Source organism: Diadema setosum, chromosome 6, assembly GCF_964275005.1.
Source record: "Diadema setosum chromosome 6, eeDiaSeto1, whole genome shotgun sequence".
In the NCBI taxonomy this organism is placed as follows: domain Eukaryota; kingdom Metazoa; phylum Echinodermata; class Echinoidea; order Diadematoida; family Diadematidae; genus Diadema; species Diadema setosum.
In genome coordinates, this window is record NC_092690.1 from 28,709,509 (window position 1) to 28,853,187 (window position 143,679).

At 38.9% G+C, this 143,679-nt stretch overlaps 2 protein-coding genes across 2 annotated transcripts; both read right to left on the reverse strand.

Moving 5' to 3' along the window:
- Window positions 1–3,039: 3,039 nt before the first annotated feature.
- LOC140230068 (hormone-sensitive lipase-like) lies at window positions 3,040–87,731 on the reverse strand. The gene is made up of 8 exons (XM_072310275.1): window positions 87,156–87,731; window positions 44,737–44,855; window positions 36,437–36,554; window positions 28,444–28,629; window positions 17,515–17,673; window positions 10,371–10,515; window positions 5,189–6,144; window positions 3,040–3,288 (listed from the first exon to the last, which is right to left on the reverse strand). The coding sequence occupies exons 1-8, from the start codon at window positions 87,729–87,731 to the stop codon at window positions 3,061–3,063; spliced, it is 2,487 nt and encodes an 828-aa protein (XP_072166376.1). The 3' UTR covers window positions 3,040–3,060.
- Window positions 87,732–104,085: 16,354 nt separating this feature from the next.
- Window positions 104,086–130,733, reverse strand: LOC140229692 (EF-hand calcium-binding domain-containing protein 4B-like). The gene is made up of 16 exons (XM_072309935.1): window positions 130,481–130,733; window positions 128,356–128,503; window positions 126,954–127,100; window positions 124,304–124,394; window positions 123,519–123,614; window positions 122,308–122,379; window positions 120,880–120,995; window positions 118,897–118,968; window positions 118,291–118,342; window positions 115,886–115,980; window positions 107,791–108,168; window positions 106,844–106,958; window positions 105,728–105,860; window positions 105,400–105,596; window positions 104,848–104,946; window positions 104,086–104,278 (listed from the first exon to the last, which is right to left on the reverse strand). Exons 1-16 carry the CDS (start codon window positions 130,731–130,733, stop codon window positions 104,111–104,113), a joined length of 2,232 nt encoding a protein of 743 aa, XP_072166036.1. The 3' UTR covers window positions 104,086–104,110.
- Between the last annotated feature and the right edge of the window lie 12,946 nt (window positions 130,734–143,679).

Consider the following 143,679-nt stretch of genomic DNA (forward strand, 5'->3'; position numbering starts at 1 on the left):
ATATTAGATTGTGTATACATTTTGTACGCACAAAATTTTCTCAAACCCCAGAGTTGCGCAGGTATGTCAACGTGCATGTTAAGCTTGGTGCATAATTGAAACATAATTGCATTCACTCATTAAGAACTGGCAGTTTCTGTATGCCGTGCACTAAGAGAAAACGTCTCTCACAGCTAGCTCCCTTCTTTTGTTCAGACTAATTACCCATTTCAATATGGGGGACAGCTGGAGAGCACGTGCGGAGGCGTGTGCGGCACCTGATATGCATTAAGTCTTTGTGTGCTTTGACGGCCGATTGCGCAGAAAATCCTCATAGCATTGTACGCACTGTCCAAAGTCCCTGGGACAGAAAAGGGTTAATGCCTGACATCACTGTAGAAAATTCTACACATCATTGGTTCAGGGTCTTAATTGATGTTTTCTGTATTAATGTAATTACCGTCACTCTGCGCTTCTGAAACTTCAAAGGTATTAATATGATATGACAAGAATGCATCTTAGATTGCAAGGGAGAGAGAAAATCCTTACTATGTATGTCAGATTGAAAAAGTGTAAAATAAAAATAATAACAAATGTTCCTTCCCTCCCCCCCACAAAAAAAAAGTGACAATAATAAAAATCATGTTTTTAATTTGTCTGATAAACCAAAAAAATAAAAATCAAATGGATAAGCACAAGGAAAAACACAACAACAACAGAGACTAACAAACCCTAAGACACAATAACTCTAGCACCCTAGCTGCAACTGACTGCAGAGACTTGCTATCAAACTGATTTGCATAAATCATACACGGAAATAACATATTTCTTTCCTCATATTTAGAACATGAGCGAAAATACCACAGGTTTTTTCTTTTCTCTCTTTCGGATTCTGATACATAAAGACATTTCAATTCATTAAGATATTCTGTCGATAGATTGCTATACATCGAATACATCATCTGCTAGCTAATTCTCTGCATTTCACAAGTGCAAATATACAGGGATATTAAAGTGTGATCACAATCTGTCGGAAATATATTATAGCAAAATAGGCAAATGATGCGATCAAAATGTACACATATAGGCAGTAGCAGTAACCACATATTTTCTTGTGTAAAGAGAAGCAAATTATACAAAAAAGAACATTAAAATTCATATATTATATATCTATATTTATCTCAACTGAATAAAAATGAAATAATATCTACATTCATCTATGCTTCAACAACGACAAACACAAATTTCTGCATACACAATGACAATCATAGTAAGGCATTTGAGAACATTTTTCGAAGATGAAAGCATGACATAGGCCTAATCACATCACTCAACATCCATTCAGTTTCCAATGGATAAAACGTTTTGAAGTACAACTAAACCCCTTTTAACACCAGAAGTATTCAGGCACAAATCTCAGATATATTTCCACTTTTCTGGAAAGAATAATAATGGAAAAAAAAATGAAGAAAATATAGATAATCCTGTCAAATGTAGAACTGTCACTACAGTAGATTAATAGTCCTTAAAAATCAAATCCCAAGTGGAAGATAAAGAAGGCGAACACTTCAACTTTGTTGAAAATTCCTTTGGCAACTAAATTCTTTGTTTTATCCCTCATTCCATAAGCATCGAGCAGGGAAAAAATCACAACTTCAGTAAGCAGTCCTTCATGCCGTACTCAAACAGTCCTGTCCTAAAATTTAAAAAAAAAAAACAGTCCTGTCCTTTAACCAGAAATAAATAAACTTTTGTTGTTTTTTCGTTCATCAAATCTATCAATTTCTCTAAATCATACAGCTGTTTTGCTATTAAAAATTATTTATCATAAATATAACGAGTATGTATTCATAGTAAATAAGCTGCAAATTTGCACAATTTTCCTGCGCAATCTGAAACGGTTATTTGACGACAGTATGCAGTCCAACTTGAAGTCCATCAAGTAAAGTTCTTTACTTGATGGACTTCGAGTTGGCATGAGGATTTCAGATGCAGTGTTACGCAAAGATATTAACAGAAATTCATCTATCGAGGCAATCCCATTCAAACTCGTCCAGCGCCACACGAACTGGCCAGCAATCCCCTAACACCATCAGACTCGAGTATAATAGTTGCCCGGTCTGGAATTCATGAATATCTTGGCCCTTGGAAATACGCTGAGCTCTATGACACTATTCAAAATCAGCTTCCAACCTGTAAACCAGTGTCCCATGCATAGACATTGATGTATGCACAGATTCAGTCCATTATAAACCCAAAGTGAAGCTGAGTACTAGACCTAAAACTTCAGGGCACTATAAAAGACTGTGACAGACAAAAAATTTGTCCGTCACTAACGCTCTTTGACAGCCTGTTTCAAAGTTTTATTCTGCAAAGTGGCCGACAGCATCTAATCCTCAGCATCCCCTGTGAAGTTGCTTTGGACATTTTGGTTTTTTAATTTATTGTTTCCTTCTCCCCCTAAAGACTACTTTAAGAAACAGCGCAAGTAAATTGCCAGCCATTCCTAAGCTGGGTGTGGGGCTCTCACATCCACCCACACACGACACCTACAGTGGCTACGGCACATAAAATATGCATAAATATGGCAGCGGAAGCAAATGTCCCGATTTTGCGCGGTGCGGGGGTTAAATTGGCCCCTTGGCACATCCCGCAGGTCGTTAATTTGCATTTTGATGATCACTCCGCACTCGCCGGAAGTACACTCAAAGGGAGGGTAGCCATGATGTACAGATATTTTTCTTGTGTCGGCACAAAGCTTAATCTGTAATATCGGGCAGCTGAGTGGGGACACACTTCCATCGTCAAAAAGAGGAGCATTCTCATTAATAATATCATATATATTTTGTCTTTCCATCTTTCTCTTTTTCCACAAGGAAGGATTTATTGCCTTTCTTGCTCTCGTGGGGTGGCATATTTATGACAGAAGAATCAAAAGGGAGCTTAGAAGAACTCTTCACGCGTACACTTTTTTTGTGTCCAATGGATTACAGGATGAAACCGACGAACGCCGATGAGTGTTTGGTATTTGTGGCAAACCACTCTCTGCATGAAAAAAAAAAGAAGAAGAGACGAACTACGTCATTCTCCCAACGTCTCGAACTCGTCGTCGTGGAAACCGTAGAGCACGTGCATGATGTGGCGGACGCAGACCATGGATGCCTCCTTGCACTCCTTGCCGACTGTGGAGAAGTTGAGGAACCCGTGGGGGAGGTGGTCGATGACCTCCAGGAAGACAGGTCGGCCTATCGAGCGCAGCTTCTTGGCGAAGCTCACTGAGTCGTCCAACAGCGGGTCCAATGCGCAGGCCTGGGAAGGCGGGAGGGGTGGGGAAAGGAATGACCATTAAAAACTACAATCAGCGGAGAAGACGGACTAGAAGATATCTTATACAAGCCAGGGCTGCACTCTTACCATTTTTTTCTACTGGTCCCATCTGCCCCTGTCAGACCAGTAAGTACCCATTTTTCTATTTTTTACTGATCCGAACTTAAAACCCATTAGTCCTTCCAATTCATAAAATTCTTGCTTTGCATTGATTACCAATGATTAATTTGGCACTTGTGTACTACAATGTTTGGCAATTTGTCAATCAGTTGGGATGTAAAATTTCCTGGTCCCGATTGTTGTTGTTTTTTTTTTTCTCTTTTTTTGACTGGCCCTGACAATGTTATCTATTTTTTACTTGTCAAGTCGGACCAGCAAATTTGACAATTCCTGAAAAGTTACTGGCCCGACACTGATTTTTCCGGTCTGGGACCGTCAGGTCAGTACCAGTGTTAAGTGTTATACAAGCAGACTATGAAGAAGGAGGGGGGGGGGGGACAGATGGTAAAACTGGAGACAAGAGACGAGACAACATTTTGGGGTTGATGGGAAAAAAGGAGACAGAGAGAAGCACGAGAAGGAATGGAGGAATTGGTACATATGCGAAAAATAGAGCCAAGAGAAGAAAAGAGATTTGAAAATGGAAGAGTGACAGGGAGACAAATATTTAGAGAAAAAAAAAAGTTGCGAAAGACAAGGCAAAAAGCGGAGACAAGCAGATGAATAGATTAAAAAAAAATCCAAGAAAAAAAATCCACTTCCTCTAAAGGCATGAAACATGCATAGGACACTGCCAAAGCACATGGGTAAATGCAATCCCATGAATACATTATTTACGAGGCCCCCTGCATGAAGCCTAGCTCAGCTACTTGACAATTCCAATGTATGTATGCAGAATGGGAATCCAGCTGATGAGAGCAATGCGCTGGTTTTGGGAAATGTAGATCTGATAGACATGTGTGCAGCCAGCCTCTAATGGGATGCACTACGGACTGGGGAAGATTTGTGAGCGTTTGGCTGGAATATGACAATGACACAACACCTGTACCAACAAAATATGATCAAATTGCAAATGGGACAGGACAAAACTATCCAAGATAGGAAAGTGATTCTACACAGAAAAGGAAAAAGTTACACATGTATGTGGCATATACTGTATACGCCAAATGTTTTGCGAGGTTTTTATTTTCGCGAATTTCGCAAGTCAGCTCCAATTCGCGAAATTAAAAACATGCGCAAAATGTTGACTCTAGTGCCGATATGAATGTGACATACAATGTACGCGTATACATTTCTCCGTTCAGTATAGGACTCCACGATCGCGAATTTAACCACTTGCGAAATTGTCAGGAAGTCCCGATTCGCGAAAATTTAGACTCGCAAAAAATATATGGCGTATACAGTAGATGTTAGTACAAAGTCAGTGAAGAAATGCATTTGTTGAAACATCCAGTTAAGACATGGAGGATTAAAAACAAAAACAAAAACAAAAAAGGAAGCTGGACAGAGAGAAATTAATTTCATTAACAATGAAATTTTGTGGAATTCTCTTTATATTTTCCTTTAAATACATACTGTTATGCAATGGTGTCACAAACTGTTGTAGTCTTCTCCTCCAACCATGGCGACACCAAACATTTGAACATTCATAACTCCTTAACAGATTGTTTGATTTTCCTCTAGCTTTACTGATGTGTTCTAGTAATATTGCTGCATTTACTCAATCAATACAACTATGTTTATTTGGGGAAAATTCCACTTTTATATATTTGTCATTCACACTACTCAAACTATCCATCTTGCTGGATTTCAGCGAGTACATTTCTGCTAATACTTGATTGATTTCTAAAAATTTTAGTTGACACCAATACAAGTCACTTACAATGATGTGAACTGGTGGTAGGCCTTTTAGGAGCTCCTCATCCGATAACAGCGGCGACACGTACGGGTTCCACATAATGGGTGCATCACGGAACAACCTGATCGGCGAGTTAACAAAGGAGGTAGGGGTGCGTACTCCGTCCGCACCCCCCTGCTCTGCACTCTTGGAAAAGTCCAGATGGAGGTCATCCCTGTTTTTGATGGACTTCGGAAGGGCGTCGGCAGGGTAGGGCGGCGGGATGCGGTCGGCCTCCGGTTTGGAGTCCTGCGAGTCCTCGTCGCCGCCCGGAAGACTGTGGGGGTGCTCCGCCGAGGTCGGAGGGTGGGAGGGGTCGAAGATCGCCACGGACTCCTCCCCAGTCTGGGACTGGTCACCGTTGACACCCGACTGCATCTCGCTGTGTCCCGTAGTGGCGTTGTCGATGGCATCACTGACCTGCTCCAGCTTCTCAATGTCCGTGGGAGGGACCTCCTCCATGAAAGACGAGCCGATGCTGTCCGATACCGGCACCGCATCCCCGTTAACTACGCCCCCTAGCGAGGTGGGCGTGGTCACTTTAGTACTGTTTGCATTCTCCTCCTTCGGGGATTTCCCCTCCCGGTCCCCGTCCACCGACGTCCCCTCGTTGGTTTTGATGGAAGCCCGCTTGGGGGAGCCGAGCACCCTGTCGTTGAGGTTGTCCACCACCGACGTCACCCCCTCCTCCGACATGAACTCTTCCTTGAGGCCCACGTAGGCCGACATGCAGCGCATGAGGACGCCAAAGGGCAAGAGGGGGTCAAAAAGGCACAGGAGGCGGGAAGGGGAGGGCGAGTGGTGGACCACGAAGGGCGTGTACATGGTGACGATTCCGTCGGGCACCTGGATGCCGTAGGAGGCCGCCCTCATGGCCACCGCAGTGCACAGGTTGCCCCCAGAGCTGTCTCCCGCCAGACATATGTGCTCGCCTGTTGAGCCTACAGATGAAATAACATAAAATTTTCATACATGTGAGAGCAACCTCTCCAATACACCACACATTTATATCTAACCAATGTCAAAACCTCAACACAGAGAATAAGGCCAGACACCTACAAAAACATTTCAAGGTTTCAGGAATACATGCCATAATGCTCTGCACAACATACTACAGTTTATGTGAACATGTATCCACATAAAGTTTACCTGAAAAACTGCCAACGTACGGTAGATACTGGTACACATACACACGATAACATACAAAAAAAAAAAAAACAGATCCGGAAAAGCCACAGACTCAGTGACTGAAAAAATGACTGGAAGTGTGCAAACTCATACACAATTCTGTAATTAATATCTCATTTTTTAATTCTTTGTGAAAATATGGAAAGCCACAAAATATCAAGAACAGAAAGAAAAAAATGAGAAACAGCATTCTTCTGTTTTGTAATGAAACTTTGGAGGTCACAGAAGTAAATCTGAGCGAGTCAAATCTTCTGCTCCACAGAAAAGTCTATGCTGTAGAAGCCTGGCAGCAATAGTGGCAGACACATAAAACACTGTATCCCCCGGTAAGATGGCTAATGTCCTCTTGTACGACTTCCATGTCGGCCATTTCTCACCTTCCATGTCAAGTTCTATTTTAGAGGTTGTTGCTGTTGTTTTTTGGGGGTTTTTAACAGTGTCCCTTTCCAAAAGCTGAGCCAGTTCAATTTCCATACTTTCTACTTCCGATCCACAAGGGTGACGTTAAGTATGCAGTAATGTGCTCCAATTTTCTTTTCTTTGTTTCCTTTTTTTTCCCGTTTTTAGGGGGAGGATGGATATTGTCAACATGTGCTAATGTGAGTGTGCTGCTGGCTAGAATTGTTAATTCGGTCAATGTGTATTATAGTCCCTACAGAGTAAATCCATGTCTTCACTTTATACATGTTTGACCCTTCATGTTCCGAGGCACTTAGCTTTATCTTGCCAAGCCTTTTTTTTAATGTCACTTTTCAGAAACCCTTCCAAACTTGACCTAGTTGGAAAGTTGGCAATCCCACTCAAGTGTCACAATGTGCCCCCAGTCCAGCAGGGAAGGCTATTCAGGTGATGTACATGGGGGATTAGCAGATTATCTGTGAGGTAATCTTATGGCACTGGATGTTACAACGTAGTTCCCAGACAATGCAGTATTGTAGTATTTCTGGCAAAAAGCAGAGCAAAATACTGCAAAAAAGTAGCAGATGGCACATCTGTTTTTACTACCACAGAAATCAGGCTTTGTCAAATGTTTATGGACAGATGATTTTACTAAGTACTGCAGCAAATAAAAGGAAACAATTAAACTGATAAAAAACAAAAACAAAGAACATATATGGAGACCTCCCAATCTTCCTGACTAAAAAAAAAAAAAAAAAAAACAATAGTGATGCCTTTTCTCACGTAGGAAAGAGCAGTTCCCATAGGAGGATGTAGTGAAATTATCAAGAAAAACAGGAAACTTATGTATATGGTAAAAAATTCAGATTCTTTCCTTCAAATTCAGAATGGTTGGGAGGTCTGTTTATGATCCATGACTGATGTATGCTCAACGATGTGATTCCGTCACTTGCATGAAAGGTAACACTCTGTATATGTTTGGAAGATCATCCTTCCACGAGAGAAAATGCAGCAACATTCAATTCCGGACTCCCCGACAGGGGCCCTACTGCATGCAATCTCACTCATAAAGGGCTAAAGCACAGTTCACGTGACTTTAAACAGATGGGGCTGTGGTGGAAAGGAGAGTAAGATGTTTACAACATGTGATACATATCTGTCCTTGACTGCTTCACTTATTCATCTTCTCTTTTTTGGCTTCTTCTTCTTTTTTTCTTCCTTTTGCGCTTCTTCAGGGTTTCTTACCCCCCCCCCCTCCTCCCCCTCCATTCTCAAAGATACAAACTAGCCACAGATTAACAGAGAGAGAGAGAGACCGATGGATATTGATATGCCTGGGTGAGGCGAGTCGATAACACTAGAGTTGACGGAGCATGGCATTTGTCTTGGCCGACTCTGTAGATGTCCCCTTGTTCTGCCCTCCCATCTCCAATCTCATCATTCTTGAGTTCCTCACACGCAACATGAGCAAACAATCTTGCACATATCAGGGGTAGCTTTTTGAGTGTACAATGATCCATCAGAACAAGTGAAAAAACAAAAAACAAAAATAAGAAATGAGACCTGAACCAGCAATCTCCGATGGTATCATTATCTCTAATAACTAAAAAGGGATCTCCCCCTCCCCCACCCCCACCCCCATACCTCTCTTTTTCATTTTGTATCTTTTTCCTCTAAACTTGCAATAACTCAGTAGTACCAGGGAATAATTTTCCAACTCGAAATTTATTAGCAAGTTCAGCTGATGAACTATACTTCTAACGGTATCCTATACATTTCTATGAAAGAAGACTGCTATACAAAAGGTAGTTTGTCTAGCAGTAGTGTGAAAATTCATAGCAAATTGTGATGAGATACCAGGAAACTTATTTCCTGCAGTATGTTTTGTTTTGTTTTTGTTTGTTTTTTTAAGTTGCAAAGCCTTGGGTACAACCAATTATGTTTAAGCCCTTGTGCAGCAGGACATAGCACCACAGTGATTTTGGGCGACAGTTAAATTTGTTGAATCCAATTCCCCTTTGCCTGCATCTCCCTCCACCTGAATTTAGAAAAAAAAAAATGAAATCGAAATCGGAATCTGCCTACTACAATAAAACTGTTTCACTTTTAATTACTTGAAGATGGAATAGGCTGTGTTTAGAGCACTGTACAAGACTTCTATGCATTGACAGTGATGATGATGATGATATTGATGACGGTGATGAGGATAAAGTGATAATGGTAGTGGTAGTGATGATGATGGTGGTGGTGATGGTGATGGTTTAATGATGATGATGATGATGATGATGATGATGATGATGATGATGATGATGATGATGATGATGATGATGATGATGATGATGGTGGTGGTGATGGTGATGGTTTAATGATGATGATGATGATGATGATGATGATGATGATGATGATGATGATGATGATGATGATGATGATACGAATGATGAGAATAATGGTGAAAATGATAGTGGTACTGATGATACTGATGATAATGATGATGGCGATAATGATGGAGATGATGATGATGACGTGATGATGATGATGATGATGATGATGGTGGAGATGATGATGATAGTATGGCACTCAGTACTGATGTGACACCACTTATCTGCTCAAGTTATTGAAGGGAGCCTGTCTTTACCAATATGTTATTGACCACATTTAGAAAAAAGAAAAGGTCCTCGAACCCATGTCAAGTTTTTGCACCCTTTTATACTCTACTCTGTTTGCCGATTAGCATGCACACTGGCATGCATTCTTCACCAACAACGTCTGGAAACTAACAGTCGACAAATAGAGATTTACCCAATGCCCACAATCAATTGTGTCAGCATAACCTTCCTGTTGAAGTGCAGCACATTGCTACGCACAAGTTTGGATAGCTAGCTGAATACGGATGAGAAAATTTCGCACGTTCAGCCGAGTGTCTACGCACCAAGAGAGGTTAACGACTGCCCTGACTACAAAGGGTAGTTTAACTGGCGAAAAATGTCACCGATGTAAAAGACACACATTTATCACAGAGTCGTGCCCAGGGCATTTCAGAGAAAGAGTCGCCCACGGTATTCCTCATCGCCGCAGTTCAGACGCAGCCCATCTCACTTCCAGATGAATTATCTTCAACCACCACGCTCTATTAATGTCTCACATGGGCCCTGCAGCTATTACTTATTTCCACATATGAGCCAAATATCACTGGAGTTCAAGTCTGGTCTAGGTAAGTTGACAGGGATTTGTTTTTGTTGTTGTTGTTTTTTCCCCCAATATACACTGAAGATTCTAATCCCCCCACAACAAGAGCAAACAATGAAACAAGACTACAAAGCTTTTATCCCCGCCCCCACTATGCAGACAGTCACTTGACTGTCACGTCTGTTTTCATGTTTGTTCTATTTAGCTGCCACCCTCCATTCTGGTATCAGTTGCTAGAGTTTAGTCCAAGGGTCAGTTACATTATTAAAAAAAAAAAAAAATCAAAAAAGAAAAAGAAGAAAATATGTCTTTATAAGCAAGGGAACTGAGGAGGAGGGGTGGGATTACGAGAAGTAGAAACTGGGGGGGGGGGGGGGGGGGGGCAAACTCTTACCTAAATATGGCGCGTTCTTGACTGCCCAGGCGTAAGCGAAGAAGCACTCCTCGAAGGCGCGGGGAAACGGTTGCTCCGGAGCCAGCGAGTAGTCAATGGAGACGATAGGCACTCCCAGGTCTTTGGCCCACGATCTTAGGTAGATCTGGAAGGACAGTGTGAGAGAGACAAAAAAAAAAATAGAGTGGGCGAGAGATGACAATATATAGATATACATTTTGTATATAAATGGATAGATAAATAGATAGGTAGGTAGATTAATAGATAGATAGGAAGATAAATAGATAGATAGATAGGTAGATAGACAGATAGATAGATAGGTAGATAAATAAAAAGATAGATAGACAGATAAATAATTAGGGAAAGATAAATGGGTAGACAGATGCATAAATAGATAGATAGGTAAGCAGATAGATATATAGAGAAATAGATAGATAGTAGGTAGATAATTAGATAGATAGATAGATAGATAGATAGATAGCTAGATAGATAGATACAGATAGAGGGGAGAGATAGGGTTATATGCAGCTAGAGACAGACAGACAAATATGAAAATAGAAAATGAACGGAAGGAGAGAAAGGGAGAAGGGGAAAGGGAGAGGGAGAAAAAGATAAAGATAAAGAAAGAATGAGAATAGGTGAGAGAGAGAAAGACATATTGATAGAGGGGGTAAGAAAGATAGGGAGAAGAGAAAGGACAAGGGAAAGAATGAAAAGAGGAGAGGAAGGGAGATAGAGAAGGGCAGACACACACAGACAAACATAAAAGAGAATGTATAGGGAAGAGGGAAGAAGGGAGAAAGGGAAGGAGAGAGGGAGAAAAGAGAGATAGACAGAAAAAGAAACAAATGAAAGAATGTGTGAGAAAGAGATAGGAAAAATAGATACATGGAAGAAAGAAAAAGGGAAAGAAAAGAGATGGAGGGAAGAAAGGGGAGAAAGAGGGACAGAGAAATTCAGAGAAATTGAAAGCAAAACAAAAAAGAAGATTAGAAGAGAGGGATAAACAGATGAAAGAAGGAAAAGAAAAGTAGATAGGAGAGGAAAGAAGGAGAGAGAGAAAGATAGAGGAGAAATTGCAGAGATGCAGAAAGTAATTGGGGTGTGACAAAAGAGGAAAAAGAGGGGTGAGAAAAAAATATTGAGAATGGGGTGGATGAAAGAGAGCTTGGGAGGAGGAGGAAGAAAGAGAAGAGCGGAGAAAGATACGGAGATTGAGAGAAGGAAGGAGTAATAGTGAAATAGGAAGGTAGGAAACGAGGGAGAAAGAAAAATAGAAGAAGATGGGAGAGAACAGGAATACAGGAGTAAAGATGTAACATGAAAACATAAAGCGCGCAAAGTTTCAAAGAATGTTCCCCATTTAGGTCAACCATCCCCCGAGGACCCGGTAGCCATGTTCTCTGGAAATGTTCTCCGGACACCCAAGGTCCCACTCGACGGTAGGTTAGGAGTGGGCATTTTACCACTTGAGAGCCATTAGCATGCTCCTCTTTCTGTTACTATGATATAACTGGGGGTCCTCTTACCCCTTGACAGAAATTAGCCTGTGGGTGGGAAGTGGGATGTGGAGTGTACTATCACTGAGCCTGATCAGAAGTCACTTTTAAGTAGCAATGGGTTAATTTCTGCTCTACAATCAATCCTCAACTCCCACTCCCTTTCCTAACTATGTTCCCTAACCACGGACACATATATTTGACATTTGTAGTAATGAAAAAGAAAAAAAGAAAACTGATATCATCTATTTATTGAACTGACAAGCTTGCACAAAGTCTTATATTTGTGTTCACAATGTATCATTGTTAACTGACCCATTTTTATGTGATACCACAATGAACCAACTTTCAGTACTTGTATTTTTTCTCCTTAAATCTTTTAATTCCACCATATTTTCATCGATCTACTACAAAATCATTTTACATTCTGTCAGTTTAATGCACTTGCTCAATGGATTCAATCTTGCCCGATAATCCAAGTACATGAGAAAGTAATGCAATAGGGCATGTAATCGCTATAATCGCATTTCACACAATGAAAAGCAGAAGTGCAATGACACCTCATACTTTGCTACAAATCATGTAAATCTTTTTTGGCTCTCTCTCTCTCTCTCTGCAAAATGCAAGGAAAAGTAACGATTGATAAAATGGGGGGGGGGGGGGAGGTAAGATGGAGAGGGAGAGGGGGGCAGGGGATGGGGGCAGGGAGAAGACCAGAGACAATACGATAGGCAAAGATAAGAAAGTGTCATGTTGACTTTGCCACAGGTGACAGAGACAAATGACGGCTCTATCTATTTCTCTCTCTCTCTCTCTTGCGGGCTTGGGCTCGAGCCCGGAGTCTGGCGGGATGCGGAAAATCAGGGTCAAGTATTCGCCGCGAAAGGGAGCCGCTCCAGGCATCGTCTCTATGTGTGCTGATGCATCGCCTCCCATGGTTTTCCCGTTTCACACGGCGATCTCCATACCCAGGGGAGGTCGTTCTCACTGGCCGCTGCACAGGTGAGCAAAGCTAAGAGACGAATTTTCGCATCATACCTTCTGCAAAACTTCTACTGAGAGCTAATAAAGTTAACACTTCTCTGTCCAAGTCTTGAGTTGTGTGGGGAAAAAAAAAAGAGAGGAAAGAAACACTTCCTTTAAAAAAAAAAGAATGCCACAGACAAGTTTTTAGACTCCGGACAATGACCAGTCAACCTGTCCTTACCGTTCCTGATATCTGTTCAGTTCTTTTGCAAACCTAGTCCCGAAAGAGCATGGAAAGTCCTCATCGGAAAGATTTTGCATGCAATGGTTTTTGTATCGAAAGAGAGAAAACAGCTCTAAACCACTACCTCACAACCTCAAAGAACCAAACTTTGACCAACATATGACAACCTGTCTCTGATAGAAACACCATTTATCATTGTAGCGGTGGTAACATTTAAAACATAGCTGAATTCTTCTGACTGACCGAGACTCGAGATGAAGATCACATGAATAAGGAAATACTTGTGTTACTGAATGTTTCAAAAATCGTGCTGTAACTTTCATGATATCCATGAACAAATGTCATCAGTGTAATCTATTAAATCAGTTTTTGAGATGGCTAACACAAATTTTGAAATAAAAGTTTAAGAATAGTTTATATAATTACTCAGTTTTTGACTCTCTTAATATAGCATTCAATGATCATTTTCTACCATAGTTTCATTTTTTATGCAACATCAGAGATACTAGTTTCATACTGGACAATGCAGTTCAAAAACATCAAAGTTAAAACATTGTTAAACAATGCCTACATAAAGATGCCATGGCAACAAGGACGGACAATCCAAACACATATCCAACTACAGTGACGTAAGAGCGAAAATACGAGAAGAGAAAGAAAATGAAGAAGAACATTCTGGCATGATCACCCAGTGACGCAATAGGAGGAAGGGTCTTCTTTTTGCCCCGAAGCATGGTTGAGGAGATTCAAGAACCTCTCCTTTTTTTTTCTTTTTTTTTTTTTTAAAGATGGAGTCATCATGTTATTCTGAATACACCTGCAGGCCACAAACATTGAGGCGCAGCAGGAGACGTGCTCATCGCAACGTTTGCGGGATTTGCTCCTTCCCGACGGCTCTCGCACAAAAGAGGTGCCGGGTAGAGAGAGATCAATCGTGCATCTCCACGGAGATGAGGGTGGGGCACCACGAAAGGTGACACCCCCTCGACCCTCGACTCCCCCCCCCCCCCCCCACAGCTCACTCTAAACGAAGAGGAAGCACCTTTTTGCACAACTGGAAGATACTCAAGTCTCGCGAGAAGTGGGACGCCAACGACGTTCCCACCGACTTTTATCTCTCTCTCGGCACGGGGCTGCATGATGAAATCGGCTCGCATTTCCTAGGCACCTGACTACACAGCTAAACAAGCAAAGGGGGCTGATCAAACGATGCTACATTCTTCGGAGATGGTCGAAGGAATTAATGAGAAAAAGAATCTACCTGCTCAGACAAAAAGGAAAAAAAAAAACATCTGTAAGAGGAGAAGACAGCTCAGACTATTTGCCAACAATCGAAGAGACTCAATCTACACCCCTGAATCACCATGACAACAGAGTGTACCTGAAAAAAAAATGTGGACTTTCCTCTCTGCCTGTACGGGATCAAGCCTCACGATTTGTCTCATCACAAAATCCCTCAACCTGTCGTCCGACTTTCGTGTCGAGACCCATCGCACACAAAACAGCTCTGCAAGCACCGAATACAGTGATCACAATAAAGTAACCAATGGGTATGACTCTATTACTGTATACGCTGTTATTTTTGTGAGAGTTTAATTTTCGCGAGTTGCAGTTGGATCGCGAATTTAACAACATGCGAAATTGTCTCCATGCGCTTTGTTAATAGAGCATTAACTTAAGCGTCGGTGTCGATTCGCGAAAACAACATCTCGTGAAAATGTCTATGACCTCGTCATTCGAGAAAATATCTGTACGCGAAAATAACGCGTATACGGTATATTGAGCAACTTTAGCCCCCAGGAAAACCTGAAACCCAAACGACAAGAACAAATAACCCAATAATTTGTGATTCACGAAACCAGCACATCTCCACGAAAGCAGTTTACTTAGCATGATAATGAAGCTACAAGAGCTTGCAGCTAAAGGTGGCATCTGTCTAACCAGAAAATCAAAACCGTGGTAAGTTAGTAGGCACCTTTTAACAATGTTTACAAAACAACAAATCTGAGGTGCATGAGCAAATATGCTATGTACTAATGTCTAGAATATTGTGTACAAATGAAGCTTTACAAATGCATGTAACAATGCAATGGGATGTGATCATCAAATGCTGCAAGAACGTTGGGGAGAAAAATCCCAGCATTATCAATTTGCCATACTAAAGTTTCCCCACAGACAATCTCATCAGGAAGTTTAAAAAAAAAGAAGCTCTATTAGCAGGGTGATATTTGATAACTTGACAGTGCTAACATGATTTGTTAGAGTCTAGTCGACGTAAGCGTTTCTATGGATTTATCCATTTGAAAATCATTACACAGCTACAGTGTAGCTAAGACTAAAGTTTAAACTTCACAATGTTACACAATGTTTTTTAAACAGTTATCCTGCCAGCTGCTCTGAGACACACTATTGATCATGCCAGATATTGGAAATCTCAGGACAAGAAATATGAAACCCGACTAAATGGCGCAATAATCCCTCTCCGAGTTAAAAAAATTCAGACGCGTCTGCCACAAACAAAAACACCATGCGAGCAGAAACAATTTAACGACTCTACCGGCCGCAGAAAGGTGAAAGACAGAAAGGAAGATATGCGCAAGAACAAAAGCAGAAAGCGGTAATCTGTCTTCCCAGAGACCGCAAATCCCAGCGATGAGGCAGAAGGCACCGAGATGGGGAGAAGTTCCTGGCGTTGCCACTTTAGCAGCCGTACGAAAGTCTGAGCAAAATCACTCATGTGAAAATCGTCTGATCGCAATGGATGATGGCGGAAAGGAAAGAAATATGGGATGAAGACTGCATACCGCAATCGATAGCAATTACAACCTGCTTCATTTGCAAACAGGAAAGGAAGCACAGGGCATTAATTTTAATCACTATTATAAAATTGAAGCCAGAGCAAGGAGAGAAAAAAAAAAAGGTGTTTGTGGAAACTTCGAGTGTGCATGCATCAAGGCCGCATAGATTTTTTAAAGCACTCAACATGATGTGATAAAAGGTTTTTAGCACTGTAACATTTCATAAAGCTAATTTCCTCTTGTAGAATTTCAGCTTGTCTAATCTCTTGGAATTACAAGACTGTCAGCATTGTAACATTTCATGAAGTCATTTCTTTCTTTTAAAATTTCATCCATTGCGAAATTGCAGAGAATTTTTACCAGATTAAAAAGGGAGACAGAGACTTGTCAAGGAAATCTACCTGGTATTTTGATAAACACTATTACACTATTAACACATTATGTCATCTGGTCTGGATTGTTGCTTAAATCATTTACAAATCAAATAAAGAACATAAAGAGTTAGAGAATAGTTGTCTTTCAAAGACACCTGAAGGGGGTGGGGGTGAAGGATGGAATAGATGAGTCAAATAGATCCATGACGAATAAAATGTTAGTAGGTGTCACGGCTTCAAAACCAAGGTTTAATCCTAAGAAGAAGTGCAATGGATTTACAGATAATCACACAGGGATACCAAACAGATGGTCTGTTCAGGGTGTGCTTTTTCTTTTCCTGAAGCGCAATATCTCTACGACAGGAAATGAGAATGGAAAACCGCATCAACGTCTGAGGCTCCGGCCGCCACGATACCAAGCCAGTATTAAGCCCCGGGAATCCTCCAAACAGATTCATCAAGAAATCAACACCAGAAATGGAAATACAAGTATAGGAATACAGAAGAGGAGAAAAAAAGAGAAGAAAGAATTGGATACACAGTATATGTAAGCGCATGTGTAAAAGTACAGGACAGTGGCCCCGCAGCTACTGCACGGACTTAACAGCAGACGATAAATTGGTGGGACATCCCCACTTGCTGGAAAACTCAGTGGCAAGTCGTAAATAATAGAGTGCCTGCAACAACGCGTATCGCGTTTCGGGGAAAAACCATGCGACTTTTCACGACGATTTCCATTAGAGGTCATTGCCTTCGTTTGGCCTCGGGATGTAGAATGTGGGAGGGGGAGTGATGGGCGGGGGTGGGGGGAGGGGGGAATTGGACAAGTGCCAGATAATCTGCGACATTAGAATTCAAACGTCATGTTTTGATGCAATGACCAGTCTATATAAAGAAATCTGACACCTTGTTTACCAGCGCATTTACTGCACTCTCTTGCCAACATGAAGATTGCCAAAATAGGAGGGTGTTGGGGTAGGGGGAATGGGTACGATGACAGCAAAATTTGTGCCCACGAAAACAGTCTGTGTCTAAAAAAAGGATCATTCTATCAAAACATGAAGGTAGCAGAAGTTCCAAAGGTAGTATTGAGGAACATGGTAGGTGGGATATCGAAGTCATAACTCTGAACATTCCCGACTTCGACTGGTCAAGTCACATTCTACTACTTTCTGAGCCCCTGAGCAAAGCATGACACTCTAGAATCTTGAAGAGAGAAAAAAAATGGCTGTCCGACAAGTTCCCGTGGGTCCCGAAACGTACCTCGTGTGATTTTGATGTGTGCGCCACGAAGCCACCTCCATGTATGTGTATGAGCAGACCCTTGGACATCGGGCTGGGCGGTTTCTTGGGCGGTTTCTTCGTGTTCCGCGAGTTCTTTCCGTTCTGTTGTGCCGTCTCCTCAGCCTCATTCAGCCAGCCCTGAGATGAGAAGACCCAAATGGGATGAAAAAGAAAAAAGAACCAAATTGTTAGCAACAACATCAAGTATATAATCTTCTTCTGCTACATCTACCTCAACAAAGGCAAATGTTTTCAAGAAAGTTAAAGTCTGTGGGCAACACAAAGACAAAATCTCAATTTTCACTCATAAAGAATAGTTGCAAGAGGAATCAACCAGTTTGAAAACAGTTTACTAACATGGTGATTGTATGATTCACACATATATTTTGATAGTGATACAGTACTCTTTCAGAATTTGAATGTCATAATTTGATTCCTCTAGAACATCATTATGTATCGTATGATTCACAAGAGATCTTAACAGCAATGAAATGATTTCTTTTCTAAACTTTGCCTCATGCTCGAATGTCATCATTTTAATCCATTAGATCGCCATTCCACAGCTCAGTTGCCATAGTTTCAACCATTCCTGTAATTGAGCCAACCACCACGCTGAACAGCGTCTGCGAAAAGACAATCACTTCGCGGCGATGAAAGAATCAGGGCAACTCCTCACTATCACCATGGCAACGGCACACGCCGCACCTGCGAACAGGCAAACACAGGCATCAGGCTCGCTCGATTGTAAATAAGAGCATATTGGAAGACATCATGACCCCTCCCTGGGGATGGCTGTGGATAGAATTCTAAACTTCTTGAGAAGCAGTTCGGATTGCTGACGTCCCTCGGTGCTCTTTGCCGGTGAGCCTGGCATGTGCCTAATCCTCAACTGAGCGAACAATCTAATCTCCCACTGAATTCATTTAGTCTCGTCTGTGACATATCTGTGTACAATGTCGATGGCATTCTGAGATCTCAGCCCTGGGAGGGTTAATATTCTCCATCATCCTGAGCCTGCAAAGTAATGTTTCCATGTCAAGATACGTGCAGAAAATAATAATGGCATACAATTACAAGAACTTTTTAATAGTGAAAACAATAACACCGTGATATAATTACAAGAACTATTTTTTGCATTTCTACTTATCCCATTGAGGACGAGTCCCGAGTATACTCGGGCAGGTGTCTATGGGAAATGCGTGTTGTAGCAAAATCAAACCGTCCTCAACGAGTTAAAAATAATCTCAGGGGAGGGGGTCAGTTTGAAAGCAAAAAAAAAAAGGAAAAAAATACTTCAAAGACTGTTCACCACATGCTAGAATGATTCACTTAATTTTTCTTTCATCATAGAAGAAATATAACTTTCTAGCTACACACATAAAGAAATCCCCATAAGCTTTCGGCGCAGCTGCAAATACATACAAGTCCCTTTCGTTAATCAGACCATGAGGGAAGCTACTGAATAATATCAAAACCAACAGATCACACTGCACAGAGTGTGTAGCAGATTGAGGTAATTCTCTCACAACGAGTGACTATTATGTCCCCCTGCTCAGCAAGCAATCTTCAAAACCTTGATGCAGGTCTCTGTTCACTGGAAGACACTCCCTTCTATAACAAACTCATTTGAAAGGTGGTGGAGCTTACTTGCTCGACCACAATTTTCCAGGAATTGGTGCATATTTCTAAGGGCGGAATCATCCATGTTTAACCATCCTATTTCTTTACCTTGCTGCTCAGCACTCACGACTGGTAGAGAAAAACAAGCTTCTAAAATTTGTTCATCATCAAATCCTAGTTCTAAGACATCCTTTCACCACAAACTCTCTCCTTCCGTTTCTCTTCTTTTTTCACTCTCTTCTATTTCTCTCCACATATATAACAATATCTACTTTTCTCTACACATTTTTAATAGCTGATTATCTCGATTCTGTCTATGTTGTTCACATATCACGTCGTGAAGATTAACACTGCCATCCTTTAGCACACCAAGTCAAAGAAACCACATTTGTTGGTTTGGTGCTGTATCATTTTTTCACTACATTCATTACTCAAATATCAAAGGTGTTCCATATCAAAGGAACAGAAACAAATTCTTTCCCTTCAGCCAAATGTTGCTCATAAGGAAATATACCATGATTTACTTTGGCTGCTGAATATTAAAGAGTCTCTTAGAATCTTCAGGTTCATAATTGATCCTGAAATCAGCAATACAATTAAGCAGATTAAGGTCTACTTGCTCTCTCTCTCTCTAAAAAAAAATTGCATGCTTGCAAAATTTCTAGCTTCAACCACTACTTTCTACTCTCCTTCAAGCATTAAGGCCCGAATTCACGAAGGTTGTTAAAATCTAGACCATGGTTTAAGTTCAAACCATCGGCTACAATATGCATGAAATATGCGAACCTATGGCATGCGAGCATCAACACTCTTTGTTACTGGACGTCTGTTGGCATACGCAATTGGTCAATCGTAGATATGCAGAAGAAATCTGCATAAACCACAGTCTAATCGTAAACCTCCTTTGTGAATTCGGGCCACTGAGTTTCCCAAATGAATGATGTCAAGAAAATCAATCAATTTGAGGATGTCGAGATGATGATTCCATTGGCAAAATTTCCCTGAAGCCTGATGGGTTACAGGTAATACTTAAATACAAATGCTGAAATTTCTGAAATACAAGAAGCCTCCAGGAAGCCCAAGTGTCCGGGAAGTGGACACTCGACTATCATCGTGTCATCAATTGCTCGTCAAACATATCTAGACGCAATGCCAGTCCCAAAAAAATTCCTGCACGGGATAGTCTTACAGGAAACGCGTACGTGAAGCAGGAAATGCAATTTCAGGTTCGCCGACGGCAAGTTTTGATGGGGCATGGCGACATCTCCGTTGCACACGTGAAAAGAAGAAATGCAATTTTAGGATGCTGCCGGCAAGTTTCGCCCGAGTGTAATGACATCTTGGTTGAAGACATTTTACACGGGTCTGTCGCGTCTTTCGTTCCTTTTTTAATTGCTTTGGATGAAAGTATCAATCTTGAATTCTAGGCGATGAAACCTCGTTCAATTTACAAATGGTATCTCATCAGTTTTGTAAAAGCTATACATCCTATGACGTACTGCAAGTCTCTTTGGAAAATGAGACAGCCACACCTTAATTCTCTTTTAATTTCTTCTAAATCCTGTTTTCTGGTGTTGGCAATTTTTATCCAATATTTGGAAGTCTATTTTGGGTCCTCAAATGATAAGACCCCCCCCCCCCAAAAAAAAAAAATAGAATAATATAATAATGATAATGATAATTATAATAAATAAATAAATATAATAATAAAAAATGCTGAACAGAAGACTATTTCCAATCCCATATCCATAACAGCAACTTAATGCTAGACAACAGAACTTGAAACTCAGCTGTGTAGATACATGTGTGTGTGTGTGCATGGATGAATAAATGAATGAATATGTGTATCTATGTGTGCGTTTGTGCATGGGCATGTCTGCATGTGTGTGTGTGTGTGCATGTGTGTGTGCACAGATGTAGTATGTGTGTGTATGCATGTCTGTTTGATTGTATGAATGTGTGTGCATGAATGTGTGTATGAAGACTATTAATGCAGAAAACATACCGTGTAAAATTCCATTTTCAAAGTTTTTACAGGAAGGTCATCCTCAAATACAGAAAAATCCAATCTTATCAATGATACTGCACTCATTACATAATAAAAATATTTTTGAAGATGTTATCAATATCATCACCTACACTGCATCCATTTCCTTTGTTTTTCAGCAGCTTCAATTTCAAACATCTCATAACGATAAAGGATGTATTGGTTTTTGCATTTAAGCTCTTTGTATGCATGTGTGTATGACTGTATGAATGTGTGTATGCATGTGTGTGTATAATATGTGAAGCCATATATCCACAGTAGATATCAAACTACTGTACAAGCTGAAATTTTCGCGTACAGATATTTTCGCGAATTGCTACTTGGAGGACATTTGCGCGTGTTGTTAAATTTGCGGTTGCGACGGTCTAACTAAACGTAACTATTTGCGCGTTGTTATTTTCGCGTGTTGTTACTTTCGCAGTTCATAGGCGATTCGCGAAATTCGCGAAAATAAAACCACCGCGAAAATTTCAGCTCGTACAGTACCAGTCTGTCTGTGTATAATGTTTATCTCCTCTTGATCAAAACATCGTGACTCAAATCATATCCACGCATCCATGTCCGGCGATATCGTCTGGAAATCTCTCTTCAGGCTAGTCGAGCTGTTTGACTACCGTCTGCCAAGCTCTCCATCTGTCTGTCTGTCAGTTGATCTGTTTGACCACTGTCTGCTTTCATTCCCGTCTGTCTGCCTGATGTTTGACGAGAGAGTGCAGGTGTTTCTGTCTCAGACACTGTATTTTGCTTCCATCTTGCATGACTGCAGACCTGTGGGAGATATTCTAAATGCATTTCTAAACTGTCTTTCTCTTTCACTCTCTCTTTCTCTTCTCTATCTCTCTCTCTCTCTCTCTTTCTCTCATCATTTTTTTCCTTTTTTCACACCAATTCTAACTCTTGTTCTCACTCTCTTCCTCTCTATACATTCATATATTCTCTATATATATATACACATATATATTCATATGTTCTCTTTCTCTCTCCCTCTCTCTCTCTCTATATATATGCATATATAAAATATATTCATATTTTCTCTTTCTATCTATGATAGATATATGCATATAGACATATTGTATATCCCTCTCTTTTTCTCTCCCTTTCTCTCACCATTTCTATCTCATGTTCTCACTCTTCTTCTAAAAGTATATCTCTCTATCTCTCTATCTTTCTCTCCCTTTCTCTTTTGGTCCCAGCCTTTCTATAACTTGCCCTGACACTCTCTCTCTATTTTTCTCCCTATTTTGCCGTCTCCTCCACATATAGCGTGTATCCATGATACTGATGAAGTGCTAACCACACATTAAGATGCAGTCCCATCCCTCAATGTCTCCATCCACCATCAAAACATCTTCTTCCCTCGCTTCCCCCATTGCTCAGTCCCCAAACGCCGGTGGATGTGCAAACACACAACACACCCCCACCACTCACCCAGACAGCTGGTGGCTTTAGGGGGGGAAGACAACCCAGACGGCGCTGTATACATGCTGCCATGGCAACCGCATCATTTGGCAAATCACGGCAGCAGCCAAACACACATCAGGCAGGAGGAGGATTCCTGGCTAATTTGGAAAGAGCCGTCAGAGGCACGTGCTAACTTTTGATTTGTCTGTCTGGCTAAAATTCTCTCATCTCTGTAATCATGTTCTCACCTACCTCATATGGAACTCCATGCCCCTCCCCCATATCCCCCCTCCCCCATATCCCCCCCATGCCCCCATCCTCCCCTCCCCCTCTTTTCTTTAATGAACTCAGAGGCAGCATCAGCCTATAAACAAGTTTCCTTTCCATCACTGTCTACTAAAATGGCGCCAATTCCACTGGCTATCTGCAGAGCAAACCGTGTTCCCACCGATTCTTGTGATGCATGGAGGACTTTAGGATTGACCTTTGCATGACCTTTCTTTCTATAAGAGGAGCTCACAGTTAACTGCACGCCATTTTCAATGTGTTTAAAAATGGTCCCACCCTTCTGTTCCGATCAAGCTGGTCATGATCTGACCTTGAGAAGACCAAAATATAAAGCATCATCATAGTCCTTTTATTAACAACACATATTACAACACTCTTTCCACACCTTTACTTATAATTATATATCTATATTGGTATGTATAAATACTTTGATGATAGAACTCAGAGGTTTTTTTTTAAAAATGCCATATCATTATGAAGTCTTACCTCGAGGCCCACGTCACAACAAGGAGAACGAGCTAATGTGAAATTTGATATTCACATCAAAACATTGAGCAATGATATGTTGTTGGTTTTGTTTTTGCTGTTTATTTGAGATTGCAATATCATAATTTATACCGATATTAGTAGCAAAGTCTAAGGGAAGTAAGACCTTTTTTTTTCACAATGTAAAACACCATGGATGATAAGAATTTGTTTTTCCAAATATTTCTGATACAGAGTAACCTCTGGTATTTGTAGACGGAACTGAGCAGACAACAGACATGTATGCCATGGAATTACATCATTTCAAACATGCGAATAAATCTCTGCAAGGCCATTCCACAACAGACCACAATATACTGATATGGATTTTAAAAGACTGATACATCTGTGATGTACAACAGCCACATTGAAATAATGACCCCATTACCTGCTGAATTCTCTGTCCCAACACTTTCTTTAATATCAATGTTTCATTTTTTAAAAAGTGCACAACTTTAACTCACTTTGACTTTCTGTGATTTAATTGTACCTATCAAGGCCAGCCTGAGCACATTAATTCCCTTCAAATAATTCTGAAACAGAAACAAATACACACAGACACACATACACACACGCACACACTTCTAGACATTCTACAAAGTACAAATATGTACAGCCATATGTCTTTAAATTCATAACATCCCCTCAAGAGAACGACCACATAAAAACGCATTGATGGGACTAAGCAACATCCTCCAATTTTAGACACTGCAGCTATGGAAAATAATCAGATAATCATGATATTCTCCAGAGTATCTGTATTCACTGAAGTGGAAGGGGAAATGGGTTTTGAACAGTAATAGTCTCCAGCCGTAATTTCATCAGAGAATTTTTCAGTCTCACTTGAAAGGGATTTAATCACGCAACTGCACATAATCTTTCAACAATACCAAATAACACTGACAGAGCACATGTACATGTACTGCAAATAGCACGTACAGGTGCATTGAAGCACAATGAAGTACATTGTATAGGGAATGGCACGGAATTTCAATCTAATTTTTCTTATTCAATATCCATGTTTCTTCCGCACTTTGGATTCAATTCAGTCTATTCTGATCGATTTGAATTATTTATGCATCAGCGATTAAAAAGTAGAAATCATCAAAAGCTGCTGCACCAGTGTAACAGAACTAATGTTTTCTGCATGTACATGTAGTCCCTTGTATGCATATCTGTGTGTGGGTGGATGTGTGCGTAGCCTGCCCACACATTCAGTCTTCTGCACACAGTATCAAATATGAGTGGCTAGCTATTTTCTTTTTACCTTGAACACAATTAACTCAGATGGACGGATACATTCACGGCAGCATCTACTCATCCTGATTAGACTGAGCCGCATGTAATCTGCATTAGTTCTATGGCCATGTGTGGAACATGACAATAAGACCACTTAACGCCTAAGTAATGCACGCACATCAATCATCAAATATGGAGCTGGCAACATTCATCAATTCGAGACTGACAGTACCCACCGAGGGCGCCATGCAAGGGTGTCATCACTGGCGCCACCCTGGGAATTGGAAGGAACTGATATCACAGAAGGTGCAGTTAATCGACAATATTAGCTACCAATCACTGTCCCATTTGAGCAAATTCACGCTGTACAGTTTCATAAAAACCTAGAGAAGCACTCTGAGCGCGCAGACCTCCACCAAGCAGCTCATTTCCACTATTAATCTTACTATCCAGATGAGATCAGTGATTTCCACTCATACGTACACATGCTGAAAATCACCCTATTTCTCAATGTAGACACCCTTTGGTCCGAATTCAAGAAGGTGGTACAATTAAAACCATGGTTTAAACCATGTTTTATGCAAATTTCTTTTGCGTAAATAGGATTGACAGATTGAGTACGCCAACAGACGTCCAGTAGCAAACGCGCATTGATATGCGCATGTCAAAGGTACGCCTATTTCATGCTAATTTCAGACCATGGTACAAATTTTGTACCATGGTCTCGGTTTAAACCACCTTCGCGAATTCGGGCCCTTTTGTTACGTCATCAGCTAACATTGAACCAATTCTTGACTGTAATGAAGAAAGGAATTGCAGATATGCACAGGCTTTTAAGCAACAGGAGTATGCAATTTTTTCTCTCTTTCCGTGAGCATCATACAAGGGCAAATACGGCATCATGTTCTTAAACAATTTCTCCTTCATCTTATACCAATCACCTTGAATGCTTTCAACCTTTGTAAGTAGCAAATTACTTACGAAAATCACTGAATGCGTGTGTTTAGATCATGTATAGCTTAGGACTGGGCACCCACAAGCATGTATGTTATATGCAGTCCATCATAATCAAAGTGCCACTGATGTAGTTTTTTTCTCATATTTACACACATCACTGTGAGCATCAAATAGGGCTACTGCAAAGTGCACGTCGTTTTTTCGATTTCCACAAGTTCTGATTGACAGGTCTGATTTGAATCACATGCAGAAGTCTAGTTATGAAAGGTTTGTGATTTTATATGGCTGGTCATAAAAAAAAGGGGAAAAAAGAAAATTGTTCAGACACCCGAGGTTTGAATGTCATCCACACTTCAAGCAGGTGAGAAAGGACTCAATTTATCCCGTCGTTTCCTCAAGATTAGTTTGATTGACCACAATCTAATGGACTTTTATTACCTGGCACATTGCCAAAAGCAAGCCGAGCGCACTGCATCATGGGAGAACAGAGAGAACGCTGATCAATGGCACAGATGGAGACTCCAACCCACATGTCTTTACGCACTGCCGAGTCAGTCGAAAAGCATGTCAAGTTCGCATATTCTGCTCAAATGCACAAACCAGCTGAAACCCATCGGTAAATCACCAAATTCCAAAGTACAACGAAAACGTTTTTCGCGACTCCATTCCTGTCATAGGTAGCTTGCATCGTATGTGGTGACTGACTTGTTTTGTACTGGATCTATGAGTAAATTATCAGTTTCTGTAACTGTTTTGCGTGCAAAAGTCATGCCTCTACAATTATGTAGCTACTGGAAACAATCTTAGATTGAACAGTCATACAATTTACATCAAAGCAAAGCTTGGCATTTCTCTACAACTTTGCTCACAACATGTCAACGGTAACAAAAATCTGTAAAATTTACATTGATTTCAAAGAGAGAATGTTTTCCCAAAGCATGTTTATATTGCTGTCTTAGAATAATGTGGCACACAGGGGGTTTACACCATGGCATATAAAGAGTTAAAAGGGAGATTCTTCCGCCTGAATACCTTACACGTAGCAAACTGGAATCTCTGATCGTGCAAACATGCGCACAATACTATGTGGGCGTAGCGCACATCGTGACTAAGACGCGTGATGTTGTGGCCATGATCTGGGACCTGCTCACAACGTATATCAAGGGCTATGCATGCTCTGGGTTGTAATCTATGTTCCTTGGTGCTATCTTAGCCTTATTTAAAAACAACAACAACAACAAACAAACAGATAATGACCAAACCATTGAATCCGGTATGTGCCTGACTGTTTGCAAGGACCCTGATCATCAAGGTGCCTGAGCTGTGACCCTCTCTTACACTAGACCTCCCTTATTATGTCCTTTCAAAGACACACCTACAACATTTTGCTGCTCCCAAAATATTCATTCTTAGACAGAGCAGCAGGATGACCCAAAATATTACTCCAGTTGTGGTCAAATTGGAGCCTCTCAAAGTCAAGACAGGCAGGCTTCCGACTCTAGTCACCTCACCACACAGAAAGAAGCTCTCATGCTGTCCACAATCGATTTCTGCGGTAACGTGATGTCGAGGTTTATCACCGAGAAATCTGAACAATACCTGAATCACTTGTCAGCTAAAAACAGAACACCCATCTTATACAAATGTACAGGGGATGGACTGCTCTCTGCATAATTATCAAACAATGCAATACACCATTTCATCTGATCTTTGTGGTTGTTGCAAAGGACAAAATAGTGAGTTTCTCTTTCTTCTTTGACCCATACTGTCGACCACAAAGGGATCTATCCAAAAACATAAAACAAATCCCTCCACAAAAATCCTTTTCATTATATAGCAGTATTGATTTCAATCTACTGTGTTTGTGGTAATAGTGGCGTGACCATATCTGCAACAGGCAACCACACTCATTTTTCTCAGGCTGCGGCTGATGGCCTGCATCGAGTCATCAGCTGCATCATTCCAGACCTCATCATCAGGAGACAGCCTGGCTGGATATGGTAACCATGGAAACCATGCTCACTGATCAGTGATGACACTATCACCGTATGTTCTTTGGCAAAAAATGTGGTATCATTCGCAAATTTGATGATGATTGCTTGCGTGACACCAAATCTCTAGTTTCTGCCATCACCTTTTGGTATTTGATGACAAAAGGGGTATGACAAACGAACGTGTGCGTCATCAGAAGTTCCACAATGAACGGCAAGGACGCAGAGCAATTAATTCTGAGCAAAAACTCTGCAGCAATTATTGCAGAGTCGGTAAGGATTGTCGTCACACAATTCAACTGCACTCCTATGCCATGCCTTCTTCTCTCTTCTCTTGGTATATTGTGTTTTCACAGTATACCAAGTCATCATAATTCATCAACGGGAACAGCCTCCAAAGGGCAGCGAACAATGCTTTGCGCTGCCCTGGAATCATCCGATTGCTAGAATCATTGTTAACTCCACTTTCACTTCCAATTAGTATCTTCAATTTTTTGTTGTTTTTGTCCCCTTGAAGGTCTACCAGTTTATGAAGGAGTGGCAAGATTTTGTGAATGAATAAAGTTTGATTCAAGAGCTGTGCATATAACAAATCAGACTTCCGGTCTCACTGAGAATAAATTAGTTAAATTTAAGAGTTGCGCATAAATAAACTAATAAGACTTCCTGTTAAGAGTTTGCATTTAAACATTTCATGAGATAGACAAAAAAAAAGCACTCTCTGACTTGGTCTGTTCTACTTCTTGAGCACATCCTGAAACGATGCAGGCAAAATAACCAAACTTAACGAAGCAAACAAACAAATGGATTGGAAAGAAATCGCTTGCTTCCCACACTCACCTGTCCCTCCCGCTCCACGAAGCAGAGGAGCCGGATCTGGACGGGGGCGGGGCCGGTGTGGGCGCAGGGCGGGGTGATGGTGGCCGTCTCCCCTTCCCCCTCGCTGCGCTCCATCTCAAAGTTGTGCGGCTGGATCTGGATGAGTTTGTTGACGGCCACAGAGCCCGCCATCAGGTTGCACATCTCCTGAGATGAGAAAGAGCAGGAAAAAAAAAAGAGGATGATGAGATGAAGGCTGAATGTAAAACAAGAACAATGACCAGACACTCAAATACTTTATACGCCGAATATTTTGCGAGGTTTTTATTTTCGCGAATTTCACGAGTCAGGTGCTATTCGCAAAATTAAAGGCACGCAAAAATAATGACACTGATCCTGATATGAATGTGACACACACACATACATTTCTCCATTCAGTACAGCACTCCGCAATCGCGTATTTAACCACTTGCGAAATAGTAGGGAAGTTCCGATTCGCGAAAATTTAGACTCGCTAAATATATGGCGTGTACAGTAGATAAGACAACAACACAGAGAGGACAACAAACATTATAGAGAAATTTTCAGGGTGGTAAAGGTATCTACAAAGTGAAAAAAGCAGGAAAGCACATAGATACAGACATTGTACGCAAAGGTTAACCCATACATGGAGAAAGCAAGAAATAGACAGAATGGAAAATAGCTGGACTGATAAACGTAGATCTGGATACATTTACCTACAATTGTGTACATCTATACTGTGGTAAGCACAGATCATGTGCACATACATGTACACACAAACACATACATTTATACATACATGACCATCATTTTCAAAACTTAATGCACTAGCCCTTTTCTTCTACCTGCTCAAAAAATACATCAAAAAAAAAAAGAGCAAATAACGAAAAAGTAACTTAATACTTCTGCATGTTGAGTACACAGATGTATCAAAATACACAAACTCCTTGGCTCACACAGAAAAAGAAACATCCTTGGGGCGCTTAAGGCCAACAGCACAAAAACAAGTGAAAATAAGGCAACAAAAGAGACTTTAGCTATCAGCTAGGGATCAAGGTCAAGCTAGAAACTTGAGTTCTATGAGCATCAAAACATCTCTAGGGAGCAACGGGGTGGCTACCAGGAAGAAACTCCACCCCCCCCCCCCCCCCCCCACTGAGGGACCCACTTCACATCACTCGGAATCGCACCCCCTCTCGCATCGCTGCATCAGAGTCATCCCAAAAACCGTCTTCTCTGGGGTCTAGAGACATCATCAACGACCTCCTCACAACATCTAGACCTCCACTTCAAGAAGCTGAGCAGCATCAACTACAGATCGAGGGGAAAACTTTAAACCTTCTGTGCAGCACTGCATCAACTTTACAGTTACTGGTGTGACTACTTATTGCTGAATTCAAGCATGACTTTTCAGGGCCTGGATAAAGAAGATCAGTTTATCACTTTCACTTTTAATAGTATTCCTTCTCTTCTTCATATCCCCTTCCAACACAAACTATCATGCTACCCATTTTGTTTGTTTGGTTTATTTTTTTCTTATTCTTTGCTGAGTCTTATCTTTCAAGCATCAACACACTGTGTGATCTATCTTAACCCATTGAGAACAGACTGATTTTGCTACAAAACCCATTTCCCATAGACACTTGCCTGAGTATACTCGGGACTTGTTTTCAACGAGTCACGTACTGTCAAACTAGAAAGATTCCTAGCATGAAACTTTCACAAATTAGAGCTGATGGACTTTCTCACGGCATGAAACTTTCGCAAATCACCACTGGCATTAAATGCACTGTGTAGACAGAGCCTTTCACCTGTATTTTACTTCTGCGAATCTTGGTTCCCCGCAAAATTTGCAAAAGTTTCATATAAGAGAAAACTTCTTGTTTGATAGTACTGCTATTCTTCCAACTAAAATTTTTGCCATCTACCCAACCACAATATCTGTTCTTTTAGATACTAGACACACACACACACACAAGTACAAACACACAAACACATAACTACACATTATACTATAGATTATACAAACATGTATTATCCAAACATATTCAATTGTTTCCTAGAAATTTATTCATCCTTCCAGGTATTTGTAATGAACAAGCACTAACATTATTCATTTATCAAATTTGTATGATTCTTGAAAAGCAAAATTTGTATCACAGAAATAGTTACACTGCCATAAGACACCAGCCATGCTTTGTTTCTTTGATTAATCAATCCTGTTATTTACATCTAAGAAAAAGGTTTTTTCTTTAGATTCATTTCATTCATTCATTCATTCATTCATTCATTCAATTTTCCATTTCCAACAGAAACCTAGTAATAATAATAAAGGATCGGTTTACGAAATATTAGAAGTACACAGAAATGCTGGAAATGGGGAGGAATGCTAAAAAGCAGTGCTTGTTAGAGTGCATTCCCCCACATGTAATACAACAAATTATATGATTGATAGACTGATATACATAAAAAGTGGAAAAACAAGAGAAACTACGATACGGAGACCTATTACTATCTAACTAACCTAATCAACCTAACTACCTATAAAGATGAAGCTTTGGCTCTTGAGATAATTGGAATCAATAATACCTTCTCCTTCATTATTTGTCTTCCCAAACTTGTCCGAACTCACATAAAACCTCTACATTCACACACACAGTCTCTCTTGACCTCCCCCCCCCCCCCATCCCCCCATCCCCCCCCCCCCCCCACACACACACACACTCAAACACTAAAACATAAAGATTTTGTTGGCTCATTGGTTTTGCTTATGGCGAGTACAACGTGTACTTCAATTTGAAGTAAAAAGCAAAGCAATCAAGCCGTGACAGTCGCTGGACCTACATCAAATTCATCCAGACAGGCGTATGAAATGGGCCGATCAATTCTGCGCCTCGCTGCATCTTCCTGGACGCCATGCACTTTACATCCAGTGATTGTTTCAGTGAGGCAACCAAAACACAAATTTTTTTTTTCTCTCTCTCTATCTTTGTAATGTGTATCTTTCTATCTATGTACATGTCATTTTTCTTCACCTTTTTCACATCTTATTTTTTATCTAATCTATCCCTCTATTCATCTATCATCTATGTATCTTTTTATCTATCTTTCTCTCATTCTTTCTTTGTAAGTATATCTTTTTCTCTCTCTCTCTCCATATATATATGTCATCTTTCTTCCCTTTTTCATATCTTTCTTTCTTGCTTTCTTCCAATCTATCTCCCTATTCATCTATCATCTGCGTATCTTTTTATCTATCTATCTATACCTCTATCTATCCTTCTTTCACTCTTTGTAAGTATATCACTCTCTATATATATCTATTCATATGTGTAAATATATGTTGTGTTCTTCCTTTTTTAATATTTCTTTCTTACAATCTATCCCTATATATCAATCTCTCTCTTCTTTATACATCTTCTTATGTCTTAATTTCTTTATATATATCCTGTTTCTCTTTTTTCTATTATTTGTTACTATCTCTTCCCATGTCTCTCTTTGAGCATCAATTTCTCCCTCTCTTTCTTCTATTTCTGTACCCCTCCATTTTCTCTATCTGTGATATATCTAGATATCTCCTTCTTTTTGAATATTTCCCTCTTTCTTATACCTCTCTTTATCCGTCCTTCTCTCCTGTTCATCTATATATTCATCTGTTCATATCTTTCCTCCTGCTCTCTCTCCCTCCCTCTCTTTCTATGCGTCTCTACTGGCCTCTCCAATCTCTCATTCTGTCTCTTTCTCTCTCTCTCTCTCTCTCTCTCTGTATATATATATATATATATATATATATATATATATATATATATATATATATATATATATATATATATATTAATATATATCATTTATATATTCCTTCACTACAATCTTTCGCTTTTCCTCTCTCGTTGGTTCCCCCCCCCCCTATTCTTTTTTTTTTTACTTTCTGGAGATTTCCCTTCCCATTATATTTTCACCAAAGTGAGGGAAACTGAGATTCTTCACATTTAAATGAATCTGGACAAGCACGCCACCGCTTCGCTCGGTTCATCGCTCGCTCAGTGTAAGAAGCTCGTCTGGGAGCTTGATAAATACTATCCCTTTTCATCAACTGCTGTAGTATCACATTTCAAATTAAGGAGAAGACTTGAAGAAGAAAAAAATAACACAGAAAGACAGGGATTCTTCCAATAACCTCACAGAAATATAACTCCATGATATCTTACTCAAGACTTTTCAATGCGTCGAGTATGATCACATCATTGTACAATCTTGTTTAATCCATTAAGTTCCTATCAAACGAGTTTGTGATTAAATCAAAACAGAATTCATGAGAGAACTGTCTCTTTGGTTTAGTGAGGGGTTTTTCGTTTCGATCATATAATGTATATTTCACCAGACTGAAAGGTGGAATCTCAAATACTAAAGCCAGGACAATAAAACATACTAAAAAAAAGTCTTGCCCTAGTAAACCAAGTCTTGTCTAATTTGATTGGTTCCCACTGTCATGTGATGCATTATTCACACACCACGATTTGCCGTTGGTAGCTGATTGTGAATTTTTGTTCATGTCCATGACAATTTGTGTCATGATTGAAATCGTGGTCTCAGTCACAGAGTAACCATTGTGATCATATCAGATCTTATCAGATCTTGAGGTTAGTCGTGGCAATTGCATTGATCACAGAAAATTTTTGAACTGCCCAAAACTTTTCTACTATCATTGCAATCACTATGACTGACCTCAAGATCTGATACAATCACCATGATTACTTCAACGATTTCATCAGTGACACAGATTGTGATAGACACAAACAATGATTTGAAAAGAAGAGGTTTTCATTAACTGTTTAAAAAAGAACAGCAGACTAAAAATCTGCCATAAATCTTATATCTAAGACCTCACAGTTGAAGAAGAAATCTTATAATCATCTGAAAGTAAATTTCTGCTGGCAAATAACAAAACTGTATTTTTGGGTGTTTAGAGGTGACACGAGAAATAATTGAAGGAAACATTCAGAGTTCATTTTGCTCATGAAAGAAAAAAAAATGAAATAGGAATTCCAATCATAGTGCATGAAAACCTTGAATAAAGATAGAAATGTACTTTCATTGTATTTCTATTGAAAACCTCTTCTGGAAACTGATCATTTGTGGCCTTAATTGATAATGACCCCAACCTTGATATCTTCTGGTGCTGGTAAACATCAGTAAAATATGGCATTTAATGTGGAGAACTGACTTTGAAAGGCAAAAAAGCGTGCAGAAAAAAAAAAGACAACGAAAAGAGGATTTCACTAAGCTCTCCTTCTTAACCCACTGAAGACTACAAGTCCTGAGTATACTCAGGCAGGTGTCTATGGGAAACGTGTCAAAGCAGAATCAGACCATCCTCAACGGGTTAAAGAAACAAGGCTCAGCAGCTCGCGGCTGCTAACTCTAACATTCTCCCCTTCCTCCCCCGCGATGCAAGGCTGTAATCTCTCAGATGGGGCGGCGAAATATCGCCCACGAGACGCTGGGAGAAATCAGTGTGTAAATCACGCAAAATCCCCCATTTGCAACCCCCCTCGGACGGCCCGACACTTGCCATGGCATTCTGGCAATATACTCTGCCCCCCCCCCCCCCCCACCCACCCCTGGAGGCTCTGTTTAGCCAGGCGTGATGTTCACAGTCTCTCACGTTCGGGGCGTCATCGATGCGCAACAAAATGACAAAAATCGCTTCTTCTTGGGGGAAAGGCATTTCAATATTTCATAAACACTCAAGATCATATCATATTTCAAACATGCGGCAGAGAGATTTACAGTTTTTTTCGTCAGTCTCGCTGTCGCCTCCCTCGTCGCAAAGCCTTCAGGGTATCATTGCGTTACTTTGAGTCTGCTCGAGATGAAATACATAATGTAATTACACGCTAGTCACTTTCAGAGAGATTCTCAGGACTTTGCCGACATGTGGAAGAAATTTTGCAATATTCCATCTCTTGAAGATTAAGTGAACAACTGGGGGAAAAAAGCATTATCACGTTCCAGTTCCTCGGATAAAAGAAAAATATTACAGCTATAAAGAATTTTCAAGGAACAAATTAGTAGTTATTCTTATATCCATGCATTGTTCGTGTCACCCTGTGACAAAGATGTGAAGTGATTTAATGAGAAACAAACAAAAAAAATGTGGACAGGAAATGAGGAATGGTATGGTGCTGAATGAAACTTGCTCGGGAGCCTAGTGGTATAGTGGATTCTTGCACATTCTCACACGGAAGATTCACAGGTCAAAGCTAGTCAGGTGCTCACATACTGAGAAAAGATGTTTTCTACACTTTGAACAGCCCTCTTGACCATAAACACCTGCTCACACATACCTGGGACTACTTTATAAGTGAAAATTTTTGCAGTGGTGAAATTTTCGCGCATTTTGCGCTACCAGAAACTAGCACGAAAATATAAGCACGCAAATATTTTTGCTTGCCATATGTTCCAGTAGTTGATTGTTTTGATTCCGCGTAATTAACAACACGTGAAACTCTTCTTTCCCGGCCGAGCGTGAAAATATTCACTTTTACAGTAACAGGATAGACACAAAGTGGTGAAGAAATGTCACTCTCTGTAAATGATACCCGAGATAATTTCGCTTGTATTTCCATCAATTTCCATGAATCTGCAGCAAACATTACCAAATACAATTTCAAATCTATACTACTCGATGTTGTGTAACATCAGAGCTCTAGGCTTTATGGGAAGAATGAACCACGTCTTTTTGTACAAGTACACACATTTTGCTCATTGATGAGAAAAAACTTTTGTCACTTGCTTCCTTTTGCCACTGTAGGGCAGTGCATCGATCTCAGCTTTCAACTTTTCTACGATTTTGGTTCATATCCTTCTCCGCTTGGCACTTCTGCTGACAGGCTTTCTTTGCTGACAGGCAATGATAGTTTGACAGCCCTGATTGTCAGTGAATGGGGGGCTTGTCTTTTCATTAATCTTAATCATATTATGGCAGCGTGCATGACGGACTGTTGTTATTGTTTCAACTGAGCAACTTTCTCTCTCGTTACGGATGAGTTTTGACCAGATGAATCGAAATACAAACAAATGTGGCAGGTTAGGGCATGGTGCCTGGGCATATGGGAACTTCAAAATACATCTACACCCTCCCCCTCCCCCAATACACACACAGACACAGACTCATACACACACTCTCTCACACAAATGTTCTGAGGAAGGGAATACAGACAGGTATTACTGTAAAACACAATATTTTTGTGGCACAAAATTTTCGCGAATTGGAGCCGACAGCTTTTTCCACGGGATGAAATTTTTGTGAGTTGCTCTAACATTAAATGCATAAAGTGTAGACAAGAACTTTTGCATGTATATTAATTTCACAAATCTTGGCTCTCACAAAATTTGCGAAATTAAAATGCATGCATCCAGGGTAGCCTCTTCGGTGTCAACACTGTTCTACCAAAGGGCCCTGCTATATGGTATAAAGGATTAAAGGACAAGTTCACCTTCATTAACATAAGGATTGAGAAAATGTAGCAATATTAGTAGAAAACATCATTGAAAGTTTGAGGAAAATCGGACAATCCGTTCGAAAGTTATGAATTTTTGAAGTTTTTGTGCAGTCACTGCTGGATGAGAAGACTACTGCAGTGTATGATGTCGCATGCGTACAACAATATAAGGAAAATATAAAGAGAATTTCACAAAATTTCACCTTTTGAAGAAAGTACACATTCCCTTCCCTTGACTCGTTACTGGCATATGTTATGGGTAATACTATTCCCATTGCCTTTAGAAAGAGGCAAGTTAAGTGCAGTTTCAACACAAAAATGTTAAAAATTCATAACTTTTGCATCGATTGTCCAATTTTCCTCAAACTTTCACTGATGTGTTCTACTAATTTTGTTGCATTCTCTCAATCCTTATGTTATGAAGGTGAACTTGTCCTTTAAACTGGCAGATATCACATAGCAAAAGAAAGAATGCAAGTCTGACTTACTGCGATGACATCGCCCTCCGTGATGGACCAGAACGCCTTGCAGAAGCGGATGTCCGACTTGTTGGTGATGTCCAGGATCTGCTTCCCCCGGGCCTCTGGGTTCGTTAGGTACCTGCCGCTAGGAAAGGGAAACATTAAGCACCAGAAAGTGGTGCACTTGACACAGTGTGTGTGTGGTGATGTTGGCGTGTTAGTGTTAGTGTTGGGTGTTAGGTGTCTGGGGGTTAGGTGTTATAGCATTAAGCACCAGAAAGTGGTGCACTTGACAAAAATGTGTGCATGGTAGGGATGGTGGCGTGTTAGTGTCAGTTGTTTGGGGGTTAGGTGTTAGCATTTGTACCAAAAAGTGGTGCACTTGACATAGTGTGTGGAGATGTCAGTGTGACAGTGTTGGGTGTTTGGTGTTTGGGTGTTCAGTATTACATGTCAGGCAAGATTCGACATTAGCAGTGGCCTGGGGCCACTAGATATTGATGTTGGGCCACCAAATTTTCTAGAAGGTTTTTTTTTTTTTTTTGTGGTCCAATCAGGAAGCTAAAATTCATAATGAATTTTTATATTTCCCCTTATTTTGGGCCATCAAAATTTTAGATTCAAATATTTCAGTGGCCCGAGAGGGCATCTAGAGAAAAAAAAAAAAGTTACTGTAAAGCCGCATTTAGGTGCTACATTTGTGTTCATGGTGCAGACCAATTGGGTATGAGGCAATGATGTAATAGTGCAGTTTAATGACTAATTGCAAGGATTAGTGTTTTAACACTTCAATGAAGTGCATGGTGTGAATATGATTTTCATCCTTCTGTACTTTGTACCTGATTTTCATTAATAAAAAGATCAAGGAAAAAGTTGTATCAATTACTTATCAAAATTTCCTCGTCTCTGAATTCTGATGTGATGTGATCAGTGGTGTTGAGTGTATCAGTCTTTTCATGACACTGTTCACAAGAGTGCAGAAGCATTTGATAGGAATGTATGCAAAGAAGCAGAACACACAACAATTTGTTAGTTTACATTTTATTGATTATTGCAAGTATTATGTCTAATGATTTTATAGGATCTTAAAACTTTTTTCAATCAAGGAAGATGAGGTATGTTATGACTACATACTACAACAAATTTCAGGAAAATATTTCACTAATTTATTTTCTGTTTGAGAGGCAGAAAGGTACTGATTCTATGATTCTAGGCAGAAGGGTACCGAGTCTACGGAGTTAATGCTTTCTGCATCTCAGCTGATGGTACATGTATAGTAACAACACACAAAGATACAGACAAAGGATTGGGTATATCTCACAAGAAGAAGATCTGTATTTCACACTGACTTCTAAACAGTTTTACCTTTTAACTATGAATTTGTGGTACAGTGTACCTGTTGCATGAAACCTTTCACCGGGAAAAAACTCTGGCAAGAACTCAAACCTCAGCTTAAAAATTGCCAGAGTTTTCTCCGGTAAAAAGTTTTACACAACATGCCCCTGACGTGTATCGGAGCAGACATCTATGGCAAACTATCTTTGTGGATGTCTGTAGAGTAAAATTTGTGCATGTGTGTGTGTATGATATTTGGTGCTATATGACTATCGCCAGCACTACTACATCTCTCAGCAGGACAATGTAAAAGAAATAAGAGAAATCAACACTCTACCAATAGTTTCTTTTCATTTCTCATTTTATTTTATTCTATTTTTTTTTTTTTTGAGTGGGGGAAGTAGAAAATAATGACTGTGTCTTATATTCCATAACTGTTTGAAACAGATATCATGGATACTTTGTCAATTTGCAGCCAAAGTACACTTTTGGGAAAACCACCTGACCTGATTATCCCTCATTATTAAGCATAATGACCCAATTCACAAAACTTCCTCGAACTCATTGTATGATCACTCGATGAGAGATAAAGTTTGGATGAGGAAATTGCTTTGAGGAAAACTATTTTTGACAAATCTCTCTCTTCATGTAGGATTTTCCATTCAAACAAAAATAAGCTCATGAAATCCCCATGTTCTTGTAAAAATGTCTCTGTATTGGTTTCTACAGTAGATGTTCCTGATATTTTTTCCTTTTACCCTGTTCCATAGTGAATTCTGAAATCCCTATAGACATAATACACAGGCCACCAGGTTCCCGTATGGAATGGGCTAATTTTTGCTTCTATATTCAAAACTGTGGTCATTTGAGCATGAGGCCCTTCTAATCAACCATTCATAACAAAATGCATATATGGATTTTGAATGGCAAAATTTATCAGCATTGAATGTATCATGGCATCAATATCAATCAATATATTTCAAATGTCCTCAAGCACAGTGTATGAAGAATGCTGTAAACACAGTACATTTTGAAGTGTTTTTTCCCCTCTATTTTTCATGAGAACTTCAGGAGTTGTCCGACATTCATAAAATGAAAGACCCACATTAAATATTGCCCCATCCCTTCTCCATAACACAAACAATGCTCTTTATATTGCCTCCAGAATGGAATATTCCCAACTCCCCTCATGTGGAAAAATAGATACTGTTTCCAATTCTGCTGCTGCAGTTATTGATCGCAAGGTTGACCACTCATAAAATTGTCATGCAAGTCCCACTTTGCGACATATCATACTTGCAAAATACATAGTGTATACAGTACAACACTCTCTAAATCATGGCTTTGCTTGTTTTGTAATATTAGCAGCCCCTGCTTCTTGACACAGAATTCTTTGCCTGTAGAATAGGCTAACAAATTGCGATGAGCAACTCACCAAAAAAAAAAAAAACAGAAAGATAATTCCGACTGTATTGTAGTAAACACACACTTAACTGTGGTATATAATTTATAAATATGATATTATGCAATTATTATATATGCCATAATATATAAGAGGGAGAGAGATACCAATAACGCCCAAACAATAATCAGAAAGCATACCAGACTGAGCATTCCTTTTCAAGACACAAGATGCTTTTACAAGATAATTCAATATTACAGGATTATATATAATTTTTAATTGAATAATATCAGTCAGCAATGAGGTATGGTAATAAACCCTCACAAGACCAGCACTCTACAATACAACTGACTCTGTATACAGACAGTTTGTTTAAACGGTAATGTTTGGGTTAATGATGAGATATACCCTCAGTCAAATCCATATCAAGAGACAGAAGCAAACAAGAGTAGAACAATTTGCACATATACATGCCGAACGAAAACAAACAGACACAAACCAGGATCACTGGCCAACAGGGAGAGGAAAACAACAGGGAAAAGGTGAAGAACCGCACTATTTTCATTTGTAGTCTTTAAAAGCTAAAACAGTGAGAGGAGATTTCCTGGCCTTGTACAAGTTATAAAGTTTCCGGTAATTCTACCCACCATGAAGATCTCCTATGAGATGCTCTCTATGCAAGGTTGTTACCTTAGAATGATATTCCATCCCAGTAATACTTTCAATTCGCTTATTTCAATCCTAAAAGTCACTACAAAATCTTGACAAATAGAAAGCTCACAGGTACCTTAAGAAGGATCGCTTGCTTGTTGATGGTTAGAATGATACGACGTAGGCTTTTGGTCTCTGAAAATAATTGCACATGTTATACCCTTTCCCTCAGATATTTACCTCAGACTGGATTATAGTATTTTTGTGGAAGCTTGTATGGCATTGCATTCTACCCACCCTTCCCCCCCCCCCCAATAAAATGGAATACAGTGTAACATCAGTCCAAAGTCACTGCAGACCAAACAGCTTTTAACCCATTAGTCATTGAAATGCCCGAAATCGCTTGCCTTATTACCGAATGTATTGCCTTATTACCGAATGTATTATTGTACTTTCTCATAATTCACTACACCTTCTGAATCACTACTAATGCATACAAAATGTTTTGATGTAAGGATATAGCACCAAACAGCAGAAATGTAGCTTTTGATTCTTGATGAGTTGTCAGATATCAAATCAGATACTAACTAGTATTAGTCTCTGATATTCATATAAATATTTTAAAGCTAATTCCCTTCATAGCACTTGCCCACTTTCACTTTCATACATGTGTAATTTATATTCTCTCCATTCTGTTGCTTTTTATAGCGTTGCTACTTTTAAAACAGCTTTCCCTTTCGGGGGACTCTTTCCGTATCGCTGCACTACAATGGATGGTACATGAATACTCCACAGGTTTGCATTACGCATTTTTGAGGTATTAGTACACAATGTATATAATCAGGGAATGTTCCCGCGGAAAGAAATGAATGACAGCTAGAAGAATGTAAATATGGATTTTGTTTGTATCTTTCAAGAGCTTGGAAGAGATATAGTACACAAATATATTGCACATAACTGTAAGTAGTATACCATAGTGGGTACTTAGGGTGAAGCAGAGCTGTCTATGCCATATATTTTGCAGTGGTTCTTTTCTGAAGACATTTGCGACTGGCCTTACATTCTCAAAATTAAACATGTTCAGGAGTATAACCTCCGGCAACAACACAAGTGCATTGAATTGCCCCAAAGGTTGGAAATGTTAGACTCTTCTCTTGTGCAGCGATAATACCCAAACTCTTTCCATCACTGCCGATCCCGATACACAAATTCAACAACTCACAAAACTTGATGCGTAAGGCCAAACTCACAAAACATATGGCGTAACAGCAGAGAGTTTTGTTAATAACTTTATATCCTTCTTTAGAGTGCATACATTTAGTGGTAGGGGGTTAAAAGGAGGCTTTTAGATGGTGCATTATCCGTTCCAGCAATTTTCAATTCAGCTCACCTACGCCTGCTAGGTAGCTTTGACTGCGATCGCCTGAGGACGAGAAGCGTGGGTGTTAAGGTCACTCACTGGACACAAAACTGACCGGCTTATCATCGCACAAAGATTACACTTGACCACAAGGCTATTAGGACATTCAACTAAAATTATTCAGATGCATTACGGACCATCTACACAGTACACAATTAACAGTAAATGGGACTGATAACATAATTTTTCTTCTTCAATTCAAATATACTTTGGCAGTTATGAAATTCACTAAATGTTCATCTTTGATAACAAAAATAGTTTGTCACTCATTTTGACATCAAGACATTGGTCATGTTTTCTTGTCTATTTTTTAACTTACTTATGTTTGTTGTGTTGCTTCTTCTTCTGGTACACCCACGTACGTCATACACGGTATGTGACATGATTTGGCACTGATTGAATAGTACCATACTACACTATTGCCATGGTGCACATACTCTCTTAAGAAAAAAAAAATCCAGAGAAAATGTTCACTCTTGAAGGAGTAAATAACAGAAAGGAGTGAATTTAGAGTGAATTTTTAATGAAAATGTTCATTTTCACTAATTTTGGAGTGACCTCAGGGATCACTCCAAAATCTTTGAGTGATCCCTGAGGTCACTCTAAAATGAGCGAAAAATGAATATTTTCACTCAAAATTCACTCAGATTTCACTCTTTTCTGTTATTCACTCCTTAAAGAGTGAACGTTTTCACTCAATTTTTTTTTTTAGGGAGTAACATATACAGCGATAAAGAGCATACATTATTTGCTCATACATTAAGGTTGATTATACATTAAAATAGATCATAAAAGAAGAGCTATGACTTGTTGTATTTGTTGATTTGTTTTGTTTCTGCTTTTGTTTTTGGTTTTGCTTTTTGTTTGTGTCTTTATCTTGTTATTTTTTTCAGGTGGCTTCCCAAAAATATACTTTGACCTGACACACTTCAGCAGAAGATGTAGAAATACTGAAAACAAATGTGGGGCTTTACAATTCCCCTACCCCTTCTATTACAAAGACAAATAAATTTGGCCATTTTGAGAGGCATTCCGCACGTAACTGGCAGAGTGGTAAATTAACGCAAACTAAAGAACCAATAGGTACGGGAGTTACATGATGTGATACCCATAATTTTTCTGGTTTCTCACAAGGTATGGTCTTTGAATGCTTCTTGGATACACTTTGCAGTAAATGCGAGAGAAAGAGACAAGTGTGGCTTTTGATCTCTCACAGACAGTTGTATCTTACAATGATGATAAAACAGACATCATGGTGCACGTTTCCATAAGGGGGTGTTGTCAATGTCATGCTCTCCTATCATGACAATACTTTTTTTTTCTTTTTCTTTTTTGCTGTTGTTGTGAGCTTTGATATTGCCAAGGAGTGTAATCTTTAGATACATCACTTTGTTGTTGTTGTTGTTGTTGTTGTTGTTGTTGTTGTTGTTGTTGTTGTTGTTGTTGTTGTTGTTGTTGTTGTTGTTTTTGTTTTTGTTTCCTTCTTCAGTGTAGTTTCTTTTTCCTTGATTCCAAACTCGATCTCCTCCATGAGGACTGAACAAAGTTGCAGTCTTGAAGAGACAGCTACAACAATATTTAAACATTTCATTTTCAACGAAAGTGTAAGATTACTTTTCTGCAAGTAAAACAGATATTATAGAATTGATATCAGTGGAACATTTTCAAGTCTTGCAAAATTGGATCTCTGTAAAGTTATATAGGTATTACAATAGACGGCTACCCCCTCAAATGGATATCAAACTTTCAAAGTGATACCAAGTTTTCAGCAGCTCAAGTTAATGTCAAGATATTTGCTTGCGGTCACAACAAAACTATCGTTCTGCAATATCGAGAACTATTTTGAGCATGACATATTCTGGGAGTTCTAGGTTAGGAGCAAACAACAGTATTGGTTTTCGTAAATCGATGATGGAGCTAAAGTCATCTATTTCGGTCCAGAGAGATTAAGCCGTGTCCTCGTGACAGTTGCGGTCCAATCCAACCAAAATACCCTGGCCCATCGCATTTTGTTTCAATTGATATTCCCCGACATTTGATATTAAATTGCAGTCTTTTTCTAAAGATTCTCTGCACACAAACAACTCAGTTTCCACAACAAGAACAAAGTAGTGTTTTCAATTCACTACCTGTTGTGCCCCTTTAAAATGTATCACTTCTGAAAACTTGCTTCGTGATAAAACACAAAATAGTGATTTGTTGATCTGCTGATTTGAAAATCTCTAGATTCTATGGTGGCATGGTAACATGACCTTACAATACACCTTGTAGGCTTTTGTCAGAGATGAGAAAAGATAGAATAAATCAACAACAACAAATCCTAATTGAGAATGAAAAATCTCTGCCATTGTGCTGAGTGGTAACGTGACAATCTTTGATGAACACATTTATTGTAGATAAGATATATATCGCCGTTGGGGCAACAAAGCTTCATACAATGTATCTCAAAGATGCCAAATGTTTCTGAGAGCAAAAAATATGGCAGCCAAAGCACCATAACAAATGGGATAGTCTTTCCTTTGGCATGCCACAGTGACTCCATTTTGGGGTAAGACAGCTTGGATTTAGACAGGACATCACTTACGTGATTATCTGACAATTAATCCAATAAAGTGATTTTCACCAAAATTTAAGATACAAGGTCTTGTCACCCCAGCAACGATATGTGTAAATAACTGAGTAAGTGCTTAACGGTGTGATGTAGATATGATTTCAATGGTATGCAAACAATTAACAATTAAATCCTACAACTACTTTATGTGACTGCTACAAATATTCACTTACAACATGACTTTATTTGGGAAAATATAATTGCAGTGTGTTCTGTAAATGTCTTTTTTTTTAATGAATTAAGGGTATATCTTCACATCATATAGATTTCTATGACTGCAATTCATAACAAAAATACTGAAAATATCATATTCAGTGACTTTCTTCCATCAAAGGATAAACCATCTCTTAAAATGTTTCTATGTTTTTGCTATCACTTAAATACTTAATTCATTTCAGTTAAAGAGATATCAAAAGTTCTTCTAACAAAGACAGGATCAACTCAGTTCCAATTAGGTTTAAAAGTTGAACTTCAAAAGCAACAAATAATACTGAGTATGCAAGCAGTGTGCAAAATAAACCCAAAACTAAAATCATAACACATTTAAAGGTGAATCACAAAAGCAAATTAGCACTGCCATGCATAAAATCACAGTGAGAGATTGTTACAGTATCAAATTTTTGATAGGGTCCGAAAAATCAAATTCTAGAAGAAATTGGAAACATGATACAGTTGTTAGTACTCACTACATCAATGAAACAATCTAGAATAGAGAAATGGTCAGAAAAATGTACTTGATTCCATTTCCCCTTGTTTTGTAAGACAACCATCCTTTTTTTATGCTTCAGAGAGTTGGATTATACCAGACATAACCTCTGACATAGTTGTCATGACAACCGTTAATACTCTAAAAGTTATAATGCAACCATCCTCTACTCTTATGGATTGAGATCTGCCCCAGCCTTTACCTGTGAAAGAAAGACGACGCCACCCGTGAGAAGGGCCCCTCGTACTTCTGGTAACCCTCCGCGTAGGATGCCAGCGCCACGGCCACCGTTTGGAGGGGTTGCCATAGCGACTCACAGAACTGCACAGGTAAAGGGAGATACGGAACAAGGCAGGAATAATTAACAAATGAGATTACTGATGTAGACGGCCTCATGCATGTCATATTACATAATGCATTTCACGTCTATTAACATGTTCAAGTCCCGATGACAAGCCAACCAAAAATGTTCACTGATGTTCTCATTATCCTGGTCTCTCTCTCTCTCTCTCTTTCTCTCTTTCTTTCTTGCACTGCTCACATCAGAATCTGTGTTTCCCAGGAGGGAAAATAAAAATGATGTGTATATTGCAGATATAATACTTTCAGGGTTTTTTTTTTTCATGTTCATATTTTTCAAGTTTCTTTTTCTTTTGAATCCATCTGAAGATTTCATTACACATGAAAAGATGCAAGAATGTAAGAATTTTTGATGCAAGAATGAAGTTTTGCTTCCAGTCAATGTACACATACTGTATGGGCATTGCCCTGCGAGCAGGTGCCTAATGACATTAAGATGTAAATTTTGTCTGGCGGGGAGAGCAAATTCTCAAAAATGTAATTAAACTCGCAGACTTGCTAACATGGCAGAGGAAAGGATATAAGGATCCTAAAATAGCATTTTTTTTTTAAAGATAGTGGAAACATTTGGTAAAATTTCCGGCAGCTCAGCCTACGCTGCTGGCTTCGTGCCAAATCCGACATGCGGAATTCCTCCAACCAAATCCCCCCTCCTGAGGTGTGCAAACCCTCAACAGACTGTCTTTGACGTAAGGCGCAACGGTCGTTAATCAGCAAATTGGGAGCCCCCCTTCGTCGGAATATCTGCCAAAATGATAGATAAGCGTGCGTACATTTAATTATGCTTCCGCAGCCGTTCATGTCCATAAATGGCTCAGTGCAACATTGCAAACTTTTTCTGACAATTTTACTGCTCTACTCACACCCACATTTGTGCTGATTGCCGGAGTTTTGATGTAGCCATCCTTAATGTGTCCCATCCCCATCGCCATCCCCCTCCAATCCCCTCCCCTTCCACCTCACCACCCCATTCCAACTCCAGAGACACGCTACATTGAGATGAAACAAACAACTTTTTATAGTAAATCACATGTATCTCATAAACCAGCATCTCATCCACAAAGAAAAGACAGACGTCTTTATGGCTTCAGCTGGGGGAATGGCAGAAGGACGTAAGTGACACCATGCAGTGTTTGTGGACTTAAGTACCCTTTAGCATCTCAACGTACAATAAATGAGAGTTTTGCTGCAAAAAGGTCATCTTTTTGTAGCAGCCCTCAGCTCCACATTTAACACATATCGTAAGAGTTGCAAATTAACCAGAAAACGATTAGAAATGCAGTACAAGTGTCATGTTGGCAGGGTGACTGTAACTGAACTACAGAATGCAATTACAGTAATGGATGTCTTTTTCTTTCACACCGTATTTTGTTTTGCTTTGTCTTTCTACCGTTACTCTCTTCCTTGGAGATACATGTAGTGCATAAATTGGATCTATGTGTTATTGTTATGGACCGAGCAAAAACAGAAGGAACAAAAGCCTGGGATTTGAAAATTTGGTTCTGTTAATAATGAGACAAGAAATCCTGTCTACGCTCGATCACAAGTATCCAAAAATATTCCTTCATCCACGTCACTGAGCTAGGTTTGTACACCTCAGACTGCAATTGGGTTGAAGTCCAATATGAATATTTTGTTGGTTTATGTTTTTTTCCCCTGCCATTGATCCATGGACATCCACTCCCCTTCTTGTTGATGAAAAAGTGCTATTATCGGCAGGATGTCGTATGGATACAGGGCTAATTTTTAACTGATTACATTTCTCACAGGGTAGGGGGGAGGCAGCATGTACGCTTTTCCAATTAACCTATAAACGCTGTTCTGTGCACTGTCCAAACATCTAGTCCCCGAGTGGCAGTACGTTTTACAAATATAATGTCCCTCTGGTTCGTACGCAAGCTTACTACGCTTGCTTGCACATTGACACCGCGAACAGTTTCTCGTTTACAACTCCGGTTTAAGGATGGCGTTGTTTGCTGAGTCAACATTACCTCATTCCACGTGTGTTCATTTGCTGTGTATGTATTCATTACCCTTTAACACAATCCATCTACATACAGGCATCTGAAAGAACTATGAAAGGATAAAATTCTTTAAACACAGCAATTCAAACACATTCCACCCCCCCCCCCCCTTCCCTTCCCCTTCCAGGAAAACATGGTTACAAATAAATGGACAAAAAAAAAAAATCTTTATCAGAAAACAAGATCTACTAGTAGGATCAGAAGAAGCAACAATTTATGACATTGGTTCTCTGCTTAATGATATATAACACTTTCTTGCTCAGGTGTTCAAACGAAATTACTGAAGCGGTATATTGCTTGTAATGTTCTCCTTGCATTAGAGCTCGTATGTCCCTTTTACAACCCTGAAAATTAGATTCCTGTCATAAGCTGGTATATTCATTAGAGAGGTAGGTAATTTACATCTTTTCTCAGTATAATCATAAAACTGGAAACTTCTTTATAATGGAGGGGGAAACAATACAATAGAGTGGCAGTTAAAGGACAAGTTCACCTTCATAAACATAAGGATTGAGAGAATGCAGCAATATTAGTAGAACACATCAGTGAAAGTTTGAGGAAAATTAGACAATCGATGCAAAAGAAAATTCAACATATTTTCACTTTTTTCGCATAATAAAAGAGCACTTGACTTGCCTCTTTCTAGAGGCAGGGGGAATAATATTACCCATAACATATGTAAGGAGTCAAGGGAATGTGTGCTTTTTTCAAAAGATGAAATTTTGTGAAATTCTCTTTTTATTTTCCTTATATTGTTGTACTCATGTGACATCATACACTGCAGTAGTCTTCTCATCCAGCGGTGACTGCACAAAAACTTCAAAAATTCATAATTTTTGAACGGATTGTATGATTTTCCTCAAACTTTCAATAATGTGTTCTACTAATATTGCTACATTCTCTCAATCCTCATGTTTATGAAGGTGAACTTGTCCTTTAATTTATTCAGACCCAGAAAAAAAGTGCAACCATTCTCCTTGACACTAAGGGGGGGGGGGAGGCGTATTCTCGAATTGCATGGGGCTTGTCCTTCATTTCCTTTTTACAGATTTGATACATGATGTTGAGAGACATTAAATCATTCAACCATGCACTACTTGTGAGGTTTGCGAAAGGGATATGACCTTAAAAGCTTTTCAGGTGAGTGAAGGTGAACACTAGAAATGAATTGCTAACACTACTCATAGTAATGATATTATAAAAATGACAAAAACTATTGTAACAATAATGATAACAAAATAAACATAATGATGAAGATGGTGATGATGATAATAATAATAATGAAAATGATAATAATAATAATAATAATAATAATAATAATAATAATAATAATAATAATTATAAGCATATTTATAATTATAATTATGATTATAATTGATTATAATTATGATTATAATTATGATTATAATTGATTATAATTATTATTTTAATTATAATTATAATTATAATTATAATACATAAAAAAACAAAGAGGATACTCGGATCACCTAATGCTGGTAAAAAATTATAACAGTCACAGCTGCCCAGCAGGGCAAGAGCCCTCAAGTTCAACTGGCCCTGAAATCATTATTGGCTACCTTCAGGAAAATGTAAGCAGGATTTATATTGTCCAATTACGCTGAAGGCAGAGGACAAACTTAACTGATAATGGCGCAGCTTGGGATCCAGAATTTTTATTTCATCTACTGGCATTGTGTTGCAATTGCTCACATACTCTTTCAAGTGGCTGCAAAAGATTAAGTGTCACTAGTAGTGAATTCCTTGAACAATCTGTAAGTGAAAACGTGCTACATTGTATAAAGCTCAAAGAGATTCACGAGTATTATGCCTCCAACTTGACGTGCTTGCACAATTGCGTTACTTATAGCACCGCCGCAAGCCTTTTGCTAATGGGGCTGACATTTCTCCAATGTCAGAATAAAGTGATTTGAGGCTGATGTCTGTCCCGGCATCACCTTGGGGAGCTGTGTTGCCGTGAGATGGGGCAAAGTTTGTCATCTTCTCATCGTTGAAGGTGAGATCAGGGAGGTGGAAAGATTCCACCTCCCTGGTGAGATGCACAAAATGATACACAATAGAACTCAGACTGTAGTATTATAACTACACGTATTCAATGCATATTGACCCTGGGGTAACACAATCTCCCATCTCAACTGGCATAAACTTTTGAATTAAATTTTGAATATCAAAAATATTGAATTGAGATTTAAATCATTACAATTATCAACTATGCAATCCAAAATAATGTCTCTGCATTATTTGACATCAGCATTAATGTCATTTGTGAAAACTTTGTGAAAATGAAACAGAATTTTAACTCTCCTCAAAATCTATGATTTTCTCCTTTTATGTTGTCTCCAGAGACATAATATTTGCTTACAAGTGTACTCTGACACCTATCAAAGAGTGATATGTTGTAAATTGCAGATAGAAGCAACTATTGCCAAATATTTTTATTTCTAGTTCCATTTTTAAGCTTTTACTACTACTGGGAATCCTCATACATGGAAATTTGTTTATGAGTTCTATTTATATAAGTTTTGTGCTAAAATGTTAGTTTCGTAATTTTTTTTTTCCAAAGTGAATCAAGTGTTTACCATGTAGGCCTACAAATAATAAATCGAATCAAATCAAGATGCATTGTGTTAGGACAAGCCAGAAAAGATGATGTTTCCAAGTTCATCAGCTCAAGCCTAATGTTGACGTCACGCATCGATGGACACTCGTTACAGAAATATATCTCTCCAGTGGCTCTTCAAGAAGATATTAAATCTCAGTAAACTAGAGAAGCACTCTGAGAGTGCAGACATCTGCCAAGCAGCTACTTTCCACCACTGATCTTGTTCTTCCATTGAGATCAGTGATTTCCACTCATATCTACATGTATGCATGCTGAAAATCATCCGATTTCCCAATATAGAAGCCTTTTGTTATGTCATCAACTTCCAGCTGCAAGGCGCACCTCGCCCTAGTAAAAACTAGAGCATGCACTTTAGTGTGCATACTGTATGAAAACCTCAAAATGTGTAGCTTGAACTCTGAAGTTCATTGACCCCACCTGCCAAAATATCAAAAATCTTTCATAAAATCCATAAAAATTCCTGGATCACTACCAAAATTTAACTCTCTGTTCCTTGAGTCATTCTCAACCTTTCCTGTAAGTTTCATCCAAATCCGTTCACAACTTTTCGAGTTATTTTGCACACAGCCAAACAAACCAACCAACAAATCAATGCCAATAAAAAAAAAACATAACCCCCTCCTTTGACAGAGGTAACAAACTAATGCCTATGAAAATATGACCTCCTCCCCTAGCGGGGGTCATAAAACATCATTCAATTGCAAAATGTGGTTAAGTGCAATAGCAGTTAACAGAAACGTGGGTTTGCAAAATATATTGAATCTTCTGATTATAAGCACGTGGACACACCTTTCACAAGAGTACCACGGAAGTGGACAGCGGGAGTCGGGGTGAGGGGTTGCGACCACCTTGCGTGGGCAGTGAACAAGCCTGCAGCCTGCCTCTGCTGAAAGATTCGGGGAATGAACCGACGAGAACGTCTGTCTCTCCTTCTCCCTCTTTACTTCCATTTCTCCTTCTCTCTTTCACTCAGACGACTATTGGTAAAGTCAATATTTGTGAATTTTCTTAAAAAAGGAACGTAAGCGTAGGTAGGTTCCTGTGTCGCACGGAAAGGAGTCCTCCTCCAAGAGTGTCCCCTCATACTGTGAGCCAAAAGTGTGGAGTAATTACCGGTAGTGTAGTTATCTACCTTGGCAGCCTTGGGACGCTAGCTTGCAAATCAAGGCGACATGTGATTAATTAAAATGTGCATCATGAAGCACGCACATTTAAAGGGCAAGTTCGCCTTCATTTCATCCATGTGAATTAAGTGAATGCAGCAATATCAATAGAACACATCAGTGAAAGTTTGAGGGAAATCCGACAATCCGTTGAAAAGTTCTGAATTTTTAAAGTTTCTGCACAATCATTGCAGCATGAGAGGACAAAGTAAGAGCTTGTGATGTCACATGTGTAGAACAATATGAGGAAGTTATGAAGAAAATTCAACATATTTTTACTTTTCTCTCATAACTAAAGAGCACTTGACTTGCCTCTTTCAGAAGGCAGGGGGAATAACACTACCCTTGTTCAACATGCATCATTGACAATTCAAGGGAATGTGTACCTTTTTTTAAAAATGAAATCTTGTCAAATTCTCTTAACAATTTCCTCGTATCGTTCTACTCATGTGACATCATAAAATGTAGTAGTCTTCTCATCCAGCAGTGACTGTGCAGAAACTTCAAGAATTCACAAATTTGGAACAGATTGTCCAAGTTTCCTTCAACTTTTACTGATGTGTTCTCCTAGTATTGCTGCATTCACTCAATCCACATGAAGGTGAACTTGTCCTTGAAAGCACCCAGATGTAATACACTGAGACATGCAAGATCTGAGCAGTCAAAGGAAATAAATAGACACAAAGATTGGCATTTTTTTTTTCATAAATGGCAAATATTCTTGTAGTTTGAAAGCTGGAGGTTGCTATCTGTCTTGTTTTGATTTATTCTTAAAAACATCACTTTCATGCAATATGTACTAAATAATCAAACTTTTATGTTACTTAAGATTCACTAAAGGAAGAATAATATGTGTTTTGTCAGGCGGGGGGGGGGGGGGGGGTGATTACAAGTTGTGCCTGTGGAGTATCATGGCAACGGCTTTTTATGTCTCTTGTGTAAAGTAAATTTTGTATCATACTGACATTTTATCTAAGCTGGAAAATCAGTAAAATCTCGAAGCAGCAGCTTCACATCACGAAAAGTCTACAAGGACATTAAACATTGAGAGAGAATGGCAGCAATTTTCAGGGCCATCACTCCATGCAACATGGTACCTTTGGCTGTCCCCCATCTTGGTCGCGTGACCGTGACAACGGTTGCATGGCAACATAAACACGCATGCTGAACAGGAAAGATCAAAATGGCAAATCTTCTTGAATTTTTTTCCTTCTCATTTCCGATCAACTTCCTCTATCCGGGAAGATATTCGTGTACAAAAAGACAGTGCTTTCTTGTCATATTTCTTGACGTCATTATTAAAGCAACATTCTTGTTTTATACCGGTAATGAAAATTGTGAAATTATTGACATTTACTGCATAAAGCTTTTTATCATTAGAATCATTAAAGCAACATCTTTCTTTCATGAAAACTGTGGAATTGACATTTACTGCATAAAGCTTTTTATGATCAAAATTATGAAAGCAACCATTCTTATATAAGAAAATTGTGAAATTATTGACATTTACTGCATAAAGCTTCTTGGCAAGCACGAGAAAGGCCTTGGCCATACAACGCACAATCACGCTGCAATTTTAAATGTCAAATGGGCGTCACAGTGAGAGCGCTGATCGAATTGTCAAAAAGCTTCATAAAATCTCAGAACTGCCGGTTGCGCTCACACCGACTTGCCACGTCTGTTCCAATGCGTGCACAGTACAGGCAGCGCAAATCGTCTCCCCCAGGTATAAAGCCTCCTCGCGTAAAAACTCTTCACAGACAGTTCTCGAATTAATGTCGTTGCGGAGGTTTGTTTGCTTTTTTGGGGGGGTTATTTTAAGACTCATAATTGTGATGTTTTGGTAGGCACGGATGAGGACAACATTCTAGGCCCTCTGCAGAAATTGAGGGCACGAGTGAGTGACCTCGTTGGGCAAGAGAAAGGGGCGGAGACGGGGGAGGAGTACGAGGAGGACAAGACAATGTATTTACGAACTCTCCCGTTTACTCAATTGATTTTCGGCTCCTCTCTATTTGGCCGAGAAAATGCGCGAGCACGATCCTCGAGGGGAAAAAGCCGGGGGGGGGGGGGGGGGGAGGGTAGATTCACTGAAATGTAGCCTGCATCATTCAGACTTGATCTTTTTTACCCGCGTCGTCTTGCGACGAATACCACAAAGTTCAAGTCCTCAGGTGGTTGCTTGCAGCGTAGACATGATGGTGAAAGCACGCAGCAATGGGGGTTGTGAACTAGGCTCCCACTTAAACCACAACCCAAAATGAAATGTGGATTGAGTTAAAGCAGCAACATTAGTAGAACACATCAGTGAAAGTTTGAGGAAAATCGGACAATCGATGCAAAAGTTATGAATTTTAACAGTTTTTGGTGTTGGCACCACTGGATAAGGACCTACTTGAGTTTTTGACATCATGTGTGGACAACGATATAGGGAAAATATAAAGAAAATTCAACATGCCTTCACTTTTCTAGCGTAGCGAAAGAGCACTTCACTAACCGCTTTCAGAAAGCAGGGGGAATAATTACCACCCTTAACATATGTTAGTATTCAGTTGATGGAATGTGTGATTTTCATGAAAAATGAATTTTTGTGGAATTCTCTTTATATTGTTGTCCACACATGACGTCATGAACTCTAGTATTCTCCTTATTCAGTCATTACAACACCAAAACTTTCAAAATTAATAACTTTTGCATCGATTGTCCGATTTTCCTCAAACTTTCACTGATGTGTTCTACTAATGTTGCTGCTTTCACTCAATCCACATTGCTCTTTGGGTTTTGGTTTCCTTTAAATGCCTTCGGTTCGACAGGCAAAGTGTATCATTAAAACTTTTGAGGATTGTCAAAAAAAAACAAGATAAGGACACAGAATAATCAAACTTGTTATTGGATTCAACATTTTGTATACATACATACAAGCTGCTAGCAAATTTTATGTGAAGTTTGGGTTTTTGTGTTTTTGTTTTTGCTTGTTTTTGCTTGGTTTTTTTTTTTCTTTTTTTTTTTTGGGGGGGGGGTTGTTTATTTACAATCTGCTTTTTTGCCCCACAGCCAAAAGTGTCAGAAAAGCTCATTATTGCTTTACAGCATGTCATAATGCTGTTCAACAATCACTTGATAGCAACAGTACATTATTTTTCAACTCATTTGAGCATCACTATATAGCTCAGTCTCTAAAACGCCACAATTTTTTTTCTCCACGCCACCACATTTTTTCTTGTCAAGCCACTATAACATCAAACAGCATCTTATACATTACAGTATACAATATCGGCAGTGGCGTATCTAGGGAAAACGGCACCCGGGGCAAGCGCGAAAATTGCGCCCCTAATTTCTGAAAAAGTGTTCAACCCCAACCCCATCCCGGTAGAGTCCACATGATATGCTTTTTCAAGCACTTAAAAGGGGTCTTTTTGAGGGTGATTTAAATGTAATGAATTTTGATAAATTTTGGCGAGCGAGCGCAGCGAGCGAGCCGAAAATTTTTGTATTTCAGCTTACAAAACATAGAATTCTTGTCATTTTTTTGCTTATCAAATCTTACAATTCTAATCAAGATATAGTGACGGCTGTATAGATAACGATTTATACCAACTTATGAGGACTTTAAAATATACTCTAAATTAGTTCGCGCGAGTGAGCCGAAATTTGTATATTTCCGCGTCATCGCCACATTTTGTTCTTATCTCTTTTTTCTTTAGATAAGTTTTGGCGAGCGAGTCGAAATTTTTTGTATTTCAGCTTACAAAACATGGAATTCTTGTCATTTTTTGCTTGTTAAATCTTACAATATTCAAATCAAGATACAGTGACGACCTTATAGATAACGATTTATACCAACAAACTGAGTACTTGAAAAAATACTCTAAATTAGTACGAGCGAGTGAGCCGAAATTTGTATTATTTTCGCGTCATCATTACGTTTTGTTCTTATCTTTTTTGATTTTTTTTGCCCCCCCCCCCCGTATGTTCGAAACCGTTGGCGTCCTCTTTTGATCCAATCGGCGATCGCTTCAGAACGAATGAAATTGCGGTCGCTGCTCCGTGTAACATTTTTCCTGCTAAATATAAAATGACATGTGTGAACACAATAGACATTGTCATTTTGTCCGCGTCATCATCACGTTTTGTTTTTACTTTCTTTTTCATATAAATTTTGGCGAGCGAGCGCAGCGAGCGAGCCGAAATGTTTGTATTTCACTTCAGCTTTCACTTTCAGCTTACAGAACATGGAATTCTTGTGTGTACACAATAAACATTGTCATTTTGTCCGCGTCATCATCATGTTTTGTTTTTATCTTGTTTGATTTGGTTTTCTGCCCCCCCCCCCACCATTCTCCCTCCCCTCCCCCCCCCCCCCCCCCTCCCCCTCCTTCCGGGCGAGTTTTTTTTTTTTTCTTCTTCTTCTTCTTCTTCTTCTTCTTCTTTACATTTTTCTTTTCTTCTTCTTCTTCGTTTTTTTTTTCTTTTTTTTTCTCCTTCCTCTTTTTTTTTCTTTTTTTGCGCCCCCAAGAAGTGGCGCCCGGGGCACGTGCCCCCCTTGCCCCCCCCCCTAGATACGCCACTGAATATCGGTTTAGGCTTCCCCCATACAACTTGGAAATGCCAGGCACATCAGACACATTCTTCTATAAACAGTCTTGCCCAATGAATAAACATTGTCCCTGCACATGGATTATTAACCAGATTTTGTAAACAGTCCGCGTAGCACGTAGCGGGCAAACGTCAATCCCTCTAATGTGACGAAAATGAAGATGTAGTTACATTGTCTACTCCTACTGTGTATATAAATTGCACTTAGTGGGTGCAGCCAAGACCACAATAAATGCAACGGAAATGGTGACAGATAGATAGGGAGGGAGAGAGAGAGGGAGAAGAAGGGAAGAGAAGAGAGGAAGAGAAGAAAGGAAGAGAAGAGAGGAAGAGAAGAGAGAGAGAGAACGAAAGGAGAGTAGAGGGAGAGGGCCGCAGCCGTCGAACAAACACTTTTGCTTCACTGAATACACCTGCTGAACACTCCTGCCTCATCAATAGTAGCAGACACGCACAGGATGCGGTGCCCGGCCGTTGCCTGACAGCAACCCGCGAGAGGCTTCCTGTTGCTAGGGGCAACGTGAGGTTGGAGATGAGAAGGATGAGGAGGAGGAGAAGGGGGAAAAAAAGTACACAAAACAGAATCTTTCCTGAAGACTAAACACCAATAATGATCCGTCATTGGCACTCCGGAGTAAGTTTTGCATCCCAAGCTTACCCCTGTCTGCAGGTTGCAGCCTACCACACCCACACACAATATAATTTCATCTCTGCAATCTGATGTAAAAACATGTTGTAGGTTTCCTCTCAACATTGGTGTGTGTTTTTTTAAACTACCAGATGGGAGAAAAGGTGACTGAAGAGTCACCGATATCAATTCCACTTCCCAAAGGCATTGAAGGAAATGGCAACACATGTACTGCAATTGCTGTTGACCGTTATTTGAAATTTAATAAAAGTTCATAAAATAATTCTAATTAAAAACAAAACTCTATTTATCAAAAAATTTGCATACAGTGAATATTTTGAGGCAGAAAGAAACTAATAAGTATCTCCCAGCAGGCACAGATGTCGAGATTTTCTTTTTTCCAACAATAATACTTAGTAAACAACAACCACTAGCAATACTCGAGATATTCTTGGCTGTATGAGCATAAACTTGCTCTTTACAGCTTCACATGCTATTTGTGTGTGTGTGTGTGTGTGTGTCTGTGTGTGCGTGTGTGTGTGTGTGTGTGTGTGTGTATTAAACATTACAAGAAATTTGACACATGTCACAGCATTCATTATGATTGACTCAAAATGTCTTTGCTACAACAGAGAGGGTAAAAGACCAAAAAATTTCAACAAATAATATGTATTTTTATATAATGTATATGATTGACATGAAAATGTTGAGGGTCTGCAGGTTTCATGATACAAATAATATTTTCCACAAATTAACCACAATCAGAGAGCTATTTTTCATTGCAAATTTGGTATACACACACACACACACACACACACATAAAAGTGATTCCTTTTGCTCTGAAAATATGCTGTCATCAATGGTGTATGCCAGGTATTAGTGTATATACACCAAATATTTCGTGAGGTTTTGAATTTTGTGAATCTCATGAATATTCACAAATTCAAAAACACACAGAAATATTAACTGATTCCGACAAGAATGTGAAGAAATTGTACTCTACCACATCTATGATCGTGAATTTAAACCACTCTCGAAATTGGCGGGAAATCCAATTCTTGAAAAATTAGACTCGTCATTGAAATATATGGCATGTATACAAGTATTTCATCCACTTACACACATTACGAGCACAACGTGAAGAGAACCTTTTGAGATGGTTTTGTACCTTTTAATGATGTATAGAGCATTTAAAGCAAATCTCCACCCTTTTTTCTATTCTCCACACTACATAGCTTCAAGGATTTGAAAAAACAAACCATCAAACGGTGCATATTGTCACACACATATACTTTGATTTTGTCCACTCTTTGGTGCACTGAATATAGCAAGAGGATTAAGATTGGGATTAGTGGATCAGAGGCTCAAAAGGGGGAAACTCAAGCTATTTGGTCACTATTTTGCACGGAGTACACACCAAAACAAAAAAAAAACAAAAAAATGACATCAAAACACAGATTCTAACTGGAAAAGAGGGGAATCAATCAAAATTATAACTCTGACTTCAAGAAATAATGCTAACACTGAAAACAAGCAAGCAAACAACCAAACAAATATCAGCAATAGAAACATTAAAGGGATGGTATAGTATTGGTGGAGATGAAGAATTATTTGTGAGATACTAAGAAACCACTTATGATACATTAGAAATTATCCCATTTTATGAGGAATTCAAAGTTTATTTGATGAAAATCAGTTTTGAAATGGCCGAGATATCCAACATCAAAGGATAAACAAAGCGATACTAATAAAAGATGAGTCCCACCTTTCATTAGGATCACTCTGTTTTGGATATCTCAGCCATTTCAAAACCAATTTTTATCAAATAAACATTGAATTCCTCTTGGAATTACATGCTCTTTCATATTTCATGAAGAGGTTTCTCCTTATCTCACCCAAAAGAAAAGTTAGAAACACAAAGCCAGGTCTAAACCAAAACTGTACCATCCCTTTAACCTCATGGAAGAGGCAAAAACAGAAGGAATATCGGCTAAATCAGTAAAATTCAGGATCTGATGACTTTCTACCCATAGTTGATCGATAACTGGATCCTACACTCTTATGTACTTTGCCGACAGAAAAGTGCTAATACTCTCAGATGGAGTCACACCTAGCCGCCTTCAGCAATTCGCCACAGCTCTGAAGTGGTCCACCCCGAGTGACTAGCATTAGTTGTGCGTGTGATCAATCAGGCACATTGTGTTAAAGGCGCATAGTCCCGGTAGTGTAGAGGGCGCTGTTGATGATACTGCCGATCACCGTTAGCATTGATACGAAGATTAGTTGAGCTGTCATCAAGAGTAAAGTGCGTAGGTGTTGCTAAGTAACATTGCCTTCGTTGTCTTCTCTGCGCATCGCGCAGTCTGTAGTAATGCCAGGGTGCGTGCATATGTGCTTGTTATTATGACATCACAAAAGAAGTTTGCTAAAGCTGTCATCCCCCTCAGCCGAATCATGAGCCGAACTGTGATCGGACCACTGACTACAGTGAATCGGACTTCTTCGGACTCAGGGAAGGGGGCCACAGTGTAAGCGCTAAAGAGGAGTCGATAGCGTAGGTCTCTATAGGAAACTTACGCCGTGCGCCCACGTATGCATTTGACTATACCACTGGGACCATGTGTCTTTAATACAAAGAAGAAGAAGAAAAGGATGTAGTAATGTGCCTGATACAACTGTATGTTTTAAAAGAAATGTCTAGAAATATGGCATATGCACAGAAGTGTCGGCTTTCACTTTATACTGCAGAGTGAATAATGAACATGACATCATTTGATTTACGTACAGCGACACTTATGTATACATAGCATCATTCAGGGGTGGATTCAGGAATTCAGTAAACTTATTAGAGGGGGGCGCACCCCCCCCCCTTCATTTTTCTTTTTACTTCTTTTGTCTTAACTAAAAATAAAGAGGGGCGCACACCCGGTGCAGCCCCCTCTGGATCTGCCACTGTCAACGGTGGGATGAGGAAGAAGTGATTCTTTTGCAGAAAAACAGACAAGCAAAATTCGCAAACTGGTAATCTTCATTCAATCCCATCAAGTCTCGCCCATAATAAATACGATTACATTACGACTTGAAACTGTCATGATTTCCTTTTGTGTGGAGATTAATTACACCGAAAGTTCTGCAAAATCAGTTTCTTAACTGAAGAGTCACATGACCACAGATGTTACTCGAAGATATCCACTACAGGCCCCATTACCTAACATTTAAAGACTTGTGGTCGTAAAGACGTTTTAGGCATCTCGTTAAATATTACATCCATATCCATACTCTTGTTAAGTTTTTACAACCTTCCATTCCATGTATTACAAGACTTTCTCTTTGCAGTTAAACTTCCGCTGCCAAACAGATATAGATCGACTGATTAATCAACAGCACTCTACAGCTTGCATCCAATCTTCGCGTTTCCTCCTTCGCATTTCAGCCCTGATGCATTTTACATTAATTGGCCCACCACCGATTGCGCTATGTTCGGCGGAAACGACTTTGCCGCATGCATGGTCGCAGAAAGCACCAACTCTCCAAATGTACCTCTGTCTTTCCTTTTCTCTCTCTCTCTCTCTCTCTCTCTCTCTCTCTTTTTGATGCTCTCTCATTTTTTTATTCCTTCAACAGTTTCATTTCCTAATAACCTTTTCTTTCTGTTCTCTCTCCCTATCTCTTTTTTTTTTGTCTCTTCTATATGCCATCTCATCCATGTCAACTTCACTTGCTATTTGGCTAATCTACCCATTTCATTTGTCAGTGCTGTTTACATAGTTTGCTTTCTCTTCTCATAATTCTCATCTCTGTCCACGGTACAACATTGTCTCATCAACACATTTCCTGTTACTTGACAGATTTGTTTTTCCCACATTACTTTTTGTTCTGCCAGTTGTCATTTTTATCTTCCTCTCTCCCTTTCTCTCTTTCTTTCTGTCTCTTTCTCTCATCTGTCAATCCTTTTTTTCTTCATTGTTTTTATTAACATACAATGTACAGTAATTATCAATGCCATCATTGCATCAAGATGTCTAGATCTGCAGACACTCAAAATAAACTATAAAATCCACATAACATAAATAGGAATATGCCTTAAAACTCGCGGAAGAGCAATACAAAATTGCTGAATGGGCATTTGGGTATCAACCAACTGAGGACAAGTCCCGAGTATCCGGGCAGGTGTCCGTGGGAAATGTATGTTGCAGCAAAATCAGTCCGTCCTTAACAGGTTAATCGAAGCGCTACCCATACCTTCGTGCCAGTACAATCCACTCGACAGACAGATGAATAAACATAACTACAATGAAGACTTACAGTTGTGATTACAATTACGATTAGGATTATCGTCTGTAGATATGACCGAGGAAGGCTTCGCGGATTCTGCGGTTTTGATTTTCAGAGTGAGGAGGAAGGGTGTGGCTTCTCTCCATGTTCCCATCCATAACTCTTGAGCGGTAAGTAGTGTGTGCTTTGACTGCAATACGAGCATTTCAGGAGCGTGGTTTTTCTGTGAAGTGGTTGAAAGGTCTCTTAGCTCAAACCTCCAAAACATGATTTGAAGTTCAATCCAAACACACAACATTCTGTAATTCTGGAGAGTAGTGATTGGAAAACACCTCAGGACAGTCAGTCGAATCAAGATTGGAACCACGATTCAAATCAGCCTCCGCGATTCCAGTTTGGATACACATCCACGGCCAAAATACATCATTTGACTCGTGATTCAAAGTAGACGCACTCTTGGTACGTGTGAAAACAGCCTAAGATGCAGCAGGCAAGCGGTCAAGCACGTATGTACAGCTGTAGCACCTCAGTGTGGTTTCTTTCTATTGGTCATGGTGTGCACACAGAAGTTCACTTGAAGAACTGACCATCTTAACTTGACCACAGACCACAGACACAGGTTGACCACAAGAAATCTCTTGGATTTCCCTTTGCTTGAGCAAGAATATAGATCAACAAAAATCCAATAGATGTTATAATACAATGTGTAGTTATCAAATTAGGTTGATGCAAGCTATCATACCCATTTAGTGGACAGTTGATAACTTTTTTTGTGAAAATGCTCAGGAAATTACAACCACAAATTGAAAGTCGGCTAAACATTCAATAAGGGGCATTTCATACACAGAACACAAGAATCAGCTAGGTCTCATGACTCTGACAAAATTATGGGCACAAAACTCGCCTCCAGGCATGGTACGTCAGCCAGTGACACTTTTTTTTTGAAAGATACACTATTCATACAACCTTGTCTGAAGGAATCACCCTAGATATTATACATCTCTACAGATTGTAGTAGTAAGTATGTTTCACCATGTGTTTGATCATCAAAAACACATCAGGTTTAGTATCATTTGTGCACGCTCAAAGGGCTTTGCATGCAACTTAATAGCTGTTTGATTGCCACTTTAGATGGCTATTTTGAGGTCACGAAGGAACAAGACAATAGATGTCTTGCCACGCGGCGAGTACCTGAGCTGTCGCGATCAGTTCACACTCGCAGCGGCGCTCTTGAAAGCTTTCATCCATCCCTCGTCCTCGTTTTCCAGATCGTTTAAAACAAACTCCCACGTGAGGCACAACCCCTTTTAAAGGCATAATTTACCATTTGCAGATGAAACAAAAACTTAGCATTAGTGCTTTAAAATAGTTCTAAAATATGAGTTAGGGATAGAAACAACCACTGTAAAAATTTGAATCCCTATGATCGATGTTAAGTTTGTTAAATACACAAAATGTGAACAATAGTTAGAATGTTTCCAGTCTACAGTTACGGTTTATTGAGAAAAACACTGATATCTCCTTACAGTATATGTATAATAGGCTTTATTGCAAAAATTTTATATGGTAGGATGTTTTGTGATGCAACAGACCTACACATATGCATCAAATGTGATATCTTGTACATTTTTTAAATCGCTGCTCCCAAAGGTAAACTGGACCTTTAAGCACAGGTCTTGGTAAAATGTCCACGTAAGCAATCTCATAAAATGGGAGAAGATTGATCCAGGCATTATCACTTTAAATGCAAACTGCATTCTCTTCTCTTCTCATCGCTCTCTCTCTCTCTCTCCTTCTCTTTCACACACACACACACACACACACATTCTGTTTCTACCTATTAAGTTAGATACAAAGATACATTATGAATAATGCAATATGGCTGTTATTTGTAATTTTCTGCAAGAATTAAGAGTAAACCATTTTCGTTTGGCAAATCTTCTCTTCTGTAGTGTGTTACTGATATTTTCGCGAATGAGCGGGCCACAGACATTTTCGCAAGTTGTTTTCGCAAATTGACGAGACTTAAGATGTATTAAAGTTTACTAGTAGCCTAGCTCATAGCGATATTTTCGCATGTTGTTAAATTCATGTTCCAACAGTGATTCCTAAAATTCACAAAAATTACACCAGCGCAAAAATAACAGGTAAATACAGTATGCATTTGCTGTTCTTTGAATAATTATTACCAAGTGTATTTCTTGTATGTAATGCTAACAGAAGGCTAATTTCTATGGTCACATTTGAGGATGATATAAATCAATTCAATTAAATTCAATTCTATATTAATATCTCAATCTCTCTACAGCTGAAATGTACTTCAAAAGATAAAGCAAATGAAAAAAAGCAATTCTCCATTCCCCCTCCCCCAACAACAACAAAAAGAAGAAGGCATCCTCAAATTTCCGCTACCACCTGTTCATTTGTTATCACATCTAACTTTCTTATTTTATCTATTTTTTTTCCTTTTCTTTATCACAATATGAGCAAAGCAGCTCCTCTTCACTCTTTTATTATCTCTGCTCTTCTTCTACCTACCTCCGTTCCCACTTTAATTCATTTTACGAGAACAACAATCATCCCTGGGCAATATTTCTCAGCAGCCGCCTAGGCAGAGCACCTGCGAGCTCGGAGGCGCCCAATCAATAGCCGCCCACAGGGGCCGCGCCAAGCCGCGCACGTCGCGCCGGGATGGGCCGGACATCGCCACAGCAACCAGAAAACAGCGTCTCCAACCCGCAGTGGGAAATCATTGACTCGCTTTAATTAATGAGCGCAGCAATAAACTGGGCAGATAGTACGCAGAGACAATATGGAGAGTGTTTTGGTGGCACATGTTAACTGCACCATGCCATTTTCAAAACACGCTGGGTTTTTTTCTCCCCACATGACATTGAGCACACACTTTTAAATATCAAATGGTGCTAGATACCTATTCTCTTTTGAGGCCCATGCTTTATTTTTGAATACCAGCATCTACATGTATGATCAATGAAATTTTGTCTTAGTCTTTCTCACAGATCATATCAATCTTTGTGAAATATCACAAAATACTTTATATAAAGAATTTGAATACAAAATCAGATGCTATTTTCATTTTTCTTTTTCAAATAAGGTCATATCATCAAAATATAAATAGAGAATGTCCACAATTAAATCTAATCAATGATACTACACTGTTTAAATTTAACAAGAAATGTTTTTGAAGATATTCTTATAAATACCTGATATATTTCAATTATTTCCTTTGGTTTTTAGCAGCTTCGAATCCCACATATCTCAAGTTGATACAAATTTGAATTTAAACTCTTCAAATACTTTCCTCTTTGTAATGTTATTTCTTTCATAACAAAACTCTCAAAAAAGGGAAAAACTTTCACTGTTAAAAAGAGCTATATTCCTACACCTGGTGATGTTGTCATCTAGATATTGTTATTGTGTGGGAAAGAGAAAAAAAAAATTGATGAAGTCAAAACACAGCTAGAGGATATGAGAAATTGGGGAAAATATACATTGTACACCTACAGAAAGACAAATTATGATTTTTAAACAGGTGGGCCCGAAGGACATGTAATAATTTGAAATTCATTAATGAGTATCAGTTGAAAGAAACCAAACCTGCATAAAGTTTTCTTCAATTATTCGGCATTTCCTGTCAAAATTTCTGGCAGCTGGACAAACTTGTCCCCGTGGCAACAGAAACCGATGGAAAAATAATATCCCACGTCTGTCATCAATACTCATTCCTGGATGAAATTGGCCTGGGTTGGCCTGGTACCGTTGCAAGCTGTTTTTGGCTTTATATTTCTCATTTCATTTTATATCCAAGGGGAAAACTGAAACTTGACACATTATCACACTGCAAAATAACATCCTCAGACAAGGTAACCCAGTTCGCAATGTTATTTATTTCAGCAGTATCACGCATGGAAATATCCAGAAACCATGTTTTCGTGAACTCAAACAGGCAAAGAGGACTGCAGAGGAAGCCAGGGGGTGGATTCAAACCAATGGTCTGCCGGTCCCTTTTTATCGAATCAGGAATAATGCACTTAATGTCATGATTCATACACAAGTACAAGCGTAATGTTTACAATTTAATGCACATGCGCATGATTCACATAAAAAAGCTTGGCAGTTCAACCACAAGGTCACTGCCTTGTCAAGTTAAAATGGAGATGTACACTTAATGTGTCATCACTGGCTTTATACCACCATCAATCTATCCCATTCCCCTCCCCACCCCCCCCCCCAAAAAAAAAGGAACTCAGTTCTCGATGACCAAAAGTACCGACTGGGGAATTAATTACGACAATTGGATGCATTTTGCGGCAAGGTAAAAGATATTTGGCTGCAGCGTCATGACAAAAAAAAAAAAAGGACCAATTCATTTCCATTTGTCAGATTAAGCCTAGCTAGCTTCCTCCCACATTCAACACTCGTTTGTTTCATTCTAGTTTCCCCATCCCACGATCCAACGACTCATATCAAACTCAGTACAGCTGTAGGAGACTTAAAGGGAGTGGGTCTTTACACACATCATGGCATAATCATTAACCTCTTCATTCTCAGATATCAACGGTTTGTATCAATCATCAAGCTTCTTCGGACAATTTTTCCATTTGTATGTTTGTACACCCATTGTGTACAGGAAGCCAGGCACGGTGAAAGCTTATAATATATATAAATGGGCAATTAATCACTATCTTATGAGGCAATAAATCATTTAATAGAACAGGCCAAAGACTTGTTACAGCTATCAAAAAAAAAAAAAAAATATATATATATCACTGTCTGATCAAATCTGACATCCTTTCATACTTGTGTCCATTTCCACATAAGACTCCAGGATTCCATTTCATAGCAAGTTGTTACAAATTATAGCAATTCTTGCTGCAACATGTTCGGCAAGTGACATAGTAATGGTGATAAGAATCCTGCTTCCTGATTGGCTGTTGCTACAAAAAGTTGTCACTCTAGCTAGGATTGGTATCATAACATCCTTTAACCCATTGAGGACGAATCCTGAGTACTGTAAAACGAGGAATTTTCGCATGCATTTTAATTTCGCGAATTACGCGAGCGCCAAGATTTGCGAAATTAAAATGCACGCAAAAGTTCTTGTCTACACTATATGCATTGAATGCCAGTGGCAGTTCGCGAAAATTTCATGCCGCAAAAAAGGCCGTCAGCTCCAATTTGCGAAAAATTCATGCCGCGAATATATGTTTTACATACTCAAACGTCTATGGGAAATGCATGTTGTAGCAAAATCAAACCGTCCTCAACAGGTTTACCATTAATGTGAAATGAGACCTAGATCATTCTTTGCACATAAACAAACAAATAACAAAAAAGCAGAGGGGTCTTTACTTTTAAAGTTGGTGGTAAAAAGACTTTCTCGTAGTACAGTGCCTTTCAAACTTTAACTAAACAAACACCCTGAAAAACCTTTCAACACTCAAAAAAAAAACAACCACCTTAATACTTCTATCATTAAAAGAAAAAAGAAAAAACACAACCAAACCTGAATCTATTTAAACATTGTGCGAAAACTAATTCATCCCTCCAATCTATATTTTCTATATAATTGTTTCTGGGTCGAACCGATGTGCGCAGATAGCTTTCTGTGTTAAGCCTATTCTGCAGGATTTTGGTTGCCATGGTGCCATTAAGATATCATTATGGGATGCTGCGTTCAGTTTCCCCAAACCACAAGTATCCCACATCAAGGTCATTGGAACCAAAGTTTCACTTCAAGCGCACTCACAGGATCTCGAAATGCACTGCAAAGTAAAAGACGCGGCACGTCAAGATTGTCTTCAATGCAGCGGATTGCGCTAAAGCACTGCATGGGGTTCGGATCCTCAGTTGCCATGGCGACAGGGTATCACGGCCCAGTCGCTTCAATAATGTAGATTCTTGCATTACGTTCATCCACCCCACTGCGGGTGCTTTTGCAATGGCTCAAATCTTGGGATTGAGCAAAATATGGCCGACCAACTCTCACGCACGATTAACACTGTATGACTGGCAGGCCATTTATATGCCAGTAAATCCACAGGAAGGCTGATTTCCAGCGAATGAGATGTTACTGATCCCTTCTGACTATGACACCAATACTACCTACAAAGCAATAGTACATTAATATCAACAGTACAGTATGTCCCCCCCAAAAAATTACAATTCATTTTTCGCACTGACAACACCCAATATGATTAAACCATCTAAATGCTACATTGTACTTCAGAGTCTTAAAATATAACATCTTCGCTTTATTTTGCAGAAAGCCCCATTAAATTTGGTTATTAAAGCGGTCACAGAGAAATGTGGATTGTTGTAAAGCATGTCATTAGTCTTATACCTCCAAGTTTAGCACTTGGATGCTCTTGGAAATGCAAATTAATGTGTGAACAAAATAGACACAACTTGGAGGGAAGAGACTTCTGACATGCTCTACAAAATTCCTCATTTCTCTTTGACCAGCAAAGCAAATTGAATGGGGTTTTCTGTAAGATGTGGGCAATGAGTTGTAGTTTCATACCATGAAATTGTATTTGGATTGATTCACTATTTTTAAAGCTATCGTTGCGGAGGGTACCGTTGTAAATTTTTTTTTTTTTTGGGGGGGGGAAATATGGTGCATTCTCTGGAAATGCATTATAAAAAAACAGTGTATCAAGAAACGTGGGTCCCTACAATGTATTTTCCATTAAGACAATCATTATGAACAATTAGTTTCACAAGTATCCATATGCATATATTTTTTTGTTGTAAATGCATTGTACATTTTGTTCTCTGAATCTGTAGCGATATTAAACAAACATGAGTTATTAGAAATGAAATTTCATTTGAATTGAACTGAAATTGAACATTGTATGTTCAGAGCTCAAATGTTTGAGTGGGCAGTCACCATGCGTCAATCACTCACTACACATGATAGAATAACAACTTCACTGCTTTTGTCTTTGTTATCACAGCACTTAGGACTAGAAGGTATAGGCTTACAGTGAGTAGAAAAAGCATGGTTCATGTAAATTAAGTGACCATATCCATAAAAGGAAAACAGGTTCTGTTGTACGTGCCTTATATCATGAATGTATTCTTCTATATGCTCACAGTCAAAACCACAGACTGTATGCTGATTTGCTTCAATAACTGTAACTGTTAGGGGTACTTGTCATATTGAACTTTTTTTTTCCACACTGAGGAATTTCCAAATGGCATTCATTGTTTACATTCACATTATACATGCAGCCTACAGTAGTGACCTTTGCACATCAAAGAATATATTTCGAATACTCACAACTACACCACAACAGACACAGTGTATGTATACACACCATATACACATATTGTACCATTACACCAGACACATACAGACCTGTACATACACACACCATGCACACATTGTACATCACATAGCTTACACATACACAGACACATTTAATTCATATACACATACACCACAAACATATATCATACACACATACACCACACACACTATCATACACACATACACCACACACACACACACACACAACACACACACACACAAGCACACAGACCAGAAAGACATGTACAAATGCACATTCTTTTCAAGTCAGCAATCAATTTATGAAAGGTCACAAAACTTCTCAATGACCTCATTGTTATTTTAAGGACTTACATAGACACACAAGTCAATAGAGATGTAGATTCAGAGTCCCATTGTGGGATTGACGATGTAAGACGGGTCGGAATTTCCGCTCCCTTCTCAATGGTGTGCTCACTCCATTCCCTTATGTTAATTTCAGTTCTGCACCAGGAACAAACTTGGTCTCACAATTACAATGTATACATCTGCTACTGTAATTTGAAATAAAAAAGGAAGTTGTTTCACTTTGACAGCTTATTTAGTTTCGCAATTTGACAAGACTATATTTTTTTTTTTCTTGAGTGTATCTAACTGAAATTGTGAAAAAACATTAACTGTATGAAGCTATGAAACCTCAAAAGGGTTCAAAATGAATGCAAAAAATGTTTTAGAAAATGAAATCCTTGAGTGACCAAGTATACTATGCATGCAATACTTCCTGTACAACCAGACATTTTAGCATACATTTCAATTTTGCAAGAGCCAAGACTCATGAAATTAAAATGCATGCAAAAGTTCTTGCCTTAACTCAACTAGTTTACACATTGAATGCCAGTGGCAATTCGCAAAAAAATTTCATGCTGCCAAAAAAGGCAGTCGGCTCCAATTTGCGAAAATTTCATGCTGTAAAGATTTCATGCTTTACAGTATACCCCCTAGACTGTAGTGTCAGACTAAATCAGTTTACACTAGTACATTTGTAAGTGGTCTACTAGCATGATGATACAACATACTCGATCAGAAATCTCCCTGCAGTGGCAAGTGCATTTAAACATCAACATATCGTTGACTGAGAACTAAAAGGGCATTATCACAATTTTGGGGGTTATTGAGTTACAAATATATAATTGTGTCACACTGTACAGCTCAATATCCTCTTTACATGTATTATGGTGTCAATTTTTATTATTTTTTTATTTTCAGCAAGATGTCAAAACTCAAAACTCCATGGGTGCTATTTTACCTGACATTTGTTACAAAGGTTATAAATTTACTCACTTTTGATTAAATAAGCTTTTTCTTTCATGAAAATTGATTGTTTCAATTTCATTTACACTCAAATCTTAGAGCCCGATAGTGCCCTTCTGGTTCTCAGCCAACGATATTGAATACATGTACCTCAGTTACCAGAGTTTGACAATGTTTTCAACTGAGCCACCAAGGTGTTCAACAGTCTTTAATAAATCCCACCCTCCGAGTGAATTGTAGAAATCACACCCAGCATGTGACCAGTTATAAATTCTTTTGTGTATTGTTTCTCTCTCTCCCCTTCTCTCTCTCTCTCTCTCTCCCTCTCTCTTTCTCTTTCTCTTTTGACTGAAGGAAATAATTCCTTGAAATGTGAGCTGAGGAATGTAGGCGTCATTCTTCAATATTTGTTCTTCCACACGGAGTCCGCTGCACTATTGTTAACGTAACATCCTGGACAATTTATTGTACACACTGACACAGGCCTACTTTGTATGTGTGTACATTGACACATAGTACGCTCTAGTTCTCACTATATTGTACAAATATGATATAATACTTTCCTTTTCTCTTTCTTTCTCTCTCCCTTCTTAACACTACACAAACACATCAACAAAGAAATTTCATGCCCATTGCTAGGACCCCCTCAGCCCCTCCAATGTAGATTAATGATATGCACCGATAAAACTGCACATCGTTTGTACAGCTACACATCATTTCCACTGTACAACAATGTCAACATTATCAGTTAGGGGCATTCCAGGAAATGCAACCCATCAGAATGATACACTTACATGTCATCGCTGGGATGACACAACTTTGTATCCCAAATTTTGGTGAAAATCCTTCTTTTTTTTTGGGGGGGGGGGAATTAAATGTCAGATAATCATTCATGTGATATCTTGTCAAAATCTTAGCTGTCTCACATGTTAAAATGGAGCCACCAGGGCATGTCAAAGGAAAGGCGACCCTATTTCTTAATACATTTAATACTTTGGCTGCTATGTTTTTTTGCACTCCTGAATATTTGACATTTTTAAGAGAGGCTTTGTCACCCCAATAGCAATGTATCAAAGCAGCTATTATCAAGTATGATCCTGATAATGCCATAGCGGTAGCAATTTACACGCCTGTGAATGTTGGAAATACAGTATGAACATTCCTTGTATATGTCAGTATGAATACGTAGATTCAGTGACCTTTATACTTGGTTTAGTGCCTTTTATAGTATTTGGAACCTTTCATTGTACCCTACCATACAATTGTAGTCTTAAAATACCAAACGTTGCCAAATTTGATTTGACTTGATTTATTGGTTCCTGTACACTGGACATGCACATACATTGTAGTAGATAATCACATCACTGGCTATAAAAATTGTCTCAAAAATACACAGCAGCCTTCACTGTTTTCGTACAACCTTCTTCGTATGGCACAATGTGCCTGGTTGATACATGCTGACTATTGGTGGTCACCTGGGGCAAACCATTTGGGATGTAAAGCATCATTTACCCATTTTTCTCATGTGGGTGGGTACAATTGTTATAGGTGGACCACTTCACCGAGTAATAAACTGGTATCTTTATTATATGAGTTGTGACTTCTTTGCATATGGGACCTCCATCTAATGTCCTAAAACCCATTGAGGATGGACTGATTTTGCTTCAACACGCATTTCCCATAGACATCTGCCAGAGTATACTCAGGACTCACCCTCAATGGGTTCATATCTATTAAAGGAACAATTCTGGTGAAGAAGATATTAGATTTTGGAATAACTTTGTAGCAGGCTGTATGAGACTTTTTGGGGGGCAGGGATGTCCCCCTGTATCTTTGTGACTGTAAAATCATTGATCTGGTAGACTTATGATGAGAGACATTTAGTACAACTGCATGGAGTGTGAACAATGCACATCAGTACATGGACATTTTGAGCAGACCAATTTGGTTTCATCAACATTCCGCAAGTTCGGAACAAAAAAAGAAGAAGTAAAAAATGATGACAGAAAAGTGATGGGAAAAAAAAAGGAAGGAAACTCAGATCCACACTTCACCCAATGCTGTTAAAGTATTGAATCACATGCTTTTCCATGTACACGTGTACATTGTAGGTACAGACAACCATGTTCAAACAGAATTTCTTCCTCAACCACAGGTTGGCACGTACTCATACATGTGTACATTACCACATATATCCTCATCTTAAAGGCATAATTTACAATGTGCAGATGAAACAAAAACCCAGCATTAGTGCATTAAACTATATAGTTCTAAAATGTGAGTTAGAGATAGAAACAATCAACATAAAAAAATTAAACCGGTATAGGATACAAAATGTGAACAACAATAACAATGAAAATGTTTCCAGACCAAACCATCTACAGTTACAGTTTATTGAGAAAAATACTGATATTGATTTCCTTTACTATATCTTAGGCTTTATTGCAAAAATTTTATATGGTAGGATGTTTTGGGGTACAACAGACCTACACATACACATGAAATTTGATAACTTGAACATTTTTTTAAATTACTGCTCCCAAAGGTAAACAGGACCTTCAAGGTCAGAGTGTGAATACTGTACGTACAGATGACACATTGATGGTTATCAACTTTCGTAGATGAAATCTCAACCTTCTTCATTCCAAACGGGCGGTGACCATTAACTATAATTTATTGGACAAGCGGTTTAAAAAACACTCTGCAAAAATGGAAAGCAACCAGAATCTCACACTGCATGATGCTATCACTTCCATCGAGTGCGGTGAGAGAGCAAACATTACCCACCGTCTGCGCAAACGGCCGGCGAATTACAATAGCGCCACTCTTTCGCGCTGCGCGGAAACACCTTTACGACACAGCTCCGTGTTTGCACTACATTCGATCTCAGGATGGGCTAAAAGCTGCCCCTTTTTTAGCCAACAGTGGTGTGACGCCTGTCATTAAACACATCCTGCGTAATTTGAGTATGTTCATTCATGTCGTATATCATATGGAAATACACGTGCGTGCAGCAACATCACTTTGCTCAAATAGCAGCCGTTTGCACAAGGAATATCAGATGGCAATATAATGCGTGTAGTTACTATGTATTTGAGTGAATTTGAGAAGACATGATACACAGCATATCAATAATTCCCCCCGAAAAATTTTTTTTTTTTTTAATGAAAAAAAAAGGTCTAAAATTGATAGGGAGCTGGCAGAGCTTATAGTGATAACAACTTGGATTTTTAAGTAGTTTTATATGGATTTTGTAAAGTACAGTATATCATTTTAGACTGTGAATAGGTTTTTTTTTTCTTTGTTTGTGTTTTATACATTGGTAACTGAGTTTTTTTTATGAGTGGTTGTAAAGGTGGTAAAATAGGTAGTAAAATTGTAATGGGAAATTAGGGTAATTGGTAGAAAGGTAGAATTTAGGTTAGGTAGGGAGAATTGTTTTGAGAGATGGGCTTTATATTAGATGTATGAAATATGCATTGTACTTCCATTTTTTTTCTTTTTGGCAATTGCTGTACTATTGCCATTTTACTTGTTATATTGAAAAATGAAAATGAATATTTCAGTTGTTATTTTTAAAGGACTCCTGTTATGTTGTAGAGTAAATACCAGTGGCTTTAGGTCTATATTTAAAGGACTCGTGACTGCAACTGTACAAAGCGTGTAAATTAAGTGACAGCGGTTTACAAAGGGAAATTCTTTTTTCCCAAAAATGTGTTATTTTGTTCATGCTTCTTACAGCAATTTAATTTCCAGGTCTGTATTAGAATTAATGCACTAGCAAACCAGGAGAAATATAACTATGGCAAATTTTCAGCTCAAAATGGTCAATGATATTAAAAAAAAAAAAAATCAACACAACATACTAGTTTCAATATGAAAGAATAGCTTTGACAAAAAAAAAAATCATCTTTTAGGATATATTGTAGTTAAACCTAGAGCATGTGAATGAAATGGGAGTCAGTCTTGTACTGTGTTTGGTTTATAAAAAAAAAAATGATTAAAAAATGTTTCATTGTCCCACGTACTTGTTTTTGTGTTGGAAAGTTTGAATCAGATTGCATGTACCTACGCTGTATACAGGATCTTTGTTTACATCATTTGTTGAACTCTACAGAGCTATGCCATGAAATCCAATCTACAGCACTCTGGGGAGATTCCTCTACACTGATAAAGCTCTGTGGTACTGGTTAAAAGCTCTGAAGAGATTTAGGTATTTCCGCACAGGATATTGAGACACACGTTTGTGAGATCTGTATACTGCATGTCATCGTGTTTACGGAAAGATGTTAATACGTGTATCTAGAAGATTTATGTAAATGATGCCACAACCATACCACCCAGCTTTCATAGATTCTTGGTAGGATACGAAACTGCATGACAATTTTTGCCTTGAGCAAAACAATGCGGAGTGGAGTTGATGTACAAAGCTGTAAAATTCTTGGAATCCTACCACTGAAAAATTTGCAGGATATAATTCAAAGAATTTGAAGAAGGAAGAAGATGAAGAAGAGAAAAGACAGACACACAGACACACAGACACACAGACACACATACACACATACACACATACACACACACACAAACAAAAGGGCTACTGCCATTTATGTGGGCTTGACAATCCTGCCAAAGAAAGTTGGCCACTATCACCAAAAAGAAGAAGTTCAAAACAGGCTCCTAACCGACATCCATGCCAAATTGTTCATTGAGATTCAAACGGGGGAGAAAACAAGATGTGGTGGAAAGTGCCACGGAATCCAGTTTCAGATCTCTCAATTTGTTTTCGTCTACTCCCTACGTCTGCAGCCGCGGTGAAATCCGCACTCCTACCGTAGGAATGTCTGCGCGGGAGATACCGGGACTTCATTTGCGTACTGCACCACCGCCCACATCGACGGATTCGGCGACGCCATCGGCGATATTTGATATCGCAGTGAGCATCTCAAATGGTTTCGCATTGCTCAAGCAGAGAATGAGGAAGAAGACATTCATGGCATGGACAGCGCACAACTTTTATGCAACGGGAAACAAACACCTGAGGGACTCCCGCAAAAAAACTTTACAATACCTTGAGGAAAAGTCTTGGAGTGAGACTAAGAAAGACCCAGAGATGTTTACATCAAGTCAAACACCACTGTAAAAGAATCAATCAAATATGGATCCTACAGAAAACATCAGAAAACTCATTTCAGACATATGACCTTGAGTTTGAATACATGTTTATACAGAGAAACATTATCATTCCTTTGGAATTAGCTAGAGTTTAGATTTATTAAAGAATATCAATGAAAATATATCAGGACTTATTACACTCCAGATATACTGAACAGGATCATGAAGAAGGTTGATAATCCTTCTGCAAAAATTGAGAGAAAATGGTCATTATTCATCCAGAAAACACTTCCACAACAAACACAACAAAGTTTGTTGGATGCTGGTTGCATTTTCTTGCTACTATGTAGATCATGACAACTTGACTTTCAAGCATGCAGAACCCTCCTGAATTTTTTTTTTTTAATGACTTTCTCCTCACACATAAAATTTATTTTTTTATTACACAAATTCTTCAAACTACACATAATGCATTTTGGGTTGCCACAAAATTGCCAGCACCTCATCTGCATAAAAAAAGACATGTGTGGCAAATCAAAATTAATGAATTCTCGTTACAAGTTGTTTTTACGACAAATTAGCCTGCATCAGTTTATATAAACACCGATTATTCAATTTTTCATTGTGGCTACCAATATGGCATTGGATAATTGGTGGTACTTTTTATGTTGATGAATGGACAATTTGTCCCTCAGTTGCAACATGTATGTACTATGTATCTTTGCATGCATCACACTTCATTTCACTATAAGGCAACATAATGATGTATTGCATATTATAGACCTACACATCGTATAGAGGCAAAAAAAAAAAAAAACAAACAAACTCTGACTAGTCTTTCTTCAGTTGTTATGTGTTTTGTTTAGTTGGGTGTTTGTTTTTTTTCTTCTTTTATAGTAGTGTCTTTCTCTCTCTGCTGTGTGATACCATTCGAAATATTCATCTGCCGGTGAACAGTGCAACTTTCACTGGCATTCCAATGTAGGAAAGAAGAGGTTGCTACATGTATTTCGAATATACCCCTATGTGAATGCCTGTGTGTGTGTGTGTGTGTGTGTGTGTGTGTGTGTGTTTACATACTGTATGTCATGAGCTTGTTGTAATAGGGGTGGCAACATGGACAGCTATAAAAGTGAAGACACTGTACACATGTACAAATTGTACAGTTGAACCTCTCTTATCCGGCCTCCCTTTATCCGGATCTCTCTATTATACGGACGCAATCTCGCCGTGATTTTTTTTAATAATTACGGGAGGAAAGGGGGATTCCCAACTCAATCTAACAATGGCGACCTACAGTCGACTTTGCCGAGTACAGTTTATTTTCAAGATCTACTTGATACATTTCTCAATAATTATTTAGGTAAATCATTCCAAGAATTTATAAAACAAAATGATTTCATTCTTGCTAACACGAACCTCTATTTTGGGGTCTGTTACTGAGTGTAACAATGAAAAGGTTGCAGTATACACATTACTACATGTGGTACTACAATGGGCTACATCAGTACACATGTGTATGTATATGTACATGTATAAAGCATTGAGTCTCCCGTATCCGGCCAAATCCCTTATCCGGATGAGCCCTGGTCCCAACTTGTCCGGATACGAGAGGTTCAACTGTACAATTGTACATCCATGCCCATGGCATAGTGATGTGTAGTTCATGTTTTTCCCTCCATTGACATCTCAGCACGCTGAACGATCAATCAACCACATCCAGGTAGTTCCAGCACTTCTGTCTTTAGTCGATCTTTGGGCAATATTTACTCTCTTGTTTGTTTATTTGTTTGTTGTCAACCACAACTACAACAACTGACAGCAGCGATGACTTTGTCACAGTCTCTGAATCATACGAAAAACAAAACCGCAATTTCCCATCCCCCCCCCCCCCCTTTTTAAATCAACAACAAATGGTAAGGCAGGTACATTGTGTCCACTTCAATCTTGTATTGAACTCAGCTCCAGGTGGCTTTATAATTAGTTTAATTTTGTCGTGACAGTTGTTTTTCTCCGGGTTAAAAAAAATATATATATATATATGAAAACATGGTCTGAATTTGGAGCCTCGGTGTTTGGTTCTCTGAATCAGAATTTGCTGGAAGGTTTCACCTCAAATTAAAGATTTAAAGTCTACGATACAGAAAGTGGAAAATGGATAAAGAAATACTATCAAGAGTGGAGTGAAAAGAAAATGGACACAAAACTTCCGGGGAATTGAAAAGGAAAGTATCTTTTATGGATGAATGAAACTACAAGACATTCAGCAATCAAGTTTTATTAATCACACATGAATCCAATTCCTAAACTTGCCAATTTGGTATTTGATTGATTTCAATTATAGAAATAATATTGCACATTCAACTGAAATACTGCATAAAATTCTATGTGAACTCTGTAATTTTGAAATCTATGTTTTGTTTGGTTCATGACATGCTCATTTTGTTTCTGAGTCATCAAGAACCGAAAAATTAAATCATATAAACTAGCCAAATTTAAATTAATGTGCAGCCTGGACGCTACAAAAATTCTGACAGCACTGATTTTAGTATGTGTGCACAAGAATAAAAATGAGCAACTGGCTCTTGGTTTTGTATCTGATACAATATCATATAACAATAAATCAATTCAGCATTTCATGTACCATACCAAATGTTTTGTAGATTTTTTTTTTTTTTGGTTAGCTTATTTGTTTGTGTTTACATTCCTTTACTTTCTTTCCTTCTTTCTTTCTTTCTTTTTTTTTTTTTGGGGGGGGGGAGGGGGTGGGGTTGTGTGACTAAATTAGAAATCGTCTCTGGCTTTTTATGAAGATATCAACAGAAGTGCCTGGCAGGGAGGCTACAGAAGCTCTGACAGCATTCAATTAATGTGTGTGTACATGAAGAAAAAATGTGCCATCGGCTTTGACTTCGGGAGTTAATGATTAAAAAACGGCCAGCTGTCCCCCTTCGCCAGCCCCGGTTCTCTGATCAACTGTAATGCATCCTCCAACAGCTGTATCATATGGCAGGAATCGGAGACATTTATATTTGTTGCCTCACTGCACAGTTTCTTCCACACCAGTGTCTTTTAAAGTGGAAAAAAAATCTAATAAGTAATGTATATAATACATACAATTTATTATTTATTTTTTTTAGATATATAATATATGGGAAAGATTAAAATACAGGCAACTCCCATTCTAATGAGGTCCTCAGGACTGGCAGTTTATTTTTTAGTGCTTCCTGAAAGAATTTTTTTTTTTTTTTTTCACTTCTGGGTCCCATTTCATAAAAAGTTGATATGATAGCAACACTTGCTAGATAGCAATTGTCAAGGTAATGACAAGAATCCAGCTTCCTAATTGGCTGCTGCTATGGGAAGTTGCCATTCCAGCAAGAGTTGCTATCCTATCATCTGTTAATGAAATGAGGTCCATTTCTTTTAAAAGCTAGGCAAGTGATAGCACAACTAGCAAATATTTAGATATATACAGTGTAACACTATTTCTTTCTTGCAAAAACATAATGGTAAATCAATGCTACAATGTACAGATTGCACATTACTACAGTGCAACGACCCTTTCATTTAAAAGCAAACTTTGGAACCTGAAATACTTTTGAAATACAGGTGTATAATATGTACTGAACATCCTCTCAGATGTGTGCATTTAAGTGCTAAGAGTTATCAGTGCACACATTTATGTAGTACAGCACTTGTACAGTGTATCATTGACATTCTACATACACAGCATGCATTCAACATAATGAAAACATTCCAAGAACGGGGTGTGTGCGTGTTGGTTACTCGTCTGTCACAGAGTACTGTATGTAGTGTATGTATGTACCATGGTATGTACACAACTATGCAATCATGTACACTGAGGATGCTCATACACATGCGATACATTGGTATGATTGTCAGTATAATATGTGTGCAAGTACAGTGTACACTTGCGTACATTGATCTGTACTGTACTGAAACTCCAATTGTATGTGTGTTTCACAGTCAAACTACTCTCTTGACAGTACTTCATTAGAAAGAAAAAAAAAAGATGTTGTGCCTTCTTGTTGCCATGGAGATTTAACAGTGACAGTATCATACTGGAGAATGAAGCATCCCTGTATACAACTGGAAGTTGATGTTGAAGTTAACTACAGCAGGAGTCTTTTGGTTGCCATGGAGATTTAACAGACACAGCCTGTCAAACCCTGCCTACTAATGGTGAATGTACATTTTCAATTGATTACACACCTGTGCATAAAGTGTACTTGGAAAGTCACTCTTGCCAACCCAAAACAGTGATTAATTTGAGGGACAAAAAAAAAAAAAAAATCAAGAAAAAAATCTAGCAATCATTGTTTACCTTCTTGGATTAAAGATAAACTGCATCTTTTTTTTTTCTTTTCTTTTTTTACTTCAATAGGAAGCGGTAAACTGGATAAACATTCACAGACACAAAATCTATGCAGATTTTCTGGCTACAGTGACCCATAGAGAAAGAACACATACTGTAAAACTTGATATATTCTCGGCACGAAATTTTCGCGAATTGGTGCCGACGGCCTTTTTCGTGGCATGAAATTTTCGTGAATTGCTACTGGCCTTCGATGCATATACATGTAGGGTAGACAAGAAATTTTACGTGCATTTTAATTTCGCAAAACTTGGAGCTCGCGAAATTAAAATGCATGCGAACATTCCTATTTTTACAGTACCAGTAATGGATAGTTTCAGACAGGTGCATGGCTTGAAAATTACATTCTTAGATACCCTGACTGCCCAGCATGCCTTGTTCAGAGTATTCCATTCATTGCACAAAGGCCCAGATCCTGCCAAGCAAATTGCCATCTGACATTTAAACAGACTTTCAACAAGAAAGTCAAGCAAGAAGCATCATCTATTCCATTAGTTTACACTGTACTTGTAGATGGGGCTGCAGGTTTCCCACTTTAATACGTGTGTGTGTTTGTGACATACATTGTAATATGATTAGTAATGAGAAGCATAGTATGAAATATGAAAGAACATGTTTAATTCTTTGGAATTCAAAATTTATTTGATGAAAATTGGTCTTTATAAAATGGCTGAGATATCCAAACAAAGCGATCCTAATAAAATGTGACAAGCCACAACTTTTACTACGGTCTAGGATCGCTTTGTTTTACCTTGTTTTTGGATATCTTAGTCATTTAATTTTAAATCAATTTTCATCAAATAAACTTTTAATTCCACTTTGTACGCTCTTCAATACATGTACAACTGTATTTCATGGAGAGGTTTCCAAATATCTCGCAAAATGTTAAAAGCTGAATCCTCACCTCAACCAATACTACACTGTATCATTCCAAAAGAATAAAAAGAATGCAAAGTGTTTGGTGGTATTGAAGTATAGTTCCTGTATGAATTCATTTTAATCAAGGCCCACAAAGGTGGGGCATTAATACAAACTTCCTATAAAAGATTTGTCCCTCCTGCTCAAATGGGCCCTATTCAGCACAAATCATCATAAATTGCCATTAATGCTGTATGGAGGGAGGCTGTCACCAGTACAAACAGCATTAGTGGACAAGTGCCATTCATACACATACTTGCTCAGCAGTGCATACATTTGAATACAAGGCAAATGGGGCAAAGAGGATCATACATTGTAGCACCCTGATTCTACTGAAAAGTGTAGTGGTAGCCATTAAACGCACTGTTTTTGCCCAAACTCACTATTCTTCCTTCAACAAGCATAAATTTTTTATGTACACCTATCGCAAATGGTTACAGCTCATTATTCCGAAGGTTCGTTATTCTGAAGGCTCTTTAGTCCGAAGATTCGTTATTAAGAAGGTTCGTTTTTCCGAATTTCATCTTCGGATTAACAAATCTCCGGATTAACGAACCTTCGGAATAATGCCACAAATGTTCGGATCAACGAACCCTTTTTCATTTTCAGATTAACGAACCTCTAGGTATAGGGAATTTGTGTGTTTCGGATTAACGAACCTTCGGAATAACGGAAGGTTCGCTATTCCGAAGGTTCGTTAGTCCGAAGATTCGTTATTCCGAAGGTTCGTTTTTCCAAATTTCATCTTCGGATTAACAAATCTCCGGATTAACGAACCTTCGGAATAACGCCACAAATGTTCGGATCAACAAACCCTTTTTCATTTTCGGATTAACGAACCTCTAGGTATAGGGAATTTGTGTGTTTCGGATTAACAAACCTTCGGAATAACGAACAGCACCCATCGCAAATCAGGTTTTAGCATATTAGTATCATTTATTTGGTGTTTCTGTCCCATGCAGGCATATATACAGGATTAGCTTTTTAGCTACACTTGTATTAAAACTAGGCTTTTGATAACAGTGATCATTGATACACAAATACTTGCAGGTGCTGGCAGCTTGATTTTTAACATTCTTGGGACCAGCATGCTAAAAATTATACTGACATTGTACGAGACCTGTTGCTCACAATGAGACGGAGAGAGTTAAGCACTGATGTGACTCAGAGCAATTTGCATAATTTATCATCTATCGGAGGCTATGTATCCACAATACAATTAGTGGCATTAAATTGGCTTTAGGCAGACCACTGGGCCTGATTCATGGTTACCCAAGGGGGTCGCCTCGCTGGCTAATCCTCTTGTAATAGTGCAGTCTCCCTGGCTAAACAATCTCTTTTCTGTTTCAGACCACAGCCATCACAGTGTAGTTCATAGCCAAGCCACAGTCATTGAAAAGGTTGCGCATGTGAGTGCCTCCTTTTAATACATGAAGTGCATTTCACCCAGGCCAATGCTTGATAGTCTCTGTTCAAGACACAGTGCAACATACACTAATTCCCCTCTCTCTCTCACACACACACACACACACATGTGCACTGAAATATAGTAATTCTTCAAGACACTTCTCTCAAGCTCTCAATGAAACTGACATGTGATACAAAATAGTTTGAATTTTTGTCCTTTCTTCCTCGGAATATTGATTGTTCAATAAATAAGGCTCGGTTTCGACGTGGCTCTACATTCACAGAAGAGTTTTATTTCTTTATTCAACATTCTAGATACCTTGACTGGCTGTACTTCACATGCAAAGCAACAAATACAAATATTAAATATTATATAAATTCAATAATTTCCTAGGGCAGTATGCTTCAGCACACCAAATGAAGTCACAGGGTGAAGAGAATGAAACTGAGACAACAGATTCTAAATATAGCCTCATTCAATGCCGATACATTTATGAAATTGCCACTTGAAAGTCTTCTTCTACTTTCAAGTCCATGCAAACTAATTTGTGCTACCCAAAGTTTTGGCATAATTACTGGAAACACCTGTCAAACTAATGTAATTCTCAAGTTCAGTTTTGCCTACGCAGAGGGCACCATGCCAAGTTTCAACCTCAAGTCCAGGGATTCCATTTCCAAGGTATCTTGTTCATTGAACCTCAATACTTTGACTGAAATCAGCAATGACTAATCTCTCACAACATAACACTATCACTATGGTACAGAACTGCGCATCTTGACTATCAATGAGTCATCGCAAAGGAGCTTTCGTATGTAATGACTGCAGAAACGCCATGCACTCCTCGAGATTTCAGAACATGCAGTGAAGTCACAAACTCTTTGATCAGATTTTAGTGTCCTCCGACTCAGGAGATCAAGATGGATGGAATGAAAAACAAACAAATAAACAAACAAATAAACACTCAAAGCTACCAGTACAGGTAAACTGTAGTCCTGTCACTGTGTGATGTACACTGTGGTAGGCTGACATGAAAAATATCATGCATTTCAAACATGGATCAGGGACGCCAGCACATTGGGGAGGGAGAGGTTGGGGTAGGGGGTACATGGATAGTGGGGAGAGGGTTTTGCAGCAAGGGTGGGCATATTGTACCAGGGTGCTGAGGGTGTAGGCATATCAGAGCAGGAATAATATGGAGTTCTGGTAAAACATTATATGTTGTTAATAAAAAGCACAGAAAGTGTTGCAATACCAGAGGAAAGATTTGACTCAAAATCATATTCTGTCTGAAAGAATAAAATAGGAGGAAGTAACAGTAGTTCAGAAACACATTTTGTTGACACAACCTCTTAGCCTTTTGTAGCAAATATATTCTACTTTGTATTCTCAAATTGTATAAAAACTCCATAGTCACGTTTTGTGTGGATTAAGACACTGTTTTATAATGAATTTGTTTTGAGAAACTTTTATATCACAGTGCTTGATTTTCAGGTTGTGCTTTGGTGACTGGCATGACTGGCTTGTACAGAACTATCCTTCCAAAGAAAAGTCTCTGATTGATAGATTGTGACAGATGAATACCCAGACCACTACAAAACTGGAAACTTGATACACGACCTTATAGCATTTTAACACAAACGCTATTTATTGCAACAGCCAAATAGAATAGGATCACACTTCAAAATATTTTACATGCCCAGATGCATTTTTCTCAGTTTCGTTTTCACTTGAGACCGTGTCCTGTGCCTATCAATAAGACAGTGCAATGTACAAATTTGGTCAGCAGCTGCTGATGAGCCTGGAGGCTGTTTGAAATATGTGCTGACTGCCACTATCTTTTTCTTCTTCTTTTTTTTTTCTATTTCACATGGTGTGCCAATTATCATTCTTCAAATAATGCACTTTTGACTTATAAATGTGTGTAAAACAAGATTTGTTAGCTCTGAGACACACTAAAGAGACATTCTGCATGCAGAAATATTCACATACAACGGTATTTTCTTTTAGAAATAATGACAACTAGGGAGAGAATACTATGAAAGGAATGTAGCACAATTTATGAAAACAATAGTAATTTTCTTTATTTCTTTGAGATACAATGATGGGTATAAGGGATACATACAGTGAATTATCAAAACAGATTAAAAAAAAAAAAACATACTGCACAATACTTATAGCAGCTCTGGTTAAATACATTACCAAATCATTAGAAACTTGTCCCCTTATAGGATACTTTGTGTACAACATGCTTTCCACTATAAACTGACCCATACACTCCACGCATTCCAACTTCCTCACCCTAAAATTCTGGCAATTCTACAAAATGCAGCCTTTGTCCAAAACAGGTGAACTTGTGAACTAAAAAGTATTATTTGTACAATGAATAACTGTACATTCAGCTACAATGTACTTGTTGGTAAACCCTGCCAACAAAATATGAGCACTTGCCAAAACTGTCAACAATTTTATTTTTTTGTTTGTTCTTTAAGAAAACATTACAAGAGAAGACTGGGTGACACATATCACTGAAAGAAGTTTTGAAAGTAGCAAATGATCTTAATTCTATTGATACACTTCATTTTGCTGCTTCCGTTCACGTTCCATCAAAGCTACAGAAGGCAACCCAAGGAACACTGCACAGCAAAAACATTTCCACGGCCACATGCACTATACCTGGTATAAGATCTCTACACGGCAGATATAGTTTGTAAAATGGTGAAAGGTGTTGATCAATATAGGAAGATACATACCATCAGAGATTAGAATGCAAGGTATCGATGCTATTCTTGATCTTGTCAACATTCAGACTGCTTATGATCAATATAAAGTCTGTGAAATTTCAGGCATATTTGAGAAAATGGCCCATTATAGCACCACACTCATGTTTATATTTAGGTCCTACAGGTTACAAGTGTATGTAAATGGCCAAAGACTGAACGTACATCTCCCCTCCCCCCATGCATCCCTACCCCATAATTCCGCCTTTCCCCATCCCACCCACCCTGACCGTTCTCTCTCTCTCTCTCTCTCTTCCTCTCCCTCTCTCGCTGGTTCACTCTGCTGAACTTTTCAAGATTTCTATTTCCAGCAACTCAAACATGGCACTCTGTTCACTCTCAGCATCGATTCAGAATATTTTCAGGCAGTGCCTTCCGGTATGTTCCTTTGAACTATATTATGCTATACTATATTTATTAAACACAATCAAAATTCTTTTACTCAGTTTCGATATTTTTCATCGACCTGGTAAAGAGAGGAGCCATGAGCATCACCTTGAAATACAGATTACAAGCACTAATGCACCACAAAGCGGTGATATGTTGACATGGCATGTGCCATTGTACCATTATTTTAAAACATCCCAAAGCCATAGCCTTCAGAATTAGGGTCCAAAATCCAAACTAGAAGTTTCCAGTAGAGTTCATTTTAAACAACTAGGAGGTGCATATGAAGCCTAGTACACAACATGGAAGTTGTACATTGTATCCCCTTGCCTATTAAATTTGGAAAGAATTCAACAAGCAGACACAATACAAGACAGAACAAAATGAGGATATGATCCATCTTCAATCCTTGCTTTTATAATATATTCTTGGAATGTCCACAATATGACAGGCAGTACCAATACACTCCAAAAGGCATTCAAGATGCGTAACAAACCAAAAATTAAATAACAAATTTTTATATCTGTACAACAATGTGCACCTCTTCTCATTTTCTGTTTTATCCATCATCACTACTGTGAGATGAATGAAACGTTTGTCTGACACAATTGCCCATATAGACTTATATCTACATGTATCTAGAGCCATTTTTTCTTCTTCTCTTTTTTTTTACAGGTCGAAATGTATGCATATAAGGAGACTTCCATTTCAGAGGCTCACCACTCGAGGGATTTGACATTTTGATGCATATTAAAGATAGAGCCTAGATATACCAGGTACTGTTCTTACGAAAGACTTTACCTGATACAATGTAGCAAAGAGGGCAGGCCAAGCTGCTACTTACAGATTACCATTTTCAGTGCAGAAGAAGGATCAATATTAACAGTTGCTACTATCTGTATGGAACATTTCTCTCAATGGTCTTTACTGGGAATATTTCCTGTATCAAAAAGTATGACAAGTGTACTGTATATTATATACCACATGCCTTTTCAAGATTATGTAGTGACTCAAAAGCTTTAAATTATTAGTGTGTAAAAATGTACAAAAAAGAGCTACATGTATAGCATCCCATGTACATACATTATATGTCAGAGTTTTTGAGTCGCTATGAAAGGTACTCACTACTGTGGAAGCTGCTCAGTATGTGACTACATTTGTATCACTAAGACGTGGTCATTTGATAGTCTCCACAGTGTGATTTAACAAAATCAGTGATGTCCCCATTAAAGTATCCCTGTTATTTCCCTGAAGGTTTAATTTTCGCAAATTTCAAAAATCACAGCTGGATCGTGAATTTTACAACAGGTGAAAATGTCACCATGCACAAGGGTGATAGTGTGTTTACGAAAGCGTCAGTGTCAATTCGCGAAAACAACATATCGCGCAATTGCCTGTGACCTCCTCATTCACAAAAATATCTGTGTGCCAAAATAACAGCTTATTATTGTATCAATGTCCGAAGAGCAGTAAAAACTAATAGAACACAGCCTTTTGCGACACCTACAACACTGTTTACGACAAAAATGTCAAAATGCACATTGAGCATGCATTGCAATCTCATGATTTGGCACACTTACATTGTACAATGTACTACAGTAGATGTCACAGTCTACTTTCACTGCATGACCAATATATCAAAGGGTGTAAGTGACACAGATCGTTACAAAAAACGGACTCAACAATGCGAGAGTGTAACTGATCAGCTCTGACTAAAAAGCCACTCAAAGTTGGATTAGTGGTGGAAAACCAGGATGACCAATGACTTCATCATGCATTTTTGGCACCACTTCAACTTCTTCCCCAAAAATTCCTCGCAGCAGCTTGAAGTATAAAGGGTCGTTGAATATTCCTGTCTCCCCAGCACTATGTTTGGATACTAGGTCATGCAAGCACACTCGTGGGAGACTATAAACATCATTGAAAAAAGCACAACGACGATGGAAGGGGAGGAGGAGGGTAGCGACAAATAGGGGAACTTTCACAGGAACAAGAGGACAAGAGGAGTAGTAGGAAGAGGAAGGAGGAGGAGGAGGAGGAGGAAGAAGAAGATGAAGAAAGAAAGAAATGGCAAGAAGAGGATAGAGAAGATGAGAGACATGGGAGAGAGAGAAGAGGAAAGAGAGGCATTTTGAAAACAATTGTAGGAGGTCTGAGTATATAATGGGGCCAGGAATTTTAAAGAGAAAATTGCAGTTTCTGGTTGGAGGAAAGGAGTTCCCAATGACTGAAAGATGCTGTATGCAGTTAGTTACCATGGCAACAACTCAAAACTCATGTCTGGTTGCTGGATAGATGCTGCCACTGAAACTGCTATCACTGTACATTGTAACTGTGATACAGCTGCTGAAAAAAGCATGAACATTAAAAACTCAGACCTGGAGTTATTATTAACATCAATGAAATCATCATCAAAATGCCCAATAATGGGCCTCTGGGCTCTGGTTTGGGCTGGGCATCAGTCAATACTGCTGGCCAATGTCTGTTGAATAGTTCAGCGCACCCAGTCCATCTATACAATTTATTGCTCTGTATGCTCCTTTCTGTTTTTGTTTTGTTGTTTCTTTTTCTTTTCCTCCTCCTCCTACTCTTATTCCTCTTACAAATTGCACACTGTGGCATGTATTGTACCTTCATGTTGTATTACATGGGACAGGATGAGCACATCTCAGCTACACCTCAATTTGTTTTATTTTGTGATTGCAGAGCTTGTGGGCGATGTTCATCAGTCAGTAAATTCTGTCTGACTACATACTATATCATAAATTTTTCCCCTCTCTCTCCCTCATTCCACACACAAATTACAAGTCTACGCAATCCCCTACGCTACTGTACGCCATCTAGTACAACTTACAAGGTACGAGCACATGCCAGTCCGATGAAAAACCCTTTTCTGCCAAGGCTGGATCCAAGGATTTACCCAAATATTCTTGTCTGTTACACCCCTTTTTCTCACTTTTTTGATCGCTTATTTCCGTCAAAAATTTTTCCCACGAATATGTGACCTATTTCGGTCTAACAATTGCATACATTATGGTTTGATTAGTCGCTTCACAACACCATGCAACTCTACGCAGGTCCAGTGTGAATCCACCGTTACGGCAAGAAGTAGAGAGCAGTAGTGTTCAAAATTAACAAATTTCAAAGTGTAAACGTGAGATTTTGGACAGAGCAGAATGAAGGTCAGTTTATAGAAAAATTACATGGGCAGACTCTGTTTCATATTTCTGATTGGATTATGTCCCTTGCCTTGTTGGGGGCTCTGGGGATGGGGCCTTGTCAGTCAGAGTTTAAACAAGGTTAGCAGAGGATCTGTCATATAACATACCTGAAAGCCGAGACATCGCCCGTAAAAACATTCTCTGTCAAGGGCTTGAATTTCCAACATCACATTATCCGGGAAATGTTCATCGTTCTTGGGAAAGAGATTGCCGCGCTCGGAGTACGCGACCAACTTCTGGGCGTAGGCGAGAATCACCCGTAGCTGCCCGAGAACTTTCCCGTACGATTCCAGCTCCTTTAGATGGTGACTTGTCCGAAATAGCAAACTTTCGCGGGTCTGCGATATGTTCCCGACAACTTTGATCAGTTTGTCCACACAGGCGTCAACCACTTTGACGAGGCTGCGGTAGCCATTTCCGGGTACTTTACTGTCAAAATCAAAGGTATGCGAAATTCTTTCCAGCGCTTCCACAGTAGGTCTCATTGCGTCGGCGTCTTGTTCGAGCGTGCAAAACAAGGTGTAGAATTTATCACCGTTCGCGCCGCGTACCTTCTGAAAATATTCCATGTTGTTGATAACAAGTTGCCGTAGAGTGGATATGGACAGCAGAACTGAATTGTCGAAATACGACGAATTCGAAAAGCTGGAAACGGCAGACATTTGCCGTTGTAGAGTAGCCATGATTAGTGGCTTTACTTCGCTCACCTCTCTCGCCCGAACTACGCACCGTCGGGTGTATCTCCCGTAAACTATCCGCTGATCTCTGGGCGACGTGGTACGTGGCCGACCGTACAATGTTGTAACATTTGTGTTCGGGTGGTGCTCACGAGATGAATGGCAATTGTGTACGGAAGCTGTGCTAGCGAATACACCCAGCCGCCAGTCAATGAGAAGCCTGTGCACAAATCAATCGCGTAATAACGTAGCACATGCATTACACACTATGCGAAACCTATCGGAACGCACAAACCCGAGTGTGCGCGCGCCATAGAGAATGCATGGGAGTGATACACTCTAATTGGTATCACATAGCGCAAACAATGCGCCGCTAGCAATGGCTTCAAAGGTGTCATAAAAGAACTTGTGGGTGATAACAGAGTGATCATCGGTGAAAGTAATATGAGCTGTTTTCAGTGATATATCCTTCGAATTGTAAACTAAAATTGAATCATAGTGATAATCCTTATATTTTGCATCATTAGCAATTTTTTATTTCATCAAGATTCATAAAATCCTATTTTTGCCTGTCGACTTTGGCCCTCCTGGCGACTAAAGTCATTGAGGATTTTAAGTGTCCAGTATCACGTCCTATTACCAGACACCCACCCCATCAGCATCTTCAGTAAAGTTACACCAGAAAAGTTAGTGTAGTACACCTTTCCATTCGCAATATACTAGTAACAGTGACATGTACTATCAACCCGTTCTGGCAGCTGGAATCGAATTTCTCCCGGTTTTATATCAGCTGCAGCATAACAGAATGCTGCCTTAGCGGTCAAATTCAATTTAAAGTCAAATCAAATTATATCTTTCTTTTTTTTTTCTTCATATTTCTCTTCCCCTCCAGCCTCGCCCCATCTCTCCGTTTTCCTCTCTCTCTCCCTCTATCTCTCGGTAGGCCTATAATATATCTATATATTTGCCTACCTATCAGGAACTGTATTTTCTTTCTCAGTGCTGCGGGATCTCAAATTGCCCGTGTTATACCTCTGTGGACCTGTAAATTGTATTTCCCTCCTCAGCTGGACAGCATGCATGTAAATTGTCTCACAATAAAGATACAGCATCGTGCTAGGAAGAGTAGCATTGACACGGAGCTCTCAGCAAAATCTGATCTTAGGTAAACCGTAACGGTTGCTAAACAATCGAATAATGTCTAAGTCTGCCGAGAATGTTGTGATTGCAGAGAAAGCCAAACATTCCCGCGCTAGATCTCAGTGTGCTCTGCTTCTGAATTAACTTTCCCCCTCTTTTTTTTTCGTTTTTTTTTTCTTTCGTTTTTTTTAATTTTTTTAACCCAGCGTGGGAGAAAATCGCGGTTAGATAAATGGCGTGATGGAGGATCTAAATTTCTACTCACTTTTTCGAGAAGAATATGAAATTGTACACTTGCACATGTCATCAAATAGGGAGTGACCCCTTTATTCTTTGACACAGGGGATATAATAATAATGTATAAATTGAATAACGTACACTGTAGCGTGTGCTCAAGAAACCTGTTACTGTTTGTGATTGCAAGAGATGAGGCAAGCATGCAGAGGATGATCACGTGAGACAGTATAAAGTTGAGAGGCAAGCCATCATCCAGACGACTTTTATTTGGAGACCCGTCCGTAATGCTGTAACTTATTAACCTTTGTGTGCTTTGAGAGCCAATTTGAACATGCAAAACAAAACAAAACAAAACAAAACAAAACAAAATAGCACTGTATAGGTCCTACAAAGTGCCGTGGTCACACTGGCAAAAGATCGACATCTTTAAATGAAGATCTTAAACTTCGCAATCTTTTGCCGGTGAGTGTGACCGCGGCTTCTTTTTCTTCTTCTTCTTCTTCTTCTTCTTCTTCTTCTTCTAATGATAATAATAATAATGATAATGATAATAATAATAATGATAATGATAATAATAATAATAATAATGATAATAATAATAATAATAACAATATTATTATTATTATTGTCATTATTATTATTATTATTATTATTATTATTATCATTATATTATTATTATTATTATTATTATTATTATTATTATTATCATTATTATTATTTATTTATTTACTTATTTATTTTTATTCTGGTTAAGTCTGCCTCCTTCAATAACAGGAAGATTCTTGCAGACTGTGTTATTTACATTACAATACAGTTTGTTTACAGAATGAATATTGACAAGCAAATAGCACATAATTATTAAGAACAAAGATTGTAGCCACTGTGTTCAAGCGTTAGTCGTTTTCGGAATGCCCTCACAGATGTCCCAATATGCCTTCTGTTCCGAGTTCCTTGCACCCAAAGGGTTAGAGCCTTTGAAGTACTAGTAGCAAAAATGGAATTTGCATCCGTCGCTTTGACTACGAAACTTATACAACCAATCAACGGAGTTCTGTAAGACGAAGCTCATGCACAGTACATAATACATGGCAACGGTATACCAGTGAGCGAATCCTGCAATGTCATTGGTCAGAGTATACAATAAAAAGAAAAAAAATAAATAAATAAATAAATTAAGTGAAACATTATTCACTCTTGAAGGAGTGAATACAAAAAAGAGTGAATTTTTAGTGAAATTGGAGTGAATTTTGAGTGAAAATGTTCATTTTCACTCGTTTTAGAGTGACCTCAAGGATCACTCGAAGATAGTGCGAGTGATCCTTGAGGTCACTCTAAAACGAGTGAAAATGAACATTTTCACTCAAAATTCACTCTTTTTTGTATTCACTCCTTCAAGAGTGAATAATAACATTATTCAACTTTGTGTGAGTACGGTGGGCATAATAATATACTGTAGGCACATTTAGAATCTCATGAACACAAACGACATCGAATCGGTTCTTGCTAATTTCAGTGTGAGAGTCTTTGACAAGACTAGTGTAGTTGGAGAAATCATTGTATCAACTCTCTCCATCTCGACTCTCTCTTACTCCAGCTCTCTCCCTTCTCTCTCCCTCTCTCCCTCTCTTTATCCGTCACTCTCTCTCTCCCTGTCCTTTGCTTGTCACTCTATTTTCCATATTCTCTTATTTGCTAAGTGGAAAATAGATCCAGCTACTCTTAAAAGTTGACATTTTTTCATGAAATTCCCATTGATAACATTACAATCATCAGTATAGACTGACCCTCTTAGAGAGAGCCAATTTCCTCTTCTCTAATACAGAGAATTAAATTACCCAAAGCAGCGTGAGTATGACCTCCGCCACTACTTGTTTGGGAAGGACACCTATGCAGAGAAAATGAAATCGCCCTACAAAATTATCCATGGATGAAAATTATCCTATTAAGAAGACGTTTGATCGCAACATTGTCGATTCGTTGTGTTGGCCAGGGGGTTCCCTGTTTGTGTGTGTGTGTGTGTGTGTGTGTGTGTGTGTGTGTGTGTGTGTGTGTGTGTGTTTGTGTGTGTGTGCGTGTGCGTGTGCGCGCTGTCGTATTAGAGTAACTGACAGTGATGATCATAATTTTTAAAGGATAATCATGATGAAAACGATAAAGGTGATAAAAATCTAATAATCATAATGACGTTGTTTGATGATGATGGTGATGATGATAGTAATAATAGACCCAATACACGTGTAATAATAATATGAACCATAATGACAGTTGTGTTATTTATTCTCCGAGAAATATTTTAGTCTTAGCTTCCAGAATGAAACTTGACGTGATATTCATCTCCAAGATACATCTTAATTGTATCATCAGTGATAGTCTTATATCATCTTGTATCAGGATAGTATTATATAGAGGCAATAATAGCAAGAATTATAATAATGATTTATAGGCCTAATAATATTGATGATAATAATGGAGATAGTGACACTAATAACATTATACTTTATGTAACTTAACAATGATAACGTGTCAAAGGAATAACTATTAAAAAAAATAATGCCCAAGAGGAAATAATGGCTTCCACAGGCATGTGAATATTTTGACTAAGAATGTATATACTTATCTTGCTAAGATCTCGGGTTTTACAACCGAGATTGTCTGGACCACAAACAGCCAAACAGCATAGGGGACTTTATCCGAATTATCTTGCACGCGGCCCTGGTGGGACTCAATTGGTAGGCCCTATGTATTAGTATCAGAATAGAAATTTCATGGCAAAATGCAAGATACAAGATAATACTCATTATGACACAGAGGGAATGCAGAGAGTTGAAGAGAGAGAGAGAGAGGGAGAGACAGAGACAGAGAGAGAGAGAGGGGGGGTGGAGATGAGATGGAATATTATGATAACGATAATCAAATGAAGACTTGGGTCTGGAGCCAAGAATAACAATGGTGCATCAAAGCGCATTGCGTTTCACCGTGCACTACGTTGTCATCTAATGAAGATCGCTCTGTAACTATGTAGCAGACACCGCTGTCGCGATGTCGGGTTTGGAAGTGCTGCTGCACGGAATGGAAGGTGATAAATAAGAAGAGTTAAGAGAGAGAGAGAGAGGGAGGGAGGGGGGGGGGAGTGTGAGAGAGAGAGAGTCCGACTCCCTGTTCGGACCAAGGAGGTTTACATCACACACGTGATACCTCCTCGTTCAGCCTGACAGCTCTTAGGAAGTTTAGAGTACTCTCAGACTACTGGTTTCATTCGTCACCTCTATCGGAATTTCGGAATTAACAACACCGTTCTGCCATGTCATAAGGAAACACGCCTTACCGTACAAAAAGAAAAGATATCTGTGTCTCTATTCTCTATATACACAAGTGGTAGTAATATTAATGTTTCTGCCAAAAATATATATATATATATATATATATATATATATATATATATATAATATACATCTATATATATATATATATATATATATATATATATATATAAAATACGTGCATACGTCTCCCCCTCCTGTGTTTTTTTTTCTCTCTCTACTCCTAGCACACACACACACACATAAACACACACGAACGCACATCTTTTATCTTTTTCCCTAAGATCAAGATACGAGTATCGAGTGACAATTAATGAGCATATATATATGCTCATTAATTGTCACTCGATACTCGTATCTTGATCTTAGGGAAAAAGATAAAAGATGTGCGTTCGTGTGTCATAGAACACAAACTAGGGAACGAAATGTAGAAAGAAAGCTCGCTGTAAGTATTAATTCTATCTATACATCAATCTATCTTTGCCTAACTAGGCTAATCTATTTGGAGTATTCGTACAAAATGAGATTGTGAGAGCAAAGGAGAGAGCGGGGGAGGGGGGGGGGGGGGTGATAGAGAAGAAAAAGGACAGGCCGAAAACGGCACGAGCGAGCTGTAGGGGAACCGATCGACCTGCGGGGTGATGTTGCTCAAATTGCAGCACATTTTCTACAAACATGCACCTCCCTCGTCCTCCTTATCCGCCCCGGTCGAATCAATGTAATCCTCGACAGATTCATTTCGACCCCCATCTGATAGTGTTGTCATGCTCGCGGACATGTTGACAATCAGTCTTACGGAGATCGTCTGCCCGGGCGTCCCTCGATCCCACACGCAATCGCGGACTAATAGTTCCTGCTTGCAAGCAGGCGACATCTGAAAGAATCTCTCTCATAGGAACAAATCCACGGTGGCGCATGCGAGTTAAAAATAATTCACCGCCTAAGCATGTTTTGAAGCACTTTTAGGACAGAGGGATTTATAATTTTTCATTCCATGCACACTCAGACAAAGTACGCAAGACAGCTAGAGAAAGCATCCTAAGAAGCAAATAGTGGTGGGTCGATAATCTCGTGGTAATAACAGCCTCCGCTGAACTGAAAGATTGGGCGGTTCACGGTCTGATTAGCTTTTCAACTTGTCATGTGCTTTTCCCTCTTTATCTTTTTTTTTTCACTCCCCCTCAACCTCAATCTCCCCATTTTGCAGGAATTTGACGTCACTCAAAGAATTTATCACTCGTGTAAAAATTACAGTACGTTCTGATTTCCCCGTGTCCTCTCCTTGTTCTTTTTCCTTCTCCTTCAAGATTTTCCAACAATTAACGATGCTATCACTATATACAATCATGTACTACTACTACTTCTTTCACAGGGCTTTACGTAACATCGTCTATAGCGCAGCTACTGGGAAACATACACTCTCTATTTAATTTCTTTTTAAATGTATAATATCCAAAACAAATACAACTATAGGTAACTTATAAGTTACTGACAATTATTTTTCTAGAGCCTATAAAAAGATCTTGACATGCTGGAGGCAAATAGGCTTTACACATTTCTTGAAAAACAAAATCACACTAACAAATACCCACAACAAACCAAATACACGTATTGATTGTCTCAGTATGTACCACCACCCAAGCCTCACTTCTCGCCTCCACAATCTTGCCCACCAAGGACTAGACAAAAGAGCAGACGCAAGGCTTTTAAGGTCATGACCTTGAACTGCAATGGTCTGAAAGGGAGTTCCAAGCGCTCAAACTTCAATGCAGCGATCACTCAGCATTCTCCAGACATTATCTTGGGGTGTGAATCCAAGCTGAATGCCGACATCCCTACTTACTCCATTTTTCCAGACAGCTACTTGGTTCTTCGTAAAGACCGAAATCAGTATGGGGGAGGCATTTTTATTGCTGTACGAGATGACATCACAATCAGTGAATGCCCACATCTTACTTCCGACTGCGAACTCCTATGGTGCACTCTTGAGTTAGCAAACACCAAACAGCTCTTCCTTGGTTCTTATTACTGCCCACCAAATGAGCGTCAAGCTAGTCTTACGGGGTTGGAAAACTCTCTTTCTACCTTGATGGGAAACCGGCGGAGTCATCCCAATATCCTCATCGCAGGGGATTTCAATCACCCTGACATCAACTGGGAAAGCCAGACCACAAGCAATCCCACCTCTGCCACAACACACCAAAAATTACTGGACATCCTGCTCACAAACTCCTTATTCCAGTTAGTACGTGATGTTACCCGCCCTTCATCTGGAAATGTTCTTGACTTAATCTGCACATCAAATCCTAGCTTTGTGACCAATGTAGAGGTTCTACCTGGAATTTCAGATCACCATTTGCTGACATACACCATCAACCTGAGTCCAAACCAACAATCTAAGCCTTCACGGAAAATCCACCAGTTCAATAAAGCTGATGTCGATCAACTCCAGGAAGCTACAAGAGCTTTCTCAGCTGAGTTCTTTCTCTCAGATCCTGGAAAGCGTTCTGTTGAATCTAACTGGATGATGATCTCAAATTTCCTAAACAGGTGTTTGAGTGAACTGATCCCATCAAAGATGAGCAAAGGAAAGAGGCATCTCCCATGGATTACCCAAGACATCAAACAGAAGATGAGAAAACGTGACAGACTGTTTAAGAAAGCTTTCCGGCAAGGTACTACAGCTGCATGGAAAGACTTCAGAAAGTTTCGAAATCAAGTGGCTAAGATTGTCCATGAAGCCCATGACAACTACATAAACAACATCATTGGAGCAAGTCTGCAAGACAATCCCAAAGTCTTCTGGTCCTACCTCAGAAAATGCCGCACTGAAGTGATTGGAATACCCTCCCTGCGCACTGCTGTAAAGCTATGTTCTGCAGCTGCAGAAAAGGCAGAAGTGTTGAACAACTTCTTCCACACCACTTTCACCAAGGAAGACATGCAGAATCTACCATCAAAGGACCAGTCTCCCTATTTGCCCATCGGACATCTTCACTTTGATAGGAGAGGAGTCGAAAAACAGTTACAGCAGCTAAACCCTTCCAAAGCCAGCGGACCAGACGAAATTCCACCCAAGCTTCTCAAGCTTATGGCCCACGAAATTGCTCCTGTGCTGTCCTTCTTGTTTCAACAAAGTTATAACACCGGCACAATACCATCTCAGTGGAAACAGGCCCTTGTCTCCCCGATTCACAAGTCCGGTGAGAAGAATGACCCTTCCAACTACCGTCCCATCTCTCTCACCTGCATTGCCTGTAAGATTATGGAGCACGTAATTCTTAGCCATGTCTCCAAACATCTGGCATCAAACAAGATTCTCACTGATACCCAACACGGCTTTCGCCAGGGCTTATCAGCTACCACACAGCTATCATCTGCAGTACATGACTGGTCTTCCATCCTCCAGAAACGCAGCCAAGTAGATACCATCTTCTTGGACTTCCAAAAAGCATTTGATAGAGTGCCCCACCAACGACTTCGCATCAAGCTCCAATATTATGGCATCTCAGGTGATACACTAAACTGGATAATGGCATTCCTCTCAGACAGAACACAGTGTGTGGTTGTTGATGGTTCTAAGTCATCATGGCAGAACGTCCCATCTGGAGTCCCCCAAGGCTCAGTCATTGGTCCGACTCTCTTCCTCATTTTCATAAATGACATCCAAGAAAACATCAAGTCTTCACTTCGGCTGTTTGCAGATGACTGTGTCATCTACAAAGAAATCTTGTCTGATGATGACCATCACATTCTGCAAAAAGATCTGCAGCTGTCATCCTGGTCTACTACATGGCAAATGAAGTTTAATGTTGAAAAATGTGCTGTCCTCTCCATCACACGTAAACGCACTCCTCACACCTACACGTACCGTCTTGGCAAAGATGTAATACCTAGGGCCAAAGAATACAAATACCTAGGAGTGACAGTGACTACAGACCTGCGATGGAATCAGCATTGCCAGAACATCAGGAATAAGGCAAGTCGCACACTTGGCCTCGTTCGCAGAACTCTGTCACCATGCTCTAAAGAGGTTAAATCCAGAGCCTACACAGCGTTAGTCCGTCCTCAACTGGAGTACGCTTCAGAGGCATGGAACCCTCACACTGTCACAGCCGTTAACTTACTCGAGCAGGTACAAAGATCAGCGGCTCGGTTCGTTTACTGTGACTACAGGAGAACAACATCCTCCTCAACCTTGGTTTCAGGCCTAGGATGGGACAGCCTCCATTCTCGCCGGCTCCTCTCTCAGTGCTCTCTCTTCCATCGATTACATCATCAACTCGTTTGCATGCCTTTTCCTCACGGAATCATACCAGCAACCTACTTCGGAAGACATGACCACCCAGCCAAATATGTCATACCCAAAGCTACAATAGACGCATTCAAATTTGCAACTTTCCCAAGGTCAATTCGACTGTGGAATAATTTACCAGGATCTGTGGTACTCACTCCAAACCCAGCCACGTTCAGAGAGGTTGCGCTGCCCTTCATCAACAAGATGCAACCTCCTGCTGGGTCCCACATGCTGTAAAAAGGGACCAATGTTTTTACTTGCACAGACACTCTCACTTTTATTGTACATAAGAGAGACACACACAACCTTGTCACTTTGGCACCTCCATTGGCACATGACACGATTTGCATCCCGGTATAGCTTCCTTGGAGCTGCGAATGGGATTACTGCAACAAGTAAAAGTAAAGTTCAAATAATCATGGTTGTGTGTTGTCTTGTGCACATTGGCAATACCGCTCAAGTACCGATAAATTATTAGGGCCATCATTACACCAAGTTTGCTCTTACATAAATGGGCCACAAGTTTGCTTAGAAATTTGAATGGTTTGCTGTGAGGGGAGTCACTTATTTTATGTTACTGGTCTGTCATCACAATAAGCATGATCTAAGTAACAATTTGAGCATGTGCTACTTAAAGGTCTTTGCAGGCCTCTTGAAATTGACTTGTAACCAAAGAATTATATTGTTTGAAAAAATGGATAGGTCTTCATGAAAACTGTATTCCATTAAAATACATGTTTGAACTCAGTGCATATCAGAATGAACATGTGAATGTGTATCTTTTTTAATCCACATTAACAAAAGCCATTTATGCAGTTGCTGCACTGCTATGTGAATTTTCAATAACTGCTTGGCTGTTGAACTGCTCCTCTACTTAATAGATCAATTGATATTTTGGAACATCTGTGGTTCAGAGGTATTGCAGACCACTGCTGACTGAGAACCAGCCTATAATAGTAGACAGATTTTGCATAAAGCAGACTAAAAACACATGACACGCATTTAGTTCTGATGACTGGAAGAACTTTTATTTCAAATCAGAGGCAATAATAGTTGCACATACACACACACAAAAAAAAAATCAAAATAATATATGAGATATAAACATATAACTGTGTATAATCTTTTATATATCTCTCATAGTTTGGTCTTTGGATATAACAAAAGGCACAGGGTTACATCATGTCATCTCTGAAATGGAAAATGATGGAAGATTCTCTCTAAAAATACTTCTTCATACTGATGAAAATACTCTGTTTCTTCTCTGATAACTATGAATATCTCATTCTTAGCAATTCTACTGGAATGTCTGTAAAATATGTACAATTACTGTGTACAGTACTCATCTTAATCATTTCAGTTGATTTCCTAGGACATTATACATGTATTCCTCTTTGTTACATTTTCGCCAGTCCGAAAGACGTGGGGTAGCTTTTAGAGGAGCACAATCATCTTCTGCTGAGTAAAATGACAGTAGTTTACTCAGGTTTTATGCATATTTTACTTCAGGTTTTGTTGCTGGTTCATGTCATGTTTGAAAAAGAAAACAGCATTTGGCATGATTAAATACTACTAAAGAGTTTTAATTTCAAATTATCATTTTTTTTTTCCATTGTGACTTCAGTTCACAGGCTACCTCTATACACCTGCAGTACAATATTTGTGCGAGTGGTACACACTTGATTGATATTCCCCATTGGTATTTAAAAAAAAAAAAACACCCCATGTCATAATGACATTCTACTTGGGCAATGGCACACCTTATAATACTTTCTCCATTCTACTTTGGTACATTTAAGATATACCATAAACATTTTATCAAAAGCATGATTAATGATTTGATATAACCAACGGTCTAAGGCCAGAACAATCTGACTGGTGTCTAAATTAATCAGAAATGAGATATGAATCTTTATAAAACACTTGAAGAATGCAGGATAAAACTGTTACATTATGAGGGTTGATTCTTTGGTTTCCTCAAAAGTAGGAGTTTGTGGGTATTGGAGAACAGTTACCCCACCTACTTACATGTAATACCCAAGAAACCCAGCCATAGCTCTGGTGATTTGCAGTCTACCATGCCTGGCCCCCATCTTATAAAACTTGCAGAAGAAATCAATTTAAAATCTCCGGAAAGTTGCTACTGCATTGATTGTAACTTGTCACTGATTGCAATTCGTAATCTAATAAAAATCAGTCATAGATTGGGATTGATTCAGGCCCAAAGGTACTATTGATTTCAATTGTAACTTTTTTTTTATAAGATGGACTTGCAATCGATCATAAAGTTACAATTGATTTGGGGACTTCGAATCAATCATAAGTCTTTAGCCTACAGGGCCCCCAGGATTAGGGTTGGTTTGCAGTAAAAGGACATACTAACTCTCCATGCTTCGATCAGTGTGTTCTGCTTGGATGAAAGCAGTGTTCATGACCTACGCCAGACAAACCTTCTTCACATCACACTGTTAAACGTGTGATCACATATATAATGCCCTGTCCATATCCACAGTAATGCACACCATCTCCTTCTACAGGGGCGGATCTAGCTTTTTATAAAGGGGGCAGTTGGGGGCGGTATGCGAGGGAGTGTAGCAACCGAGCCCGAGCGAGCGGAGCGAGCGAGGGGGGGGGGGGGAGGGTGTGGGAGGGGGGTGTCCCCCCTCCGAGAATAGGGAGAATTTTTGAAAATCTGTGTGTGAAAATGGCATTTTCTTGCATCTAAAACACCACTATTTTCGGCATAGAGGTCACTGCCAAAATAAAATAAATACATAAATAGAAAAAAAATAAAATTACAAGTTAAAAAAAAAAAAAGATTAAAAAAAAATGATCCCCGGATTTTTTTTTTTGATTTTTTGATTTTTTGATTTTTTGATTTTTTTTTTTTTGATTTTTTTTTTTTTTTTTGGGGGGGGGGGGGTTGCAACCCCCCTCTAGATCCGCTTCTGTTCTATCCAGAGCATGTCACACCCTTCTTTCTGACCCAGATCAACCTGTTCCTGTTTTAAGGTGTCTTGGATATAATCCTGTACACATACATGTACCAAGTGCTCCCTTAACACGCAACTCAGCCTTAACATTGTACTAGATGAGTTGTAACCGATAATAAGCAGAAACCTATCTTACGTGAACAAACTCTTTTGGTTCAGGGCACTACAATGTATCATATACAGGTATGAGCAAATAATGTCCTGCTTGACTAGTTGTAGCATCACCACACCACTGACCAATGGAGCATCAAGAGCTGAGAGTAAGATCTGGGTACCGTTTCATGAAAGTTGTCAGTGCCGACAAGTTGTCAGTCTCTGACAATCACCATGGTAACAGTCAGTGTCCAGAGCATCTCAGCCAATCAAAACCAAGAATTTTGCTGAAATTGTCAGAGACTGACAACTTGTCAGCGCTGACTAAATTGATGAAACATTCCCCTGACCATAATTATATATCAGCGTTGTCCAGAACATTATATCTTAGTCTTGATTTCAGACCCTTTCCTTCATGAATCACATAATCTTCATGGTCTGGTTAACTTTTATCCTCACATCTTTTGGAATGACAAGGAGAAATGCCTTATTTACACTGGAAGCATTACTTTTGCTTAAATGAAATGTGTGACACAGATGAAGGTCTACAATTTTACTATCTATATCAGAGTGCATTTCTTTGACAAAGTTTGGAACAGACATGACATAAAACTCATCACTGATACAATAATACATGTAAAAGGATTTTTTCCTTTCACAATGTGAAAAAAAGACATAACACAAACCCATGAAATAAATATCCTGAATATAACATTCTGCTACTTGTACAAAGTCAACACAATTAACCTTCTACAAGCCCTCCATCTCAAAATGTTACTGACATGTACATTTGTATGGTACCAACGAGACTACAAGAGTTAATGGAGTAGCTCACTATTCATGCATGACACATTCGTATACGGCCAGCATACACGCAATGGTCAATGGTAAAATATGTGTACACTCTGCACTGTACTCAATATAATACTAGTACAATACTCCTCTCTCTGCTTGTTTATAGAGGAGGTTATTATCTCCACTCTACACTAGTAAACTTATACGATTCTTTTCTATTACCACCAACTCATTGTACCATTAAACATCCATGTAGGAAGACTACTCTACTATGCCAACACAAAGAAGAGAAGACACCCCTGGAATCTCGTTACAATGAGGATGGATACTGCGAGATACCCATAACAGTGCACTCCCGTTATAACGAACACGGTAATAACGAAATTCCAGTAACAACGAAGTAAAAATTCAGGCCGCAAGATTATCAACTCTATGTATTATTATTGTTTATTTGTTCGGTTATAGCAAAATTTCGATATACTGAAAAAAAAAAACGCCAGTCTCGAGGACTTCATTATAACTGGAGTCCACTGTATGAGACAATTTTGCCAGTCCCATACCGTAGCATTTGTTTCATTTACCCCTGATATAACAAGATACCCTTTATAACGAGAAAATCTCAGTAGTCCCAAGTAGCTCACTATAACATGGTTCCCGTGTGTCAGACTGCATCTGCAATACGCTTTGCAAGTGTGAGATTTTGCAAAGCAAGACTCGTAAGATGCTTTCACATGTCAAGGAATCGTGATTGAGAGGCACAGAAACAGAAGTTGAGATTGTTATATGCACTGCATTTCCTGTCACAGGAGACCACATCTTCTTGAGTTATCAATCTCACAAATATTGGTTGACTTGTAAAGCGCCGCAAAATATAGAGCGTACACACTACATAGGCAGCTGCATCAAGGTGCAACGACACAGGGGCAGATCCAGGAATTTACAAAATTGAAGGGCGGCGTACACGCTCCCCATTTTTCTTCTTGTTATCTCTTTCGTTTTAACAAAAAAAGGGGGGGGGGCGCTCCCCCTGGATCCGCCCCTGCAACAGGTGACATGTATTGCTACCAGACTCTAAGAAATTGAGGTAATTCATTGGAAGAAGATACCTGATAAATTCATGAAGGCACTTACGATGAGCACAAACAAAAACAAAGTCAGATCTACTTTTCAAATGTAAAATCTACAGCAGTACCACAAACAATCATTGACTTTGTTACATACATCCACATCTGAACCTCTGCAGATTCCACTGTGAGGGACCAAAGAAGAAATTCATGTTTTACATTTGTTCCCACAAAAGCAGCATGCAGACCATGGAACACATTGTTGGCTATCCACTCTACAACAAATGTCCATGAAATCACTGAATATGATTTTGATTTTTTTTTTTTTTGAAGGAACAATTTGACTCCTACATTATCACCATCATAACTTCATGGACAACTCATTTTTAATAACTGTTGAGACAGACATCTGCAATGATTTAATGTTTCTTTCCGTTTTCTGCATTCACATAGCCTACAATAATTAAAGGGCCTGCAATCATTTCTTTTTTTTAAAGAATGATAATAAGGTTAATAGTAAAGAAAATTTTATCTTATATATTCCAGGGAGTTTCTTTTGTTGCTGTTAGCACTGTTCTTCCTGAGGGCCTTGCTACAGTAAAAGTGAATATTTTTGCACGAGTAATTTTTTGTACTCGGCTGGGTAAGATTAATTTCACATGCATTCTTAATTCCGCCGAATCAAGATATTTAACAGTATAGTATATGACGTGCAAAAATACTCACATGATTTTATTTTCGCGCTGGTTTCAGGTCCAGTAAAATGCACGAAATTTTCCACACTGCAAAAATTTTCACTTTTCCAGCATCATCATTACCCCAGCATTGCCAGGTACCCATTTTTGTATTTCTTGTCTTAGAGTACTTGCTGAAATATTGTGACTATTGGAACAAAGTAATGAAAGACAGGTAATGGAAGATTCATGACAAAACCATAAAAATCTACCAGAAGTAAATTTTTTGTTGACCTTGAAGGATGAGTGGAATGTAGATATGACCCTTGGCTACGATACAGCAAGCAAAATTCTCCTTCATTGCAATATACTGGGGAAAAAAGAGAGGAAAAAATAGGCCCTATATTCATACCAAACAAGTACAACACATCAGAATATAAATCTTGTATTATCATACACTGTACCTCACTCTCAGTTCCAACAGACATATATTAATATTTTTATGGAATTAGTGGCAAGTACAAAAAAAACCTCCCAAAATCACCCTTTGGCAAATTGGCAACTCTTGAATACACAACTCAATATAATGACAATTCACATAATGTACACTCATTCAAACCGGCATATACCTGTACATAATATTACCTGGCAAAACACAAACTTCAAATCAAGTTCTGTTAGAATAGCAACTCTTGGTAAACAGTAAAAAGTAAATATCATCTTTGACATCTTTGTAATAAAGCTCACAACTTCGTTATTTGATCAAATTTGTGCTGGGGGGGGGGGGGGGGAGAGACAGCGAGAGGAGATATCTCAATATACATTTGTCTTGTTTGACAAATAAGTTGGGGAAATGTCACCCCCTTCAAAATATCATAGTTGTCATAGTTAGAGAGCTGATTTTGTAGGGCACGTCAAAGAGCTTAATCTGTCACTTTAGAAGTTGTGCATGCCATTGTACTGTATAAGCCACATATTTCACAGGATTTATTTTTTTTTTTTTTAATTGGGAATTTTGTAAGTCAACTGATCATTGCAAAAGTAACAACTTCTGAAAATATTGCCTGCTGTAACTTAATTGCTTTCAAATGTGTCCAATATGGGAAATTGCTAATTTCTTTTTTTCATGAACATGACAATACTTCTTTTTCATTTCATCAGTGAGGTTCTATATCGTGAATTGGCCACAGATAAAATTGTTCGAATAAAGAAATATTATGCCTGCGAAACATATGGCGTATTGTTAAAGTGGAAAGTTTTGCACAAGTAATTTTTCATGCTTGGCCTGGTAAGATGAATTATGAATTTTGCATGTTTTTGATTCTGTGCAATCAAAATATATAGTACTGTTACATATAACAAGCTATAGATTTACATGCTTTAATATATTTTTGTGCCAGTTTCTTGGCTAAAATTTCCACTTTTACAGAATACAGTATTGGGATCATTCCCTAACTATGAGGTTATTTTTCATGCACATCTGACAACATGGATGACTGTGGAACCAGGGTGGAGACGGGGGGAGGGAGGAGGAGGAGGGAAAATGGGCGTGGCTGGAAGGAAGAAGGTGGGGCTAGGAAGGGGAAGGGGTGGAGCTGGGATGGAGAAAGGGGTGTAGCTAGGAGGAGGAGGAGGAATAGGGTGGGGCTAGGACAAGGAATGGGGGCAGGGCAGGGAGGAGGAAGAGAAAGGACCTGGGAAGAGGAATGGGCGGGGCTGGAATTGAAGGAGAGGGTGGAGCCTGGGATGAAGAAGGAAGGGGCGGGGCTAGGCTAGGAGTCGCAGCATTTTTTCTTCTGGTCATCGCTCTCGGCCAGTTTGAGGGCATTCTGCATCTCTTCGTCCTCCTTGACCAGTAGGAGCTTGGACATGGCCGTGAAGGCCTCCACGACGTTACTGCCAGACTTTGCGCTGACCTCGTAAAAGTCACACTTGTACGTCTACAGGCAAGCAAGAAATAAAAAGGCAAAAGTAATAGAACATATAGGTTTAAAAATGACTGATTACAATAATGATAAAAAGAATGAATTGGGATGACACCCTGCATCTGCTAGTCAAATTGACACTTGACATAAGTGACATAGTTTGTAACTAGATATAGTGCTAAATAAGAAATTACTTATTATTATTGTTATTATCATTATCATTATTGTTGTTGTTATTATCATCATTATCATCATCATTATTATTATTATTATTATTTCTGACCTCTCAGAAGTCACACTTGTGCAACTGTAGATGAGTGGCATTGAGAAATTTGATTTTTATAGTGATTCTTATGATGATCATGTATGTAACAGATTACAGCTGTCAGATTATAATCTTTCGATTACAATAATAAAACCGAAGATGACAAGGAGAAATCATACCACTCATACAACCACAGGAAAGGGGGGGATCTGTTGGAGTAGATGTGACGTTGACAATGGTTGTTTTATAAGAATGATACCAGTGATAAGCATCTTTTAGTTTCTAAGGATGACCTACAAGTATGACCTATGACACTCACTTCAGCCAGACTGTGACCCGTCTCCTCTGCGATCACCTTGTCGCTGCAGTCGCACTTGTTGCCTAGCAACATCTTGACAATGTGGTCATCTGTTGTCTCCTGGATTTACAATGAGAAAGGATGACAGAATGTCATGGTGCGACGTCCTAAAGCATGACTCCATCTCAAATACTATCTCTAAGACTGCATCTTGTTTAAAAAGAATGACAATGATAAATTTCAGCACACTAGGGCTTCACTGCATAAAACTATGTTAACTCTACAATTAGTGGTGACTATGAATCAATGGTAATTACAATAGCAACACTATTCCATAGTCAATCAAATCCAAGAAATCACTGATGGTTACCACTGATGGCAGAGTAACCATTGCAACTGCTGATCTACACTTATTAAAAAACATGTCGGAAAAAGGAACCAGCGAAAACTCATACCTCAAGGATCAAAGCAATCTACTTGATTCACTCTAAGGCCACTTGTTCCCCCCCCCCCCCACCCCCATCCCATCCCATCCCATCCCTCCCAGGGGTGGGCATCCCACGACAAGCTCACCTCCACGCTGGTCATCCAGTTGCGGACGTTGAGGAAGGACCGCTCGGAGGTGACGTCGTAGATGACGACGATGCCGTCCGCCTTGCGGAAGTAGTGGCGGGTGATAGAGCGGAAGCGCTCCTGCCCCGCAGTGTCCCATAGCTGCATGGCCACGATGTTGCCGGAGATTGTCAGCGACTTTACCTGGAAATCTACGCCTGGGATAGATCGGACGGAATGAGATTAAAGGCATTATTTACCATTTGCAGATGAAATAAAATTCCAATGTAATGAACGCTCTAATCCATCAAGCTACCATAAAGGAACGATCCAAGCTAGTTGAACTCACCTATGGTGGCACAGAAGGAGTCGCTGAAGGAATCCGTGCAGAATCGGTGGATAATGCTGGTTTTCCCTACCCCAGAGTCGCCCACAAAGACCACTTTGAAGAGGCGCTCCGGTGACCGGTTTGCTGCAACCAGCTGCAACCAAATCCCCCAAATATCAGTTTTCAATTATCAGCAAATCAAATTGGAATAGAGCTAGAAAAGAGCTACAAAATACTGAAAAGATTTGGAAAATGTTTAAAAAAACACCACTTATTTACGACAGTTCATTACAACTGGAGGATAACACTTCTTCACTTCAGTGTGGCAGCTCATGAAACAATGTATCTTGCTCTTTCCTCAAGACGGCATTGCAATAATTTGATTGTGATGGCCATTGCGTACATTTGGCCATGGTAGATTTATGAGATGACTCATTTCAAAACCTGTAGTGAAAGCACAGCTTGCACTTGAACACCAGAGATTACAACATTACAAGTATCCTCTTTAAAGGGATCGTATTGTTTTGGTTGAGAGCTAATTTCAGGTTTCTACCATTTTTTGGTGAGATAATGAGAAACCTCTTACGAAATATAAAAGAGCACGTAATTCTATGAGGAATTCAACGTTTATTTGATGAAAATTGGTTTTGAAATGGCTGAGATATCCAAAAAAGAGCGATTCTCATGAAGTGTGGAACCCACACTTTATTACGATCACTTTGTTTTACTCTGTTTTTGGATGTTTCAGTCATTCCAAACCCGATTTTCATCAATTAAACTTTGAATTCCTCTTAAAATGGTATGTTCTGTACTACATCATAAATGTTTTCTTAGTATCTCGCAAAAAGTTAAAAGCCCAATTCTCATCTCCACCAATACTGTACCATCCCTTTAAGGTGACATGAACATACAATAAAGTTGAGGAAGAATGAGTTGTTTTTCTTCACGCTAAGCAGGTACTTGTAGGTACTTTGAAGTAAAGTTGAACTTTGTCATTCATCACGCCCTTCATCATCTGAGACGGTCAAAGGTTAACAAACTTATTTTGTTGTGGGGGAGGGGAAGGGCTGGGAGAGATTTACATGATAAGACTATTCCATTTTGCATCAATGTATGCACCATGGATGGTGATCTTACTTTCTTAGCCTCGGCCACTGCTTGGTCCACAGGCCCCTGTGTGTGGGCCCCGACTGGGTCTGCCCGCTGGCCCTCCGGTCTCGGCCCACTACTCTCAGAATCCTGCCTCCCTTCCCTGAGATGACAAACAATCATACAAACAAACAATCACAGACAGAATAAACTCAGAGGTGGGGGAAGGTTTACGACTCAGTAGCGTGGGGATACCATTGAGTGGAAGTCTGGCCGAGCTCAGATACATTTAAGAATCAATGTAACAAATTGCGTACAGGTTTATCACTGATCTCTAATGTAAGTATACACACAGCCAAAAAATCTTGACTGGAGATGACTGTTACCAATGAGCATACGCTTTGATGAACATATTAGTTGATGGGTGCTATTCATAGTTTTCAAATGAAACCCGGTGGGCAGCGAATGAAGATTGAATTAATTGGGCAACCCTTGTCTTCTCATGCTACCTTGTCTTTGAGAAAGGGGCAGTCTGTGTAGTCGACTTCACTACCATCAAGGTGAATTATAATTGGATGACCTTGCTGAGAACAATAGAAACATTAGGGTTCTTCCAATGCAGTAAATCATTGCAGAGCTTTGCAGAAACACATGTATGATATGAGTGTGCAGTTGCAAATTCTTTGAAAAAATCCTGCGAGCTCTAAATCCAAGCAACATTTCTGCTTCCATCTGACCACAGCTGAAATGCACAGATAAATTCCCACAATTCTCAAATTCATGGTGCCATTCTTCCATTAAAATTGTGTAGTATCAGAAAGCTACACACAAAATAAGTAACAACAAATAGAAAAGACTTAACCAGCTGAGGACGAGTTCCGAGTAAGCTCCAGCATGCGTCTATGGGAAATGTGTGTTGTAGCAAAATCTGCCCGTCCTCAACGGATTAAAAGATTGGTGGGAGGGATAAAAATTTTCTTTAGTTTGAAACTCACTCTCGTCCCTCATCCCGGCCACCGACAACCTTTCGGTTGAATGCTCTCCTCTTGGCTTCTGCCGAGTTCCGCCCGGCAACGACGTCCTCATCGTAGTCCCCTTCCACCACCTCGTACTCTTCCTCCGCCCCAAGGGTCGACGGATCGACTGGCGACAGCAGACCGCTGCTCTCCAAAAAGGCATCATCCACTTCACAATCCTCCTCCTCCTCCCCGCCCAAATGATGCATCCTGTTGTGCCCCAGCGAGTGATTGGAGTCCAGGGTGCTGCCCAGGGCGGAGTCGTGGGCGTTCCCCCCGTGGGCGCCGTCGCCCCCCTCCTCGCCCCAGGAGTGGGGATGGTTGCCGTCTACCGACTGGCTGATGCCCCCGTCTGGTCTGTGGAATCAACACACATCATTTCCAAACAAACTTTTGACTCATGAAGAGAGCACACCAAATTGAAATAGCGACAATTATTTGTGTTCTTTTTTTTGTGAGCAGGCAAGGGCTGATCTTTTGACAAGAGGAAGAAATAATCTGTGCCTAATTTTTTCCCTCAGTTGGGATGTTATTCTGAAAAACACACACAAATTTTATCAACTTTGTCTTTACCGTAAAGCAGTAGGAACAGCTTCTAATCACTTTAGACATAGAAAGCACAGAATTGAGTCAGAGTGGTTCAAGGTCTGCCTTAAACTCTTGACGTGCTCTGAGTGCTCATTAGCACAGAAATCCCCATAGCATTGTACACACTGTCCAAAGTCCATGGCACATAAAGGATTAATGTGGCTTTTCGGTACTGTAAACCTTTTAAAAACTCTTCACATATGTGTTCAGCAAATGAGCTAAGAAAAATAAAACAGCATATCTTACAGTACAATACATGTTTTTAGATGTATGATAATGGAGATATCTTTACTTAAAAAAAAAAAAAAATCATGAAGATAGTGAATGTACACATCTGATTTGCAGAGATAGCATAAAGTGGCATACGAATGGGCCAATTTCAATATTGAGCAATCCAGTTCATGCCAGTGTTTGTAATTAGTACCAACTATTGAGTTCATGGCAGCATTTCTGTACATGGAAATGCTAATATTCTATATCATAGTTTCCATATAATAATAAAATACAGGCAATGAACACTTAATAGTGGCATAAATAGCAAATGCTAGAGTGATCTTGATGATGCAGATATAAGGAATGTCTTTAGCATGATGTGTTTTGTTAAATGAAACTATAATAATCTATGGTAATATTCACTGGCAATCAGAACTTTAATGCATCATTCACGGGCACATTCACCGTTGAGGATTTGGGGTGTACGACAAATTATAAAACAAATGATACTCAATGGATTTTGAACATGTCGGATTGTGTTAGAGGTATAGCCAACCACGATATTACACACTGTAACTATAAAACTTGTACAGTGCACCCATGTACAAAATACATATTATGGAAATATCTACAAGGAAATGTTACAAAAGCTTGTGGTATGTGAAGCAAGAAGGTTGCTTGATGTACCCCACCCCAGAATCTTCTTTAGGGTGTGGGAGTTACTTGTTAAGACTTGCCAATGTATCTTCTTGTTTTAAACAAGGCACCTTGATCGGACTTGAGAAGTCATTTAGGCACCTTCTTCTCTAGAAGAAGGGGCCAAAGTGAGTTATAACAAATCGCCCTGAACAAGGCAACCAGGCGAGTTTCAAAAACCCACATCCCAGCATTCTTGTCCCAAACAAGGTGCCTCAGTGAGTTCGAACAAGCCACCTTATTGCCTGATGGGCGTGTCATGGCAGGTCTCCCTCTCATCTTCTTGTCTTTTCATCAAGGTACCTCGAAAAGTCTTTAAAGGACAAGTTCACCTTCATTAACATAAGGATTAAGAGAATGCAGCAATATTAGTAGAACACATCAGTGAAAGTTTGAGGAAAATTGGACAATCGATGCAAAAGATATGATTTTTTAAAACTTTTGTGTTGGAACCGCTTGATGAGGAGACTACTAAGGCTCGTGATGTCATATGAGTACAACAGTATAAAGAAAATGAAAAGAAAATTCAACATATTTTCACTATTTTCGCATAATGAAAGAGCACTTGACTTGCCTCTTTCTAAAGGCAATGGGAATAATATTACCCATAACATATGTCAGTAACGATTTAAGGGAATGTGTACTTTTTTCAAAAGATGAAATTTTGTGAAATTCTCTTTATATTTCCCTTATATTGTTCTACGTATGTGACATCATACACTGCAGTAGTCTTCTCATCCAGCGGTGACTGCACAAGAACTTCAAAAATTCATAACTTTTGAACGGATTGTCCGATTTCCTCAAACTTTCAATGATGTGTTCTACTAATATTGCTACATTCTCTCAATCCTTACGTTAATGAAGGTGAACTTGTCCTTTAATGAGGCACCTTCTTGCAGTACATTGTAACCTCCTGTACATGTATATGTGGTATATTGCACATTCCTGGGCTAGGCTTGTGTTCCCACATCACAATACAAATGCTGAATGGGTGTTTTTCATCAAGGTACCTTGGCAAGTTTTCAACAAGGCACCTGCTTGCAGCACATTGTAACCCTCTGTACATGTACAAACATGTAGATGTGGTATATTGCACATTCCCAACCTAGTCCTGTGTACCCACATCACTTTGTATAAATGCTGACCAAGAGGTTTTACAAGGATATTTAATACTAATCATAAGCATAAGCATAAAGCACTAAGCATAAATCAAAATCACAGTTGCACATTGGGCAAGGTTTGAATATTGACATTACTTCAGTATGATATTACAAGAAATAAAAGAAAATGATCCCAATAATAAGATAGAAGGGGCGTGTGTATGTATGTTTTTCATCCCTCCAATTACCGATGTGCAAGGTATGATGAACCTGGTGAGTTTGACTTTGTCTACTGGGGTGGACATTCAGATACAGAAATTGCCCAGGTATATGGCCACTACATCTGAACTTGGGACACTTTAAGCTTAGGTGGCAATAGAACACCACAGCTATAACTTTTGAATATATAGTGAATTAAATAGAATTATTTATGAGTATCATGCAAGGATGCAAGCAATAAACATGTATTCATACATCTGCTGAAGCCATTAATAACATGCCAACATGCAATCATGCAATAGTCAGAAAATATTGACTGGTAAGAAAAATATTATTATGAGACCCCAGTGAGTATACAAGTATGTTAATGATGACTCCAGTATCAAAGTGGTCAAAATTTCTCCTGAAATTAAAGAGCATTGGTATCAGACATGGTATCTGTACTTGTAATCGGGTCACCTTGTCTTTTGTTTGTTTGTATGTTTGTTTGTTTTTTCTGTAGAACATGGATAGGCCAGGGTGATTATCTGTACAGGCAAGCTGAAACACTGCCTAATGCATATCTATGTGGGTGAGTGACTTTTTGGAATCAACTATGCGAATATCGTATACATTTATATCTGTTTGCAGAATAGCCAAAATCTATGCAAAGGCAAACGGGGAATATAACACATTTTGCTAGATATGTGATAACATGCAAAATGAAAAACACAGCTCCACTGTCAATCAATCAGATATCAAGACTCTTGCAAAGATGAAATATATAATTTATAATATTTCAAAAGATACCAATAGTATTATATACAAGTGTGTAATGGTAGCTTATATGGTATGGTCAACTACAGTATATGTGTATTATGATATGGTATATACTCGTAAGAACTAGTGTGAACTGATACACACAATTGTAAATGCATCAATGATGACAGAAACTCCACCTCAAATTTTTGTTTTATGTCATTTCAATTTTATGTCCAAGAGATGGTTTGTGCTATTTTTATCGTGATATTTTGACACAAGCTCGCTGACCATATCGACGTGTGAAAAGTCTCCCTCATCCAGAACAGTTAAAATAATCAATGATAAATAACTCAAGAGATTTATCTTGGTTTGAGATGACAGAAAAACGATCTCATCATCATCTAACCTGAAATCAAGCAAATTTGTTAGAAAAGTAGCAAGTACGCTAAGTTCAGATGTGTTGATGTAGAAGAGTATATCTGGACTAAAATAACTGACAGATTTTCAATGCGTCAACCCAATCAGTCTGTTTTTACTCCATGGCTCAGAAAAGAAACTGCTTGTTGAAATGCACAAAGTTTTATTTTATCTTCTCTTTCTTTTTGTTTGTAGATGCATATGCACAAGTATTTCATAGACCTGGGGGGCGTTTCATAAAGGAACTTGTCGGATAAAATGTCTGACAAGTTCAGAGAAATCAGCCAATCAGACTAAAGAATTTCTCAAAACTTGTTGGATTTAATTGACTTGTCAGATATTTTATCCGACAAGTTCCTTCATGAAATGCCCCCCTGTTCTCTGCTTTATTTATGTTCTTCCTCACTCCACATTTTCTCTGCATAGACGGAATGAAAAGTGTTGTTGTAGATTAAGTTTTTGAGGTCATGAGTTGGAGTTTCTGTTGCCGTGGTTACAATATTCACCTGCGGGGTTTGATTGGTCGATGCGGGGATGAGAGGGGTGAGAATGGTCGCCGGGCGGGTCCCTAGAAGATGGAGAGATGAAAGTTAGGATACAGAGAGATGTCCCACTACACACCAGAGATGAGATACTACAAGGAAAAAAAAAAAGGGGGAGGGGGGAGACACACTCAGAAGACACTACTTCTTTCTTCCATACCATTGATGTGTCAGCATAGAAGGATTATATGTTGAAAACATGCATCAGCAACTAATCTAGCCCATATCATGGGAGGTTCAATGAAGCGAAGGGTGTCAAAAATATGATACCTTCTTATCTTTCAAACTAAGAAGAACGGGAATGATTAAAACCTAGAGATTCTCGCCTGTGATTTACTGGTTGCTAGGTAACAACACAGTCACCCTAATTGACGAATGGAAATTTCTTCAACTCTCTATGTCATGAATATTCATGAGTAGTCAGTCAACAGACACTTTCATCAGGATTGAGTTGATGTGTTAGATATCAAATGACTTTAAACCACTTAAGTAGGTATCATAAGTCTAGTCTCGACCATTTTGATGCATGCTACGAGTCACAGTCATAAGCATCCCACAGTTAAGTTGAAAATCTGGAGGGGAAAGTTTGGACGCACCTAGAGTCTCAAAATTGGAAGATCAGTAAATAGTGTGTGAGATATTGCTTTTGCAAAACCTGTTGAGGGCCGGGCTTTTTTGGCTATGCTAAAACCAGGGGGAGGCGGATTGAGACTTGAACAAAGAAAGTCAAGAAGCCTCGCGACGAGGCCTTCTCGCGTTACAGAATTATAGCGCGAAACGTCGGGGGGGGGGGGGGCGGATTCTGATTTATCTTTGCAAATACTGCTAATCACCATGATCGCTCTATGGGACACATCAGTGGTATGTAACATCAGCACTCCAGGATAAAGAAAACTGCAGAGGAGGAGGGGTAAGGTATGGAGGGGTTACTGAAAGAGAAGAATTGGAACCACATCATTATCACTGGCATTATTTTTGTTAATTATTTTTGTTAATTATTTTGTTGCAGTGATCTGTCAAAAAAAAAAGAAGAAAAGAGACCTCAATACATGTCACAGAGAGCAAAAATGCACAAATTATATCTGACAATGTTAGCATTCTTTTTCACTCATCTAAATGCATGGTTATTGAATCACCCTTTCTTTTAACAAGTGGGATAGAACAATAGCTTTGTGGCATTTTCATGTACCAGCACATAATCCTTTTTGAATTGTTCAAAGCACACATAAGCCATACAAATGTTTTACTGCTTTCATCTCAACTCAAAACAGAAAATATTTCTCATGTAAATGTTCTGGGCCTGTGAACAGGCATTTCTTCCTTATCTACTGTCAGAGTGTTGTCATTTCTTAGTAATGTTTTGTGATCAGCCAAACATCATGATGAGACATTACAAGCCACATGTTTTCTCTTCCCTGTTGTCAATAGTTCCTCACACCAAGCTCAGTTTATTTGTCTGTCACACATTACGGAACCAAAGCCACCTGTTAATACACACTAAGGGTTAAAGATAGGGAATCCCATTTGCATGCCTTAAATGAAGAGTTGTATAAATACAGTGGTATGTTGAAGAGAGTATCATTTTAGAACTCCCATAAAGTATTGAAAGTGGAAGGTAACATTTAGTACATTTTTATTGACCGTTAGATTTTGAATTGAATTTTTTTCGGGGCTCACCGTAAATTCCAGTACATTACTAGGCTACCTTTGCAGACCCATGTACTGCATGTGTGTCCATCATGTATATTTTGTGAAGAAAGTTCATCAAAACTTCCAAACATTTCTATATACATTCTTGCCACACACTCTATATGTTATTACATCAGCTCTTATACTTTTAGATTTGTGTTTATAGATAAAAAAAAATACAGAAGACTGCAACAAAAAGGCTTAAGTGTGGCTGACACACAGAACTACTGAGTAGTTGAGTTTTGTGCATTATTCAAATTGTAGATAACTGTTGACTTCCAAATTTCTCAGCAGTGGCCTAAACAAGTCCCCTGAGGTTCATATTTAATGTTTTGCTGCATTTTGGGAGGTCTGTAAAAGGTATCCCCTACCTTTAATATCACTGAATATTAGAGCAAACAAGCAAAGCACAACACAAGGTACTGGTGATTATAAAATAAGGCTCTTCTTCTTCACTACCCACCCCCCCCCCCTTCTGTGGTGATCGCTTCCGTGGACATTTAAAGGTGGAGGCCGCTGTCAGTTACGATTGTGCCTCTTGGGCGAGGCAGTTTATCCTCAATACTGGCGAGTCCTTTTGAGGGAATTCAAAGCCTTTGATCACATGGGACCTCACTCATGGGCATAATAGTACCAGCACTCCCCTTTGTGGCTACGTACATTATGATAAATTTGAAACAGAAGCACAAACACACATCTATGGTTAGACAAATGCCCCGACACCAAGCAGATACATGTAGGTTCAGAACAGCACACATGGAGTCACTATGGGTCAGAACCTCAAACTTGCAAGGTATTGTGGGATATATAGCTACAAATGGACTCACAGCAAACAAAGCAAAAAAAAAAAAAAAAAAAACCCACACACACACACAAACACACACAAAGACATATAAACAAATATATACACAAACAAAACAGATGTATAAACAAACAGACATAGAAACAAACAAAACAGACAAATCTACAAACAGGCACATACATTTTATCAGGGACACTTTTATGGGCATCTATGTCAAAAACAGAGAATACTACTCTAGTTCGAGAAGAAGGGATTAGCAAGAGAAAGCTTCTTAATGGAAATGTCCGTCTTTTGGGGCAATAATCTCAATTTTGAAATCTACAGGGTGAATCTTGGCAAAGAAAATTTTCATTTTTCATAAAACCAACAGGACCAGTTTGATCCATCTTTCTTTGTTTATTTCTTTTTTGATTATTATCACTTTGTTTTTCAGCCTGCTAAGTTATAGATGGAACCTGGAAAAAATTTACAAATTTCACAAGAGAGGTTATCGCGAGTACCTTTAATATTTTGACTGGCTAAGGCTAGGGCCCCATTTCATAAAAGATGTTAGGATGGCAACTTCCAATAGCAGCAGCCAATCAGGAAGCTGGATTCTAGTCATTGTCATGACAATTGCCATTCCAGCAAGAGTTGCTATTATATCAACTTTTTATGAAAAGGGGCCTAGATGTGATGCTTATGCACATGAAACCTTTTCTTCCCCTATATGAGCTAATCTTAAAGGAAGAATCTGCATCTAATTCTTTAATAATTTTTTACTATCTATACTCTACATAAACAGATATGATGACCCTTCCACATATACCTGTTTGTTACAACTGCATGTTGACTATCAAACTTGCTATTACTAGTAACTCACTAGTGATTCTAATGCTACTTTGTACAAAAAAAAAACAAAAACAAAAACAGGACAGCCTGCACTAACTATATGTACCTGTATGAAATTTCAAACTACACTTTTAAACTACATGTAACATGAATGCCAATTCTAATCACGTGGTACACAAATGACAAATTCTTGCACTTAGTCAAAAATTGGGTCACCCTGCGCAACGACCTCTTACCCGATGACCCCTTCCTCGAAGTAGTTGGACATGATGGAGCCTTGCTTGACGAGGGCACCCTGCTGTTTGCTCGCCTCCCCACTGGGGTCAGACATCTTGGACGAAAATGATGATTGAGAAGTGAGAAGCAGTGAGGAAACGGTTTGAAAATTGAATAATTTGCTGCATTTTTTCTTATTATTATCATTTCTTTTCTTTTTTTTTTTACACAGAAGAAATATCACAGGATTCCCTAGCAATCTCACATTTGAGTGTATCAAAACCATATGATACGATGTTAAAGGCGCGCGCACACACTAAAAGCAGGCAAATTAATGGAAGAGCCGATGTATACTGTACAAGCTGTTATTTTCGCCACGGTTTAATTTTCTTGAATTTCGCCAATTACAGTTGGACCGCGAATTTAACATGCAAAAATTGCACCATGCGCTAAGGTAATAGTGCGCTTATGAAGCCCTTTGTGTCAGTTTGCGAAAACAACATCTCGCGAAAATGTCCGGGACCTCCTCATTCATGAAAATGTCTGTACGCGAAAATTACAGCGTATACAGTACGCCATATATTTTGTGGTGGTTTTATGGGGTTTGTATCACCATGGTCTTCCCAATGGACTGAGGAGCATTGCTACACTTGTATACTTGAGCTGGCTTGCTAAAATTCACAACTATGTACAAGTTCATTGTAGGTCAAGTTTAGATGGATTACTGGATGCTGACAAAAAAAGCTTAGTAAGTTCAATTAAAGGACAATTTCACCTTCATAAACATGTGGATTGAGAGATTGTAGTAATATTAGGAGAACACATTAGTGAAAGTTTGAGTACAATCAGACAATCCATTCAAAAGTTATGAATTTTTGAAGTTTCAGTTCCACGACTGCTGGATGTGAAGACTACTACAGCTTATGATGTCATATGTGCAGAACAATATGGAATATATAAAGAAAATTAATATACAGTACAATTAGTGTATGTATTTTCACTTTTCTCGCATAATAAAACTAGAAATGTCGCTACGGCGACTGGTGTATGCCTCCACCATAATACATGGTTCTCCTAATAGGTCTATAGTACAATGTCTTGACAATGTGTGATGACAGTTTCACACAATTGGCAAAATATTAAAATGACAGGTTTGCCACAAATGTGCTGAATGTTCACTTTCCTAGAACTAGGTTCAATTGGATGAATGATTAAAACATCAAGAGTGCAGGTATTTGGGGGAACTGATGATTTTCACTTGACTTTTGACCCTTTTACAAGTTTATGCATTGAGTAATTTTCAAGGTATTGAGAAAAAGTATAATTTCAGTATCAAATGGTAAAATAGTATTATCGAAACCTGGCCTTTGACCTTTGACCCCACAGTTCCAAAGAGAATCACTGTTAGGTAGAACATGCATAAATATGTAAGTTTCATGACAATACCTTGAGTTATTTTTGAGATATGGAGGAAAAAGTGCAATTTAGCACTTTCACTTGACCTTTGACCTTTTGACCTTTGACCTTTTGGCAAGAAACTTCCCACAGAATATATATTGGGTTATACATGCATACATCAAGTTTTAAAAAAATCCTTCAGGCACTGCATAAATATAAGGAAAGTAGTTATATTTTGAGGAGTTGACCTTGACCTTTGACCCCTGACCTTTGACCCATGACCCCCAACTTCCCTAGATAATCACTGCCCATCGGTACAAGCATATATACTAAGTTCCATGAAGATACCTTGAACCATTTGCGAGATATGGAGAAAAACATGAAATTTCAATTTTTTTTTCACAAAATAACCTGTGACCTTTGACCTTTGACCCTGTGACCCTAAAATCCACACAAAGTTTCATCCCCCAAGGATATACCCTCATACCAAGTTTGATGCAAATCCACCACACGGTTCTTGAGATATCGACAAAAACAAAACGGGACGGACGGACGTACGGACGTACGGAAGTACGGACGTACGGAAGTACGGACGTACGGACGGACGGATGACCCGAAAACATAATGCCTCCGGCCACTTCGTTGGCGGAGGCATAAAAAGCACATGACTTGCCTCTTTCAGAAGGCAGGGGGAGTATATTACCCTTAACATATGTCAGTTTCAAGTTGAGGAAATATGTACTTTCTTTTTAAAAAAATGAAATTTTGTGAAATTCTCTTTAAATATTTCCTTTATATCATTCGACGCATGTGACATCATCAACTGCAGTAGTCTTCTCATCCAGCAGTGACTGCACAGACATTTTAGAAATTCAAAACTTTTGAATAGATTGTCTGATTTTCCTCAAACTTTCGCTGATGTGTCCTACTTTCATTGCTGCTTTATCTCAATCAACATGTACATAAAGGTGAACTTGTCCTTTAAGTGCCTGGGCATATTAAGGGTGAAATGGATGTCACCACTCACCGCTCTCTGTAACCTCATATCATGGTCATCCTGAAGCTGTTGATTCATGCTCCTGGTCAAAGGGAAGGGGGTGGTGAGGGAAAAGAGGGAGAAAAAAAAATTGGAGAATTATCCGCATTTCATTGGTCACAGATTGTACGAGTGCCGTAATCGCTCATTCAATTTTTTGTGGAAATGATCCAAAGTGACCATGACACCATGATCAAGTTTTTCAAAGAAAGCACATAGAGTTATGTATTATGGGAGACTGATTTAGCCACGTCTGTTTGCCATAATATGATAAGATAATGGCTCATCACCATTATCTAATTCTGTGTCACTTTCGATGTCTCAGCTTGTCTGTTTTTGTATGGACTTTTCATTAACCGGTATGTCTTTTTCTCTCTTTTAATTTGCAATAAATGAAGCAAAATGAAATAAATAAGGAGTGGAATGAACAACTCAACATTCCATCATTATCGTTTATTGGTACTTCTTGATCTTCATTCATGTATATTCACTTATTACAGAATATTCTTCCAGAGTCATATTAATATTTACTGCACGACTTCTCTTCTCTTCTTGAAATAAGTTACAAATACAGTGACGAAATAAAATCTGACTTACTTGAGATGATCAAGCTGGTCAAAAAGACTTTCTCTCTCCTTCATAATTCCTTGTGCCACTCTCACATTATTCCTGGGGGAAAAAAAATACAGAAAGTGAATGTTAATGTCATGACACTCCAAGTCGTCCATTGACCATAATACAAATCCTTGCCATTCTTTTTTTCATCAAACAGAAAGAGAAAAACTTGTATCCTTCACATTGATATATTGTGTAAAAAAAGCCCAGCAAATTATAACTTTGCAACTGATTGACAAATTGCCCTACATCAACGTAAATAAGCACTGAATTGATCAGTGTTTTAGTAGTAGCCATGATAAAAATCATGGGCGTACATACTCGAGCAGGATTCGAACCTACGACCTCCTGATCACCGGACAGGCGTCATCTCCACTAGACCATCGAGATTTCGCCCGATAGCAAGTGCTGGTTCTAATCCTTATAGCATGCAGCAGGTACTGCATATTTATTCAAATTCATGAAATTATTCAAACTTCATGAATTTGAAAATTATAACTTTTGGGGGAAAGGGTTGTAGTAGCTAAATTACTGACCATAAATTTGATTTTTTTTTAAATCACATTTTTTGGCACACACCACAGGGACAGTTGTGAGTTGATTACATCACCACCTTAGTTAATTTTGTCTAGGTGGCTGTGACCAACATCATTACTGAATTAAAACAGACGTAACTTTAAAGTTTCATAACTTTGCTACTTATATCCAATCATGATGATACTATAGCCTTTCTGTTTGTCTGATTTAACTACAACTACTAACACTTCATGTACTTTGAGTGCCAGTTGACACAGGAAACCTCATACCAACGCACACCCTGTCCAAAGTCCCTGGCACAAAAAGGGTCAAAGTTCACTTTGACATACTGTTGAATGGAATTTCAAGCATCTCAAACCCATGCCCCATGGCCCCCCCCCCCCCCAAAAAAAAAAAAAAAAAAAAGGAGAGAAAAAAAAAAGAAAACATATGTACCATATCAACATATTATTCATTCACAGCAGGGATGTTAACCATGTATACAGCATTCTGGGGACTGAAAAACGTGTGTATTTTTGGTATAAAAAAAGAAGAAGTATTTTTACCTTTCCTTCAAAAGACACATGCATTAACACAATTTGGGATGACAGTATTTTCAATGTAAACCTGCAATATATTTTTGGGGAAAAAAAAAAAATAACGCAGAAATTTAACAGTTGGCATCTCCATTACTGTATAACAAGAAAACAAACATATAGGCACAATAAAATAGTTCTTGTGTAGCAGCAAATCTACACGCCAATCTAACCAGGAAACCAAGTCTACACTACAGACATCTGGCATGCATGTGTGATGTCAATAACCAACAGATGACACATCCCCAAAGAATGCGGCAATTGATTTCCTCATTGTCTGTTGCCGTGGCGACATTTAAGAGGCTGGCCAGAGTAAACTTTGCCTTCTGTCAAATGTTGGCACTGCCACACATTTTGCAACAGGTGTTTTCTTCTGCAAAACCATTCATTTAATTCAAAATTGCATTGCTTATGTGCAGTTTGAATGCGAGGGATAAAGTTACACTTTTCACTTTTACTGGTACTGTAAAAGTGGAAATTTTCGCGGTGTTGAAATTTTCACGCATTTCGCGCAACCAGAAACTAGCACGAAAATAAACTAAGAACCCTATCCCTATCAGGGCAATTAACCCCCATGGACACAATTACATTGTACCCCTGGGCTAAATACTGATTAGTGATATAACTAGAGTAAAGTTTAGGGTTATGGTTAGGTTTAGGGTTAGAGTTTGGGTTACAGTTAGGGTCATGGGAAGGGTCGGGGTTATTATCCAGTGGGGAATTGCCCTAGAACCACCCCACCATCGCAAACTATTACTGTTGGTCACTCACTGCCCTCTCTCTTTCCCTTAAACTAAGGACCCCACCATCTCAAACTGTTACTGTTGGTTACTAACTCCCTCCTGCCACTCACTGTGCCCTCTCCCTCTTTTCTTTGCGAATCCTTTCCTGGATCTCTTTGAGGTAGTTCTTGGAATCCTTCAGGTTCCTCTCCGTTTGGTCCAGTTTTTCTGCCAATTCATCATTCCTCTGTGCAAGTAAAAAAAAAACAAAAACAAAAACAAAACAAAAACAAAACAAAATATTAGAAAAGCACTCGGGGAGCACAGACCTCCTCCAAGCAGCTCACTTCCACCTATACATGCATGCTGAAAATCGTCCAATTTCCAAATATAGAAGCCTTTTGTTTACGTCATCAGCTTCGAAGCAGAGCACGTACTTAAAGCACATACTGTGAAACAAGGAATGTTCGCGTGCATTTTAATTTCACGAATTTCGCGAGAGCCAAGATTCGCAAAATTAAAATGCATGCGAAAGTTCTTACCTACACTATATACATTGAATGCCAGTGGCAATTCGCGAAAATTTCATGCCACGAAAAAGGCCATCGGCTCCAATTCGCAAAAAAATTCATGCAGTGAATATATTTCTTTTACAGTACGTAGCTTGAACTCCTAAGTTCAGTCAACCTATCTGCAAAAAATAATAAATCCTTAAAAAATCCATAAAAATCCCCAGACCACTACATAAACTTGATCATCTGTTCCATGCATCATTATCAAGAATTTTCCTTCCAAGTTTCATCCAAATCCATCCACATCTTTTTAAACTATTTTGCACAGACAAACAAACAAATCAACATCGATGAAAACATAACCTCCTTCCCTGGCACACAAACACACATATAGCAATGAGTAGTAGTGTTTGTCAATGATTCACAAATATGAACGAAAACGTGAAAATATTTTGAGTTTTCTTAGTTGTAACCATTTTCAATACATGACATCACAAAGTGTGGTCTTCTCATCCAGTGTGATGGCTGTATCAAAACCTTAAAAAATGTAAAAAACTTTTGAACCGATTGTCCAATTTTCCTCAAACTTCACTGACATATTCTGCTAATGCTAAAGTTGATCTATATTCACGTTTACATGTCATAATGCATAACAAAAGACACATGCATGAATACAGGATAAAATGTGACAGAAAACAGCATGAATGCTATTACAAGTCTGTTACATATTATGTGTACTTGCATTTACTCGATACATGTGATACATTTGGGTTTCATCCTCCAGTACAAGCCATCTCTAAACCAACCAAATTCATTACACGTGGCTGTATTTCTAATATTCAATTACATTTAATTCAATTCTATTCTATTCTATTCTATTCTATTCTATTCTATCATATTCTATTCTATCATATTCTATTCTATTCTATTCAATTCTATTCAATTAATTTCATTTCAATTCAATTCAATTCAATTCAATTCAATTCATTTCAATTCATTTCAATTCAATTCATATTGAAAGGAAGATGGTCATCTTTCTTTACTCACCTCTTGAAGTGATTCATTTTCTTCCTTAACCTCAGACTCCATCAAACTCAGCTCGTACACCTTCCTCTCCAGCTGCAAGAAGAAGAAAACAGCACTGCTGAGTTGATCATTAACATTAAAATGACATCGTGAAAACTCTATTTTTGTTTTGAATCTCTAGTCTGAGCAAGCCTGAAAAATAACCGGAGTGTGACCCTGGGTACCCTAGCATGTGGACTTATTTGCAGTGTGGCAAAGTCTAGTGTGTTTCTTTGTTTGTTTTCTGTCCATCTTTACATTTTGTACTTAAACCAGTTATTTTGTGCATACACGTAAATAAGGGACCTTACTTTACAAGGTCTTTTTGGCTTTATTCAAGCTCCCTTGTTTTATTTTCACATTTATATGTATGTTAAATGTAAATGACTGATTATTTTTGTACTGTATTATAAAATTCAATACTGTTGCATTGTTTTATCAGCAAATGAGATGAATAAACATATCTAATTTAATTGAATTGTATCTAGGATTTTCAAACTAATTCACCACTTGCTTGTTTGTCTACAGCTGCATTAACACACAGGAAGTATCCGTTTGTGCATCTCCCAATGTGAAAGTCATTCACACATGGGAATAGCAACAAAAACAAATTCACCCTGCTGCTTATGGTATTTACAAAATTGAGAGTCTTTGCATGCTGTTCACACATGTCATGCAAGGCAAAGTATCCTGGCATTTTTTGAAGAAAATTCAAGCTGGACTGATTTTTGCATTGCAATGCAAATATCAATTTTCATAAACCACTAATTTTCGGTGTGTGTGAACAGGCTTTAAGTTTCCGTGCAGGTGGGATGGGCTTCAAATCTAACTCATTTGGCTGAAGTTCAGGTACAGACAAGTTGTCAGGGAAACACAGACTACTGTAACAGTGGAAATTTTCACGGTGTTGAAACTTTCGCGCATTTCGCGCAACCAGAAACTAGTGCGAAAATTAAAGCACACGAATATTTTTGCTTGCCATATATTCCTGTGCTTGATGTCTTGATTCCGCGGAATTAAAACATGCGAAACTCTTCTTACCCGGCCAAGCGCGAAAAATTAATCGCGCAAATATATCCACTTTTACAGTATTGATCTAATGCCTTCCAGTTTGAGTCCAGGACAGGGGGCAACATCTCCACACCACGGATAAGCACAAACTAAACCAGAGCATGTCCAGTGGGCCTTCTTACCTCGGACTGTTTCTTGAGTAGTGAATGCAGCTGGTCATCTTTGGTGCGAAGGTCAGTTTCCAGCTGCTCCTTGACCCTTCTCTCCCTCTCTCTTTCCTGGAAAGAATTTGACAAATTAACAAAGGAAACAATGATAAAGGATAAATGACCACTACATGCTTTAAAAAAATCAAAATTTGTGAGTTTTTGTGAATGTATCATACTTGTAGTCTTTTACTATCAGCCTTAACAAACCCTAACCAGTTGCGGACTGGCTAATTTTGCTATCACACGAAATTCCCATAGACACCTGTCTGAGTATATTGGGGAGTGTCACTAGTCTTCAATGGGTTAATGTTAAAACACAAAACTTTTGCAACAACAGACTCTGTGAGCTATGAACTACAAATAGCAGTCCTTTGATATACACCCTACTGGGAAATAGAGATGGGAACGGCATCTAAGAAATGAGTTGTGTCAAGTGTAACATAGATGCTGACGAACAGGTTCCATGATATTTGCTCCTGTGACAGCTGCTCCCATGAAATATCTACGCGCTATTTAAAGCCAAACATAGTTTCCAACTACAAACATAACCCTAACCCTCATCATAATCCTCATATCAAACTAAACCTAAAACCCTATCACAACCCTTACCCTAACCCTAACCCCATTAAGTCGCTGGAGAAAATAAGACTGGAGCAATTGTCGCAGGAGCAAATGTCATGTCATCGGAGGAGATAAAAGTGTCCAGCATGGAAACACGCCATCTCCCATCGAGTTGCCATGGCAACCCTGGTCCTCACCTCCGCCAGGATTCTCTCCCGCTCCATCCTAATTTGTCTCTCCATCTCCTCGTACAGGTTCTTGATGTCCTCCTGGTGACTGGAGTCACGGCTACAGACGCACAGACAGACAGAAAGACAGAGTTAGACATACAGTCAGATACACAGAGACCGACTTTTAAGACAAATGGATGGACAGATGGACAGAGGAAGACATACAGACGGATAGACATAGCCAGAAATAAAAATATAGATAGATGAACAGATAGATAATGAGATAGACACACAAACAGATAGACAGACAGATAGAGAGAGACATACAGACAGACACACAGACAGATGGACAGACAGATTGATATATTGACAAAAGGACAAACCAGACAGAGAGACAAATAGATGGACAGAGAGACAGATAGATATAGACAGATATATGCAAAGAGACAGATTTCTAATGTATACATTTCACAGAAAGAAGGTAGATAACAGTTGTTAGATGCTTGTACATACATTATATGTATTCAGTGAGTGGAGTTAGCCAATGGACTACTACTACAGTGGACTCCCGTAATAACAATGTCCTCGGGACTGGCAGTTTTCTTTCGTTATATCGAAATTTCATTATAACCAAACAGATAAACAATAAAAAACATAAAGAGGATAATGTTGTAGCCTCAATTTTTATTTCATTGTAACCGGAATTTTGTTATAATCGAGTTCGTTGTAACGGGAGTGCACTGTACTACTACTACTACATTATGTATTATCATCACCATCATCATCATTATCATTATTATCACACAGAGTAACTAGCTAATAACTCTTGTCCTTCATAAATCACAGTCTGTGCTCATATAATGAATATGTTCCCTGAAATACTTGCACAAATGTATAAATCCTGCAAATGTATAAATCACCACAGCACACACAGTCTAAAATATGAAATACATGTGACAGATTTTAGGGGGGGGGGGGAAATAGCAGCCAGCTTGATCCCTATCAAAAAATCAACCTATTAATGCTTGCGACTGCATCCTGAACGACTGACCAAGTCTGCCCCCCCACGGAAGAAAGCAGTAACTGCATAACTGCTGAGCTGAGATAAATGCGATTTTGTGTTTTTTGCAGATTCCTTAAAAACACAGAAACATTCAAAAATAATTTTGTGGTATGATTATGCACCATACCTAGTTGTCTAACAATACCTAGGAAAAAATGATGTTTCCGTTATTTTCTAAATGTTATTTAGGAAAATGCAGTTACTGCGGTGGCTCACCCTTGATTCTGGGTAGTTTCCCCACGGAAAAAAGCAGTAACTGCAGACGGCCAGGAGTCTGCTGTTTTCCCCATGGAAAAAAGCAGTAACTGCACATGTCACATGACCATAGGAGGAGAATTGTTACCACCACCAGGTTATAAAGTTCTTCTACTTTCTGGTTAGTCTAGATCTATAAGATCTAGGACCTATCGCTAGACCTAGACTAGGTCTTGTAGATTGAATGGCATTCTGTGTAAAAATAAGGTAGACACCTATGTACCCTAATTGAACTTTGGAGTGCCCGGCCTGGCCCCTGACACATGACCCTGGACTAGACAATAAAGTCAAGTCTCTTCGTCTTAGATCCTAGTCGAACTCTGACGTTACACTTAAGCTAGACTACAGATCTATGCCCAATGTTAGTGCTAGACCTAGATCTATTACGTTAGATTAGGCCTACTGACATTTTGTCTAACACTAAACAGTTAACAATAGATTAGAATCTAGATCTACTCTGTAACTTTAGATCTGGTAGACCTATTTTAAACTTTAGGGCCTACATCTAACATTAGACTAACGTTAGTGCATTAATACTATAGTGCTCATCTCCCTTCAATATATTTTCAGCTCACCTAGATTTTCTGGTTCTGGCCAAAGCCATGGCTACCATGACTTTTCCTCTGCAATTCATGATAGATTTACAGGCATGCCTGGACCGCAGAAACTGTGTGACAGCATGGTTAGCACTGGCATGATCACTCAGACTGTACCAGACCTGCAATACTGTGCATGCAAGTGATGACTGTGATGTGATGCAATGTTTAGCTAGTTACTGTATGCTGCAGAATTTATGCGCATGCAGCTGCTGCTGCACGCGTATTCTGCACTCTGAGCGCGCTGAGTCTGCCAGGTTTGCTAGTCTCCAGAAAGAAGCCTTTTCTACAACTTATCATATGATTCCCTGCGGGCAGAGTCAAGTTACTGGTGAAACAATCTTTTTATATCTACTCTCCTAAATTATGGGAGAAACTGCTGTTTACATTGTTTAAAAAAAAATTAGTAGAAAAAATAAATGGTATTAGGGAAAAAATATACAGGAAGGACTATACAGAGTCTGAATGATAAAGACTAAATTGTTAGTTACTGCTTTCTTCCGTGGGCTTTGTTAGTTACTGCTTTTTTCCGTGGGGAAACTTGCAAAGTTGAATCAACTGGATGCAGTTACTGCTTTTTGCAAAAGTGAAAAATTGTATTTTTCGTCACTTTCATTTTTCTTTTTGCAAAACTGACCTATTAACATTGGAGAGCATTGGGTAAACTATTCATTTTTGCAAAAAAGTAAACATTCATAAAAATGTCAGTTACTGCTTTTTTCCGTGGGGGGGCAGAAGTGACAGACTGACCACTACAACTCACTTCTTCATGGCGGCCTCCAGTTCGCCAGTGTTCAGCTGGGCAGTGCGGATGTCCGTGCACACATGTTGGATGAAGTCTTCCAGCTGGCCGACCATCCCTGGCTCATCCTGGTGGAGCTTCTTCCAAAGTTCCTTGACTGCATCGTGCCTATAGAGGGAAGCAGACAAGGAATAATAATAATAATGATAATGATAATGATAATGATAATGATGATGATGATGATGATTATAATAATAATGATAATGATGATGATGATTATAATAATAATGATAATGATGATGATAATGATAATGATGAGGATGATAATAATAATAATAATAATGATAATGATGATGATGATGATGATAATAATAATAATAATAATAATAACAATAATAATAATAATAATAATAATAATAATAATAATAATAATAATAATAACAATAATAATAATGATAATAGCAAGGTCTTATTTACCCAGGGTAGCCTCTTCAGTGTTGCCACTGCTCTACCAGAGGGCCCAGCCATTATTATTACACTAGTGTTGCCAGGTACCCGTTTACACACCTGGGTTGAGAGGGACATGGTGAGTAAAAACATCTTGTCAAAGGACATGAGAACTGGGTAGGAATCGAACTTGGGTCCTCTGAATAGGAGATGAGAGTCTAGTCCACTATGCTACAGTGCCCCATTCAGGAATTTGGAAGCTGCAAGCACTTTCCTGCTTTCTGACTGAAATAAGAGAGTCACAAGTCTCACGCTCAACTGAGCAGCACACTGTGGCTTTGTGGCTCTTCACCCGAGGCAAACAATTTTAAAAATCTTGAGATTTGGAGATTGCTACAGGCCCCGTGGACAACACCCTCCTAAGTTGGGTATTTGGGCCCCACCCTTGGGACCCCCATGGGGGCACCACCATCACTACTTGTATCAACTGTAATCCCATCCCAACATTGACGATTCCAACCAAGTTTGGTTAAGAGTCCAGCCATCTGTCTTCAAGGAGAAGATGAAAATGTACAAGATAATAAATAAAGACTGGCTAATTTTGCACCTTTGGGCCAACTTCTGGGGCCGATCTTTGATGTTAAGGGTGAAGTACGTAGCTGGATTGCAAACAATCCCTGTTAATCATACAACATTTGATGAACACTAAGGTCCGAATTCATGAAGGCGGCACAAATTTAAACCATGGTTTATGCAAATTTCTTCTGCGTGAATACTATCGACAGACTGCGTACGCCAACAGACGTCCAGTAGCAAATGTGCATTAATACACTCATGTCAAAGGTATGCCTATATCACGCTTATTTTAGACCATGGTCTCAACTAGTGCCATGGTCTAGGTTTAAACCATCTTTGTGACTTTGGGCCTAAGTGCACTGTAGTCCATCTCTGAGCCTCCATCCATCTCTTGACTTACTCAGCGATGGCCCCAGTGGCTCCGATGCTGTTCATGGCCAGTTCGTACTCCCTCTCAAGGTAGTCTTGGTCGTGGTCGTCGCCGAACTCGTCAGCGTCTTCGGGTTCGTCGTGACCGATGGGGCCATGGTTGAGGCCAAGGAATCCACCTGAGTGGGATGAAACCAAAAATAGATATACAGTGCACTCCCGTTATAACGAAATGCTCGGGACCGGCAGTTTTCTTTCGTTATAACGAAATTTCGTTATAACCGAACAAAATTAATGAAAGATATAACGAAAACAAGGAACCACGTATATAATATATCATAGTATGTTTGCTGAATACTCATCATACACTGGAAAGCTATGTGAAATGTGATGGGATAACTGTATTACAATAATAAACGCAAGTTCCCCTCAGAAACTGTGCGTGACACAAGGAGCAAACACACAGTGGTGTGAAGTGTTCACCCATGCAGAGACGCTATAAATGCTTGTTCCGCTACGTATTTTCGAAAGCAATTCGCATTTCGTTATAACGGAGCACATTTCTTTTGTTTTTCTTTGTTGGTGGCGCTCGGAAAAGACTTCGTTATAACGGAAATTTCGCTATAACCGTGTTCGTTATAAGCGAATTTTCTACCATAGACTTTAATGGTGATAATTTTGGGACCAGAAGATTTACTTCGTTATAACGAAATTTCGTTATAACCGTGTTCGTTGTAACGGGAGTGCACTGTATATGTTTCCAAGTTTTGTAAGAATATAGATTAATATTCAACAAATTCTCTCATTTGTTGATAAAGAGGATATGCTGTAAATCAGTTGTATAATGAAACACTTGATATAAGTGGCGGTTTTTTCTTGTATTTTTGACCAATGTCCCAATAAAAGAAATTCCTGGTGCATCATTGCTTGTTTTCTGTTTTAGCACAACACATTATAATTTATTACCATGCCCTCAGTCTCACATACTGAATGCATGGTCTTGTTTGAGCAGCAATAGACATACATACATTGTACAGTTGAACCTCTATTATCCGGCCTCCCTTTATCCGGATCTCTCTATTATCCGGACGCAATCTCGCCGTGATTTTTTTTTTTTTAATAATTACGGGAAGAAAGGGGGATTCCCATCTCCTTGAGAACTCCTACCCAAACACACATGAATTACATATTACTTACAATATGATTAACATACATTGCATCAAATTTCCTTCCAAATTGCTTACCTTCAGACATTTCAACATCCCCAAACATCCCCAAATGTAACAATGAAAAGGTTGCAGTATACACATTACTACATGTGGTACTACAATGGGCTACATCAGTACATGTATATGTATATGTACATGTATAAAGCATTGAGTCTCCCGTATCCGGCCAAATCCCTTATCCGGATGAGCCCCGGTCCCGACTTGTCCGGATACGAGAGGTTCAACTGTATGTGTTAATCCAATACCAGATGGCATTGTCAAACAATATCTAGGTGGGGAAGGGGTGTTGAAGGCGGGTCTGTATATGAAGGTTCTAGTCTTCAGTACGGGAAATTTATGGGGGGAAAAAATCAGATAAAAACTGTAAATTTTCAGACAGTGTTTTTTTTTTTTGTTTTTTTTTTTTCTTTATAATTTAAACAATCTTCAAGGATCAAGTTGAGAAACCAGCTGTTGGCTATTAGACAGATACATACATGTCAAATTTCATTTTTTCCATGCCAAACAATGTCCTTGATACTAATTTCTTATGACAGTGCAACAATATATGCAAGCAATGGGAGGAAAGAAAATGTTGTTTTCTTTCACTTGTTATATGCCATTTATTTTGTGCTGTTTTTATTTTTGCGGATTTTGTGAGACGGGTGCTAATCAGGAATTTAAAAACACGCAAAAATATTATATGTGCATGCATACATTTGCCAGTTCATTACTGTACTCCAAGATCACAAATTTAACCACTCACAAAATTGTAGAGAAGTCTTGATTTGTAAAAAGTTGCTAAATATACAATGTATGACTTATACAGAATGATTTCAATTTCCTCTCTCATGCTGATATAAGTTAAGGAATAAAACAACATTTGCCACCAATGCGACCAAGCAAGCTGCTACACTTGTAGTCAGACTGACCAACTGACTGACTCACCGAAGCCTTCGGTGAACTCCTCGAGGGTCAAGTATCCGTTCTTGTCGTCGTCCAGCGAGTCGAAGACCTCCTCCAGCTGGTCCGGCTGCAGGGGCAGTTCGCTGACCAGCCGTTGCATGTCTCGCTTGCTGACGAAGCCCTTCTGTTCGACGTCGCAGACCAGGAAGAGCTCCCGGGCCTTCTGCGCCACGATGGACTTGATGTCGTCCGGCGAGGTGAACGGGGCTTCCGCGCCCTCGTAGGTGTGATCCATCTCGATGGAAGCGTTTCTTTTTCCCCTCTCTATCTCTTCTTCTTCTCAACAAAAATGAGAGCAAAACTTTTGCACTGTATCAAAGTTTGTCTTACTGAGCACAATGGTACACACTAAAGCACTGCTAAAGTCTCGCATTGTAGCATGCAATACAGTGCTCACACTATAATTCAATATCAATTCCTCCCCTTCCGTCGATCCGCTGCATGTAATTTTCGATTGATACTCGCGGGAGTACAACAGCTGTGCGAGCTCAGCTACAAAACGCCCCAGCCACAAATGCTACAAATGCCAGGTGTTTCCAAATTGCTACAGTGATACACAAGGTTTAATGCTCTGTAGATCCCATGTAGAGCCACAACTCTGAGATCCCACTCGTCTGGTGCTTCCCACTTATTACTTTCCTTGCAAAGACATGGTCACCTTGCTGACAAGTTTTCAGACTGTTCAAATGCTTTGTACAATTCAAAAGAATATCACATCAGAAATATCTGTCCATCCAAGATGAAGAAGAAATCCAAGCACAGTGATACAAATGTACACGCAGGGTATACTGGAGCAGGGCAGTAATTTTTTTGCAAGTCTGCTTGTAATAATGGCAACATGCAGATATCGATGTTTGCCTTTTAGTTTCATGAGCAAATACAGACATACGGTTTTTGCCCTGTTTTTTTTTTTTCCTTTCCTGACTTAGGGATACAGTGAAATGCTATCAGCTTTCTCTCCAGTAAGCACAGCATGTGATCTCCACGTAATCCTCTTTGACTTCATAGAGTCTCAACACACAACAGACAATGAACAGCTAGGTTGGTGTCCACTATTCCTGGGATCATCCTCACGGCTTTACAGATACATAGCATGAATAATGAATAATTCCTCTTTAACAAAACAACAACATATGTTCTGGAGTTCCCATCATCAGCAAAGATTGGTTACAAGCATATCATTCACTGAACTAAAGAGCCGAACCAAACACTTGTTAATCTTCACAATCTCAGGTCCACAATGAACTGGATATCTTGAAATGAGATTTTAACACTTGAAAAAAAAAAAAAACAATCTTGAAGCTGATGATGGTAATCACTGCCTGAATGATGTCATTAAATGTTTCAAAGTTCACAAAGATTAAACAACCACATGATTACATTCGAACGTTTATCTACTTGTATGTTCGCACACATGGATTCGTGTATATTGTGATTTAACCAACACAAAATGCTGCCAAGAGCAATGTTTGATTAAAGAGGGAAATGAATGAATTTCCTTATAGCTACAAGCTAGGATTCATACACTCTATGTTCCCTTGCGCAACATTTGAAATGAAACTGCAAGTATCAAATATCAATGTCACGTTTATACAAGGCTGTTATTCCCCGTCTACCTTTGCCCTGCTTCATGAGATCAAAGCTTTACACAGAAATACTATCCATTGAATATATCCCTTATTTGTGTTAAAAGGGACCTGCAGTTTAAATCCAAAACGACTAAAGACTGTCTTACAAATCACTCAATTGATACTGACGTGTTGATGATGTCAAAGCAATCCATAAATCATTTACAGTTAGCCAATGTTTCCTAGCTACCAGAAAGCACAGATAGAGATTTTACGGTACAATTTTTTTTTTTTCAGTACTTGAATAAACTTGTACTTTGAACCATAGAATATCTCCAAAATCTAGCTTTTATCTGAGCATCGAGTGCAAGTATCATATTCATCAACTGGTTATTATGTATACAATTGTAACTACATTGTAGCATCAATAGCTCACTCATTCACTTTTTCCCTTCATCACTTATTCAAGAAAACAAACTTTCAAGAAAATATTATATATATTTCTGTGACCCTGTTTGTTGGTGGTGAAAGTCAGGCAAGAATCAAGTCTACAGCAGAAACGTACCAGCCAGGTGTGGACACAGAGCATACTACTGTCATCTGAAAGAACAAATCTTGGCAGCTAAGTCCAATATACTGGTATTACTGTCAACTCTGTGAAGTTGTGGCACACAAACAATATTCCCTCATTTAAACGTTAAAAACACTTTTGTTGTACACACACTCTCTCTGCCATTACTTTACTGTACATGATTGATTTCACACATTTATGAAGACTTAGGCTTTTCTAGAATGTTTTATAGATGCTAAAACACACTGTAGTACTGTAAAATGTCATGGAATGGAAGCACATTTAATAGCTGACTTTATGTCTCACACAACCCAAGCTCACTTTATAGTATAAAGGCACTATTTTATCAAGTTCAAGCTTGGAGCATTCTTTTCAGTACATATAAAGTCAACTTGGTGCATGTTTAAGATGTGTAGAAGTGTAATGGCTCATCTAAGAAATCCTCATACAATGCCAAGCTTGTATCATAAGCCACACAAATTTTCTAACAGCATTCAGAAGGCCCTGGCAGCATTAGACTGGATATCTTACACCAAAAAATGGGCAAAAATACACAAAATACTCAGAGAATAAATTTGTGCCAGCAAGTTTTGGCCTTGCTTGAAGCTCCCCAGCCTAGTCTTGTATTCAGTCACAGTGATACATAGAATGGCACAAGTGTCTCCCATGTCAGTTTACGCTTTTGGGTGTTCTTTTTTTTTTAGGTTTGCTTGTTTGCTTGTTTGTTGGGTTTTTTTTTTTTTTTTCTGAAGAATTCACATTACCTGTGCTTGGTTATTTTCCTTCTACAGACACTGTCCAAGAGTCTTATGCTGGTGGGAAGGCTTTTATTATATCTTTTTCAAGATGAAAACTGCGACCACAACACTGACACAGACACAGATGGGCAGAAGTATACAAGGCATCTGTGGTATATCCCAAGATTCGGTAGTATCCAAAGTTTCGCCAAAATTTCAAAGCTAAGAGGCATCAAGAACCTCACGTCGACACTGCAGTAATCTTTCTGAAAATCAAAATACTGATGATGAAATCATACATGGCCCACAAGTTAGCTGCAGATACTGTTTACTGGAGTACACTTGTATGTTTTCCGAGTTTTGCGTCAGTCTTTGCTGCAGCCAGCTCTCAGACTTTGCAAACGTAGTGAACTGCAAAATCTGCATTCACTCTAATTCCCACCCAAGGTTGCAGTGGTCTCCTTTTTTCCAATGCCGGCTCCACGGTCATTTAACAGAAAAAGTATTTTAAAAAAGAAAAAAGAAAAGTGAGGAGAAAAACACCAACTAAAATTCCTGAATGATATGGTATTGATTATTTGGGGGATGATTGATGTGCTGTGTCGAGGCAGGTGTAAAGAAGTGTTGGTTCCTTCCGTTCGTCCCATTCAACGGCGACCCACTGCGACCCCAGTCGTGGATCAAACTGTGCTTTTATTATCGCGAGGCTGCCTCTGCATGAAGTGTACAACATGGCAGCAAAATACAGAGAGACAGGCAAGGTACAATTGTAATATCACCTTCAGAGCAAAACAACAACAGCAGCAACAACAGCAACAACAACCTCAGAAATATGGAAGCAAGGCTAAATTACGTTTGCTTGTAATTTGTGTCTGTATGATACAATGCTCAAAGGTTGTTTACATGGTACTTTTTCTTTTCTGTTTTTTCCACGAACAGCTGCACCTGTATTGAGGAAAGAGTGGGTGCATCCAGAGTTGTTTGTTGGTAATCTGTCCCAATAATGATCTAGCTTGAGCTCAGAAGCCAGCCACAAGTCATTCACTTGCAATAGCTGTGCTCTGCAGGAAAGAGCAGCCTAGAGCTGGGTAGGATGTTAGATCTCCTCCAAATCCAGAAATGGGTTTCAAATGCTTCTGATAGGATTTCTTTCATTTCAATACTGACAGGCTCCTCAAAAAATGAAGTCGTCATGCTGTTTCCCACACATTAAAAGTTCCTGCAAAGTGCTGCATTGACTAGCTGGAAAAACCTTCAGAGAGAGCTAGTTTTGGGATTGGTAAGCACTCCGGAAACCAGCATTGACCACAGCTAATTGTTCCTCCTCCCAGTCATTGAAAAGCTGTGTTATGTTGATGTACTAAACAAGAATTCCGTCTACAATCCAGAGGCATACAATTTATGGAATCCGAAGAGACAGCAAGGCACACACATGTGGTGGATATCGCTGGCAGCGGTCGTGTTCTTGCCTCTGCTAAGTCATTGCCGGATTCACCTGCAAACAAAATTAGAAGAAAAGATTTTACACCACTAACATACGGTGTAAAGTAATAAAGTTAACTCTTTGAAGTCTACAATGTATGTGATGAGAACATGCAAGTCACTAACATGGTATTCACAATGAATTACCACGGTGGGGAGATATAAAAATCTATTTGCACACTGAGGGGCAATAAACTGTATAATGAAGTCAACAGCAGTGGGACATTCAATGTAAATATCACATGCAGGGGTTGCATCCCAGCAACACCCTGCCAGTAATTAATCCCTCCAGAACAAACATTGCCACTAGTGACTGGTGTGCAATATAACAAAATGTTTGACCTCATTACAGAAGGAAGGATGTTGCCCTGATACCATGACAAGGCCACAAGAGCTTGAAATCCTTCTAACCTCGGGTCTTACTCAAAAACCATATTCAGAGATAAGTAAATAAGTCTTTGTAATGTCCATTTGGCAAGATCAAATAGCCTACATAAATACATCGGTGAAAAGGAAAAATAAAATACAGTAGTGTCGGCAGAAGAGTAGGCATTAAACCATAATGTTTATTTTGCATGCATTTCAATTATGTACAGATAATAAAATATAACAAATTTGAAAATATACATATGATGACTACTTCAACCGTATAAATACTGTCAAACATTTTATCCGTTCATGGATTTGAAACTTGCGCAAATGTGATGTGTGGGCATGCGCTGGCCATAGTATTCAGTGTAGCTCTCCCAAGGTCCTCTCGACCGAGTCACATTCAGTCATCAATTTGAACAGAAAGGGACTATTGGCAAAACCAAACGTTGCCCGAAGCCTGTTTTCAATACTTCAACTTCATTGGTAAGTCTTCAAATTGAAGAAATTTTTGGATTTTAAGTTGATATTTACCCGCGATACCAAATCTGTCATGATCCTGAATGCTACAATGCGAAGCCCCATTACGTTATGAGTATGGGGCTGCTGGTCGCTTGGGTACTACTACAGCTACTAATATGGTAATAATAAAGGTAATAATAATAATAATAATAATAATAATAATGATACATGTAATAATACATTTATAAAGTGCATTTTGTCAGCATTATCACTATTTTTGGATAATGTGTCACACTCAAAGGCTTAGATAGCACATAAACACATGTACACATTTATAACAAACTCATACAACTGTACTGTCACACATTGTGTTTTGTAGCAGACACATTTCCTGTACATTAGCAGAGCAATCCTCTTCATATTTCAGCCGGTTATATTGAAAAGAGTGGAGGAAACAGTACAGTGAGCATTCCGGTGGATCCTAGTGGACTATAAACGCAGAAGAACTAGATTTGACACGCGTGGCTGACAGTGAATGCGTGTTGGCGTTTCAACGCAAGGCCATGTTTGCATTTATATGTGTGCTTGTGTATATAGTATATGTGTGAGCTGAAATGGCATTCAACTTCATACAGGGTAGAATTAACTACAGGTGACTGAGTTTCTACACACACGAACACGCACACACACACACACACACACAATACATTCCTAGAATACTGTGCAAATTTTTCTCTCTTCTAAATGCAAAGGAAATGATGAAGTCAATTCTAATAACTTTATACAGGAGGACGCAATGTTACATTTTGACAGTTGTTTGAAAGCTGTTCGAACGTTGCTTGCCAGTATAGTAGAAAGTACGTTCACACGCTACTCCTACACTTTAAGTTTAGGTCGAAAACTTAACTCTTGATGATTAGCTTGTATAGCACCATGTGGACGCACTCGAAAGCTAGCAGTCTTAAAGTTTAGTCGATGAATAGAACCACAAGACATCTATAATACTAATAGGGATTACGCTCTCTCTGCGAGCCAATGGGGCCGGGTCCCCACTCGTAGTTTCGCTCCGTGTGGACACAATAATCAACGAGCTTGTGAGTTAGCATGGACCTCGCTTCTTGTTCATGCTATTTTGTATGGCTATAAGGTCATAGCGAAGACTCTGAACTTTCAGTATAATCATCGAGCGGGATTCACTCGTAAGTTATATCTGAAAGTTTAGGTACGCATGTGAACCCACGTCGTGAATTCACAAGTGGAGCTAATCATCCACAGTTAAGTTTTCGACCTAAACTTCATGGTTGGCAACTGCGTGTGAACATATAACTGGTATTTGGTGGTTATGCCCAAATCATCAATGTTTGAATATTAACCTTGATATTTTTAAAGGTATATCTGTCACTGTTGCTCAGCATGCATGATACCAAATATAGACTAGCTGATTGATCACCTTGGATAAATTACTGAGAAAGTGGAGATTTTTGCAGGGTGAAAATTTTTCGCACATTACTTCCAGGAAGGTAAAAGTATCTGTGATATATCATAGAGGTAGGACAGCTATTTTTTTTTAGTTTCTTTTCTTTTTTCATATTTGCTGGTCCTGTAGCGTGAGTGAATTTGCTGTCTTAATGCAGACGGCTTACCGTTAATCATAATGATCTGTCACAACCCTTAACAGCCGTGGCAGCAACGAGCTGAATACCGGTAACATTTTGAAGTGCTCGCTCAATCACTGTGACCATTCATCAATGCATAACACTGGCTCCGGTCCAACGGTCAGAGACCAGTAACTTTTCAGGAATTGTCATAGTTACTGGTCTGACATGCCCAGTTAAAAACAACAAGAAACAAACAAACTAACAAACAAAACAAAACAAAACAAAACAAAACAAAAAACCAATACATATTATTGTTGGAAAAGGCAAAATAAAAAGAACAGGATCAGTAAATCTTAGGTTTGGACCAGTAAAAATTGGAAAAACTGGGTTTTCACTGGTCTGCTGACAAGGACAGGTCAGACCAGTAGAAAAAATGGGTTTAGTGTGCAGCCCTGCCATCCATGATATTGAAGATACATGTGCAAAATTCATCGTACCAGGCCAAGCGCAAAAATTTCCACTTTCACAGTTAACCCTTTACATGTCCCGTCACTTAGCTGTAAAGTAGCCATGCTTTTTCAGTACCATACCCCTCCATTTCCTCCAAACTCGAATTAAATTGTAACTCAAATATCCCACAAAGGAGTGACAATGTGCCTCAGTAATACAGGAAGGACATGTGGTGACAAAATAGCACTTAATCGGATGAATTAGTTTCTATTCATTAGCGATTTGTTTCCAGGCATCAGTGCCAACTGGTAGAGGAAGTCATTTAGCAGAGGTGTAAATTGGCCAAGAGGCCAAGAAGCATAATGAGGGTTCATAAACCAGCTTGGTTGATATCATGTTAGATTTGCATTCCACATTTTGAATTCTACAATATAAGCACACTCTGTGACACTCGACCCTTCTTCTTCCCTGAACCTCATCACTTGATTCTTAAAGGAATGGTATAGTTTTTGTTGAGCTTGGGATTCAGGTTCCCTGCTTTTTTGTGAGATAATGAGAAACCTCTTAAATGAAACCACTTGAACAGTATGAGAGAGCATACAATTCTAAGAGGAATTTGAGGTTTATTTGATGGAAATTGGGTTTGAAATGGCCGAGATAGAAATCTAAAAACAAAGATGTCCTAAGAAAGGTGGGACCCACCTTTTATTAGGACCACTTTGTTTTACTTTGACTTTGGATATCTCAGTCATTTTTCAAAGCCAATTTTCATCAAATACACTTTGAACTCCTCTTAGAATTGTATGTTCTTTAATATTTCATTAGTGGCTTCTAATTTTCTCCAAATTGTTAAAATCTGAATCCCCCGATTTCAACCACACCCACAACTTCCCTTTAAACACCCTCACGATCTAAGAGTCAGACCAGTTCTCTGGAGTACCACTAACTATGCACCAACTACAAAGAACCTATACAGAGCACAATTAGTAGTGTTACTGCAATGGAAGTGAAATTAATATTCAATCAATGAGCACAGCTACACTTTTGTAAGCAAAGAAATATCAAAATATCACAACTGATCGTCACACAATGTCATTCTACCACCCCACAATGCTGGACGGGGAGGGCCCTTCTGGAATAAAAGTCATGTACTGTTAAGATTAAAATTATTCTACTCTTTTGATCTCTAAATACTCCAGAAGAACTCATCATCCTGGGAAATCGCGTCAGCCAGGTAAACTTCTAGGTGAACCCTTTCGATGTTATTAAAGACCCAAATGGTGGAAAATAAATTTTGAGCCCTTTTGAGAACTATGTTTTGACTTAAACGACAAAAGGCTCATAATAATTATGAAAGAAAGATTTTACTGTACCTCCTGCAATACTTAAAATGCATGCAAAATTATAGTAAAGAGATACCACACCAAACCACACAAATCTTGCGCCTGGAAATTGGCGAGTGTTAAAAAAAAAAAAAACTGTATAAAAAGGCACACTACATTACAGGATTTCACACACTGGTGCTCACCTCTTGAAAAAAGAAGATCCAATTGATGTATGTTGCTAGGAAGACCTCTCCTGACCTGCCAACAAGGATGCGGCGAAGCTGCAACATCAGACAGTACCACACGGCCTTATGGCATGTTCGTCCACTGTCCGCCGTCGTGACACGTTGAACAGACCCGACGCTGAGATTGCGTTACACATGTTGGGTGTGCTACTCCAAGTCCTGAATTATTTTCTTCTTTTCTCTCTCTCTCTTCCTCTTCAATTCACAACACGCAGGCCATCTGTCATGCCAGGAGGAAAAAACAAAAAGTGGTGTTTAATTACCTGGGTGTGTGAGGCAGCCGCAATGCAGTGGAGCCCTGTACAAATGTTTGCAGAACACAAGAAGTCTAGTCTCATTATAAGTCTGATATAATTTGTTATCATTTATTTGCAGAGGGACTTAACTACAGAGTCTAATAACTTGTTTGCAAAATAAGAGGGTACATCCATGACCTAATAACCAGAGTGCAAAGATATTTTCTTTATTTTTCTGTAATATAAGTATTTTTTCTTCAACATTATTCATTTAATGGCATTTAAATAAACTTTTAATCCTGCTATGGCACACGGGCTAGAGCAATGCCCTTCAGTGCCATTTATCAAACTTTGACAAATATTCCCATGCCAGGATATTATGTATTTTCTACTGACAAAGTAGGGACAGTATTAAATGACCCCCCCCCCCCCCCCAGCACAGGGAATTGCACACATTTAAACATATGATACTCTTTGACACATATTAATCAGTTCCAATTCAATAAACAGATGTTTTTCTGTGATTGAGGGTTTCTTCACTATCATGGTAAAGATGCATTTTTTTTTTCTTTTTCAAAAAGCATATTCATAGTGTTATTCATTACTAATATGATGCACGTAGACACTTGCATTATACAGACTTAATTTTTTTTCTTAACAATACAGCTCCGGATTTTTTTAATATTTTTTTTATACTGAATTACATTCAATTAAAGTTTTCGCTCTGTACTTTTTGTTACAACATTTTTCTGGCAATCATCAGTCAACAGAAAAAAATTCAGATAAAACGTTGTGGAAATTTACAGATTAAGACTGCCTTGCTGAAAGGAAGTCATCTTTTTTATCCCAAAACTTCACATTGGAAAAAGACTCAAAGGGTGATTGATTCAATCTTTGCATTAAAGGACTTATCAATCACATCTTTAACCAGATTCCCCCAAACTCATTTGTTGATGCAAATTGCACACATTTATAAGGGAAAAAAAAAAGTTTGCGATGTACAAAATGATATGAATTGTTTTAGGTTTCTCCTATTAAGTATCACATATTTTTGCCTGTACGTTATATACTTTATCTCAAAATTCCACAGGATTAAAAATTCATGTTAATTGATTTTAAACACTCAACCGAATGCAAACCTTCCCTCCCCCCCCCCCTAAAAAAAAAAAAAAAAAACCCTCATACAGTGTAAATGCAAAAATGTCCACTTTTACAGCATGCCTACAGTGTACTCTCTGTCTGTCTCTCTCTCCTTCACTCTTTCTGGATGACTGCCAAGATAGTTCAGAAACAAGTGGATACCTAGACATTAAAGTTTCTCTTGATTTGTTCTGCTCAGAAAATTTACCATCTAGAGACTGATTTTTTTTTTCTTTCTAAATTAATGTGACTGCTAGGAAGCATTCAATGTTTGGGCAGGCAACTAAGTGTAAAAGTGGACATTTTTGCGGTGTTGAAAAAATCACACATTTTGTGTGACCAGGGTCCCGTTTCATAAAACTTGTTATCAGTGACAACTGACACATTTCTGTGACAAATTTGTTCTTAGCCAATCAGATGCAAGGATTCAGTAGCTTATAACAACCACGACAAACTTGTCACTGAAAACAAGTTTTATGAAATGCGGCCCAGAAGTCAGTGTGAAAATAAAAACATGTGAATATTTTTGCAAGTCATCTGTTACATGTCTTGATTCTGCGAAATTAAAAATGCACGAAACTCATCTTGCCAAGCCAAGCACAAAAAATTACTCATGCGAAAATAACCACTTTCAATGTACATAATAAACAAACTGAAGTTCCCATTAAAGGACCATGCATTAAGGACAAAGTGCCTTGAATAACTTTAAAGGGGCACTGTGTCATAACAGTTGTCAGTCTCTGAAAATTTCAATAAAACCCTTGGTTTTGATTGGCTGAGAAGCTCTTGTCGCTGACTGTTACTATGGTGACTGTCAGACACTGATAACTTGTCAGGGCTGACAACTTTTATGAACGATACGCCGTTTGCTGCCAGGGAACTTGAACTTGAACCACAGACACTGTGATAGATAATTCTCTGGTCTTTTTCACTGAGCTTCAGGAGCTTCTTCAATCCATGAATCAATCATCACAGACTAAGTACTACATTACACCTTTACCAACTGAAAATGCCAACACTGATCAAAAGGGAGATCATAGACATACAGGTGATCAATTCACTGAAAACTACTAGGGTCCTGTAAAGTGTGGTAGTGTGAGCAGCAACAATGAAGTTACTTTCAAGAACAAATACGATCAGGTTGTTTCAGGAATCTAGAGATGGAGACAGCCACAAGACAAATCACTAGATTGCTCTGATATCGCTGTATCTGTTGTAATGTGTCAAAAATCTAGATGGAATACGCTGAATCAAATTACATTAAAAATAGATCCTGCAATAAATACTATTGGTAAAAATCACCGAGTTGTGATACACAATTGTCCTGTAAATTTCATCTTCCAAAGTCACATGCCATTTACTTCACTTAAAGAGTGTTATTTTCTGCACTTGAACCTCATAAGTTGTTATGGTTTTATTCTATAACTTTTAATTTATTTTAGGTAAAAAAAACAAAAACAATCTACAATGCACATGGCATGCTTTTGCGTAGGACTGTTTTTCTAACCACAAGATTCAGCCGTGCTGGGTGGTCATTTAATGCTCAGGAGGGGGCCTTAACAGCAAAATCTGGCTGCTTGTCTTCACGATATTCATAACTCCTTACAAGTGGGTCTAGAATCCCTCTAGAACTATGAGTTTTTGTGGGGAGCGGTCCTTCACAGCTCAAATGTTTACCCACGTGGTACTATACTACTAGTATTCTGGCATGGCAATGGATTGACCAGCCCTTGGTGTGCCATAGATGGACTTAAATTCTTGGGGATTGATTTTAAGGTTTTGTTGCAGAGAAAAAATGAACCGGTGCCAGGCATCATTCATGGTCAAAGTTTGTGCTTCAATTCTAAATTTGATGGTTCCTATTGAATCCTAGTGCTAGTGTGTAATATGTTTTGATAATTGAAAACAAACCAATGCCAGCATGGCCAGGCTTATTTTCACAAACATTTGACACTGGCATGTTAGGCCTTTAATAGGGGAACTGGCCGGGGAAAATGTTAGGGTACATTGCATAGGATGGCAGACAGGATTCAGAAAGAATGGCTATCAACACCCAGTCCCAGGATATGCAAAAAGTTTGTACCACTCTTTTGCCAACCAACCTGGCACTCAACTTTGTTGTTGTTACAACGTATGGTAGGTGTTCAACACATCTAATAGAGGGTAGGGGTGTTGGTTTTAAAACTAGACTCTATGACGCAACCGAGTGTATCAAAATAAACAACCCATGCATTCGAAGCAGATCTTGGGGTATGCACCAGTAGGCCTAACGTTACATTTTTAGTGCATGCTTGTGAATTCAGAGTAGTCTAGAGTCTATTTTCATTTCTTGTGAGTAAAATTTCAAGCCAGTTGTGAGATACTTTTTATCTCTTGATAGAAAAACATTAGGGCGTCGATGTGTTGGACACCCAACCATAAATTCTAAATTCAACTCCTGCCACTGCACTGCTGCACTGTACAAAATGTAGTGTAGGCCTACTCAGGCTACTGCTCGAGTGCTGGCAGTGTCTGCTGCCCATATACCAGGGCCCCGTCTATCGGATATATAAGACTTGTGATTGATTCAAATCAATCACAATTTACGATTGAACGCAAATCCATCAAGCTATGATTGAAATTAAGACGGAGAACTGCAATCAATCATATCAGGAGAAAGGCCAAGATACACATCGAAACCCAATGAACTGCCGTTTCTCATTTACACTTAATAGGACGTGGACCGGTTGCCTTTCGAACAGCTGGTTGTGAAAATGAGAACATGAATTCAAGTGGATGGGACTGAAGTGAAAGAGAGTCTCGCACTTAACTGTAAACTTTTTTACTTTCGTACATTCCAATTTCGTACCCAGGTCCTCATAATTTTTAATATTAAATAGATAACAAATACACAATTTGATTTCCTGTCGAAAGAAAGTTGAAACGACAGCTGAAGTTCAATTGCAAGCACAAACGCCGCTAAAATGCTTACCTGCCCTTCCAACGTATGGTGGATGCT

Excerpts from the sequence above, each read along its gene's own strand:
- LOC140229692 (XM_072309935.1), bottom strand. The coding sequence starts at position 130,733 with ATGGATCACACCTACGAGGGCGCGGAAGCCCCGTTCACCTCGCCGGAC. Across the intron at positions 122,380-123,518 it reads TACTCAAGAAACAGTCCGAG|CTGGAGAGGAAGGTGTACGA; the intron begins GTAAGAAGGCCC and ends TTCTTCTTGCAG. Across the intron at positions 104,947-105,399 it reads ACTGGATGACCAGCGTGGAG|GAGACAACAGATGACCACAT; the intron begins GTGAGCTTGTCG and ends TTGTAAATCCAG.
- LOC140230068 (XM_072310275.1), bottom strand. The coding sequence starts at position 87,731 with ATGGCTACTCTACAACGGCAAATGTCTGCCGTTTCCAGCTTTTCGAAT. Across the intron at positions 6,145-10,370 it reads CAAGAACGCGCCATATTTAG|GCTCAACAGGCGAGCACATA; the intron begins GTAAGAGTTTGC and ends TTTCATCTGTAG. Across the intron at positions 3,289-5,188 it reads TACCACCAGTTCACATCATT|GCCTGCGCATTGGACCCGCT; the intron begins GTAAGTGACTTG and ends CCGCCTTCCCAG.